General features: G+C 41.6%; 1 protein-coding gene and 1 long non-coding RNA gene across 3 annotated transcripts; one reads left to right on the plus strand and one right to left on the minus strand.

The window, feature by feature from the left end:
* Window positions 1-1,376: 1,376 nt before the first annotated feature.
* On the minus strand, window positions 1,377-12,700 carry LOC110343065. Its single transcript, XR_002385261.2, has 3 exons — window positions 12,147-12,700; window positions 2,252-2,395; window positions 1,377-1,782 (listed from the first exon to the last, which is right to left on the minus strand). It is a non-coding gene; the product is annotated as an uncharacterized LOC110343065 (long non-coding RNA).
* Window positions 11,636-98,657, plus strand: Tet2 (tet methylcytosine dioxygenase 2). Of its 2 annotated transcripts, XM_005081981.4 has the most exons (11): window positions 11,641-11,853; window positions 40,897-41,040; window positions 74,278-77,603; window positions 80,330-80,420; window positions 81,661-81,754; window positions 82,563-82,771; window positions 85,084-85,234; window positions 87,716-87,805; window positions 89,748-89,885; window positions 92,440-92,776; window positions 94,126-98,657. In XM_005081981.4, exons 3-11 carry the CDS (start codon window positions 74,324-74,326, stop codon window positions 95,586-95,588), a joined length of 5,853 nt encoding a protein of 1,950 aa, XP_005082038.1. In that variant the 5' UTR covers window positions 11,641-11,853; window positions 40,897-41,040; window positions 74,278-74,323; the 3' UTR covers window positions 95,589-98,657. The 2 variants fall into 2 exon arrangements, with proteins under 2 accessions (XP_012977377.2, XP_005082038.1); XM_013121923.3 differs by lacking the exons at window positions 89,748-89,885; window positions 92,440-92,776; window positions 94,126-98,657 and having other exon boundaries at window positions 11,636-11,853; window positions 85,084-85,172.
* Window positions 98,658-144,179: the final 45,522 nt, after the last annotated feature.

Here is a 144,179-nt window from a genome sequence, read left to right on the forward strand (position 1 = left end):
TTTACTGGGAAGAGGGGACAAGAGGTATTTTGCTAGAAGCTCCTAGTCACAACCTGGTCAGCAGAACCCCATGGGGGAAGGGTACAACAAAAATACACTATTTGGGCTGGCAGGATGGCTCAGTTGGTTAAGCTCCTGCCAAGCAAGCCTAATTACCTGAGTTGGATCTCCAAAATGAAGAGTGAAAGAACTGACTCCAAAACTTGTCCTCTGTCTTCCACACATGTTGACAATCACATTCACCTGTCTGCATATACATGTTACACACAGACAAGAATCAGAGCAATGGAAGTTTCTAAAATAGGTATGTACTGGTTGGGATGCAGCACTGGCCTAGCATTCGTGAGGTCCCGGTGACATCAGCCCATTGAAACAGCTATCTGCATCAGTTCCTTCCTTACATCTCCCGGCCCAGTCTAAGTCAGACCACCAGCCTGAAGACTTTGGGAGAAGTGAAACTTAGGGAAAGAGAATACTCTCATTATGACTTGTGACATCCTACTTTAACAGATAAATGTGTTTCTTTTCACCTTCTGCAATTTTTCTGTTAGGGGGTCTCTGGTTTGTGATCAGTACTTGGATTTTAATTCATTCTTTGGGCGATATAAGCTGTTATGAAAAAGCAGAACCACAGGCTATCCATCATGGTCAACATAGATGCATGCCTACTTACTTGCTTATAGATCAAAGTGGTTCCTGCAAAATAGTAACAACATTATGATCTAAGTTCTAAAATGAGAGGCCAGGCATGGTGGTGGCACATACCTTTAGTCCTAGGACTTAGGAGGCAGAGGCAGGCAGATATCTGAGTTTGAGGCCAGTCTAGTCTACATAGAGAATCCCAAGCTAGTCAGGGATACATAGAGAAGCCCTGTCTTGCTCTGTAGACCAGGTTAGCCTCAGACTCAAAGAGATTCCCCTGCTTCTGCCTCCTGAGTCCTGATATTAAAGGCATAAACTCCATTGCTTGGAGGTCTTGTCTCAAACAAAACATAACAAAACAAGATACAAAGTGAGTACAACATTCAGCAGAGCGCAGCAGTGCACAGCCTTGGAGGACACTCTGACACCCATGGGCTCTGAGCCAGCAGCTAGTCTGTCTCAGAAGCTTTTCTACACACTTGTCCAGAAAACATGCAAACAGTATAGAAGACAGGAGAAAAACTGTACATCAAATAATGATACCACCCCTTTGGATTTTTATTTCTCCTGCATTCGGAGTATCTGTAGTAAAGGAAATAATTTAACTAAGGAGGACCTAAAATTAGTCTTGTTTAGTCGCTGTTTGGTTTCCCTTTGGAGACTGGGCCTCAAATTCAAAAGCCTCTTACTTCAGCCTCCCAGATTCTGAGACTAGAGAGGGAAGCCATCCCAACTGGTTTTTAAATGCCTTTATTTATTAAGGTTACACAAATGAGCGATACCAGTGGTTTTCAAGTGATTATATGTCTGACTCCTGCAAATCTGTTGAAAGGTCTGGTTACATATGGCAGCCTTCACCCCAGAGCCAACCCATGAGCTTCTCCTCAGGACCTCCAGAACTGGAGTAGTGGAACCCGGTCACACATATTTCTTCCCAAAGCTCCAAAGGTGTTTCTGATTGTTTTTCCAATTGGCGTCATTCTGAGTATGGCATCTCCAAGGACCCAGGCCACGCTTACAAGTTCAGCAGAGGGCGCTCTTTCCACCTTCCAACTTCCTTGCTTGACAGGAATGGCAGGAGCAGAACAAAGGTGCAATTTTGCCTTTTTGGTCATCAGTTTAGCTAATCCTTTTGTGACTCTGACCAAAGCAAAACCCATAAAAGATATTACTTTTTTAAATTAATACTTTTTTTTCATTTCTGTGTGTATACTGTGCAGCAAGGGTCTGTAGATGGATGTGCCTGGGAACTGAACTCTGGTCCTCTAAAATACCAGGAAGCCTCTAAACCCCTGGGCCCCCTCTCTGCCCCACAAAAGGCAATCTAAGTCCCTTCCCACTTAAGCAAGATGATCACCTTCATATCTTCCCAAAGTCCAGCACTCTCAATCTGTGCTCGATGCTCATGAGAAGAGGTGGGAAACCAGACATGATAGCATATGTCAGATACCCTAGCACGCGACAGGCTGAAAGAAGATTACAAGTTCAAGAGCAGCCTGGGTACCTCAGGGAACTCCTATCTAAGACCTCTCTCAATAAAGAAAAACAAAGTGGAAAAAGGACAAGGGGCTAAGAAGAGCAGAAAGCTAGGGAAATGGTCCAGGCTTACACGGCAGAGAAACAGCAGGAAAAGGCTGATGGTTCACATGTCCGCATGGGCTTTCCACCCTGCAAGGTGTTTTCCACTAGGATGAAGATGGACAAAGGCTCTGTGAAGATACTTGAGCAAAAAGCCAAATTTTGCCAAGTAGGACTGCAAAAGAACAAATACATAGAGGAAATAATCAAGAAGATGAAGGAGTAATCTTGCATTCAATATTGCTAATATGAAGGAGGGTAAGATGTAATTCCCTATGACCAATGATATTGAAAACATGTCTTAGATTTTACCAGTGTTTCTAGATATGGTGGTGTATAGCTGTTATCCCAGTATTCAAGACACAGAGGCAGAAGAATAACCACAAATCCACAAAATTAAGACCAATCTGGTCTACATAGTAATTACAAAGTCAATTTGAGCTGCATGGTGGCCCCCTATCTCAAAAGAAAGCAAACCTGGGTGTGATGGCACTTGGGAGGCAGAGGCAGGTAGATCTCTCCGTGAGTTTGAGGCCAGTTTTATCTACAGAGAGAGTTCAAGGACAGCCAGGGTTACATAAGGAAACCCTGTCTCAAAAAAAGAAAGATAGATAGAAGGAAAGAAAGAAAGAAAGAAAGAAAGAAAGAAAGAAAGAAAGAAAGAAAGAAAAAGAAAATAAAAAATGACACATGCCTGTAATCTCAGCACTTGGGTTCAAAACCAGCCAGGGTTACATGAAAATTCCAAATCCATCTGTGTTATATGAAATCATTTTTTTAAGTTCTGAAAATTATGGGAGACTGATACTTTACAATACCTCTGGAGAATTTCTATAATATTTGTCCCAATAATGATTTTAATGGTCTCTCCATAATACCTCTAGTGATATTTTCACAGAATTGGGGTAGGGGAATGGGTCACTGTTGCAGACATAAACCACATCAAACAAGGTCAGGAAAAAAATAAGGACTGGTCACAGTAAGAAGAGAGACTATCTAGGCCCAAGGGTTTTATCATTATAGATAATTTGTATCTCTACGCTAAGGGGCTATGTGCAAATGTTTTATCACTGGTAATATCTTCTAATTAGTGTTCTATCTATGTTGATTTAATAGGTACCTCCTTGTGAAAGGCAGGATAGCAAAGCTACTTCCTGGCAAAAGTGCTGTGCCCTCTGAAGGTTGATTGTCTTTTAAGAATGCAGAAAACCTCTACCATGTTATAGCTCAGACAAATGTTTTCAGCGCTAGGAAATGGCAGGGAAGATTTAATGTTTCTGTGAAATCTCTGTAACTATCTCAAGCTGTAGGGTAGCATAATTCTTGAAGAGCAAAGTCAAGTGTGAAAGAAACAATGTCCTACACTGCAGTCAGGGAGAAAACCAAGAGGGTACCTAGTTTTTGTTGGGGATTGGCACTGTTACCAGGCAGTTCTCTGGTGGAGAGCAGCAGACAGGAAATGGCCTCCCCTCCATGAGTGAGGCTCAGGGATGGGACAACTGACAGACAGCAGATGCTCAGGCCAACCAAGCCAGTTCTTTGACACAGAATAGCATGGCCTGGAGCTTGTTCTATTAGCAGCTTCCCCTTTCCACCAGGAAGCAAGGAGTTAGTGGCATAGTACAAGCATTCTTATTTGTCATTTTAGAGAAACAGCAAAGGATTTGATAACAATCGACCGTTGTTAGAACAGTAAATTATCTTTTAAAAACCAGATTAGCTGAACCTATGGGGGGGGGATCTCAAGAATGCATAGTATGCATAAAAGCTGGCTCTGAATTGCTCCTACAGATGGACCCTAATGCCAGTAAACAAGTGATTATGCACATGAGAGCCTTCTTTTCCCAGAAATAGCTAAGGAAGGAGGCTTTCTTTAAACAACAAACCAAAAACTGAAAAAAAAAAATGCATACCTACAGACTTTCATAGTTTCACTTCATTTTGCTGATGAGATGTCACAGTAGCCACCAGGAATAATATATTTTCTTTTAAATTAACAAATGTCATGGTGGCTAAGGGTGGGTGTGGATACAGAGGAAGAACTTGGCAAGATAATGCTCAGAGCCTCTTGCAAAAGCAACTGCAACCCAAACACACTTCCAGATGGACAAGAACCACCTGCTGTGACAGAGAGGTTTTAAAAGAACCAAGGAGATGGCCTTAAAGTTGTTTTGACCAACTTTAATATAAATAAAGGAACTTACAGACATATTAGATATACACCATACTTTTAATCCCAGCACATTGGAAGATCTCTTTGAGTTTGAGGCCAGCCTGGTCTACATGGTGAGTTCCAGCCCAGCCAAGGTTATATAATGATACCCAGGAGGCAGGGGTGGGAGGCCAGGGGTATTTAAATATTTGTGGGGCTGGAGAGATGGCCAGAAAGTTAAGAATGCTTGCTGTTCCTCTCCTCTTGCAGAGAACCTGAGTTTTTCTCCTAGCTAGCATCCACAGTGACCAGCTCACATCAGCCTTTATGTAACTCCAGTTTCAAGGAATCCAATGCCTCATATGGACTCTGCAGGTACGTGCATGTACTTGGTGAATACAAATACACTCTGACCCACACGCATACATAAAAAGTACATACCGGGGATGGGGGGTGGGCACAGGAGGAGGGGAGGGAAAGGGAGAGGGACCTCGTACTGACTTGTGAAGCAACCTTGTTTCTTATCTAAATTTAAAATGGAAAATAAAAAAAATATTAATATAAAAAAAAAAAAAAAAAAGTACATACCAACATTAGATTTCCCATCCATTATTAAGCATAGAAAGACATATAATTGCCAGGCGTTGGTGGCACGCACCTTTAATCCCAGCACTTAGGAGGCAGAGGCAGGCAGAACTCTGTGAGTTTGAAACCACCCTGATCTACCAAGCGAGTTCCAGGACAGACTCCAAAACAATACAGAGAAACCCTGCCTTGAAAAAAAGAAAAAGAAAGACATATAATTATGTATATATTCCTACAGTTAGTTAACAAACACTCCTGGAAGTAGATGGCTTGCTACTGATAAGAGTAATAAGTACCCACACACATACTTAGAGTTTTAGTTAATCCTTATAATACTACTGAGTTTTATAGTGTTTAAAGGCTGAAAAAAAACCCCAATGCAGACAGCCATGTACCATGTTCAGGTTCATACTATAAAAGACTCAGGATTCAGAGAGACATGTAACATGAAGGGTTCGTACTATCAAAGGTCCAGGATTCAGAGAGTCATGTAACATGCTGGGTTCATACTATAAAAGACTCAGGATTCAGAGAGTCATGTAACATGAAGGGTTCATACTATCAAAGGTCCAGGATTCAGAGAGTCATGTAACATACCTGGGTTCATACTATAAAAGACTCAGGATTCAGAGAGTCATGTAACATACCTGGGTTCATACTATAAAAGACTCAGGATTCAGAGAGTCATGTAACATGCTGGGTTCATACTATAAAAGACTCAGGATTCAGAGAGTCATGTAACATGCTGGGTTCATACTATAAAAGACCCAGGATTCAGAGAGTCATGTAACATGCTGGGTTCATACTATAAAAGGTCCAGGATTCAGAGAGTCATGTAACATGAAGGGTTCATACTATAAAAGACCCAGGATTCAGAGAGTCATGTAACATGAAGGGTTCATACTATAAAAGACCCAGGATTCAGAGAGTCATGTAACATGCTGGGTTCATACTATAAAAGACTCAGGATTCAGAGAGTCATGTAACATGAAGGGTTCATACTATAAAAGACTCAGGATTCAGAGAGTCATGTAACATGAAGGGTTCATACTATCAAAGGTCCAGGATTCAGAGAGTCATGTAACATACCTGGGTTCATACTATAAAAGACTCAGGATTCAGAGAGTCATGTAACATGCTGGGTTCATACTATAAAAGACTCAGGATTCAGAGAGTCATGTAACATGAAGGGTTCATACTATCAAAGGTCCAGGATTCAGAGAGTCATGTAACATACCTGGGTTCATACTATAAAAGACTCAGGATTCAGAGAGTCATGTAACATACCTGGGTTCATACTATAAAAGACTCAGGATTCAGAGAGTCATGTAACATGCTGGGTTCATACTATAAAAGACTCAGGATTCAGAGAGTCATGTAACATGCTGGGTTCATACTATAAAAGACCCAGGATTCAGAGAGTCATGTAACATGCTGGGTTCATACTATAAAAGGTCCAGGATTCAGAGAGTCATGTAACATGAAGGGTTCATACTATAAAAGACCCAGGATTCAGAGAGTCATGTAACATGAAGGGTTCATACTATAAAAGACCCAGGATTCAGAGAGTCATGTAACATGCTGGGTTCATACTATAAAAGACTCAGGATTCAGAGAGTCATGTAACATGAAGGGTTCATACTATAAAAGACTCAGGATTCAGAGAGTCATGTAACATGAAGGGTTCATACTATAAAAGACTCAGGATTCAGAGAGTCATGTAACATGCTGGGTTCATACTATAAAAGACTCAGGATTCAGAGAGTCATGTAACATGAAGGGTTCATACTATAAAAGACTCAGGATTCAGAGAGTCATGTAACATGAAGGGTTCATACTATCAAAGGTCCAGGATTCAGAGAGTCATGTAACATACCTGGGTTCATACTATAAAAGACTCAGGATTCAGAGAGTCATGTAACATGAAGGGTTCATACTATAAAAGACTCAGGATTCAGAGAGTCATGTAACATGAAGGGTTCATACTATAAAAGACTCAGGATTCAGAGAGTCATGTAACATACCTGGGTTCATACTATAAAAGACTCAGGATTCAGAGAGTCATGTAACATGAAGGGTTCATACTATAAAAGACCCAGGATTCAGAGAGTCATGTAACATGAAGGGTTCATACTATCAAAGGTCCAGGATTCAGAGAGTCATGTAACATACCTGGGTTCATACTATAAAAGACTCAGGATTCAGAGAGTCATGTAACATGCTGGGTTCATACTATCAAAGGTCCAGGATTCAGAGAGTCATGTAACATACCTGGGTTCATACTATAAAAGGCCCAGGATTCAGAGAGTCATGTAACATGCTGGGTTCATACTATAAAAGGCCCAGGATTCAGAGAGTCATGTAACATGCTGGGTTCATACTATAAAAGACCCAGGATTCAGAGAGTCATGTAACATGCTGGGGTTCATACTATAAAAGGCCCAGGATTCAGAGAGTCATGTAACATGCTGGGGTTCATACTATAAAAGACCCAGGATTCAGAGAGTCATGTAACATGCTGGGTTCATACTATAAAAGGCCCAGGATTCAGAGAGTCATGTAACATGCTGGGGTCATACTATAAAAGGCCCAGGATTCAGAAAGTCATGTAACATGCTGGGTTCATACTATAAAAGGCCCAGGCAGAATTTCCTCTAGTCTGCTCAGCTCCTAAGCCCACACTTACAGCAACTGTGATATTATGCATTATATAATATATGCCATGGTCAGTACAGAGCTTCATATCCAGATTAAGATGAAAACAAATTACAGGGAATCTTCACTGATAATTGTGAGGATGTCAATGACACACCCTTGAACAGACAGAAAAGACAGAAATTTAACTTCACACAAAAGGCTTAAGGGAAGACAAACAATTTTGCTTGGTGCATATAAAGTCAGGGATCTGATTGTTTCTTTTCTCTCTCTCTTTTCTTCTGTTTACAATTAAGTAATTATTATCGTCACCATTCATAGCTTCCTGCCCTTTAAATCCCAATGTGCTGCTAGTCCTGCTCGGAGTCAGGTTCCTAGTAGGAAATGGAATGGATGACTGTGAAATGGGGTGCTGGGTGGGGGAATGCTACTGGGTCCTTTAAGACTAACTGGAGGCCATCCTCAGCACCAAGGGCTCATGACTGAACTAAGCTGAGGTACAGGAAGAAAGGGCGTGGGAGTCCTGTGTTCTCCACATGCTCTCTCGTAGGTACATGGGTGTGTGCACTCAACACTCAGGCACCCACATACGTTATTTTTAAAACAAGACTTCTTTTTTTTTTTTTTTTTTTTTTTTTTTGGTTTTTGGAGACAGGGTTTCTCTGTGGCTTTGGAGGCTGTCCTGGAACTAGCTCTTGTAGACCAGGCTGGCCTCGAACTCACAGAGATCCGCCTGCCTCTGCCTCCCGAGTGCTGGGATTAAAGGCGTGTGCCACCAATGCCCGGCAAAACAAGACTTCTTGTCTCTGTGTGTGTGCATGCATGTGTGTATCACAGCACAACTGTGGAGGCCATGTGACAATTTAGTTAAGTCAGCTCTTGCCTTCTACATCCATGAGGACTCTGGAGCTAGAATCCAGGTTGTACAACTTGTGTGGCAGACACCGTTACATGATTTCTCACACCTCCTGACCATCATGCAAAAAGCTCTAAGAGAGTCTGGCCTTGAAGATAATCCAAGGCAGAGGTCAGCAGAGGTGAGTCATAGGATCTGCTGCCTCCACTACCTGGGACAGGCTGTGCTCCAAGGGGGATGCTATTCCTTCCTACTCCTGAGGAGGTCTTGAACACACTCTTACTGTCAGTGCATTAGACATTAAATGCTGAATAGCCAGGGCAAGACCCCTGAACCGCTAAGGGAGTTCCAGGTTTCTAACTGCGTGTTTTGTTTTGAGACAAGGTCTCATACATCACAGACTGGTCTAGAATTCTGTTTGCCCATGTGTGTATGACCTTGGACAGATCATCTTTCCATTCCAAGCTCCTGGATGCTGATATCACAGGTGTGTCATCACGCCCAGTCTTGAACTTCGATGTATAGAGAAGGCAGAACATAGGGAAGGCCTGGAGATAACAGCAGGTGTGCCTAGATACTCCTCAGGTTCCAAAGCTGGCTCCCAGGGGCACTGTAGACATCTGCAGAGGCTATTGAGGCTGTCCCTGCCAAACCTTAGATCTGAAAATGACTCCGGTTTGGAGGCAGTCTGAACAGGAATAGCTCAGCTATTTTAGTCCTGGTCACTAGTAGGAAGTTTTGGATTTCCACATTAACTCAACGAACTCTTGGTGATGCCTGGTAAACAAATAAACAAAAAAGGGGGCCAGAGAGATCAGAGAGATGATTAATTGTTTAAGAACACTTGTTTGACAGGGTGGAGGGTGACACACGCTTTTAATCCATCCCAGCACTCAGGAGGCAGAGACAGGCAGATCTCTTGTTAGTTGAGAACAGCCTAGTCTACAGAGTGAATTCCAGGACAGACTCCAAAGCTACAAAGAAACCCTGTCTAGAAAAAGAAACAGAAAGAGAGAGAGAGAGAGAAACACTTGCTCTTGCAGAGGACCTAGGTTCAGTTCCTAGCAACCACATGGCAGCTCACAACCATCTATAACTCCAGTTTCCTAGAATCTGGCCCCTTCTTCTTGATTTCCTGCAGCATCAGGCACATACATGGTACACAGACATACACGCCAACAAAGCACTCATACAAATAAATGAAACTCACTCAGCAAGGTGATCTCTGAACTTGAGACCAGCCTGGTCTACATAGTGAGTTCCAGAATAGTTAGGGCTACACAGAGAAACTGTGTGTGTGTGGGGGGGGGGTGTGGGTGTGGGTGTGGGTGTGGGTGTGTGTGTGTGTTAGCTGGTACATACCTTTAATCCTAGCATTTGGGAAGCAGAGGCAAACTGATCTCTGGGAGTTCTAAGCCAGTATGGTTTACATAGTTCCTAATGAGCCAGGGCTACACAGTGAAACCCAGCCTCATAATATTACTAACAACATTATTATTATTAATTTAGAAATCAGGTGGAGCCCAGCTAAATGTTGATTACTGCCTTGTGAGATCATGCCTTGGTGATTGTTTCTAAAAGAAAGAAACATTGTTTCCTTAGAACTTACTTTAAGCATTCTTCTTGGTAACAATGTGACACACACAGTTCCCGGCTTTGCCTTTGCGGGTGTGTGTACATATACATGGGAACATTTTACAAAGAGGAAGTGTTTCCATTTCATAAAACTAAGAGAAGGTGTCACAGCTCTTTCTGGTTTTTTGAGACAATCTCACTACAAGGCCCAGCTGGGTTCAAACTCCCAGACATCTTACTGCCTCAGACTTCAAGGACTGGGATTACAGGTCCGATCTTTTTCTTTTCAAAATTTATGTTGTGCGTGTGTGAGTTAGTGAGTGAAAGAGAGTTGAGGGTTGTGTATTTATGCCACAGCACATGTGTGTAGGTAGGTCAGAGGATTACTTTTGTGTAATTTCTTTTGCCTTTACACAGGTGGGGGATCCAACTACTGCCCAAAGACTTGCAAGGCCACCGCCTTTAGACCCTGTAGGTAAGTTCCCACTACTCTGCCTTTTTCTTTTGAGTTGACTATGTGCCAAAGCTGACCCAGAACTCCCTGGGTCATTGTACTGGCATCAGCTTTAGAAAAAGTTGTAAGCACAGGTAAGTGCTTTTCTAAAAATCACACACACACACACACACACACACACACACACACACACACACACACACACACACACCCTTTAATGATGCTAAGGTTTTGACCGGGGCTCACCTTCAGAAGTTAATGATTACCAAAAGGGGTATTTAAATATATGCAAAACGACTCAGCAAGGAAAGAGAAAACTGCCCACAGAAATGCTGGTGTTCACAAGCCTTGAACTTCAGGGAAAATGGAGCGCTGCTAATTCGGAATTCAGCTTCCCACAGGCGGTTTCTTCATTACTTAACTGTACGAGTGGAAATTTGTGCAAAATAGAGGAACTTACGGGGGCGACTTTGAACATGAGAAACTGCAGGCTTACTTCTTTCGAGTGACAAGTAGGGGCCCAGAGACACAACTCCCCTTGGCTCGGCAAGACTGGCCCCCTCCACGGCCCACGTGGCCAAAGTAAACAGAAGGTGGGCCTGGGCGGGGAGAACCCCGGTGCCACCGATTTGCAGCCCTGAGGAGTCCTTAAAAGCACAGGCCCCTCAAGGGCTTTCCGGGCACGGTCTTGGAGAAATGGGGAGCGGCTTGGCTCGGCGACTGGGAAGGAAGGGAGGGTGGCAGGGCGTGGGGAAGAGTGGGGAGCGGTCCGGTGCGGCCGGGAGCGGGAGCACGGGGTCAGGGGCCTCCCCGGAGCGCGCGGGAGGGAGCAGAGTTTGCAAGTGCACCCCAGGTCCGCGGGGGGGACACAGGCGCCGAGGGCCCAGGCGCGCGGCGGGCGGACCGGGGGCTGCCGAGAGCCCGGGGCGGAGCGGAAAAGAGGAGGCCCCGAGCCCCCGGGAGGGAGGGAGGGAGGAAGCGAGCGAGCGAGCCAGCGAGCGTCCAGCCCCGGTCCCGCGTCCTCGCGACCGAGCGAGCGAGCGCACAGCCGGGACCCCGCCGCGCCCGCCCCCGCGAACGAGCGAGCGAGCGAGCGAGCGCACAGCCCGCGCCCGCGCCCGCGCCCGCGCCGCTCGCATGCCAGTCACGTCCGCCCCCTCGGCGGCCGCCCGCCCGAGAGCCGGCCCCGGCGAGCCGGGAGAACAGACGTCAAACTGCCTTATGAATATTGATGCGGAGGCGAGGCTGCTTTCGTAGAGGAGCAGAAGGAAGCAAGATGGCTGCCCTGTAGGATTTGTTAGAAAGGAGACCCGGCTGCGACGGCGGCGGACTGCGAGGCTGAGGGACCAGAACCAGGTCAGAGCGCCGCTGCCCGCGCCCGTCTCCCTCTCGCTCTCTCTCCCCCCTCGCTCCTTTCGGCAGCGGAGCTGTCCCTTTCCAAGCCCCCTCGCTCTCTCCCGGCCTTGCGGGGACTGTCATGTCACCCACAAATACCAAGAGGGAAGGGGGAGCCTCACAAATTACTGGAGCTTCTTCAACATGGCTGACAAATAGAGTTTTAATTTAGCAGCCCCCCCTCCGGCAACCTGCACTTCTGGGGTCCCTCCTTCCTGCTGATGAGTGTCCCCCTCCTTCCCCGGAAAACTTACCTTTGTACCTCCCACCAGCCGCTCTCCCGGCCTTTGAGTCTCAGGAAAGTGAGTGTTTTCTTGGGGCTGCCTTTCTCAAAGAGCTCATCTTGGGGGATCACCACTCTCTTCCCTTTGATCCTCCTCCCCCCCTGTCCTCAGTGTAAGTCAACCGAGTCCCTCGTTTATCCTCAGACAACCCGGAAAGAACACCGACCCGGTGTTTTTGACTCTTTTATCTCCAGTAGTATTTGTTTGGGTCCCGCTCTGGGTCTGTGTCTCCGGCTTCCAGCACGTTTGTCCCCCCGTGGACGACTACCCTAGACAAATGTCACAGTGAGTGGGTTCGGGATCCACTACGTGGAGTTTTCTTCTTCTTCTTCTCCTTTTCTTTTTTTCCTCTTGAGTCCGCGCGTTTTGTTAGTGGCGCTGAGTGAGAGAGGAAAGAATAGTTTCTCTGCGCCCCCCAAACAAGACCAGAACCCACTTTTCTCAGGGTTCACCAGCTCTGCGTGGGCTGTCCCCTCCAGTTGAGGAAATGTGTGTTAGAGAATCTGTGCAAATCTGTGTGTTGGCTTTGTGCTGCCCCCGAATCAGCTTCGTTCTGATCCCCGGTAAGTGACAGGCACACACAAAGGCAGGCCGAGGGAGGGGGCGGGAGACGCGTTCCGAGTTGGAGACTGCAAGGTCAGGGGCGCCCAAAGAAATGAAACCCAATCCCCGCAAAGATCTCTTACAGTCCCATCCCAAATTTCCTTAACTCTGGCATTCACTCTTTTTTTTTTTTTTTTTTTTGGTCTTTCACTGCCTCCCCTCCTCATACTCTTCACTCAAATCTTGACTCTCTCCAACAGAACTCCTTGCTTACTGTTAGAAAGCTGATAGGGTTTCTATGGAGAGTTTTCTGCTTATGGCCAAACCAAGTGTGGCCTGGACAGACTCCTGGGAAGGTCGAGTTAAAAAGACGTGTTACATGATGGTGAATGCCTTCATGATAGACTTTTGAGGGCTTTGAGAGATTTTTCTTTCTCCCGATTAATGATTTGGAATAGAAATAGGTTATTATTTGTGTGTGTGTGTGTGTGTGTGTGTGTGTGTGTGTGTTGTTTTGTTTTCCCCAAGTTGTTTGCTTAAAATTTAGGGAAATGTTTTAGTGTTTGCCTACCTGGGCAGCAGAATACATCCGTGGATTTAAAAAAAAAAAGTCAAAAAACTCACAAGTCACACACACTACTTTTGCTCTAATTAAGGATTATAATGACAAAACTTATACTCAGAAATACTCATAAGGATTAGATTGCATGTTAGGGGAAGTTGGGATTCACGGGGAAAATATATTGGTGTGGTTTAAGACTGTGGGCATTGTTGCCTGGCTAATGAAATCATTACATTTGCATTTTAATGGAAAGTTGAAATACTGAAGGCAAGTTAAGTTCTTCTCCATGTTTCTATGAGTGTTTTGTAATGCATCTTGAATTCAGTATACATTACAACATAAATATTAATCTTAAAAAATGTTATTAAGCAGTGCAGTGTTTGTAATGGATTGGGGTTAAACTCAAGATCAGGAGGGGTTGGTTTGATTACAAGGTAGAGGGCAAGGCACATAGCTGCACCACTCAAATCTCCAAACCCGCTCACCCTCAGCAATTCACTTCATAAGTTTTTCTGCTTTGGTTTTCAGAAACATGGCTAAGCTTGTTTTAAGCTTGGGCCTAGGGGCTCATCCACATGACCAGAAGGTAGAAACATTACTCATCACTGAACAGAAACAGTTCATTGGTTCTGATTTGCCCTAAAGTAATATCGAAATCACAGGTTTTTGTTTTTTTTTTTTTTTGTTTTTTGTTTCCCATAAATGCTTACTGCAGGTTAAGAAAACTATGGTCAGTTATGCCAGCAACCCAGAATTTAAAAAGAATAATTTTAGGCCGGACAGTGGGGGTGCTCACCTTTAGTCCCAGCACTCAGAGGCAGAGGCAGGTGATTTCTGTGAGTTTGAGGCTAGCCTGGTCTACAGAGTCAGTTCAGGACTGGCTTGAAAGCTACAAGAGAAAACCTGTCTCAAAAAAAAAAAGTAATTTTATTAGTAGTCTAGAGTGCGGTGACTTCTTTGGGAGCAGGTTTTCAGATCTGTCATCTTTTATGTCCTCAAACTACTCAAGAGTGTTTTCTATTCTAATCAATGAAAGTACTTAAATTGGTGGGTTTTTTTAATGTTATTACAGAGGCCTGCTCTTTCCTGTCTTGAAAATTTAGAATTTTGTTATTTTGTGCATCTTAATTTTATGCTGAAAGCATCTTCTAATTATGATTATTTTAAGGATTTTGGTGGAAATTTGTGTATTATTGAACACTCTAAGTAAAAAAAATAACACTTTTTCATTTCTTAGAGAAATTATTTAAGCAAACATGGGATAAAGATTGTACAACATCCTTTCTTTTACTGTATGTGTGGAAGTACCATCTAGATAATCTGAAAGTTCTTAAGAGCTAGCTGTCTTGTTTGATTTTACTTTAGAAAAAATATTAATAGCAAGATTGGTCATTTCTAAAAAAATGCATTGTTTTGTCTATTTGCATGTTGAACTAATGGAAGATTAACTTGGAATGAGACTTTGCTTTGTTTAAATTCACTTATTTGTCACATATTTTTAAGGCTTCCAGCAGATTTACTGTTGTTTGTGTCTGTCCTGCTAGGAGCCAGGGTGATGGTATGGTTTCATGGGGCAGCATATGGTCCTGTATACTGGCTCACCATCATTTCCAGAGCAAGTGTGCACACCTGCCTTGGGCTTCCTGTGATGACTTCCCCAGTCCTGATTGGCTGTTGTATTTGTGCATCATTTTGGTTTCACTTGTTGAAGCTAGAAATTCCCTGGTAATTGCTCTAAGCTCCACCCAGATCCTGTTGTAAGCCAAGGGCCACAGTTTCCTTGTTTGCTAGCCTCATCTGGAAACCCTTTTATAGGAATCACAGACACATCTGAAAGACAGTCTATTTTCCATCACTACCTAAACACATTAGTCAACTTTTATGAAATAATCATCAAATAAGGTGTCTTAGCAAAATGTTTGAGCTGGGTATGGTGTGTCAAGTCTTTAATCTTAGCAGGCTGAGGCAGGAAGATTGCTAAAAACTTTGAACCAACTTGGGTTCACGATGATATTTGATATGAAATGTCAGCATTTTAGGATATCTGGAATGTTATATTAGATGATGATATTATGCTATAATTGCTTGTTACTTTTCAATTGTTATTTTTAACAATTGTTGCTTTTTGTATATGAGTGTTTATTTGCATGTGTGTGTGCACTGTGTGCAGGCTTGGGGCCTTTGGAGGCCAGAAAAGAGGATATTGAATCCATGGATCTGGGGTTAGCTAGCTGTGAGCTGCCATGTGGGTGCTGTTTGGAACCCAGACCTCTGCTAAGAGCAGTGTTCTTCACTGCTGAGCCATCTCTCCATTCCCACATCTCCCAATCTTATGCAGCTTATTGCTAGAATGGGACAGTGTTGATTCATTGAAATCATACTTCCTGGAGGATTATTCCACCATTGAATAATAATTCCTGGGGGGCAGCAACAGTACCAAAACCAGCAGCAGGAAATGTCTCCTAAGCCAACTTTACAGTTGGAGCCTTAGCTGTGGGAGAGTCCAGTTGCCAAGCAGAGCTGGTGGTTATCCTGGCAACTGTGCTAAAGAACATAACCACAGTGATTTTTGCCAAACACACAGTATTTACATGGGTCTAGTGCTCTGGTTTCTATTACAGTTTACTGCCAAAACTTAGTGAATACTGTGGCATCATTGAATGGGGTTATACAGTGCATCTGTTGGTATATGTAGGGCTCTAGCAGGGGAGGAGTGCAGTCAGAGCGTATGTATGTATCACAATGACCACAAGCAGAAGAAACGGATGCACTTTACAATTGCCCGTTTCCAACAGAATTCCGAATATGGAATGGACAGTGCAGAAGACTCCAGGCTTAAGATAGATATATCATCTTTCTCCATGAAATTGTCCTTGAGTTTCTACTTCCAGTGTAGCAAATTCTCACTTTTGACTTTCCCTATTTGTTATAAATGGTGTTTAAGGTGCCCAACCGGGTGGTGGTGATGCATGCTTTAAGCCCAACACTCAGGAGGCAGAGACAGAAGGATCTCTGTGAGTTCAAGGCCAGTCTGGTCTACATAGCAAGTTCCAGGACAGACTACACAGCTACCAAGAAGCCCTGTCTCAAAAAACAAAACACAACACAACAAAACAAAAGAACACTTTGCTAAATCATGAGGACTGGAGTTTGAATCCTAGCACCTAATTGGGTGACTTACAAATACCTTTAATTACAAATCCAAGGATTCTAACACCCTACTTCAACCTCTGCAGACACCCGAACACACACAAACAAATCTTAGGCAGGACATGGCAGTGTATGCCTTTATTTTGTTTATTTTTATGTGTATTTCTGTTTGTAGTGCACTATCTTCCTGCAGTGCCAGTAGAAGGCCAGGAGAGGGCATCATAAAATCCCTTGAAACTGGAGTTACAGAGGATCCTTAATCCACAAAGGGAACTGATCCCGGTTCTGGAAGAGCAGTCAGTGCTCTTAACTTCTGGGCCATCTCTTCCTCTCTGGTTTGAGACAGGTCTTGCTATGGAGTCCTGGATGGCCTGTGCAACCCCAGGCTGGCCCAGACTTGCTGTAGCCCTCTTGACTCTATCTTCTGATTGCCTTAGCCTGCCTATCTAAGAAACTCAGGGCTTTAAGCTTTCCAAAGATAGTTGTTCAAAACTGATGTGAAATCATATTCTAAATAGTCTCAGAATTAAAATCAGAGATGAATAAACTGGGATGAAGTATTTTGGGGGAATAATTTCGAGCATAAAATAAATTTGTTGTACCAAAAATACTGCAAATGTTTCTTTTAAATTAGATTTCTTTCTGCCTGTTGAAAACTTGCTGATTTCTATATGTTTTCATTCACTAACAGAATCTAGTAAAAACTTTTTTTAACTAGAACATGTGTCTTCTGTACTCAACGCATAGTAGAAAAATAGTGTAAGAGGCCTTGGTGATGGGCATGGTGGTAGGAAGTGATGCTACTTTTCCTTAATGTAATTTCTGCAGGAAATAGTAATGGCTAAAGTCGCCCATCTTCAGCATAGGACTTAGTGGCTTTTAACACATGTATGCTGGAATTAATTTAATCTTAATTGAAACTTCTATTCAAATAGTTGTAGAAGCTATGCAATTATATGAAATAATGTAGACAGAGCCTGTTTACACCATCTGGTCTCCTCTAGTGGTAATATTTTTGGCTCTTGTTTGTGATATAGGTTTGCTTGTTGGGGATTTGTTGTTTTCAAGATAGAGCCATTCTCTGTGCCCCACTCTGGCATCAAACTCACGGCAATCCTCCTGCCTTAGCCTCTGTAGTGCTGTGATTACAAGCATGATCTAGCAATCCAATTCTTTTTTTTTTTTGAGACAGAGTCCTGCTATGTAGTCCAGGATGGTCTAGAACTTTGCTTCCTTCTACTTCAGCCTTCTGTGTGTTTCAATTTCCGATATGTGCTGCAATGAATGTCTGCTTGTCTGCCTGTCATACCTGACTGTCTCCAGGTGGCTGTACTCATTCATCCCTGCATATACTTAGTTCTATGCCATTTTGTCACATAATCTTGAGCCCAAAGAAGTTAGGTACGATGCTCCATTATATGTGTGTTGTACCATTATATTTTAGCAAAATGTATCCAGTTATATAGCCTTTTACAGTTAGTTAAGGAGATGAAACCTAAGAAATGGTTAAAAGACTGTGTGTTAAAATGGGCATCATTGTTTAACCAGACAGATGCTGAAAGTATAGTGAGATCTAGAAATGAGATTTCTAGATTGAATATTTCACTAAAAAATTACTACACATTTTTTGTGTCTTGTCTACCTGTATCTATGTAAACGTTAGAGACCATAGTCAGTTTCTGAAGACTGACTTGTTTTTCAAGACAGGATCTTACCATGTGGACCATGCTGGCCTCAGACTCATAGAGATCCACCTGCCTCTGCCTCTCAAGTGTTGGAATCCAATCAAGGCATTCCCACTGCACCCAGCACCCTGATTTCTCTTAGTACTTTGAGAATCCCTTTGCTAACAGTACATTTTTATAGTCCAGTGGTTGTAATTCTGGGTTATTCACTACTTTTTTTGTTTTTACTTTTTTGAACTTCCATTTTTATGTTTATGAACTTCCAAAAGTTTGTCTTCCATGAAAAGTTGGAATATTTTGATTTGTTGGGTTTTTTTTGTCTTAATTTGTAGCCCAGGTTGACCTAAAACTTGATGTAGCTCAAGATGGCCTTGGCATTCCTCTCTCTTCTTCCCCCTTGAGACAGTGTCTTCTTATGCTAGTTTTGAGATAAAGTATTTCCTGCTTCAGCTCCCCAAGCGCTAGGACATAAGCATGTACCACTACGCCCTATGTGGCCCCCAACTCTTGATCCTCCTGCCCCAGCCTTCTGGCTGTCAGACTGACTACATCTGTTGTTGATTTTTTTTCAAAAGGATACATTTTATGTGTATGAGTGTTTTGCCTGCATGTGTGTCTGAGGACCATGTGTGTCTGATGTCTGTGGAGTGAGCCACCATAGGGAGCTGGGTACTGAACCTCTGTCCTCTACAAGAGGAACAAGTGCGGCTGGAGAGAAGATGGCTTAGCCACTAACGGCTAAGCTCACAACTGAAAATATAAGGGTGGCAAGTGTTCTTAACTGGCGGGCCATTTCTTCAGCCCCGGTTCTTGATAGTTTAAGCACACTTCTACAAATAATCTCTGTGAAAAACAAAACCTATCCAAAGGAAAACACTGTCTCGTTATTTTTGCTGATGGTCTATTCTCTTCAGGGAACACCACCTGTGGCCACGCACAGGTGGAGGCTGCCTATCAATAAGGGATCCCACGCAGTGCATTGGTTCTTGCTCTGTGACCGTCCTGAGGTACCACCATTTGTGTTCTGTGGGTACTCCAGTCATAGTAACTGTCATCGTTGTGGTTTCATGGGCATTGCTAATATGTGCTTTAACAAATAGCCTAATTTCATCACGGAGTATCACACTTCAATGAAAACTACCCACAGAACTGTCCATTGGGTTTTTTTATGTTGGTGTTTTCCCCTGAAATTTTCATTCTGTCTTAAAAAACAAACAAAACAAAACAAAAAACACAGTGGCTTAAATAATGATAATGGAGCCAAGGGATGTGAAATGGTATCTGGGTTTCTCCTCTCTCTTCCCTGTCTGTAATTAGAAGGTCACCCATTAGAACAAGACCTTAATCCTCTAAGGTAGACAGTGATGCCCGGCCACAGCTGTCCCCGGCGCACTGTCCTGCTCCTGCTCATTTGCTCTTCGTCTGTCTGTCCTTTCTGCATGTCCCCTTGTCCCTATGTCCCCACTGTTGCACAAAGTCTCTAACCTGAAGTTTCAGAATCTTCTTGGCTGTAGCATGATCTCAGTTCTTTGTGTGTTTCATGATTTTTTTCATTAAAAGGGTCTCTTTTCACCAACCTGTAATTAGTACAGGATGCTGGCTTTTTGTTTGTTTTATTGCATCCATTAGAACAAGAACCATTTCTGCAAATAAAGTGACTGATCAACTGTCTGGTGCAGGGAGGAGTCTTAAAGTGAATGTTAAGTCACTTACATTCCTATTTTAATATTGATGAAAGGAGAAACACCATAAATAAGTACCTTTCAGATATGAGGCAAGAAGGAATCCCCCGATTTAAAAATGCTTAACACATAGTTTTCTTCTTTTAGTAAAAACTTAGATAGCTGTATCTTAGGATGAAACAACATTTTAAAATTTATACCCCAAATTCTACTTGTCTTTATTCAGATGTCACGTAAATGATTAGTTGTTGTCCTGTGACATTACATTATGTTTAGGTTGGCATTCAAGCAATACTATTTAATTTAGAAATCTCTAATTCTTGGGAAAACACTGGCAGAAAAAAAGCTAACAGACATTTCTGTATATGGCTCCCCTTACCCATCAATGGCTTGGGTTTTATTACTACTGAAAATTGACCATTAGCTTTGAGAAGTAAACTTTCTGTAACTTAAGGTGATCTCTTTCTCCTTTTAAAACATTCTTTTTTTTTTTTCAAGTGAAAAAATTTTAAGCATCAGATTTTTTTCCCAACATACAATTTGGAACAGTTTCTACCAAGTACATGCAAGTGTTGAGATAAAGGATATATCATTTTTCAAATCCAAGATTGGAGAGATGGTCAGTCATTAAAGGATAGGCTCACAAACAAAATTAAAATTTATGATTTATTTTTATCTTATTTTTTAAGTGTTTAGCCTGCATGAATGCATGTGCACCATGTGCAAGCCTGGTGCCAAAAGAGACCAGAAGAGGGTGTCAGATCCCTTAGAACTTGAGTTTCAGATGATTGTGAGGCGACATGTGGGTGCTGGGTTAACCCCCAATCCTCCGGAAGAGCAGCTAGTTCTCTTAACCACTGAGCCATCTCTTCAGCCCCAGCATTTAAACTTACTAAAGGAAAGACTAAAGATAAACTAAATCCTTATTAGAGCGGATTCCTTGTCATCCACACGCATGCTTTTATGACTAAGAAAGGTTTCTGTGTAACTCTTCTTTTACATAGGACCCTGTCACTTGGACACGTGGGCTGGTGCTCAGGCAGCACTATTTACAAACCACTGAGAGGGAGGACACTTTGTGTTCCTGGAGCTAGGGACCCACCACCTTAATGAATAGTCGCAAATGCCCTGTCTGCTTCTCCTCGTCATGACCTCAGGATCAAGGTGTTTCCCTGAGGCCTGCTCAATGTAGAGTCTACTTAACCAAAGCCTGGCCCAGCGTCTGCACAGTGCTAGGTTAACCTTTTTTGCCTCTTGTGGCTTGCAGAGTTGTCATGCTAGGTTTTTTGTTTGTTTCTTTATTTTGGTAGATGATGCCTTGGTTCTGTGCATGAAGTTCAGTCCATTCTTACAAATACCTTTCAAATGACAATCAGCAGTGATAACAAAGGATCTGGGAGGAGCTGAGGGAGGAGAAATCATAATCAGAATATATTGTATGAAAAGAATCTATTTTCAGTTTTAAAAAGGAAAAGAAAAAATCCATTTAACAAAAGGCTTTTCTTCATTCTGAGGTCTTGAGAAGTGAATCCACGATCCAACTCTCCAAAGCAGGAACTACGGCCAGAGAAAGTTGGTACTTCCCACCCCGATACCCGGATCTGAAATCCACCCCTAAGGCTGCCCTGCTCCAGCATCCACCTCACCGTGGGGTTAGCACAACAGGAATAGCACTTCGCTTGGTACTTAGTTCCTCCTTTCCCTAGCTGATTTCTGTGGATCTTCATTTGTTTTATCTGTGAAGAGTCTTGAGTTTAAAAACAAAACCCCAAAACATCATGAGTTTCAATGTCTAATCTTGTGTATGTCTTACTGTGCTCTAGTTGTAAGCAGGCAGTTCTGATAGGTAAGATATGAACAGGTTGTGAGTTGTATTTGTATTGTATCCAGATGTTACATCATCTGAAAGCGGAAGTTGTATTAAACGCTGAGATGCAGCAGGTAATTGAAAATGAGCTGGTTTCAATGGCTGCTTGCTTTCCGAGACCCAGTCTCACTATGTAGCTCAGGCTGTCCTGGAACTCACTATGTGGAACGTATACATGAACGCACACACATACACGCACACCACTAGCAAAGACCTGTAGTGTTAAGAGTGATGCCTGGCTCCAGGCAGGCTCAGGTTATTCTCATTCTGTCCCACGTGGTCAAAAACACATGGATTCAATGTTTGTAGACTGTTTGAGAATTCTGAAGACTAGCATTTAATGATTGGGGTGTGGTTGCATCTCATAAACTATTTAGTCAGCTAGCTCTTGGAATATTGGTACAGAAGGAGAAAGGCTTGCAGCTGCAGTAAACTTGACTGGAAGAGAAATGTGGTAGGTGCTGAGGGAGCCTCGCCCTCTTGTTTATTAGAATATTACTACTACCTGAAAGGAAATAATTTGAATGAAAAATAGAGGTAGCCTTTAACTCTGACAAGGATTTTTGTATGCAATTGCTGGAGGGGAGGTAACCCTAAAGTCAATTAACTCTTTAATACTTAAGCTGACCCACACTCCCACATACATTAATGACGTTAACTGTGATAACAGAGGAAATGCCTTGGAATTAGGGCTGCATTTACCTCATTTCTGCTTGGTTTTTAATATAAGCAGTTCCTAGTGTATGTATAGATGCTTTCCAAAGCTACTGAATGAATTTGTATGGAGAAGCATTGCATATGAGAAAACCCCTTTTTTTAAAAAGATTTTTAAAATAAATTTTATTTAAATTAGAAACCATCTTATTTTGCATATCAATCCCAGTTCCCTCTACTTCCCATCCTCCCATACTCCTCACCGAACCACCCCCCCCCCTGTCCACTCCCCAGAGAGGATGAGGTCTTCGATGAAGTATCATCAAAATCTGTCAAGTCATTTGGGGCAGGGCCTAAGCCCTCCCCTGTGTATCTAGGCTAAGAGAGTATCCCTTCATGGGAAATGGGCTCCTGAAGTCCATTCATGCACTAGGGATACTTCCTGGTTCTACTGCCAGAGGCCCCAAAGACTACCCAGTCCTCCTAGCTGACACCCACGTTCAGGGGACCTGGTTTGGTCCTATGTTGGTTCCCCAGCTGTCAGACTGGGGTCTATGAGTTCACACTTGCTCAGGTCAGCTGTTTCTGTGGGTTTTTCCAGTGTGGTCTTGACCCCTTTGTTGGTCACTCCTCCCTCTCTGCAACTGGATTCCAGGAGTTTGGCTCAGTGTTGAGTTGTGGATCTCTGCTTCTGCATCCATCAGCTACTGGATGAAGGCTCTAGGATGGCATTTAAGATAGTCATCATTTCCATTATAGGGGACGGGCATTTAAGGAAACCTCTCCATTATTGCTTAGGGTCCTAGTTGGGGTCATCCTTTTGGATCTCTGTACAATTCCCTAGTGCCAAATGAGAAAATCCCTTCTTATCTGAAACATTTGTTTGCCTGTTTTTTGTTTTTTTGGTTTTTTTGCTTGTTTGTTTTTTCGAGACAGGGTTTCTCTGTATTGTTTTGGAGGCTGTCCTGGAACTTGCTCTATAGACCAGGCTGGCCTCGAACTCACAGAGATCCAGATGCCTGCCTCTGCCTCCTAAGTGCTGGGATTAAAGGCGTGCGCCACCAACACCCGGCTTTGCCTTTGTTTGCCTGATTAGTTGTAGCTTTTGTTTGAGACAGTGTCTCCTTGTGTAGCCTAGGCTGGCCTGGAGCTTAGGATATAGCTTAGGATGGCCTCAAACATGTGGTAGTTCTCCTGTCTCAACTTCCGTAAAGCTGGCATAACAGGCATGGGCCTCCCTGCCAGGCTAAATCATCTGGTACATTCATGACAGGGGAAAATAAAGTGAGAGATAATTTTGCATGCAGTTTAATAATGAAGTGCTTGTGTGTATTCAACTGGATGCCAGCAAGTGTTGATCACAGAGAAACGCTCAGCCGGGTGAGAGGCAAACATGCAGACACGACAACACTAATAGTTTTCAGTGAATAATAAACACGCTCACAAGTTATGAAAACTCCAAGATTGACTGTAAATTCATTTCTGCTTGTAAAAAATTGTCAAAGATTCTTTTTCTCCTTCCTTTCTTTGCACTTTTAATAATTCTTCTGAACTATAGGTTTAATTCTGTGTGTGTGTGTGTGTGTGTGTGTGTGTGTGTGTGTGTGTGTGTTTGAATTTGTTTCTTGTTGCTGTTGTTGCGACTATTTCATGGGCCGAGGGCTAGCACTCTACCTCTGAGTTCTAATTGTATTTTCAGGGTTTATAGGCAAATGTGTGCGTTAAATGTCTTTCCAGTCACTTATTTGATTACCGCTTGGACTTTAACCACCTTCAACTCGATTTTAAATTATCTATTATATTTGAAAAAAAACCAGTTTTTTTGCATTGTGCATTGTGACGAGACACAGAAGGCTTTAGAGGTGTTAGCTGTTTGCTGCATTGGTATGAGAAAGGAGAAGAGTATAAGGGAAAGCCCGTTTCCTGAAGTTGCATAGGCAGCGATGTTTAATTCTAACACAGGCGGTATTGTATTAACTGTTTTCTATTCTGGTGAATAGGATTCTCTTCAGAGTCCACATGTAAGTTAGATCATGCCATGGGAAACATCTCAAATCTTGGCTTCCCTTGTCACCAGGTATGCGTTTGCCCTCTGCCCTAGCCTCTCTGTACCTGCTTCTCCATCCGCAGGGTGGGACCAGCAAGACCTTCCAATACACTGCTAAGAGGAGCTGATGAGATAACAAATGAAATAGCCCACACTTGATTGCCTTTTATCTGCATCAGGAAGAAAATGACTTTCATTCATCTTTGCTTCTGTGGAGTGGGCAAGAATCCATGCTTTGAACCCGCTTTTAGTTGCTGGACAGCAATTGAGATTCCTAGACTGGGCATCGAGGACTTTCCTGGGATGTTTCCCAATCGTTACTTGGAGGGGTGATTCCTCTATTGCATGAATGGTCCTTGGAGCTGAACTTGACATGATGTTCCTAGGATCCAGCCTGGCAAAGATGGCACAGGGTAGCGGTATAATCTCTGAGGAGATAGAGAACCATTTCCATCCTTGTACTGTTGTAGTCAGACACACCAGCTCCTGTTGCCATCTGTTCACGAGTATCCACTATTATCATGCATGATTTAAAAATTAGTAATATAGGAGTGTATGGGGTGATGGCTCACACATGTATTCCCAGAACTTGGGAGCTGGAAGTCAGGAAGATTTAAAATTCAAAGTCATTTGATGGAGAATTTGAAGGAGAATTTGAGGCCAATTTCTTCCTTCAGGTGCTAGGAATAAAGGTATGCACCACCACACCAAGCATTTGAGTTTGTTAATGTTGTTTTTTGTTATGTAGCCCAGGCTACTCTGAAACTTGCTAGATATTGGAGGGGGACTTGGAACTTCTGATCCTGTTTTCTCAAAGTATAGAAGTATGCTTTTGCAGGGCGGTGGTGGCACATGTCTTTAATTATAGCACTCTGGGAGACAGCGGTAGGAGGATCTTTGTGAACTCAAGGTCAGTCCAGTCTATAGAGTGAGTTCCAGGACAGCCAGAACTGTCTTAAAAAAAAAAAAAGGAAGTCTGATTTTTTTATTCTTCTTCTTTGCCACAGAACATTTAATTTTAAAATGTAACAATGCCTTATTGACCTCCCTGACCCACCCCAGTTTGTAAGATGTAAAACTTAGTATTTCTCATATCCATTTATTTTTTCCTCCTGGCTTCTACCATAAAATTTTTTCTATATTTGTTTATTTAATGTGTGAGGGAAAGTCTGTCACCAGCCCCCAATTTTCTATGGTATTATTCCCTTTAGGTGAATCTATAACTTCCATAAGCAAGTCTTGCTTCAGTTTGATCCTGGAAACACGAAAGAAAAGTGTACATTTATAGCTGGTTTTCATGTGCTTTGACTCTCATTGCTAACTGAAAAAAGTGCATCATCACTCAGTGTCACGGTTATGATGCCTGGAACTCGGCACATGCCGAGGTAAAGGTGCACAGCACGAAGAGCAATGCTCACACAGGTTTGGCTTGCTTCAGGTGTGATGTGTTAGCCATCAATTTAAGTAAATTTTGTTTTCTCAGAGTCCTTAAATTATGCTATGTCTTAGCCTCTTTCGTATTCATTCTCTGGCTTTCCTATTAGCATTCATTTTTTTTTCTTGAACACTCTAATTGCTTCCTTTGCTCTTTTAAAATTAATTGTTTCTAATTATGAGTGTGTGTCTGTATGTGGGTCTATGCATTTGAGTGCTGGCTCCACTGAGGTCTCATCTTCTGTTGTAACCCACTGAGTTTCTGTTCAGTTTTTGTCCTCCTTGGGCTTACTCATGGTTCACTCACTTATATTCTCCTCTTTCTCTCTGTTCTACACCTCTAAGCGTTTTGGGAATTCAGGAGATACTGTGAGTGCTTAACCTGTCAAAAATGCTTCACATTTTCCTGTATGGTTAATGGACAAATATGTTTAAAATCATGTGGAGTAACTAACAATTTTAGTTTTTAGAGACGAGAGTCTTGCTGTGTAGTACAGGCTGCTCTCATTTTCTAGATCCTCCTGCCTCAGACTACCAAGTAGGGAGAACAGATATATATGCTCTACCACACCTGGAAGTTTGGGATCATCTCAACTAAGAACTTAGGAGACACTGGGAAATTACCAACCACTTGGTATTGCTTATGCAATATCTGATGTCAACATTGTAAACATCCAACTGCTTCTTATGAAACTTAACTCTTCTCCAGAATCTCATTATAACATATTTAGGTATAACTTCAAGCATTCTTCTTAACACTGTGATCATGTACAATCTTGTTATCGTTGTTTTTCCAGGCAGGATCTCACTATGGAGTTTATAGAGATTCACCTTCCTCTGCCTCCCCACAAGTGCTGGGATTACCCTGGCTCTGTACAATCTTAAAACATCCTTCATTCAACTCACAAAGACAGCTGACTGGACAAGGGGGAGCTCTTGAACCCCAGACTGATGGCTGAGAGGCCAACAGGGGACTGATCCAGACTCTATGAATGTAGTGCCAGTGAGGAGGCCTCAGAAATCTCTGGGGCCTTGGGTAGTAGACTAGTGTTCACCATGGCATACAAATGAACTTTGGGAGCCCATTCCACATAGAGGGATGCTCTCTCAGCCTGGTCAAATGGGGAATGGCCTAGGTCCTGCCCTGGATGAAATGACAGACTCTGGAGATCCCCCCAAGGGCCTCACCCTCCCTGGGGAATGATATGGGGATTGGGTGGGGGGCTAAAGGGGGCTGGTAGGGACAAGGGAGGAGGGGTGGGAGAGGGAGCTGGGATTGACATGTGAAGCATTCATGTTTCTAATTTAAATAAAAGCATATATTGGGGAGAAAAAACCTTCATTCATTTCAAGGAATTTTTCTCATGTTATCACTTCATTTCTTCACCTATGTTTCTTATCTTTGTGGAATTTCTGCTAGTTGTGCATTAAACCCTCCTGAATTGAATCTCCCTGTTTGTTAAAGTCCTCACATTCACACTTGATTTCATAAGTCTCCATGCAGTAGGTGGAAGTGAGGCTGCGTTAGCAGACAGATAACGGTGCAACACAGTTTCCCAGGCACAGCTGGAGCAAAGGAAACATTTGTATCTAAAGTCCTCTAATGGCAACTGTATTCTTTTAAGATGTTCTTAGAATGTTACAACATTCCAGTTACATTGTGTGCTTAAAATGTCTCTGCAATGGCTTCAAAGTATAAATATGATTTGCAACATCCAACCTAATTGTAAGCAGAGGGGAGGCCAGGTCTCCTGCAAAATGAGTGCTGCCTGTGACCACCAATTGGTTCCTTCCTTCCAGGGGTGTGTCCACTAACCCTGGGGCTAGGAGAGACTGAAGTCTCTGGTATCTCTTGGCCTTTACTCACATGAACAGATATGTAACTCTCAGCTAGCTTGTCCTTGTCATCAGCAATCAGTTATTACTGGGTGTGGTTGTGTACATCTTTAATCCCAGTATTTGGGAGGTAGGTGGACCTCTGAGTTTTAGGCTATTCTGGTCTAGCTACATTGTAAGACCCTGTCTTCAAAATGGGGGGAAAAAAGGCAGTCACGTGGTCTGGAGGCTGTTAAAAGCACTTGCTGCTTTCCCATAGGACCTGGGTTCAGTTCCCAGAACCCATATGGCACATGGAGGCTTACAGCCATCTATAACCTCAGCTCCAGCAGGTCAGATACATTCTTCTGACTTTCGAGGACACTAGGCACACATGTAGTGCAGAGACATAGATGCAGATAAAACTCTCATTGCACATTAAATAAAATAAATCTAAAAAACCCTTTTATTTTGTTTTAGATATTTTCTTCTTATTTATTACTCTTATTTTATCTCATGCGTATGAGTCTTTTCCTGCATGTATATAGGTACAACACATGTGCCTGGTGCTAGCAGTGGCTGGAAGAGGGTATTGGATCTCTTGGGAATGGAGTTACAGACAGTTGTGTAAGCTCAGGATCAACAGCCAGTGCTCTTAATTGCTAAAATGTCACCTGAGGTCCCACAAAATAATGTTTGCTGCTTGTTTTTGAGACAGGTTCTCCCTACATAGCCCTGGCTGTCCTGGAACTCACTAGGTAGACCAAGCTATGCTCAAGCACACAGATATCCACCTGCTTCTGCCTCCCAAGTGGTGAAACTAAAGGTATCCACCATTTTTTGACATCTTTCAAAATACAATTTTTTGCCAAGCGTAGTGGGGGTAAGCATTTAATACCAGTACTACAAAGACAAAGGCAGGCAGATTACTGTGAGTTCCAGGCCTGCCTGATCTATATAGAGAAGTCTAGTTAGTCAGGGCTAGATAGTAAGACACACAGTTTTAGGAGGAAGAGGAGGAGGAAGAGGAGAAAAATAATAAAAAGAGAAGAAGAATTTAAAATAAGTCACAGTTTGACTTTAGATATTCCTATGATTATTTAGTTACAAAATTGGGGAGGGAGTTGGTGTTTTTGTTTTTCTAGTTTTAAAAATGACTAAGCTTTCCTGTCTGCAGTGTGTCATGTATGAAATATAGAAGTCACCACTCCATCCCAATGACAAGTAAAACATTGAATAAGATGAAAACCAACAATTCTTGGTTCTGTCAAGAGGAGGCGATCAGAGGAAACCATAGCCCCAGTGCTCAAGAGATTCAGGAAGATGCAGAGAAGTATAGCTTGTCTGAGCGATCCACAGGAAGAACTCTCTGGAGCTGTTGTCAGAGTGGGAAAACCTGAGTGGTTACTGTTGGAGGCTTAGTGTGGCTAAGGAGTGCAGACTCCCAGATCATCCAGTTACTGTGATATCCTCTTCATGCCCCCTGTGCCACCAGCTCTCCCAGCTGCTTAGAGTGGACAATGTATTCCATCACCACACACTTCCTGGCAAGGGAGGGGAGATTTGCCAGAGAATTTCATTGACTTTCATATTCTGACTTCAGGAAACTATTTAACAATAGTTTCTTTTTAAGGCTAGGCTTCACTACATAGTCTGGGCTGGACTTGAACTCCCAAAGATGCAGCCCTCCCACCCTGCCCAGTGCTGGGATTAAAGGCATCACCACCTCAGCAATTTCTGGAATTTATCAGATTCTAACCTAACCCTAACCTGAAGAAGAGAACTACCTAACTGTAGGACCACTCAAGACATCCAACCTTACCCAGCAGGGCAAATAACTGAACGACACTGGTGATGTTCATAGTGTTAGGAATAATGCACATGGGTTGGGACCACAGGTGGCGGTCCCTGGCCCGCCCAGGGGTGGATGATGGATGGCAGGTGGATGGGGTACTGCGACTTGTAGACATGACTCATACTGGAAGTTTTATTGAGGGGGAGGTAAGAAAATAAGGTAAAGAGATAGAAAGACATAGAAAGGACAGAAGGAAAAGTCCTGCCTGCCCCAAGGGAAACAGCGGGAAAAGAGAGATCAGAAGTGGGTGGAACCTGTCTTTTAAAGGTATATACACCTGCCATGTGCAGGTGGGTGAGAGGCGGGGCCAGGTTTGCCTGGATTAGGACACATAGTGCAAGGTACAGGCCCACGAAAAGACCGACTCGTCATGGGAATGCAGAATGTTGCATTCCTGTTGCAGTATGCTTGCTGTAGAACAGGTCTTTGGTTCTTTCTGAAAATGTGTCTCTCTGTGTGGAACATTATCAAAGTCCTACTGAGGGCAGTTCTTTTTACCAAGAATATTGTGTGCTTATCATTCAACAACAATAAAAAAATTACAGGGCATACCAAAAAAATTGAAAAAAGCAAATATTCAAAACAGAATCAAGTGCAGTGTTGATGTGGGTATTTCAAGATTTTTATCACATTTGTATTCGATTATTGTGTCTGAGTGTGTATACACATGCACTAGAGATGAGATGGCAGCCCATGAGAGCCAGTTCTCTTTCCACGTGAGTCTCGGGGACAAAACTCTGGTGCCGGTTTTAACAGCAAATGCCTTTTACCAGCTGAACCATCTCACTGGCCCCCAGAATGTCTTTTTAATGATGATTAATATGACAGTGGGTAAGTGGGAATGTAGACAGATGGAAGAACACCAGGTGGGTAATGTCAACATTGAGATAGACATTTTCAGAGAGAACCAAATACTTGTCAGATAGCAAGCATCTGCAACAGGAATGATGAAAAATGCCTTCAGTAGGGCAGGAGAGGTGACTCAGAGGTTAAGAACATTGGCAGCTCTTCCAGAGGACCTGAGTTCAATTCCCAGCAATCACATGGTGGCTCACAACCATCTATAATGAGATCTGAGTCCCTCTTCTGGCATGCAAGTAGAATATTGTATATATAATATGTAAATAACTCTTTTAAAAATGCCTTCCATGGACTCATGGGAAGTGGGACATAACTAAAGAAAGAACCTCCAAGCTTGAAGAGATGAGAATAGAAAACTCAAAAGCTAAAACACAAAAAGAAAAGGAGCTGGGAATGAGCTCACACTGTACACTGGAAATCCCAGAGAGAAAAAATGCAGTGATACCTGAGAAGTCTCAAATGAACAACAGATACACAATTATAAGTCCAGGCAGCTCAAGACCATCAAGTAGAGTAACATCCCATCCCTACCCCCACCAGGCACCCATCCCCAACTGTGGCTAAAGTAAGTAACCTAATGGCCTTCTTAATTGACCCATAGCATTACTCACAATGAATAATTAGCACTGATCTTTTCTTTAAAAGAAGGGGTGGAAAGGGTCCTGATAGACTTTTCTTCAGTTGTCTGCTTACGATGCCCATGGTACAAAGGCTACAAAGCAAGCTAATGTGTCTACAAATTACACAGTTAGTATTCAAGAAGAAAATATCCTGTCTGCTTTTTACTTTCCTCACCTCACCTCTTCATCTGAAAGCGAGTTCTCGTAGTAGAAAGTTATCTGATCTGTCGACAGCTGTGGCTCTTAGGTGATTTACGACACCTCTGACCTGCATTCTGTGTGACACATGACTTCATCCATGGCAGGGTGGAGGTGACTGGCGCACCCTGACCTGGCACACACCTAGTGCCTTAAGTAACCTCGCCAACGCTTGTTGGTAGAAGATTGACATCCCCCTGGAAGGCTGTCTGCGGTGAGGCCTGTAGAGCAGGCGTCGTCCCAGTTTACTCTCCCCTATGAATAAGGACACTTTTCTTCCCCTGGCTTACTTATTTTTGTTGTTTTGCTTTGCATCTCTGGCTGTCATTGAACTAGTAAAATCCTCCTGCATCCGATTCTCAAGTGTTGGTGTTAGGCCAGCTCATGCCCAGATTCTCAGCACCATTTTCTAAGATGGTCTCAACACCTGATCTTAGCCAAAGGTCAAGAAGCGACATGAATCTTTAGCCTTTGCTGGCATCCTTGTTATTTGCATTTAGGAGAATCTCTGTGTGTGCCTGTCAGTCTTTATGTGGCTCATAAGTGCTCCATTTTGTCAAAATTAATATTCTTCAAGAGAATTTTCTCCTCCTGAGAATGTCTTGGTGGTTTTCACTTTGCTCTGGGATGAAGTTGGTTGGAAGTGTTGAGCATCCTCTCTTTTTCTGCCCTGCTCCACTCTTCACTGTAGCAGAGTTGTAGATAACAACTCTTATATTGGTTTCTACAACACAGAAGTTACATGACTTGAAGTTTAACACAAGATAACCAATGGCCACACATTCTTTGCCTCTTCAGGTATTGATATCTGTCTTGGAAAATTTAGCAAATGAGATTGATTTTCAACACTTAAAAATGATTATTGGGGAATATGCACATATTATGGCATGTGTATAGAGGTCAGAGGACAGCTCTGAGCAACTTGCTCTTTCCTTCTGTCTTTACATGGGTTCCAGGGATCAAACTCAGAATGTCAGCTTGTACAGTAGGCACTTTGTCTACTGAGCCCCATCATCTTATGTGTCCAAATTTGAGCATTTAAGAAGAATTTCTACATGCTGGAGAGATGGCTCAGTAGTTAAGATCCCATGCTGCTCTTGCAGATGACCTGATTTGATTCCCAGTATCCATATGGTGACTCAAAACCATCTGGAACTCTAGTTTAAGGGGATCTGATACCTTCTTCTGACCTCCACAGGCACCAGGCACACATGTGGAACACATACATACATGTAGGCAAAACACCCATACACATAAAATAAATCAAATTCTTTTTTAAAAAGTTCACAATGCAGTTCTGTGTGGCCATGTCCTATCATCTACATCATGCTCCATTTTTACATTTTTTAAATTTGTTCTGTTGTTTCTTAAATGTGTATAAAAATTAATGTCTTAAGTTGTAATAGTTATACTCCCTTTATATAACACACTAATAGTTACTTTAATTAAAACAGGTCATAAGTTTGTTATATAAGCATTTGAATTTCTCATTCATTTATATGATTATTAAACCATAAGTATAACATGAGCTTAAGTTCTTGACTTTTTTGTTTTATTTTTCTTGTTTTCTGGACAGAGTCTCACTATGTTTCCCAGATTGTCCTCAGATTTGTAATTATGTATTGATATTAGGGGCATGGACCATTATGCCAGGCTGCATTTATACCTATGTATGCTACCTGCCATCTTTACTTAGGAGAAAATACATTAAAATTCACTTAGCTTGACCACAACTTGAAAATTTAGCCTCATGCTTCCATTTTCATTGAAGCTTGATAAATGATCATATGTATAATTTTGAGAGTATCTTTTAAAGTTTTTTATATTTCAATATTTGTTTACTCTTCCAAAGTTTCCTCCTCCTCATCTTGCCCTCTAGCTATCACTAAAGTGAAAAGTGGCATTTCCCCCAGCAAATGTTAGGTTCAAAGAGACTTAACAACAGTCGGTCTCTTTTTATCCCTTATGATCCATGCAAAGAAGCAGAGCCCATGGGCAGCAGGTGCACGAGAGTGGCTGTCCCACTGGTCATTGAAGTGCTTCCAGGGCAACTGGAGGTTCTGCTGCCCCAGCCACTGTGCCTCCCTCCTGCCACTCCGAGCCTCTCCACTGCCCTGCGACTAAAATAACACATGGCTTACAGGTGGGCTGTAGATGGCCACCAGGACCCTCCTCCACCCTTTGACCCATGCCTTGGCATGCTAGATGTTAAATATTTTGTTTATACCACTGGTGTCTGTCAAGAGAGATCGTTTATTTGTTTTAAGTTCATGAGTGCTTTTATCCCTTTCCTTTTTTCTTTTGAGACAAAAATCTTGCCATGTAGCCCACCCATGCTGTCCTAAAAACCCTGACCCTTCAGTGCTTTTTATAAAATCTTGTGTTAGGTGTGGTGGCACACACCTTTAATCCCAGCACTTTGGATACAGACACAGATGGATCTTTGTGAGTCTGAAGTAGCCTGGTGTATATAGTAAGTTCCAGGCCATCCAGGCCTCCATAGTGAGACCCTGTCTAAATAATAATAATGATAGTAATAATAGGAATGTGTTGTGATCAAAATTTTCCTTTGTTTTTTTGTTTGGGAACTATATCATGCTTCGGTGAACGCAAATGTTTACATACACATGCATGCTCAAAGAATAATCTTGAATTCCCACCTTCTGCCTCTACCTCCTAAGTTCTGGGATGACAGGTGTGACCTGCTATTGGCAGGATTGTGATGGAACTATTTTTTTATTTCATCTTAAATGAAATTCCTAATTTGTAAAATGCATAATTTGTTTTAACAACATAGCTCCAGAGTTTTCTTGTTTGATTCAATGTCTTTACAAATCCCTTTCATTTGCTTCTCTTAGAAATGAGGTTAGATGAGATCTACCTGGGTGTGGTGTTACATGGTTGTGATCTGACTGCTAGGGATGGTGAAGGAGGATCGAGAGTTTGAAGCCAGGATGGGCTGCAGTCTTTGAGGACAGCCTGGAATACAGAGTCAGACCCGGTCTTAAAACAAACAAAAAGGAGCTGATAAAAACCTGCTTGCTTAAAATTCAAAATGTTGTTGTTTTTTTTTCTAGACAGGATTTTGTGTTGTTTTGGAGGTTGTCCTGGAACATGCTCTGTAGACCAGCCTGGCCTCGGACTCACAGAGATTTGCCTGCCTCTGCCTCCCAAGTGTAAAATGTTGTTTCTTAAGGTGATACTATTTAACATAGTTTTTTTTAAGATTTTTGTTTTTAATTATGTGTAGCACAGTGGTGTATGGTATGTGAGTACAGGTGCTCAAGGAGCCCAACGGCATTGAATTTGCTAGTGCTGGAGTTAGAGGTGGTTGGGAGCTGCCCAACCTATGTGCTAGAAACTAAAGAAGCATTTTCTGCGAGAGCATCATGTGATCTTAATTGCCAAGCCGCCTCTCCAGCCGTGCAATGCTATTTTAAAGAAAACAGTTACAGATCAAAGGTCAACAGTTTTCCAGTATGGTAGTAGAGGGGGAAATTGCATTTCCTGTACAGTTCTGCATCGCACCAGTCCTTAGCATGGCTGTTGCTTGATGTTGGGGATGCTGCTGCTACTGTAATGGCGTTAAGTCTTCCCTTGCGTGAACATCAGATTCAGTGTCTTCACTCAGAGGCAAGACCATGAGTTATTTATGACACAATTAGTAGTTTAACATTTATCCTTTTCATCTGTCTTTAAGAAATTGGAAGATGGGGTTATTATAAACCTCACGCTTTTGTCAAAATATTGGGAAAGTAAACTATTTTTTAACATCTAGGGTCATGTTAGCGATTCAAATCAGCCTTATAAACCACTTATGGTCTACTTATTGATCCGTAATGTGTAGTCACATTAAGGAATGCTGCAATTCAGTCTGGTTGAATCTTGGTAATAGATTCTTCTCCCAGAATCCACCACAGCACTGTATGATATGAAATTGCCAAATCTAAAGGAATAGACCTTATGCTATGAAATGTTTTGGGTTCTAGTGATGAGCACTGTGATTGTGATCTGTGGCTACACATTTCAGCTTAGGGGATAGTCTTTGTTTTATATATATATATATATATATATATATATATATATATATTGTTTGAGATTAGAGGTCATGACTGACCTAGCTGAGTGTTAGACGCTAGCTGAGTGCTTGCCTAATATGCAAAAAACCAGCCCTGGGTTTGGTCTCTGTGTGCTGCCTAAGATAGGCATGGTGGGAAATACTTGTAATCCCAACACTCAAGAAGTAGGAACAGGAGAATCGGGAGCTTAAGACCAGCCTTAGCTGTGTAGTAAGTTCAATGCCAGCTTGGGAGACATGAAACTCTGTCTCAATAATCATTTTCTTTTAGTGACATGTAATTGGGAATAAGTTGAGATAGTTCTATCAGTATAATGTACCTCATATTCCTATATATTACCTGCTCCTGCTTCGACTTTGAGACATGATCTCATTATATCATTATATAACACTGGATTACTTGTAACTTGCCATGTAGTTCAGTCTGGATTTGAATTCCTGCCTCTGTCTCTTGAGTGCTGGGGTTACAGGTATATACCACCACACCTGGCTGTTTATTTGATACATGTATGTCACACCAGGATCAGACTGGGCAACATTTAAGCCAATGGTTCCCAACTTGTGGGTCACTACCTCTTGGGGGGGTCAAATGACCCTTTCACAGAGGTCCCCTAAGACCTGGAACCACAGATATTTCCATTACAATTCATAACAACAGCAAAATTACAGTTATGAAGCAACAAAGAAAATAATGTTATAGTTGGGACAGCACAGCATGAGGAACTGTATTAAAGGGTCGCAGCACTAGGAAGGTTGAGGACCACTGCTCTAAGCTCATAACGCCTTAGAGCTGGGTTAGAGCAGTGATAACACAATGAAACAGTAGATGGGCATCTTTAGTCCTCCGTTTCCTTAAAAGCTCAGCTGAATATCATCAAGTTATAAAGGGGCAGAGCAAGAATTAGAAAGTGATGGGCTTTCCTATGATAGCCTTCTGGGCCCTCTCTCCATAGCTTGCTTCTGAGGTTAGAGATGTAACCTCAGAACTTTGTTTCCCACCTGGTGGGGTGTGGCATGCGTTTGGGAGGCAGAGGCAGGCGGATCTTTAAGGCCAGTCTGGTCTACAGAGTGAGGACCAGGACAGACCAGGCTATACACAGAGAAACCCTGTCTTGATAGCCCTCCACCCCCTGAAAAAAAAATGCTTCCCAGGAATTATTGTCCGGTATTCAACTGTATCAACACATCTACTGTATTATTAGCTACTTATTGTTGCTGTGATAAAATGCAATGACCAAAAGCAACTTATGGCAGAGTTTATTTGCCTTGTGGTTCCAGGACAGGAGTCCATCGTGGCGGCAGGCATGGTAGGTAGCATGCAGCAGGCATAGTGGCAGGAACTGGGATCCCATAGCTCATTTCCTAACATGCAAGGCCAGAGCAGAGAGTAAACTGCAAATGGCAGAGGCTCTCAAAGCCCGCCCACAGGGACATATTTCCTCCAGCAAGGCTGCACAGACTTAAATGCCTGAACCTAGGGAGGGATTTTCTCATTCAAACAACTACTTCCATGCCTAGAACTCTTTGTACGGAGAAAAAGTAAATGGCAGATAAACCATTAAACCCAATGCAAACTTTGTGTCCTGTTCCTTCTCTTCCCCTTCTCTTTACATGGAATTTCTAAAGAGAACCCTCAAAGTGCCTGGATGTCTGGAATGGGGGGGCTGTTGTAAGAATCTTTATTTCCTATTTTAGCGGAATAAAAGGGTTACAGTTTTAGACACACACTCCATTGGCCCAGACTCCGACCAAAGAGGTCAAGAACTAGCAAGTGTCAGAGTGTGGAAATGTTTATGCTCGGACCCAGAATGCCTTTGTTTTGTTTGGTTGCCTTTTTTGAAATGGGGTCAGCAACATTGGTGCCTCAGCGTCGCCTGGCTTCCTGCTCTGTTATTGCTCATTTTTTTCTATGTGGGTGTCCCATCACAGCATTCTTCTGTTTCCATTGAGCATGTAAATTGACACTTATAATATGCTCTTAGTGTAGAATTTATGTGTCTCATATTCTGCTTGACTCTTAGATAGTCTTGGTGCGGTACAAACACTACAATCAACAGCTTTTAACTGCTGACTAATACTTCAGGTTTGTTTGGGATCTCAGGTCTCCACAGACTTGACTGGGAGCATATTTGTTTTTATTTTGCGGGAGTTGGTCCTGCAATCTCCTGCTGAATTCTTCCTTCAGAGTCACACTCTGTGTAAGTTAGGGGGACCAAGAGCAGAAATACACGGAGGTCGGCTTTAATTTTCTTCTCATGGCTTTTCTTTAAAGCAATTGTTTTCAGCATAATAACTTTTAAAGCATTGATAAGGAAGGAGTCCCTGCTGTCGAGTTGCTGAGATTCTGAAATAGCCCTTTCCTCTGAGAACTGTACAGCTCTCTCTCTCTCTCTCTCTCTCTCTCTCTCTCTCTCTCTCTCTCTCTCTCTCTCTCTCTCTCTCTCTCTGTGTGTGTGTGTGTGTGTGTGTGTGTGTGTGTGTGTGTACACAGGGACAGCCACTCTGTGGACACACCGTGCTGAGGTCAGTAACCTGCTGTGCAGTGCACCCCACACTGACCCCAGTCAGGCCTGGAGGACTGAGGGCACACACAGTGCTTCCACTGGAAGGAAGCACCTATTGCCAGGAGGTCATAAAGAGGGTACTCAGGACACAAACGGGAAAAGAAGAGCTAGACCCAGTATGATAAACATGGAGCATTTGATGACATTTGGTCAACGATAGATCCAACTATTGAAAAAGAATGACTTTTGAGCACTGGATATGTGGCTCATGCCAGGGATCCCAGAACTCAGGAGACTGAGACAGAATGATCAGGGCAAGTCTAGTCTATGTAGTAAATTCCAGGCAAGCCTGGGATATAGAATGAGACAATGCCTTTAAAAAGAAAGAAAGAAAATAAAGAAAGAGAGGGAGGGAGGAAGGAAGGAATTCAAAAGAAAGATCCTATATACAGTATACATAGCTTGTATGTATGTGCAGCTTTGTGTTTTGAGTGGCGGACTTTTGGAGATTTCTTTTTCTTTTGTTAAATAGGAATGCTTTGGGTAGGGACGTGGATTGGTACATGAAATGCTTACTGCACAAGTGTGAGGACTCCAAAATCCACATAAGAGCATGCCTGGAAACTGCCTGGAATCCCAGCATCAGCCACACAGATCCCCAGGACAAGCTGTCCAGTTAGACTAGCTAGAATCGAAGAGCTCCTGGTTCAGTGAGAGACCCTGCCTCACTAAATGGAGAGCAACAGAGGTTGATGCACACACACACACACACACACACACACACACACACACACACATACACACACACACAAATGCATACCTCCCATACATAGAAAAAAAAGAAAGAAGGAAAGGAAATGCACTTCTAGGATTTGAAATAGGGGATCATCGGCGTTTATTAAAACGAGACTCTGAAGCCTGGCGGGTTGAGTACAGGCTCTGGGGCTGCCACCTACAGACAGCAGACACTGTGTTAAACACCAAATGAATCCAGATGCCTTTAGTAGATCATAGCTTTTTTACTTATTTAGTTTTACCTTCTAGGAAATTTATTTTAAAACACTGAATAGCTAATAAGGATAAAATTAGAGTAGATTTCGATTTAAGGGGAAAATATGTCTAGAAACTACATAATTTCAGAAAGATTACACTTTTATATTACAGAGTCTGTATGGTTTCATTGCATTTGTTAGTAGTAGTTTTTGCTAAGAGGTTTTTTGGGGAGTAGGAAACTGGAACCTTATGGCTCTCTTTGACAGTTTGTCTTCTGGACTCCCAGCTAGTCGGACAACTAGATGAGCACACTCATGCCCATCTGAGAGTGGAGGGCTCCACTGTCCTGTGGTGTAGACAAAAGTATTCCATCACAAGAGGCCTACAGAAGAAATCCTGATACTATTTAGTACTGTTTTATTAGTTTACATTTTAAACAGAAAACAGTAAGGCAGAAACCCCTTTGCCTTCCTTCATGTTCTGAAGTGGCTGAACTCAGCTGAAGGGACCTCAAGTATGTGAGTCAGGCAATGGCAAAAACCCCCTTGTAATACAACCAATATTTCTTCAAGGAAAGATGGAGGGAGGATGGAAGTAGAGAGAGGAGGGGAGGAGAGAGAGTTGCTAAATTTCATCTTTATATACTTGAAATTCCTCGATTTCCTCAGGTATATTAAGGTGAAGAATTTGTTTCCTCTCAGTTTTTCTTTCAGGAATGGTGCATTTATCTGGTTGATGTCATCACCGATACACTCAACCCCAAAGTTTGTTCCTGTACCTTCGTCATTCTTTTTTCTCTACGTGTCTAGAATGTCACTGAATTTCATGTTTCTTTACTAACAGCATCTCCCAAAATGGTCATTTCCTCTGCCACTCTCTTTTTCAGACTCAGCCACTTCATGCATAGCTAAAGAACTAAATATCTTTCCTATGGTTATTTATAGCACCCTAATCTCCTACCACTTACCACTCATGAGGATAAATATAAATAAAAGGACATATGACAGACAGTAAGTGTTGGTAACGTTGTAGAAAAGTGGGAACCCCCCAGACATTGCTTTTGAGAACCTAAAAGGTGGCAGCCATGTTTCAAGATAGTTTACTACTTACTGTTTAAACAACAACAACAAAATGATTGACAGTTCATGTTCAAAGCAATGACACTATCCAATGACCCAAGATGTCTTGGAGTTTCTAAGAGTTCAGTGACCTCACTAAAACTCCTGTAACATGACTTCAGTAGCTGGCACTACTCTGGGAACTGTTTTGGTACGTCCCAGGGCCATTTCCTGTGTTCAGGATAACTGTACATTAGGGGTTTGCTAGGGCTCTTAGATTCTGTTTTGAATGTTTTTTCATTCTTCCAGCGCTCCATCAAGATAACCACCCCCATCCCCAGCCGGCCTCATCCAGTCTTGCTCCCCTCTCCCTTACTTTCCACTTTTCTCCCAGTTAGCTCCACTCTACCCTTAGGACATTGTGTTCTATTGCACTTAAGACTCTACTGTATCTTGACTGGTGGATTGGTTATGATTTCAAAGTATTTTTCTTCTCGGGTAATCGTTTTAAAAATGCGTAACAGAGGAAATGAAAGTTCCAGAACATAGAGACTGCCTGTTGTGATGCCTTCCCCTTCCCACAGCACCCAACATGCTTCTTTCACATGGTGTATGCAGAATAAATGCTACGAGCTAAGTTAGTGGTTTATCTCAATAGATGCCAGGGCTTTAACAGATGACCCCCCAATGCTGGCTTCCACAGAATCACCTGGGAACAAAGTTCTTCCATAGTCCAGCAGGCCAGACTTTCGGGGAGAACTCGGCCTTATACTCAGATGCTTTTTTACAGCCCAGGCTGAGGGGCCCTGAGCCTGACAGAGGAAGTAATGTAAGTCAGTGGTTAGGAAACCTGGTTGGCCACTGTAAAGGCTGAGGACCAGAATGCTTGTTTTAGTGCTCTACACAGATGGGGGTCTAGTTGGGATATTTGGTGGTATCACTGCTTTGATGAACATGTTACTCCTATCTAATTTTTTAGTAATCAGCAATGTAATTGAGACAACAGCTCTAGGTAACTGAGACCTTTTAAAAAAGCACATCACGTCTTAGAAATAGGCATAGATTCCCTGATCCTGTTGGCACACTAAGAACAAATGAACTTTGTCTTCTCTAGGCTGGTAATCATTCAGCAGCTTACCGTCCCAAGACTCTCCATGTCCCTTGTTCCTGTTCCGCTGCGGTGCTTGGAAGCAGGAGATGGGCTCCCACATGGTCAACAGGACATGATCCAGGAGGAGCAGTGAGGGACGTGCTGCTGGTAAGGCACGGGGCACAGCGGACGCTTGACTGCCATGTACAAGGCTGTCTGTGGTTACTCTCTCTTCAACTCCAGGTCCCAGTGTGAATTATGACTGATAACTGCACAAGACACAGGGATTAGATGTTAAGAGAAATCTCTAAAGCTGGATGACTTTTATGCCTATCTGAATTTTTCTGGATTGCCGTTATTTTTATAGAATTCTAACCAGATTCTTAATATCTGGGTTTTACTAAAATAGAGAAATAGCCTTCACATGTAACTGAGCGTGGAGAAGTGTGACGTGATTGATTGCCACGGTATTCCTTGCCTCCGCTTGTTACTCACGTGTGGCCACCTTCCTCAGTCTTATGAAGAACAGGTCAGTGCTATTGGCCCTGCTCTGTCATGTGAGCACTGAGCACTGACTGAGAATAAGGTGTGCACAGCAGATCTGAGAGGGTGCTCACACAGCGGCTTTGAAAATACAAAACGTAGGCAGTAGGAGGGGAACCCAAATAATTCCCGTGTCTTTAAAGGTGATCTTAACAACAACTAGCTTGTTTTTAGTACATTGAACTCTTAGCAACTTTTCCAAACTAAGGCTTTGGACCAGGCTTTGTCAACCCCCATGGGAGCCCTTACCCTGTGGGAGGAGTGGATGAGGGGTGGGCTAGAGGGGGGAGTGGAGAGGGGGTGGGAGGGGGAACTGTGGTTGCAATGCAAAATGAAATTTAAAAAAGCCTAAAAAAGAAAAAGAAATTTATTGTATTTATTTACTTAGAAGGAGATATTCCATATCATGAGTGTGTGTGTATGTGTGTGTGAGTGTCTGTGTGTATGTGTGTGTGTCTGGGTGTGTGTGTGTGTGTGTCTGTGTGTCTGTGTGTATGTGTGTGTGTCTGGGTGTGTGTGTGTCTGTGTGTATGTGTGTGTGTCTGGGTGTGTGTGTGAGTGTCTGTGTGTGTATATGTGTAAGTGTCTGTGTGTCTGTGTGTGTATGTGTGTGTGAGTATCTGTGTGTGTGTGTCTGTGTGTGTGTGTCTGTGTGTGTGTGTGTATCTGTGTGTGTCTGTGTGTGTGTCTGGGTGTGTGTGTGAGTGTCTGTGTGTAGAGGTCAGAGGACAGCTTGCTGCAGGTTCTGCAGATGGAACTCAGGTTGTCACCTGATAGTGAACACCCTTACCCATCTTACTAGCCCTAAACTGAGTTTAGTTTTTTGTTTTGTTTTAAAAAAACCTTTTATTGATTTACTGTGTTTGCGTTTTCTCTCCTGTTACCATGTGGGTCCTGGGGATGGAACTCAGGATGTCAGGTTTGCCAACAGCAACACTTAGCCACTGAGCCAGCCATCTCTCTGGCCCCAAAGTAAGGATTCTTTATAAAACCATTGTCATTTATTTATCTGCATGTATAGAAGTAGGGAACAAATGGATTTTCCCCCACGGAAAATGAAACAAGAATGCATTCTGCATATATGCTTGCCTGTGCTAGAGGGCAGCTGAGGTTTTCTGGGTGGGTGTTGTGGGCTGGCCCCGAAGGTCAGATAGCGAAAGGGAAGAGGAGGCAGTTTCCCTCCATAACTCTCACAGGTAGTTCAGCTCCCCTGTGTCTATGCATTCAGCACAGTGAATCCTGCAGGAAGTGGGGGAGCTATAATCTCCCCCCTCATTCCCTGAGCCTGGGGATACAAGCATCCACACTGCCGCTTGATATTTTGGAGATGCTGACCTGATGCCCAGAAGTCCTTGTTAGTGCCCTCAGTTCAACCCTTGTGGCTTCAGAGCCTAGTGCCTCTGCCTCGATTACCTCTTTGCCCTGGGGGTTTCAGGCCATTGAGCGGGGACTCTCAGAATGAAAATTTTCCTCTTGATTCTTAATATTCTTAGACTTCCTCTTTCCCTGCTCATGCTGGAAAATCTTGGGTAATTACGAACAAAGCATTCTCTACTTTTTTCTCCTCACTCTGTGACAGCTCACTTCACCACGTGGGTGCCAACTGTGACCCCTCATTCTGCTCTGCTCCTGTGCCTGAGGAGTGAGAACGAGTCTTTGAAGATGGAGTTTTTCTCTCTCTAGTGAGATCACAGCATTACTCAGACTCTCTTCTTGGGGGTAGGGGGTGGGTGAGGAGGGGAGTGAATGAGTTTGTGGGACTGTGTAAGAGAAATAACTAAACAGGGTTAGAAATGTAAATGGTCACTGAGAAGTGGCTTGCTGAGGGGCTCTTTCCCCAGCCCCCTGACATCTTAGTTCACATTATCAGTTGAGTCAACTCAGCCTAGGACTTAATTTTCAGTGGTTAATAAGCCGAGGGTACATTCAGTTCATTTATTAAGGTGTTTAAGGTCTTCAAGGCTTGCTGTGCTTGGCAGTGAAGAAAGAATCGACAATGGCAACAGGATTGTTTTAAGAGTACTGTCTGTAGGGTCAGGCACAATGTGAGTCCCAGTTTTATACTAGCATATCTTTCCTTGTTATCACTGTTACTGTTGTAACCAATCTTAAAAGTTCCTTCAGCGTTTGTTTATTTCCAGTATTCTTTGACTCTTTGAATGAGTGTTTTGCATGTATGTCTGTACACCACTTGCCTGGGGCCCTAAGAGACCAGAAGAGGTATTGGAGTTACATCTGTGAGCAGACGTGGGTTCTGGGAAATGAACCTAGTCCTCTGGAAGAGCAGTGTGTATGCTTGATTGCAGAGCCATCTCTCCAGCCCCACCCCTCAGCGATTCTTACTATATGCAGTCCTGGGGATAGAACCCAGAGCCTTGATATGCTAGACATGTGTTTTGCTACAAAGCTATATATACAATTACCTCTCCTTAAGCCCTTTAAAATATGAATTTATTGTAAAGTATTTCTTGTATGCCTATCAAATACTAGACACACTTCTAGGCAACAGACAGAAATCTTGTTTTTGGTGCTTAGGAGTCTGAAGGAAACAAACACAAAACGTGATAGATTTAAGAGGGCAGTATGCAGCAGGCATTGGTGGTGCACGCCTTTAATCCCAGCACTCGGGAAGCAGAGGCAGGTGGATCTCTGTGAGCTCAGAAACCAGCCTGGTCTAAGAAGGCAGTGTGCTAAATACCAAGAAGTACTAAGCATAAAATAAAGGACAAAGATGGGTGTGATGTTCTATGCTCGCTTTTTCAGTTTCTTGGGAGGCCCAGGCAAGAGGGACTGGCACTCTTGCAAGACCCTGTATCTTAAACAGACCCACTTATGTATACACAAGAGGAAATGCATGATTAAGAGAGAGTTAATCGAAGACACAGAGAAGTCATGTTGAGAAGATTAGGTAAAGGCATTGAAACAACCCATGTAGTTACATGGAGCAAAACATTCCAAGTAATAGAAAAAAGTCATAAAGAAGAAGAAAATGGTTTTGGAGGAAGCCAAAGATAACTTCAGCACTACATCTGAAGGAAGTTCCATTAGTAAATATTGTCCACATCCTCAGGTAAGTGGGAATGGATGAGGACCTGGGAAAGTCAGAGGGCAGGGTCTGGATCTTGAGAAAACAAGAGTGACATCCTAGTGGAGAAGTGGGGGGCAGAAATTATGATGTAGTATATTGATGATGTGGACTCTGAGGTTGCATGTGGATACCACCCTCTATATGTGAGCTGATGGTGAGAGAACAGGCAGAAACAGAGAAAGGATCAGATCAACCTAAAGACTACTGCACCCTGTCCTGCAAATACTGGGGAGCAAATGCAGGACAGGTTTATCCAGTCTAGCCTCTGTAGCCTATGTTTCACAGGGGACTGAGTTAGGGAACATGGACTCTGTCATAGAATTCAGCTGAGCACTTTGGCAATCCCTAAACTCACAAATGGGCTGGGCACAGTTTTGCATTACTTGGTATCCTCGTGGGATATGTCCTTTGCATTTAGACAAGTAGAGTATCCTAAAATAGAGTGGCCCTGAGAAAGTCATTTTCATCACTCTTGTGTTTCAGTTTCTTCTTCCAGTGAAGTATCAGTTGCTTCTGTTGATCTCATGGGATATTTTAAGCAGAAATGAGAGTCTTGGTGAAAACACTTTGTATTCTAAAAGAAAATCACAGTGCCAATGAAGGTTCTAGAAATGTTTACTCACTCCGGGTGTTAACTTACCAGATTGTTTCTCAAAATATGGAGATGTTGGGTGTTATCTTAGTTTTTTAATGTTAAGATCAGGCCAATAATAGTCTTCTTGTAGAATTTCTGATCCTGTAGTGAATGTGTGTGTGTGTGTGTGTGTGTGTGTTTAAGACTTTTGTAACTTTTGACCAAAGAATACACTGTCCTTAAATCTTGGTGAGGGTTTAGACTTAAATACAATAATAGTAACAACAAGAACTTGGTGTTTATCTTGAATATTTACTCAGGTGAATTTTTGTATCCACTTAAAAACCTGCACACATGTTTATAGCAGCTTCTTACGTGTGACTGTTTGGCCCAAATGTACATATGCGCACCATAAGCATGCCCGATCCCCCTAAGGCAATGAGAGCAGCGGGTCCCCGAGAACTAGAGTTACAGACTACTGTGAGCTGCCAGGTGGGTGCTGGGAACTGGACCAGGTCGTCTGCAAGAGCAGCAAGTGCTCTTCCATGGTTAGCCCTCTCTTTGGCCTCAGTTTATAGCAGCTGTATCTACATTAGTTAGGTGATGGTGTGAGTCCTTAAGACTTGAAGACAGCCTTTCTGTTATTCTACCTTTCCCTCTCCTTCTCTGTCCTCCACCATCAGAGGCCCCCTTCTCATTTCCCTCAGTAGGTCACATGTATCCTGCTATTGCTCCCCTGTCCCAGCAATGGGCCATTTCTGGTTTCTGCAGTTGCTCCAGGATGTGTACTCAACTCTGGAGATTTGGAGCTAAGAGGGAGAACATGTGACAGTTGTCTTTCTGCTTTCTGGGTCTGGGTTACCTCACTCAATATGATCATGTTTGTTTGCTTGTTTTGTTTGTTTGTTTGAGATAGCATCTCATGCTGTCCAGGCTGGAACACTATATCTGAAGATAATCTCAACTCCTGATTCCCTGGCCTGCACCTCCCAAGTGATAAGATTACTGGGGGGGTCTCTCTCTCTCTCTCTCTCTCTCTCTCTCTCTCTCTGTCTGTCTGTCTGTGTGTCTGTGTGTGTGTGTGTGTGTGTGTGTGTGTGTGTGTGTGTGTGGCCACACCTAGTTCTCTCTTAAGCTATTGAATCAGAATACCAACGTTTTGTTTCTGTTCCTGGTAACAAAAGGATTTTAAGACAAGTTGTAATTTACTGCAGTCCGTGCACTTGGTGCATTTTGAGATGTGCTGTGCTCATTACCATTTTCAGACACTTACTTCAAAGTCTTACTTTCTTCTTTGACTAAAGAGTTGCTCAGGAAAGGAAACAAATTTCTTTAGCTTTACTGACCTAGAATAAAGTCAATTTAGTAACAAACCAAGATTAAAGTTGTGTGAGACTAAACAGGATTATAATCTGGGAAAACAGATTCAAGCCTTTGAGAATGTGTCCAGGTTCTAGACAATGCCAACCTTGGAAAATGTGTCCAGGTCTAGAAAATGCTAGCCTTGGAAAATGTTTCTATGTTCTACAGAATGCCAGCCTTGGAAAATGTGTCCAGGTCTAGAAAATGCCAGCCTTGGAAAACGTGTCCATGTTCTACAGAATGCCACCCTTGGAAAATGTGTCCAGGCTCTAGACAATGCCAGCCATGACTGTAGCTCTGAATTTCATGTAGGGACAGGAGTGTAGTTATGCCAATTGGTTAATCAGGAATTATTAGTGCTGATGTACATTAAGCTAGCTTACTTATTCTCTCTCTCTCTCTCTCTCTCTCTCTCTCTCTCACACACACACACACACACACACACAGGGTCTTACTATGTAACACTGGCTGGCCTCAAACTCACAGCAATCAGCCTTCCATATTAAATTCATGTACTGCCATGTCCACCTGGCACATTAATTGTTCTTTTAAAAAGAGTTTAGGTAGCTGACTGTGTGGTGGCACATACCTATAATCCCAGCACAGGGGAGAATCATTTATTCATTCATTCACTCATTCATTCATTCATGTTCCTCTGCCTCTTTCTGTCTGACTGTTGTCATTGCCACCCCTCTCTGCTTTTGAGCCCAAGTCTCAAAATCAAAACCCTCTTTCTTCATCCTGCTGAGTGCTAGGATTGTAGATGTGGGTCACAACCATTAGGTTAAGGCAGGCCTGGGGGACTGAATAGTGAGGACCTTGTTACAGAACAAAATTTTCTGCTTCTAGAATAATTCGTTAAATTATGTACTTAACGTGATTTTTCTTCCTAATTTCAGTTTTCAAATTTGACATTCATTTCTTTCAAACTGTATATGAAAGTTTTTTCTCGTGTGCCCATGCAGGTATGTGTGTCTGTGTGTGAAAGTTCATGTGTGTGTCTATGGGCGTGTACTTGAACTTGTATGCTTACACTCTACCAGACACCTTGTTGTACCCTCATACATGAAGTCTAATCTTGATTTGTAGAATGCCAAGCAAATTACTTTAAAACATGTTATTCTATGCTGAGTAATACATTTGCTTTCTTATTTTGGTTGAAATTTCATTTTCCCTTGCATTCTGTGATATTAGGAGACATGTGAATGTCAGTTTTAATTGATTTCTGGCTTGTAACTCCCAATTCTAAAGCAGGCCTTAGGAAGTTGAGTTTATTCTCCCCCGGTGGGTCATAGAAATTGTACTTTCTTGAGGGATGTGGTGACTACCACCCATGCCCTAGGGAGGTGGGAGAGGCCCAGGATGTGGAAGATGGAACTCCCTGGGTTTCCCTACCCAGTCCACTAGCACTGGATGTATTGGAACTCTTAGCCACAGCAGTGTCCTCTAGCTGCCACAGCTGGGGGTCAAGTCCCTGGAGTGTGTGGTGTCCTGAGGAAGGTAGGGAAGCTCCAAGCCCCTTCTCTTCTTCCAGTCTGCACATCTCCTCTTCCATGTCCTCCTGAAAGCTCCTTCATGGAAAGTGGACACAGTGCCCTGAGCTTTGGGGGTTGCTCCTGCAAATGAATGTCCAAGGGAAAGGTTGCGGATGCTTTGATTGTAGCCCATTGGCACAGTTAAAATGCCCAAGGCTTTCCACTAGCATTTACCAGGGGACTTGATGGAGGGGACTGTCTCAGGCCTGAGCTCATACCCTGAGTCCTGATGGTCTGTCAAGACATAGAAGTTATGGGAATTAAACAAAGGCTGGCATGGTGCTGTATTCCTGTAATCATGGCACTTGGAAGGCTAAAAGAGGTTAGTTTTGACCACAGAAAATTCTAGGCCAGTCAGGTGTACACAAAGCAAGTCTCTCTCAAAAGAAAATGAAATGGCATGATACACCCCTACCAGTCTGCATCTGGGTTGCTTGTTAATGGGGGGGTGCTCATGCATCATGTGGGTCACCTGAGTATTCTGTGTTGGTTGTGGTTTGAGAGAAGGGAGAGATAGGCAATTGGATTTTGTTTTTGCAGCACTGGTAATTTGAATTTTTTTTCTCCCCTGTTCACGATTTCTGAGGGAAGGATTCATCTATCCTGTGTGTAGTAGAATCTAGGTAGTTGAGAAACTCACTGAAGGGGGGTGTTTAGAAATTGTCACCAAAAAGCTTTTGAAGTTGTTTCCTGCCTCTCCACTCTTTGCTTTGTCGTCTTCATTCTTCCAGGTTTCTAGTCCAAGTCTGTCATTTGGTTATCCATGATGTTCTCTTGGCCCTTCAGCCCACCGAGCTGAGGAAGACCTGTCACACCAGATCTCCCTTTGCTGCCTTTGGCTGCTTGGAGCTTGAAGTCATTGGTTTCTCCAGCTTGTCCCATTCCTAACCTCATAGCTAGCTGTACAGTGAGAGCCTCTGGTCGGGAAGACAGCTTCCCTCTGCCTGGGTTAGCATTTCACATGTGACGGTGACTCAGGGCCAGCACATGGCATCTGCATGTTCTCAGATGCTGCGCAGTGACTGCTGTCTTTGAATGCACAATCTGCTATGGGTTTGTTGTTGTTGTTTTACTCCAACTGAAAAGTCTTTCAGAGAAGGGTGATAGACAGCAGGGCTTTGTTTACTGTAGCAGTCCCTATTTGCTTTAGAAGAGAGTTCATGGTTGGACTCAGCAGTGTGGACTCATCTGCAGTTTTCTAAAAACTCTCAAAACCTTCAACCTGAGCTTGTTCTGCCACCTAGCATTGACTCTATTAACCCTAATATGTTTATGAACTTTTATTTTTCTTCCATCATTTTGAAGTGTCTGCTTACAGTATGTCTACTCCACTATGCTTTAATTTTATCCAAGGGTGTAAGGGAATGAGCATGTGAAAGGGCTCTGTTGTTGGATGCTGCTTCCGTAGAAACTTAAAATAGAAGGCACGCCTTCAAGGTGAAGGGATGGGGATGAGAGGGGAGTGGGGATGCACACCTTTAATCTCAGCTGCTCCAGTGGAAGACAGACAAGGCAGTTCCTTCTCCCTCCCATCCTCCCTAATTTTTTACATTTCAAGTTGCTGGGATTAAAGGTACACAACCATTCCTGCCTCATTTTTCTTCTTTTGTTTTTGTTTTTGCCCAGCAGGGTTTCCTGCACTTTGTATACCAGGCTGACCTTAAACTCGCAGAGATTCATCTGCCTCTGCCTCCCAAATGCTGGGATTAAAGGCATGTACCACCACACCTGACTTCAATTTGAATTCTTAAGGTAGAGCTGCAGAGTTAAAAACTGAACTATAAGGGGTTTAGACATTAATATGCTGGTTCTTAACCTGTGGTTCTCGACTCCTTTGTGGAGGGGGTAATCAAATGACCCTTTCACAGTGGTCACATATCATATTTTTGCTTATGCCTACTAGATATTAAAACAATGTCATGGATGGGATTCACCAAAACATGAGGGACTGTATTACTAAAGGGTCTCATTCTTAGGAAGGTTGAGGACCTCTGCATTAATACATAGTAACTTATAAGTAATCTGGAAATTATACAGAAACCTTTCTAGGAGGGATGAATAGTTGCTTTCTAAGATCCCAGATCTCAAAAAGCTTAGGAACTGATGCTGTAGCATGTGTGGAAATTAAGACAAGGACTGACTTTGAGTTTCTTTACATAGGCTAATCTACAGCAAGTTGCTTCGTCATAAATATGAAAGCGTTTTAGTATGGAAGAATGAAGAATTAGTGGTGCAGATCACCACAGGTGCCATGCTATCAAGAGCACCATGAGCATTGTTTGGGCCACTGCTTCCATGCCCATGCCCGCATTAAGAAAATAAAGAGGAACTGAAATGATTGTCCACGGTGACAGACTTGTCCCTCAGCTCCTGTGTGCCTCCCCAAATGGAAGAGCCCAGCAGAGTCTAGCTGTTTTCTCTCTTCTGGGGACCTCACTATGTATATCTTGACTTTGCAGTATTCTTTTTTTTGTTTGTTTGTTTTTTTGGTTTTTTTTCAAGACAAGGTTTCTCTGTATTGTTTTGGAGCCTGTCCTGGAACTCACTCAGTAGCACAGTAAACCAGGCTGGTCTTGAACTCACAGAGATTTGCCTGCCTCTGCTTCCCGAGTGCTGGGATTAAAGGTATGTGCCCGTGTGCCTCCAACGCCCAGCAACTTTGCAGTATTCTTAAACGCATTATTATTACTGTGATAGGAATGGTAGGAAATATGGTAAAATGATAGGAAATGCTCTTAGCAAACATTCAAATGGACAGTATTAATTAGGTCTCCTCAAAACCCAAAACAACTCATTGGGAGTCTCTGGGATTTCCCTCACATTTATTTTTAATTTTTTAGTGTCTTTTTTGGTTTTGGTTTTGCCTTTAGGTATAAAGGGTGCAAAGACTAGATTGATTTTTACCATGAAATATATTTTAAGAACTAAAAACTAAGTAGGGTGTCTTTATTTGGCCACTTAGTTGTATGAATCTTGTAGTCTTAGTGGCTGAGCCTACCCAATCTCTTCCTGGCAGAGATCAACAGTCAAGTGACAGTGGGTGAAACCCAGGGCCCAAGGAAGCAGGTAGGGTCGCCAATAAAATGGGTGGGGGGGGTAATACAGCATGAGTTTTCTTCCTTAGTGTCTACCTGAACTTTTGACATGGTCATTTGCCATAGCAAAAGACAGCAGGATACTTGATACCAATTAAAACAAAAGCTACTGAAAGCTCAATGCAGAGATGTGCCTGCCTTTGCCTCCCAAATGCTAGGATTAAAGATGTATGCCATCATGCCCAGTTTTTAATAGTGTTATCTGTTTTCTTGATATCTAGTTTTTTTTTTTAGTTCTTTATATATTTGGATATTAGCCTCCTGAGATATGGAGTTGTTAAAAATCTTTTCCCATTCTTTGGTTTTGCCTTTATAAATTGTATGTTTCTGGCTTCTTTATCAACTCAGGTGTCCATAGGAGTATGGATTTATATCTGGGTCTTCAATTCAATTCCATTGATACACATGTCTGTTTTGTGTCAATATGTCAATGTAGTTCCGTAATACAACTTGATATCTGTGATGGTAATATTTCCATCAGTTCTTTTTTATTATCCAGGATGCTTTAGTCTATCCTGGTTTTGTGTGTGTGTGTTCCCATACAGAACTTATTTGTCTTTTCAATAACTGTGAAGAATTGTTTTGTAGTTTTGATGGAGATTGCATTGAATCTGTAGATTGTTTTGGTAGGATGGCCATTTTTATTGTATTCTACTGATTCATGAGCATGGGAGATATTTCCATCTTCTATCTTCTTAATTTCTTCAAAGACTTAAAAGTGTCTTATCATACAAATCTTTCAGTTGCTTAGTTAGAATTATCCCAAGATAATTACTTGAGTCTCTTGTGAAAGGTATTGTTTCCCTCATTTCTTTCTTGGTCCATTTATCAATTGTAATAGGAGCTCCCTGGGTGAAAATCTTACTGTTTATGTATACTATCATCATCTGCAAATAGAGATACATTGACTTCTTCCTTTCCATATTACATCCCCTTGATCTTCTTCAGTTGTCTTACTGCTCTAGATAAACTTCCAGCACTATATTGAATAGGTATGAAAAGAGTGGACTACCTTGTCCTTGATTTTTAGAATTGCTTTGAGTTTTTCTCTATTAAGTTGTTGGCTATGGGATTTCTATGAACTGACTTTCTAATAATGAGGTATGCCCTTTGTATTCCTAATCTCCCCAGGACTACTTCTTTCTTTCCTCCTCCTCCTCCTCCTCCTCCTCCTCCTCCTCCTCCTCCTCTTCCTCCTCCTCTTCCTCCTCCTCCCTTGGTTTATCGAGACAGGGTTTCTCTGTGTAGCCTTGGCCATCCTGGAACTCACTCTGTAGACCAGGCTGGCCTTGAACTCACAGAGATCCACCTGCCTCTGCCTCTTGAGTGCTGGAATCAAAGGTGTGCACCACCATAGTCCAGCTTTCTCCCCACGACTTCTATCATGAAGCAGTATTGAATTTTCGTCAAAGGTTTCTTCTGCATCTAGTAAGGCTTATTTATACAATGGATTCTATTTATCACCTTACATACTTTGGATCACCTACTTGATTATAATAGATGATCTTTTTGTATTCTTAGAGTTCTCTCTCTGTGTGTGTGTGTGTGTGTGTGTGTGTGTGTGTGTGTGTGTGTGTGTGTTTTGTTGTTGTTGAGCCCTGACTGTCCTGGAACTCAATCTGTTGATCATACTGGCCTTGAAATCACAGATCTGCCTGCCTCTGCTTCCCAAGTGTTGGGATTAAAAGGATGCCCATCACCACTAGGCCCAGTCTGTAAATATTTTATTAAGAATATTTGCATCCATGTTCATAGAGGAAAAGTGTCTGTAACTCTTTCTTGGGCTTTATGTGGTTTGGGTATCAAGGTAACACATGACTTCATTAAAACAAACTGGGCAATGTTCCTTTTCTATTTTGTGGAATAATTTTGATGGTCTGAGACAGACCCCCAAGGCTTCTAGCAAGGAAGGCTCCTCTCAACACTGAATACAATCAGTAATAGAGGAAACCTTAGAGCAGTGATTCTCATCCTGTGGGTCATGACCCCTGGGGTCAAATATCCTGTCCCAGGGATCACATGAGATAATCTGAATATCAGATACATATGATTCATTATAATAGCAAAATCAAGGCAGCAATGTAATTTTCTGGTTCCGTTCACTGCAACATGAGGGACTGTATTAAAGGGTCTCAGCATTAGGAAGGTTGAGAACCACTGAGCTAGACAGATGCTTGGAGCGGAATTCACCCTTAAGCATAAGGAGAATTATCTTCTCATCTTGGTTTGCTTTGAACTCTTTGTGCCTCCGAAATATGATAGACTAGTGCAATTACATTTATGTATTAAAATACAACTGTTAAAACAATAGTTTTTGCTGGTTGCATATGTTGAAGTGATTTCCTTGTCTATTCAATAACACTTGCCAATAAACTTGACAGCCACTGTGAATCTTCATGGTTTCATTTTTATTTGGCCTGATGGCAATACCTGTGATCAATACCTTTACTTCTAATTAGGAGAAAAGCCCGGAAAGTGCTGACCAGCAGTCCACACTGGTGTTGTTTGTTTTTGTTTTTTAGTTTAGATTTTTGCTTGTTTTTTTTTTTGTTAGTTTGTTTTTTATTTTTTGAGGCAGGCTTTTTTCCTGTGTAGCACTGGCTGTCCTGGAATGAACTCAAGAGACTTTTCTGCCTTTGCCTACCAAATGGTGGGATTAAAGGCATGCATCACTACCACCCAGCTAAAAACTGTTTTTCACATTACTTAGCAGTTGAACCAGTGTGGATATGCATCAAGGATACCATACGTCTGCCTTGTATAATGATGCATGAAATATGATGCTTGCTGTTTCTGAAGCATTCCATGAGACCTTATGATGTCTAATTTTCCTCCAGTGGGTACCATTATGACTACTTGCCAGCCCATATTAGAAACTAATGAAAGAGTTTTTTAAATGTTGACTCTTGACCTATGTTTATTACTGAAAAGATCAAGTTCTTAATTCAATGCATTGAAATTTCTATTACTTAAAATTTAAATTAGCAGGGTTGTACTTTTAAATATTTATAAGATTGGTAGTTATGTGGCAGTCATCTGATTTGCATTTCCCTGATGGCTGAGGATGTTAAGCACTTTCTTACATGTCTTTCAGCCATTTTAGATTCCTTTATTGAGAATTCTCTATTTAGTCCCACCTTTTAATTGGGTTATTTGGTGTTTTGGTGACTAGCTTCTTAAGTTTTTTGTATATTTTTGAAATCAGCCCTCTTTCAAATGTGGGGTTGGTGAATATCTTTTCCCATTCTGTGGGCTGCCTTTTTGTCTTGTTGACTGTATCGTTTGCCTTACAGAAGCTTCTTGTTTCAGGAGGTCTCATTTTTTAATTGTTGATCTCCGTGTCTGTGCTACTGGTTTTATATTCAGGAAGCGGTCTCCTGTACTAATTTGTTCTAAGAGATTCAGTGTGTAGCCAGTATTCTTAACCACTGAGCCATTGCTCCACTGTTCCAGGCCCTAAATTGCTAACTATAGCCTGTTGTAACTCCACATGTAGAGCCGGCGGAGTTTCTTACTCTACTAGCCATTCCTGTGCATGTGTTATCTTCACATAAGTAAATACCCTTAAGGGGAGACCTTTGAATTACACTGGGATGCCACAGGTTTATCAGAAGTTTTGCGGTTATGTGCCTGAGTATTTGTATACACATAATGAGCATGAAGGAGACCTTGGAGGGCAGGGAAAAGGCACTAGACTCCAGGAACTGGAATTATAGGTGGAGGGAAGCTGTCTGATATGGGTGCTGGGAACCTAACGTGGGTGCTGGAGGAGCAGCAAATGCTATTAACCACTGAGCCATCTCTGGCCTCTAGAACAAAGTTTTATTAGTAAAAAGGTATCACTCTGTGTGTGTGCGTTTCATTTTTGAGACAAGGTTCTTTTTGTGTAGTCCTGGCTGTCCTGGAACTAGCTCTATATAGCCCAGGCTGGCCTCAGATCCACCCACTTCTGCGTCTACTTTTTTTTTTCCATTTGTATTTTGATACCGTCTAAAAGGTATCACATAGCTAGGTAATCTTAAAATGTTTATCAGACATTTCAAGTTAAAGAGAGGTCTTTAAGTGTGTAGAGTACCTGTTTCTGGATATGTAGTAACCCAAGATCTTTATGCTCCTTAGAGAATATCTTTCACCTAATTCTCGGAATAGACTAGCATGAACACAGTCTCAACTAGTCTAGTCTGACGTTGAACTCCTCATCCTTCTGCCTCTGCCACAGTGGAATGTTAGGGTTTTAGGCAGGCACCATGCCTGGCCTGATTTGCCTGGATTCCTTAGGACTGGCACATAGTGAAGATTCTTAAACTGATAGCTCATGATGGGCAATGAATTTATTGACATCTCTTACTGATCCTTAAGAATGTCCCTCTTATTCTCAAGAGTCACTCTGTAGCCCTTAGACATGTAATCCTTAATGATGCAGGCAATTGTTTCTAAGATAGGAAGGAGAAAATGACTAGGTTGTCACTGTCAGCAGTCAACTGAGGTGAAGTCAGTATGAGGATGGAACTGTTCAAGTCTGGACAAAACTTCTGAGAGACAAATGGCATGCCTTTTGAGGCAGTATAGCGGGCAGAACATCTGTCTTTGAGAAAGGAGACTTCATGAGTAGATGACTTACATGCTAGTGTAATTCCCCAAATGCCTAGGATACAGCTATTTACTATAAAGTTTTTCAGTAAGAGGCATTGCATTCTATTTCACATTTGAAGTGAAGCTCATTTTGGACATGATAATTCAGTTAACTCAAACACTTTCTACATTTTGTTTTGTTGGTTATTTTGGTTTTTGTTTTTTAGTCTTCTTGTTTTTGAAGTACACTTTCAGGTAGCCTGTTCATCTCAAATTTGCTATGTAGAGAACCACCGGAGACCTGACAACTGTGCACAGGGGAATCCGAATCCCACACCGACGGGATTCAGGCCGCCCAGAGACTGACAGCTTCCAAGTCCCAGTCTCCACCCATGGGACAGGGGAGGTGATGCAAGTGTAACTTCCAGTGGCTTGAACAGAAACACTGAGGACTCCACACAGCAAAGCCAGATCCCAGCCTGATGGGATTCAGCCTGCCCAGAGACTCCAGCTTCCAAGTCCCAGTCTCCACCCACGGGACAGACGAGGTGAGGGTCCAGCTTACCCAGAGTTTGCTAAGGTCCCAATACTAGGACGGCCTCCATTCACACAAGAGGAAATCCACCAGGGTATTGGACCTGCTCCCACTACTGGAAAAGGGTCACATACCCACCAGGGGAGGAAGAGACTCCTTCTGAGCCCACAGGAAGAAATGATGGGAAGGAGACAATACAAAAACACACCCACCAACAGAAAAACCAATATGATACCACCAGAAACTAGAGAATCTACACCCACAAGAACTGAACAGTCCATTGTGGAAGACACAGATGAGAAAGACCTTAAAAGCAACTTCATGAAAATGATAGAAGCCTTCAAAAAAGATATGAGAAAATCCCTTAAAGGCATGGAAGAAAAAACAAACCAAAGCATACAAGAATTGCAAGAAATGGAGGAAAAAACAATTAAAAAATGCAGAAAATGCAAGAAATGAAAGAAAAGACAAACCAAAAACTTCAACAAATGCAAGAAAGAGAGGAAAAGACAAACCAAAAATTACAAGAACAATTCAAAAAGTACAAGGGTTGAAAGCTGAAATAAAGACAATAAAAAAAAAAACAGTCTGAAGGAATGCTGGAAATAGAAAAGCTGGGCAAACGGTCAGGTACTACAGATACAAGAGATGGAAGACAGAACTTCAGGTGTTAAAGATACACTAGTGGAAATAGATTCATTGACCAAAGAAAATCTTAATTCCAACAAATCCCTAATATCCAGGAAATATGGAATACCATGAAAAGACCAAGCCTAAGAATAATAGGTATAGAAGAAGGTGACGAAATCCACCTCAAAGGGGGCAGAAAACATATTAAACAAAATCATAGAAGAAAACTTTCCCAACCTAAAGAAACACATGCCAATGAAAGTAAAAGAAGCTTAAAGGAAACCAAATAGAGTGGACCACAAAAGGAAATCCCCTCACCACATAATAGTAAAAACCCCGAACATACAGAATATAGAAAGAATATTAAGAGCAGCAAAGGAAAAAGGCCAAGTAACATGAAAAGGCAAACCTATCAGAATCACACCTGACTTCTCCATGGAAACTCTGAAAGCCAGAAGGTCCTGGATAGACATTCTACCAACACTAACAGACCATGGATGCCAGCCCCGACTGCTATACCCAGCAAAGCTTTCAATCACTATAGATGGAGAAAACAAGATATTCCATGAAAAAACCAGATTTAAACAATATGTTTCTACTAACCAGCCCTACAGAAAGTTCTGGAAGGAAAATCCCAACCCAAGGGAGTTAACTACAACCAGAAAAACATAGGCAATAGATAATCCCACTTTACCAATAGCCAACATATGATTCCACCACCATCAACTACTCCAAAACAAAGAAGAATGAGCAATCAATGGTCATTAATATCCCTCAATAATAATGGTCTTACCTCGCCTATAAAGAGTCACTAGCTAACAGAATGGATTCGAAGGCAGAATCCATCCTTCTGCTGCATACAAGAAACACACCTTAGCCTCAAAGACAGACATTACCTCAGAGTTAAGTGTTGGGAAAAGATTTTCCAATCAATGGACCCAAGAAACAAGCGGGGGTAGCAATCCTAATATCTAACAAATTAGATTTCAAAATAAAATCAATCAAAAGAGATGAAGCAGGGACTTCATACTCATCACAGGAGAGAGCCACCAAGATGAAGTTTCAATTTTGAACACCTATGCCCCAAATACAAAGGCACCCACATTCATAAAAGAAACATTACTAAAACTCAAATCACATATAAAGCCCCACACATTTATAGTGGGAGACTTCAACATCCCACTTTCACCTCTAGACAGGACTACCAGACAGAAGCAAAGCAGCTAATAGAAGTTATGACCCAATTTGGATTAACAGACATCTCGAGAACATTCCATCCACATGGAACCTTCTCAAAAATCAACCACATACTTGTCAACATATCAAATTTCAACAGGTACAAAAAAATTGGAATAACTCCATGCATTTTATCAGACCACCATGCTTTAAAATTAGAATTCAACAACAACACAAATTGCAGAAACCCTACAAAATCATGGAAGTTGAATACTGCACAATTGCACCATTCCTGGGTCAATGAAGAAATAAAAAAAGAAATTAAAGACTTCCTAGAATTCAATGAGAATGACGACACAACATACCCAAACTTATGGGACATTTTGAATGCAGTGCTACGGAGTAAGTTCATAGCACTAAGTGCCCACATGAAGAAACTGGAGGATAGTTACACTAGAGAATTAACAGCACAACTGAAAGCTCTAGAACACAAAGAAGCAAATTCACCCAGGATGAGTAGACACCAGGAAATAATCAAATTGAGGGCTGAAATCAATAAAGCAGAGACTAGGAAAACAATACAGAAAAATCAATGTAACAAAGAGTTGGTTCTTTTTGAAAATCAACAAGATAGACAAACCTTTATCCAAACTTACCAAACGATAGAGTGTGAACATGCAAATTAACAAAATTAGAAACAAAAAGGGGGACATAACAATGGACACTGAGGAAATCCAAAGAATCATCAGGTCATACTTTGAAAACCTATACTCCACACAATTTGAAAATCTAAAGGAAATGGAATATTTTCTGGATAGATATCACTTGCCAAAATTAAATCAAGAACAGATAAGCAATTTAAATAGACCTATAACCTCTAAGAAAATAGAATCAGTCATCAAAAGTCTCCCAACCAAAAAAAAGCCCAGGGCCAAATGACTTCAGTGCAGAATTCTACCAGAAATTCAAAGAACAATTTATACCAATTCTTCTCAAAGTATTCCACACAATAGAAGCAAAAGAGTCTTTGCCAAACTCTTTCTATGAGGCTTCAATAACCTTGATACCCAGTCCACACAAAGACACAACTAAGAAAGAGAACTTCAGAACAATATCCCTCATGAACATTGATGCAAAAATACTCAATAAAATGCTGGAAAATCGGTTCCAAGGACACATCAGAAAACTTATCCACCAAAGTCTAGTAGGCTTCATCCCAGGCATGCAGGGTTGGTTCAACATATGAAAATCCATCAATGTAATCCACCATATTAACATGCTGAGAAACAAAAATCACATGATCATCTCACTGGATGCTGAAAAAGCCTTTGACAAAATCCAACATCCCTTCATGATAAAGGTCTTAAAGAGATCTGGGATAACAGGAACTTACCTCAACATAATAACAGCTATATACAGCAAACCAACAGCCAACGTCAAACTAAATGAACAGAAACTCAACACAATTCTTCTAAAAACAGGAACAAGACAAGGTTGTTCACTCTGTCTATACCTCTTCAATATTGTACTTGAAGTTCTAGCTAGAGCAATACTACAACAAAAGGAGATCAAGGGGATACAAATTGGAAAGGAAGAGGTAAAACATTCACTATTTGCAGATGATATGATAGTTCATATAAGTGACCCAAAAAACTCCACCAGGGAACTCCTGCCACTGATAAATATTTTCAGCAAAGTGGCAGGATACAAGATCAACTCAAGAAAATCAGTAGCCTTACTATATACAGATAATAAAAGGACTGAGAAAGAAGTCAGAGAAACATCACCCTTTACAATTGCCACAAACAATATAAAATACCTTGGGGTAATGCTAACCAAACAAGTGAAAGACCTGTATAGCAAGAACTTTGAGTCTTTAAAGAAAGAAATTAAAAAAGCCCTCTGAAAATGGAAAGATCTCCCATGCTCTTGAATAGGTAGGATCAACATAGTAAAAATGGCAATCTTACCGAAAGCAATATATAGATTTAACGCAATCCCCATTAAAATCCCAGCACAATTCTTCACAGACCTTGAAAGAACAATAATCAATTTTGTATGGAAAAACAAGACACCCAGGATAACCAAAACAAACTTATTCAACAAAGAAACATCTGGAGGCATCGCCATCCCTGATATCAAGCTCTATTATAGAACTATAGTCCTGAAAACAGCTTGGTATTGGCACAAAAATGGACAGGTAGTCCAATGGAATCAAATTGAACACCCCAATATTAACCCTTACATATATGAATATCTGATTTTCGACAAAGAAGCTAAAAATATACAATGGAAAAAAGAAAGCATCTTCAACAAACGGTGCTGGCATAACTGGATGCTGACATGTAGAAGAACACAGATAGATCTATGTCTATCGCCATGCACAAAACTCAAGTACAAATGGATCAAAGACCTCAACATAAATCCAGCCACACTGAACCTGTTAGAAGAGAAAGTGGGAGGTACCCTTGAACGAATTGGTACAGGAGACTGCTTCCTGAACATAACACCAGTAGTACAGACAGTGAAATCAACAATTAATAAATAGAACCTCCTGAAACTGAGAAGCTTCTGTAAAGCAAAGGACACAGTCAGCAAGACAAAAAGGCAGCCTACAGAATGGGAAAAAATATTCACTAACCCCACATCTGACAGAGGGCTCATCTCTAAAATTTACAAAGAACTCAAGAAGCAAGTCTCCAAAACACCAAAGGATCCAATCAAAAAATGGGGCACAGAACTAAATAGAGAATTCTCAATAGAAGAGTCTAAAATGGCTGAGAAACACTTGAGAAAGTGCTCAGCATCCCTATCCATCCAGGAAATACAAATCAAAACAACTCTGAGATACCATCTCACTCCTGTCAGAATGGCTCAAGTCAAAAACACCAAGGACAGTTCATGCTGGAGAGGATGTGGAGAAAGGGGAACACTCCTACACTGCTGGTGGGAGTGCTGACTTGAACAACTACTTTGGAAATCAGTATAGAGATTCCTCAGGAAAATGGGAATCAGTCTACCACAAGACCCAGCAATTCCAATCTTAGGCATATACCCAAAAGATGCACATTCATACAACAAGGATGTCGGTTCCTCTACATTCATAGCAGCATTATTTGTAATAACCAGAACCTGGAAGCAACCTAGAAGTCCCTCAACTAAAGAGTGGATAGAGAAAATGTGGTACATTTACACAATGGAGTACTATTCAGCGGAAAAAAAAAAACAATGGAATCTTGAAATTTGCAGGCAAATGAAGGCAGTAGAAGAAACCATACTGAGTGAGGTAACCCAGTCATAAAAAGAGAAACATGGTATGTACGCACTCATTTATGGATTTTTAGACATGAATCAGGGGAGTGCCAGCATACAATCCCACTGCCAGAGAGTCTAGGAAACAGAACCTTCATCCAGCGACTGATGAAAGCAAGGCAGATATCCACAGACAAACACTGAACTGAACTCCTGGAATCCAGTGTCAGAAAGAGAGAACTGATGGGCAAAGGGTCTAAGAGTGGGCTTTTTAACCCACAGAAACAGCTTACCTGAACCAGGGGGAGCTCTTGGACTCCAGATTGATGGCTGTATGAAAAGCATGGGACTGATCTAGACCCCCTGAATGTGGGTGTCAGTGAGGAGGCCTAGGCAATCTATGGGGCATTGGGTAGGCTCTCTCAGCCGAGACTCTTTGGGGGAGGGCCTAGGCCCTGCCTTGGATGAAATGACAGTTAATGGAGACCCACCATGCCTCACCCTCCTTGGTGATCCGACTGGAGATTGGGTGGGGGCCTTGGGGACCTGGTGGGGACAAGGTGAAGGAGAAGGAGCTGGGATTGACATGTGAAACAAGATTGTTTCTAACCTAAATAAAAAAAATTTAGATAAAAAAAATGTGCTATGTAACACAGGCTTGAGCTCCATCATCCTGCTGTCATTGCGAGTTCCAGGCTACCAGACAGGCTCTCCTTTCCTTCCTTCCTTGTTTTATTCCTTCCTTGACTTAGGGAGAAGGTTAGAGATGGTACCTGTTATTAAAATTATCAACACATTGATTTAACATCCCATTAATTAAATTTCACTATCATTTGCCTCTAAGACATTTTCAAATTTCATTATATCAATGATACTTAATATTAAGTATATAGTATTTAATAATGCTACCTGAACCATCCCGTGATATGCCTAAATCTGCACAAAATCCCTCCCTCAAAGGACTCTCTCAACACTGAGTTCATTATTTCTCTCATCTGAATATCAGATTAACAAGGCAAGGGTATTTGTCTCTTTGTTTCAGTGGTGTATTGGTGCCTGATAAAGGGGTCTATTCAATAAATATTTGCCATTGAGAAAAGAATGCCTGCCATGATAGGTTGTTTACCTGTGATAATTCCGTCATTGCTTTAAAACACCAAATGATTATAAAATGAAATGCTAGAAATTATCTATTGATTTCTAATAATGTATTACAAGGAACCATTGCATTGGGTTTACCTGAGCTTATTATCAACTAGTTCCCGTGAATATATTACAGTGGTCTTCCTCTGTTCTTGTCTTCCTCTGAATTCTTGACATTTCATGTTTTAAACTCCCTTTCCAGGTTGTGCCGCAGGCCCCAATATCTGCAGATTTTAACTCCAGCACTTAAAAATCAGTCTCGCTTTTACTGTGTCCTCTCCCTTCCCTTTGAGCATCATCTCCCGAGACAGGGCAGGCCTAAGGGAGAATTGAAAGGCACTTGTAGTTCCTTGTGTAAACCAGGAGGCAAGACTCTGGGGGCTACTGCATTTCTGACTGACCTTGTTAGCTATTGGATGTCCTCTGGGAGATAGGTATCCAAATCCAGTCCCTGTCTCACACACAGATTCTTCAGATAGGATGTCCCTGGTATCTGTTTATCTGTTTATCACCATGTCAGTATCCATTTCAGCTTTGCCCGCAAAGTCTACTCCTTTGCCTCTTTCTGCTCTGGGGAGTCTCCTTGTCCTTTGGAAAGATTCTAGATAAACTATCAGCATAATTGCTTATAGTACTTTCATTTTCTTAAGTTGAAAATTCCAAGCATTGCATGAAGAATACCACTAGATAGTGTCTCACAAAGATAACCTGCTTATGGTTAGATTCTGGCTAGGAGTGGAGTGAAAATAAAAAATTTGACTCTAAGTTTATAGATTATAAATATGCTTGTGACAATTCCAACTAAATTTCATTTCCTCCCAGCTTTTAACAATTTGAGAGCTCTAAAAAGGCCAGACAAAACAGAACAATTCCAGGATTAACTGGTGTATGGATAATTGAGAATTGACAAGATCATGCTCATTTTTCCGCTTGAACCTGGTTAGTTTTTACAAACTGCAAACACATTTACTTTTTTTTCCATTTTAAAAAAATTTTTAATTTCATTTTACATTCCAACCCCAGTTCTCCCTCCCCCTCACCTCTTCCCACCATCCCTCACCTGCCCCCTTGCCCACCCCCAGCCCATTCCTCTTCACCGGTAAGGGCTCCCATGAGGAGTCAACATAGTCTGGTACACTAGATTGGGGCAGGGCCTGGTCCCTCTCCCATGCATTAAGACTGAGCATGGCATCACACCATGGGGAATAGGCTCCAACAAGCTAGCTCATGTACCAGGTTTGTATCTTGGTCCTACTGACATCCACATATGGAGGGCCTAGTTCAGTCCCCTGGAGTCTCTACGGTTGGGGAGGTGCACATTTACTTCTTAACTGCCAGGTGACAATCTGAAGGGAAGAGATCGCTTGCTTCACTATTAGTGACATCCCACTCCCTGCATTTGCCTCTTAAATAATCCCAATGCTATTAAAATGTGTCATCTATACTGTGAAGTTTCAAACGTAGGCATTAAGTAGTCCCAATGAGGATTTCTAAAAATCCTGACAGAGCGTTTCCTCCAAACATGTAGGATCCCAGGAAGGATGGATGCAAGTGGGGGGTACGTGCGTGCGTGCGTGCGTGCGTGCGTGCGTGCGTGCGTGCGTGCGTGTGTGTGTGTGTGTGTGTGTGTGTGTGTGTGTTCTTTGGAAAGGCTAGAACCTTCTCTGAAGATGTTGACATACAGATTTTTGTTTGTTTCTTTTGTTTCATCTGCACTTATATCTGCACCACTTGTGTGCCTGGTGTCTGCAATGGGCAGAAGAGGGCATCAGATCCTCTGGAACTGGAGTTGCAGAAACTTGTTAGCCATGTGGGTGCTAGGATGAACTTGTGTCCTGGTAGAGATGCCTTGCTCTTAACTGCTGAGCCATCTCCACAGCTCCACATGTCCTTTTTCAAGAGATGAATTACATTCCAATTTCTCCAAGTATTAATTAATTTACAAGAAGAGTGATATTAAAGTCAGCTTCTCCTCATGTTCTCCTTACCCATCAATACATCAAACTACAATCTCAGCTACTTGGGTGAAGCAGCGGATATAAAGTTAAAAGGCTATCTAGGCTGCTGAGCAAGTTCCAAGCATGCCTTGAAAAGTTAGCAAGAACTTATTTTGAAATATAAAATGGGGATGCGAGATGTACTTAGCTACCCAACAATGCATAGAATGGCTGTGATGGTGCACACCTGTAATCTTAGAGGGGAAGGCAAGAGGTTACCTACCCTCTACTATACAAAGTTCAAGGCCAGCATGGGAATAAAATAGAGGTAGCTATTGATTTCAAATATGTCCCATAAATTTTTCTTAGAAAAAAAGTAGTAACTATACTGACATATCAACTAAAAAAATTAAACTAGGGCTGGTGAGATGGCTCAGATGTTAGGTGTGCTTACCATGCTGCCAATCTAGTAGATTATAACTCTGATATTTTTCTACTGGCCTCACCACACACACACACACACACACACGCACGCACGCACGCACGCACACCACTCCACACTTAATAAGTAAATAAATAGAGATACAAATAAATAAAATCTTTGTAAAAAGTCAAGCAAGAAGATTAAATAGGGATTTACATTTAGAAGATGGGACTCCAAAGCAGCATTTGGGTTTCAGGAGCTTTGTCCTCAAGGACATCCCATAAACCTGAATAATGATGTCCACTGTCCTGTACACTTTGAGATGGGCTTGCTAAATGATTCAGGTTGTCCTTGAGCTTTGGAGCCCTCAGTCTTAAGTTCTGGGATGATGGGCGGGCATCTACTACCACAATGGCTCACTGGACATATCTTGAAATTAGTGTGTGGTTGACCTAAAAATTGTGTTCTACTCTGGTAATAAAAATAATAATTATGGCTATGTATGTAGGAAATGTAATCAGATGTACCACTTTCTGTTTTGTTTTTCCATGCCAAGAAGCCATTCCTAACAATGGGTTTACTAGAAGGTATAGAACTTGTCACTACAAGTGACAAGGTGACAAGCAGTGATCCCCCTAAGGCTGATCCTGGAACATGGAACGTGCATCCCCTGCCCATAACCAGCCATTAAGTATTTACCTCCACTAATCTGAATAGATTCACACACAAACATGATTTAGCAGCTGACGGCATTTTGTGTGTGTGTGTGTGTGTGTGTGCGCGCACGCGCAATATTAGGACAAAGAGTGAAAGGAGCATTTATAGGAAAAAATATTGCCTTGTTGTATAAATGTATTTTTGCTTTTAGAGCTGGAAAATACATATTGCCTACAAAACCAGTAAGCCAAAAAGAAAACAAAAAACCCTCCAAATTTTGAGCATCATCTACAGTTTTCTATGGTGTGAGATGGCTACCGTCTGAGTGATTCAGAAAGAGTCAAATGGTGCCCAGCCACATTACAGCGCTAAATGCACATTGGTGAAATGAGATGCTGATCCATTTGCACACTAATGTGCTATTTTTAAGTCATGCATCACAGTGTCTTGAAAGAGGACTGTCATAATTATGATGGATTAGACTGCAGAGTCAGCCCTCCGTGCAGCAATTGTTTCACAGATGCTGTCGATGTGACTTGAATTTATAATTAATTATTGTCACAGGCAGGAGAAAGCACAGAATTGAACTCAGAAAAACCTGCCTTGTCTTAAGGAAACTGCATTGCTAGCTACCCGCTCAAAAGAGCAGTATTTTAAATGGAGATACCTTTTTTGTTTTAGTTGTTAATATTTGTTTGTTTGTAGACAGGGTCTCTCTGCATATCTCTGGCTATTCTAGAATGCACTATATAGACAAGTGACAGTATTAAAGGTGTGCCACCATGCCCAGCATAAACATGCTTTGAAAACTTGTGCCTCTGACACTGTCAGCAATGTTCATTTGGTCTATGCCATTAGCTAATACCATGGAATGGGAATGGCCATAAAAAGATTGCACATTCCTATTTATGTTAAATTACTCTATTATAATTTTACCCTTAAACTTTCAGTAACAAAAAGGGATGCATTTATATAGTTGATATAACTACTACTTTTGGTTCCTCAGACAGCCAGGCATTGTGAGGAATATTAGACTACTCAAAAGGGTAAACATTAAAAAATGGTTGGTGGAATCTAAATTATGGAGTCCTCTGTGTGTGTGTGTGTGTGTGTGTGTGTGTGTGTGTGTGTGTGTGTGTGTGTGTGTGTGTGTGTGTTGTATTTGGCCTGTATGTATGTCTGTGTGAGGGAGTCAGACCTACTGGAACTTGAGTTATAGACAGTTGTGAGGTGTGTTGTGAGAGTGCTGGGAATTGAACCCAGGTCCTCGGAAGAGCAGCCGGTGCTCTGAGCCATCATATTTTAGGGAATCCACAGCCACTACAATGGTGCACACCTGTAATCCTAGCACTTAATGACATAGGGGGATCAACAGAATATCAGAATAACTCTACAGGATCTTCCCATCACACATTTAAGTGTTTGCATTTTATTTATTTCAAGCCACATAAGGAAGCGTGGCCCTGGTTAAAGAGAATGCCCGTAACTCTGTCCTAACTGCAGGTCTATGGACATGTAGCAAACTGTCTTTTAGAGTGCTAATACTAAGCATGAAAATGGACTCAATAAGTGCAAAATAGTCATTTAAGGTCAAAATAAAGTCTCCCTAAGTCATGTATTTGTGTTATGTGATGGGAAGCGCTTCAGAGAGCTGTCTCCCAACAGGAGCCACAATTTTCATGCATAAATTCAGGCGGTTTCTCAATGTTCACATCTGTAAAGTGGGAAAACAATGAAGTCCTTTCTGATGCTCTGCAATGCTTCACACATCATTTGGACTATTAAAATCACGTGCCTTCTCTCATGTCTGAATATCATTTAAGACAGTCTTTAAAAGGTGAAATACAATTCTGTGATTCTGAACTCTTTGCTAACATATTGTGAGAGCCAGAATGGCTACCTGAGTATATGCTGGGCTCAGGGAACTTACATTTATCTGCTTTCCAAATAATATAATAGTTGATAATTTTTCAGTAGCCTAAGGTATTAATTCCTAACTCAGATTGATGATGGATTTCAATAGCTTGCAACTATCCATTACCTTTAAATGCAACTCTTAGAGTGTGTTTAAAATTGGGTTGTTTGTACCCTTAAATGAAACTCTTAAAGTGTGTTTAAAATTGGGTTGTTTGTTTTTATTGTTGTTGTTATTGTTTTTTTCTTTTTTCTAAGTGTAGATGTTACTGTGAGTTGCCCTGCAAAGCATCCCTGGGAAGCTTAGCCAGTCAGGCTTGCAGGTGTCCTGAAGGACATTTGGCCTATGCTCTTATATAAACTTCATAATGGCTTTTAAAATATAGGGCCCCAATTTTAATTGGCCTTTGTCCTCATGAGCGAGTTTGGCTAATCCTTCTTACACAATTGCTGCTCAAGCTGGATGTGATTACCAGCTCAGGCTTCAGAGACAGACCTGGCTCAAAATACTAAGGATGATGATGATGATGATGACGACGACGATGATGATGATGGCGGCAATGACATTCTCAGTCTGAATGAAAAATTTCTTCATGCAGCAAACAATTATAATATAAATGTATGATTACCATCTATAAATCTCCACTAATTACATTACTTTCGAAGTGTCTAATCTCATAAGTTAAAAAATATTTCTATTTCTGGTCATTCACTTATAAGAGCTGATAAGAAAAGTCTGTTTCAACCGAGAAAGGAAATGCCTACGATTTTTTTCCTGTAAAATGTGTTTGGAACTGAGTGCTCACTGGGTAACTGAGGGGGCAAAGCTTGACATTCAGAGGTGATTAAAATTGGGATCATGGGGTGGGTTTCCCATGATGGGAGTCCAATGATGTGAGTCCCTTGTCATCAACCTGTGATGACAACTTGCAGAGGTTTGTTTTATCTCCTTCTACTATGGGAGTTTTAGGGTCCAGCCCAGGTCTTTTAGAATAGGGGCTTTATAATGAAGAGGGAGAGACCAGCTCACACACAGTTCTGACTCTTTGCCATGCTACCCTGCACTGCCTTCAAGCAAGAAGAGCAGGAAGGCTGTTCCACGTGAGAACGAAGAGCCAAAATAAGCCTCTAACCTGCCCAACCCCATGCTACTAGCAATGGAAGTGGACTGAGGAAAATCATGCAAAAATAACTCCAGCAAAAGTTTATAGTTTTTCGAAAATGGGTCCTTGTTTTGCAGTCATTTAAATTTGAAAACAATAACCTTATATCTTAACTGATTATTAGGTAAGTATCTCAAATACAACCCAAAGATTCTTTCTGTCTCAATCAGGACTTTGTCAGCTTTAAAAAACAAAAAGAAAAACCCTCCCTGAGCCTGACATTACAGCAGGGAAACATCTTTATTCTCTCTAATACAAATAATGCCAGAGAGTACATAATTTGAAAGTACCATACAAAAGGGACCAGGGCTCTATATTATTCTGAGGATTCATACAACAAGCGTGCTTTCCTTTTTTTTTTTTTTTTAACTTTCTGACATGGGAGTTTGTTTCTAGGAGAGACAGTGTTTAAATTCCCTTAACTATTAGCTTTCCACGAATTTACCCAGGACATGAATTCTTGCCATAGAATATTTTTTGTTTAAATTGGTATATAAAATTGCTACTGTGTTTAAACCTCCATATTAATATAAGTTTCATTTTGCTATCTCATTTCTTAGGAGCTACTATTATGTTTAAAAGTATGTTTGAGCTTCATCCATTATAATTTTTACCTTGACACTTTCAAGATTGTCCAAAAATGATGTGGAGTGGATCATAATGCATTACATGGTTAAAGTAATTAATTATTCATAGCTATAAAATTAGGTAGGACAACACTGTACACAGAGCCTGCAAAAATTTTTAACATCAGAAATGCACATATGTGTGTAGCTGTAAATAACATTTGACTGCTGTATGTGTGGATTGGTTATAAAGTTCTCAACAGTGCTTTTCCTTCCCCGTCTCTCCCCTTTCCCTCTCTCCCTCCCTCCCAGTTTCTTTATTAATAAAACCAAGAACAACCCAAAAGAAATGATACATGATATGCAATTTTAAATTTCCCCCAAAGTGAAAATTAAATGTTTTTGATTACTGTCTTCCAACATAGTTTACTATTTTAATTTTTTGAGACATTTTGGTTTAAATTCACTGAGTACCTGAAGACAACCTTGACCTCGATTATTCTGTTTCCATCTTCCTTTGGAGTATTAGTATGGTGTGCCATCTTCCTGGGTGAATGTGGTGCTGGGGACTGAGGCCAGCCAGGACTTTATACATGCCAGACACCACTCTACCAGATAAACTACATCCTTAGCCCATAATGGATATTTATTTATATATTTTATTTTTTATTTTTAAATTTAAATTAGAAACAAGGTTGCTTCACATGTCAATTCCAGGTCCGTCTCCCTTTCCCTCCCCTCCTCCCATGCCCTCCCCCCCAACCCCTCCCAATATCACCTCATTTCCCCAGGGAGGGTGAGGCCCTCCATGGGGGTGTCCATAGTCTGTCATTTCATCCAGGGCATGGCCTAGACTCTCCCCCCAAGAGTCCAGGATGAGAGTGCATCTCACATTGTGGGATGGGAATCCAAAATCCATGTGTATACCCGGGATAAATACTGATCTACTACCCAAGGCTCAATAGACTACCTAGGCCTCCTCACTGACGCCCACATTGAGGGGGTCTTGATGAGTCCCATGCTGGATTCCCAGGCATTAGTCTGGGATTCAACAGCTAATCCTTGTCAGGTCAGCTGTTTCTGGGGGTTAAACCAGCCCAGTCTTAATGCCTTTGCTCATCAGTCCTCCCTCTCTGTCACTGGATTTCTTGAGTTCAGCTCAGTGTTTAGCTGTGGGAGTCTGCCTCTGCTTCCATCAGCCATTGAATGAATGTTTTGTTTCCCAGACTCTCTGGCCATGGGATTGTAGGCTGGCACTCCCCAGGTCAATATCTAAAATCCATATATGAGAGAGTACATGCCATGTTTCCCTTTTTGTGACTGGGTTACCTCACTCAGGATGGTTTCTTCTAGTGCCTTCCATTTGCCTGCAAATTTCAGGATTCCATTGTTTTTTCTGCTGAATAGTACTCTATTGTGCAAATGTACCTCATTTTCTCTATCCACTCTTCAGTTGAGGGGCATCTAGGTTACTTCCAAGTTCTGGCTATTACAAATAATGCTGCTATGAACATAGTGGAACAGACATCCTTGTTGTATGAATGGGCATCTTTTGGATATATGCCTAAGAGTGGAGTTGCTGGGTCTTGTGGTGGTTTATTCCCATTTTTCTGAGGAATCTCCATACTGATCTCCAAAGTGGCTGAACAAGTTGGCACTCCCACCAGCAGTGGAGGAGTGTCCCCCTTTCTCCACATCCTCTCCAGCATGAACTGTCCTTGGAGTTTTTGACTTGAGCCATTCTGACAGGAGTGAGATGGTATCTCAGAGTTGTTTTGATTTGCATTTCCCAGATGGCTAAGGATGTTGAGCACTTTCTCAAGTGCCTCTCAGCCATTTTAGACTCCTTTATTGAGAATTCTCTATTTAGTTCTGTAGCCCACTTTTTAATTGGATCCTTTGGTGTTTTGGAGACTTGCTTCTTGAGTTCTTCGTAAATGTTGGAGATCAGACCTCTGTCAGATGTAGGGTTAGTGAATATTTTTTCCCATTCTGTGGGCTGCCTTTTTGTCTTGTTGACTGTGTCCTTTGCTTTACAGAAGCTTCTCAGTTTCCGGAAGCAATTTACATTATTTTCTCAGATATACCTGAAATCCAGTGGTTCTTTTCTTGTGGCACATTTTAACTTAAAGTAGCCATATTGCAAGGCTGCAGTAGTTGAATGTGACCATGTATTCATGTCTGTGTTGGCGATGTCAGTCTCGCCTGTCATTTGAAATGTAGAAAAAGACATCACAAGGAGGAGATCTTGGACCCCAGACTGATGGCTGGGACTGATCCAGAATCCCTGAATGTGGGTGTCATTGAGGAGACCTAGGTAATCTATGGGGCTTTGAGTAGTAGATCAGTATTTATCCCTGGCACACAAATGAACTTTGGATGCCCATCCCACAATGAGGGATGCTCTCTCAATCTGGACACTTGGGGGAGGGCCTGTGCTATCCCTGGAATGAAATGACAGACTCTAGAGATCCCCCATGGAGCGCCTTATACTCCCTGGGGAATGGAGTGGGGATTGGGTAGGGGGCTGGGGGGGTGTGGGGGGAGCGGGCATGGAGGGGAGGGAGAGGTAGCTGGGACTGACATGGGAAGCAGGCTTGTTTTTAATTTAAATATATAATAAAAAAGTGTTTTAAAAAAGTATCTTTTCAGCCGGACGTTGGTGGCACACGCCTTTAATCCCAGCACTCGGGAGGCAGAGGCAGGTGGATCTCTGTGAGTTCAAGGCCAGCCTGGTCTACAAAGCAAGTTCCAGGACAGCTTCCAAGATAATACAGAGAAACCCTGTCTCGAAAACCAAAAAATAAAAAAATAAAATAAAATAAAAAAGTATCTTTTCTATTTAAATTTTATTAGGTAATGCACATTTAAAAGTGTGGAAAACCATTTAAAGCAATCCCATTCCCATTGATATTCTTCAACTGTTTTTCTGTCAGTTTGTGTATTCTGCAGCAAAAGGTTGGAAACCATATAAGGTTCATCAATAGAAGATATGTAAAGTGTTAGAATAACCACACAGAGTTCTACCATGTAGCTGTTGAAATGAGTAAGGCATCTTTTTATGTTTGCAGACAGCGGTCCCAGGAAAACACTAGAGAGAAACGTGGGACAAACTATAATGAAACTGGCACCCACCAAGCAGGCTGTCATCCCTTTTCCGCCCACCAAGCGGGCTGTCATCCCTTTTCAGAGCATCTAGCTATGTGTTGATTTTTCTCACCTGTCTTCCATTCCTCAGCTCTTCCCTGTAGCAATCTTGTTACATAGACATAGGGCTTTTCTGTTTACTTCTACTGTTACAACTGCAATGTTTTATTGCCATAAAATGTGTGATTACTTTTATATTTTGAGGCTATAATTGCATTGCATGAACTACTTTACTAAATCTTTAGAAATGACAGTGTTCTACTGGTCTTCATTGATCAGTGTACAGTATTACTATCTTCTTGAGACAAGGTCTCACTATCTAGCCCTGGCTGTTCTGGAACTCCTGTAGACTCATCCCATACCCATGGGGCATTAAAGGTGTAATCAACTGTGCCCAGCTAAATTTAATAACTATCTCGCTTCTCCCTCTGTTCCATTTGTCTTGTCTAAAAAGTAATAATGTAATGTAGCACTGTATACATCCAGACAGAAAATAGTGCCCACCTCCACTATTAGCCTTAACATAAACAACAAAGAAGCAGATGAATGCAGAGGTATTTACATTTTCTAAAAAGATTTATTTTTATTGTGTATGTGTGTACATGTTTTGCAGGTATCTGAGTTCAGAGGAGAGAACCAGATTAGCTACAACATTGGTGTTCAGAACCAAACACAGGCCTTAACTACTGAGCCATTTCTTCCACTCCTTAGGATGGGTTTTTAAATGCCCACCCTGCCTCCTTAGCCATTTCACTTCCTTGGACTTTGAAAAACAATTTTTTTTACAAATCTGAAAAATGTTTGAATCAATGATAGTGGTAATAAGTTAGAATTTGAATTGTCCTAGTGAAATTCACTGGATGAGGATACAAATGAATTAGATTATGTACAAAAATGAATTAGATCTATGTTTAAGCAGTACACAACATAGGCAGAGACAGTAGGCTGCCTACAGTGGAAGTCATGAGTTCAAGGTACAGAAGAAACTGAATTGGAAGAAGGTGATGCTGACGTAGATAAAGAGGGCTCCTTCCCACCAACAAAAGCATTTTGAGCTGAAAGTGCTTACTTCTGTTAGTTTTTGTAGGTTGTCACTGCTAGACCATAAACCATGAGGAGCAGGAAGGATAGATATTTGCGTATGAAACCAATTATTAGGCTTTACAGCTTTTTAAAGTTGTATTTATTTATGTGTGACTGTGTATATACATTATATGTGGATGGGTGTGCCGTGACAGGTGACAATTTGTAGGACCTCAGTCTTCTCACTTGGGTGCTGGGAATTAAACTACAATCATCAGTTTGGTGACAAGTGCTCATAACCTGCTGAGTCATCTGCCCTAGACAGGAAATCTTTATGAAAGTAGACGTCTATTTCTTGTTGGAAACTCATCTAGAAGAGGCATGCTTGGAAGTGGTGTGTGTTCGGAAGTGGTTGTGTGTGTCTGTGTGTGTGTTTATGTCTGCGTGTTTCAAACTGATTATTGAACCTGGGCAAGCTGCACGCATAGCCTCATACTGACTAAGTCTCTAGCCAAATGGGTATTTTAGAGCCACACCTTTTACCATATCACCACACAGGATATTGACAACACTGAAATGAAATATGATGTCCCTGTTACACGAAAACACTTGAAAAGCACTGATACAGACCAGGCAGAACTAATCAGATATGATAAGGATGAAAGGTACCAGAATTAGATTTTATTAGATCCTTACAATGTTCTTTTTGATCTCATGATAACACATGGGAAGCAGCCTTGAAGAACTTAAGGGAGGATTCAGTTTCAAGGAGCTGCTACAGGGATTATGAGGCGAAGTAGAACTGAGAGAATTTTAATGCAGGAGACCCAAGGAACACATGAGAAGCAGAAATGACGGTAAGAGCTGGGGCGAGTGTGACTTTTCTCTGATACTACTTACTGGTGAAGTATGAACTTCTCAAAGTAGCTGGGATTCCATTGTTCCTTTTGCCCATGTTAGGAAGACAAGAGGAGCTGTTGGCTAGAAGATGAAACTGAGTATCTAATTGTTGCACCTAGGTGCTGGTGGTGTTATAATACCTTTCAATATTTGTGTCCCTATTCTTTAGGATTCATTCAAAGGGCAGCCTTGTGGATGGCCCCGAAGCAAGCCTGATGGAACAGGACAGAACCACCCATCCTGAGGGCAACAGTCTGAGTCCATTCCTGATACCATCACCTTCTCCCATCCGCCAGACAGAACCTCAACTCCAGAATGGAAGCCCGTTAGCAGAGAAACTTCATCCAGAAGTAGTAAATGGAGGCAGCAAGTGGCAGTCTTTCGAATGCTATTATGGAATACCCCGCGTGAAAGGCAGCCAGAGTAATCGCGAGAGTCCAGACTTCATACATGAAGGCAGAGGGTATTCTAGGTGCTTGCAAAATGGAGGGATAAAACGCACTGCCAGCGAACCATCTCTCTCTGGGCTCCATCTGAACAAGAAATTGAAACTAGACCAAAAAGCTAAGGGAGAAGGTAGTAACTTCGGGGAAAGTCAAGAAAGAAACCCAGGTGAAAGCAGCCGTCAGCCAAATATCTCCAGTGTGAGAGAGAACAGAGAAGCTGTGCCCTCTGCAGCCCAAGAAAGTGCAGGGACAGCCATCAATGATTTCCCAACTCGTAACTGCAATGGAGTTGAAAACACAGAGTTTCGGGTTCTCACGGAGCAGGAAGGGGAAAATGGCAGGAACATTTTATTACTTAAAAACAAGGCTGTGCTAATGCCTAATGGTGCTACAGTTTCTGCCCCTTCTGTGGAAAACACACATGGTGAAGTCCTGGAAAGAACACCTTCTCAGTGTTGTTCAGATCATGTTTCCATTGCAGTGCAGAATACCACGTCTCATGTGAAAGCCCTCAACAATCGGGCTACTAATGAGTTGTCTTGTGAGATCACTCAACCATCGCATACCTCAGAGCAGATCAATTCCCCACAGACCTCAGGCTCCCAGCTGCCTCCGGAGCCAGCTGCCATGGCGACTGAGGCCTGTGATGCTGATAATGCCAGCACAGCAGCTGGAGTGCTAGGTACCTGTCCCTTCCCAAAACCAGAACACCAACAAAAACCAGCTTTGGAGACATGCCCATCTCCTGCAGAAAACAGAAACATCCAAGGAAACATGAAGCTATTTGCTGAAGAGTTGGGTTCCAGTTCCAACAGTGATTTGCAAGCTTCTCGTGGCAGCTCTGAACAGTATTTAAAGCAAAAGGAAATCAATGGTGCTTACTTCAGGCAAAGCTCAGTGTTCACTAAAGATTCCATTTCTGCCACTACCATGACTCCACCATCACAACTGCTTCTTTCTCCCCGTCCCGTTCTTCAGCTTCCTTCGGAAGCAAAAGGTTCCCTGGATGATGGGGCTTTGGAAGGACACCATCACTTAAGCAACACAACTCTCTTAAGGGAAGGGAAAACGGAACAGCAACCAAAGGTGGCATCGTCTTGCCAGAGTTCAAATCCATCTATTCATACAGCCATCGCCCCGTCGATGCTTCCAGAAGGGCATCAGAGTAATTGTGTCACAGTGTGCTCTGAACAAAGAAGAACAATGTCAGAATATCTCAAGTATTACCCCTCGAATCATGGCCGCAGTGGAGACTTGCAAGAGCATAGCCTGCATCTGATGGGACACAGGGAACAAGAGACTCTGAAGGATGACAACGGGGAACCGACACAAGATCCGCTGCTGGCGGCCCAGCACTACCTGAAACCAGGATGGATTGAACTGAAGACCTCTGGTTTCCGTGAAGCACACCATCAGCCACAGGGTAAGGATACAATGTTTCACTCAGTCCTTCGCTATGGGGCCAGCCCTTCCAGTCAGATGCCCTCCAAATGGTGCACTGGAAATGTAAACATGCCAGGAGGATTCCCAAGGCTACCCTACATCCAGAAAACACTTCCACCTGAGCAGAAGTCACAATCGTACCAAATGGAGATGAACCAAGGACACTCTCCAGGTATGGGGGACCAACATCTACAGTTCCAGCAAACTTCATACCAGGGGTGCATCTCCAAGGCAGACCCCTCTCCTGTCGCTCACAGGCAAGCGCCAAGTGCTCCTCTGTTTCATTTCCGGCAAAGAGTGGATCCCTCCACTAATAAGCACTTGAATCAACAGGCCTCAGAGACTGAACCATTTTCAACCTTTTTACAGCATAAGCCTGCTAAGCAGGCAGCCCAAACACAAGCATCCCAGAGCTCAAATTTCCCTCCAAACTGCCAGCAGCAGCAATTACAGAGAAAGGATAAAGAACAAATGCCCCAGACCTTTTCTCATCTCCAAGGTAGCAATGAGAAGCAACGAGAAGTACCATGCTCTGGCAGGATTAAAGTGGAAGAATGCTATACTGGGGAAAACCAGTATTCAAAATCAAGTAATTTCCAGACTCACAATAGCCAAGGGCCGCTAGAGCAAACACCGAATGTGAGTAGTAAGAATTACCCTTATGTGAATATCTTCAAATCAAATCCCAGCAAACCACAGATTCCCTGTTCAAATGACACACACCCGGTTCCTGAGACTCGAGAACAAACTTTATATCCTGAACTCTTTGCGGGAAATAGGACCCCAAGCCTGCAGAACATGCAATATTTCCCAAATGATGTGAGCCCAAATCAGGACATTCATCATCACAGGTGCTTTCCAGTCCAAGAACAGAAGCCTCAACAAGCCCCGGCTCTGCAGGGATTTAAAGGCAGGAGCCAGGATGCATCGTCTGGGCAGCAGGCAGCAAAACCAGCTGAAGTAGCTCAGCAGAGGTACTTGGTGCCTAATCAGGCAAAGGCACTCCCTGTGCCCAAGCCAGGAGGAAATCAGACACAGACCCCTCCTCAGAGGGACACTCAGAAGCATGCCGCCCTAAGGTGGCTCCTCTTACAGAAGCAAGAGCAGCAGCAAACACAGCAGTCCCAAGCTGACTCTTGTCATAATCAGATGCCCAGGCCAATCAAGACTGAGCCTGGGTCCAAACCCTCTTCCTGTAAACGCCCCATGTCGGCGCCCCAAGAAAAGCTGTCCAAAAGGATAAAGCAAGAGGTTTCCACGCCAAGCTGTGATGATGGGCAGCCGAAGAGCATCATCGAGACCTTGGAGCAGCATCTGAAGCAGTTTCAGCTCAACTCATTCTTCAACCATAAGTCCCTGACTCTCTCACAGGATCCAATGAGAGTGGAGACTTCGGGGGCCATCACAGTTTTATCTACAAACGTTCACGCTGCAGATCCTGAGAGCCACACCCCAGCTGCAGAAAAGACGCCAACCAAAAGGACAGCAGCCTCTGCTCTCAACAATTTTTTAGACTCACCTTCCAAACTCCTAAAACTTCCTATAAGAAATTTACTGGATACTCCTGTCAAGACTCAGTTTGATATCGCATCATGCAGATGTGTAGGTAAGTGCAGGTAACACACTGAAGCATATGGCGTTTTCCATAATGAGCTAATTATCTTCATACTTGAGAGTTTCTTCCTTTTTAAAACTTGTTTATTAAATCTTTGGGGGTTTCACATCGCATACCTCAATTCTGTTCACCTCCCGGTCCCCCCATATTTCCCCTCACCCCTGTTGTAACGCCCTCATGAAAGAAAACAAAACAAGTAAGCAGGAAAGCAAGCAGAGCAAGAACAAAGAAAAAAAAAAGAAACAGAAAAAAAAATCCATTAAACCAACACATAACAAAAACCACACCCAAAACAGCAAAATCTCTGCTGTTCCTCCTCTCCTGTCTCTTCATCCATCCTGATGGCATTGGAGGCTTAGGTGTGTCATATAGCATGCCCCTTTGTCCCATCAGCTTGACTGGCAAGTGTCCATTGCAATGACACTGGTCTGGTTTAAAGCCTCTGGTCATTGGTATACTATCCTCTCTGGATCTTCACTGGAACTCTTCTGGGGTGTCCTGTGACTTGGAGGTCTTGTGGGTATCGATCCATAACTCCAGTCCCTTCAGGAGCTCCAGCAGGACCTGGTTGAGGTAGATGCCACGGTGGGTCAACCCAATGCCCAGTTGTGAGCCTGGGTCAGATCAAACCACTGGGGCCACCTGCCTCAGGTGTGGTGGTGGAGTCACCTACATGCATGCCCTCAGGTAGGTTCAACCTCACCTGTGGTGAAGATGGAGGCCCTCTCTCCAGAGTGCAGGGGCCTGCTCTCTTGCTATAGTGGGCAGTAGCTTTCTCAGGGCGGTAAAGGACAGGACAGACTCAGTATAGCCCTCTGATTTCATCTCAAACGATTTCTAAGACCTCCTGAGTGCCACTGACCACAGACATCAACACAGACCTCAGCTGTGGCTGGACCATGGACCCATACATGGCCCTTGGTGGTAGCATAGTCCCAGATGACATCCTGGCTCTGGGTGTAGGGAATGGCCACTCAGGTGGGAATGGTTCCGGTAGTTGTGTGATCACCAGAGATGGCTCAGCCCTTAAAGGCTGTGCTCACAACCAAAACTATTAAATTTCTTCCTTCTTAAAGCTAGAGTCTGGGAGCCAATTGTAAAGGCTCATAAAAAACATGTTTTTGTCTTTAAATTACAGATGTCTGTGCCATACAAAATGAAAACTTCACTTGCATCTGCTCCCCACAAAACCAACTGGATATATTCATTTTCTCCCTCTAATAAGAAAGATCTTGATGTATAAATGTATTTTATATCATTTCAGTGACTTGTTTGTATTTATTGAAATTTTGTCTGTATGTCTGCACACCAGAAGAAGGAATAGGATCCCATAAGACTACTACTGGGAGTTCTAACTGCTTAATCCATCTCTCCAGCCCTAGATCTTTGGTTTGGTTTGGTTTTTATGATGGGGTCTCCCAGCCCTGTCCATCTTATTATAACTCACTCTGTAGATCAGGCTGGCCTGCCTCTGGCTCCCAAGTGCTGGGACTTTAGGCGAGCATCACCATGCCCAACCTGAATCTATTTATTTTATAACTCATTTCTTAGAGGAGGCATACAGACAGAAAAATTGGCTAACATGAAAAAATAACTACTTCCTCCAACTCATGTAGCTTTTTAAACAAAACAGTGCCATAAACCCATGTTCGTGATTAAAGATTAGTAGATTTCTGGGAATTGAGGGAGTTACTATCTTTAATCTTGAGTTGGAAAATTGCAGTACCTGAGTTGTGAGTACTTAACTTAGTTACAAGGCTCTGAATACTTAGTAAGTTAACCCTTAGCACTAAAGTGCTGAGAACTTGCAGGAGCTCCCTTAGGAGCACTTAGAGTCTATACTTTCCCACTTAACAACTCTTTGTGTTGCTTTGTGTTCCTTTTTGTTTGTTTTAAATTTTTATAAAAATGGTATTTTTTAATAAGTGCTATTTGTTAAGTTTGTGTTATGTAACAGATGCGCAGCTGGAAGACCAATGATGTCTGCCCTTACAGGTGTATAGGAAGACATTAGATGAACAGGGTACATTACTGTGTAGTGTCCACCTATTCCATGTGGTACTCACTGTACCGCAACATCCACTCGGTAGGCTGGTGGGGGAAGATCCTTCTGCCCTGTGTGGCTAATACGGGTGCCTCATAGAGCTAATGTGTAGCAAATGTCATAGATAGCACCAAGTTCTCACCTTCTCTCCTACAGCTGGCCCTTTTACTGGTCTCTAGGATTCTCTCCCAAGTGAGCTCTAAAGGGCCGTGAAAATAGCTCTTGGGAAATGTTGAAGGAAAACAGGGGCAGAATAAATGGATTTCACCTGTTGAATAACCCGGAATGGAATAGATAAGATTCATCATTAAACTTTGTAATTTTCAAATGACAAGCATGATTCTTGCTGGATGTTTTTTTCTAATTAGAAAACTGCGTTGTAGTTTATTATGTATGCTTTAATTCCTTTATTTCTATTTGGTTCCAAATACTTGACATAAAATAATTTCTTATGCTATATCTGAAATGTAGTGATAATTTGTCAGTGGCCATTGTGTATATATTACTTGGCACATTTTTCTAAAGGATCAAGCCACCGTTGTACTCTAAAGGAAAAAAAAAAGTGCAAGTTACTTAGGGCCATTAATGTGCAGCTGGGGGATAATCTTTGGATGTAGCCTTAATACTTAGTATAATTGAGGTCTAAAATAATAATCTTCTATTATCTCAACAGAACAAGTTAATGAAAAAGATGAAGGTCCTTTTTATACCCATCTAGGAGCTGGTCCTAATGTGGCAGCTATTAGAACAATCATGGAAGAAAGGTAATTAACTCAAAGGCACAGGGCAGATTAACATTTATCCTTTGTATACAGCCGTTTTTCCAGTTCCCCCACACAGAGCAGTAAACAATTGTAAAATCAAGTAATTACCAGTAGGCTTAGCTATTCCAGGGTTGCCAACCCAACCCACTGCTATTCACTACAGAGTCACAATATTTGACAGGACAAATAGTTGCTTAGCTGGCATAGGCTGCCCGCTTGAAAATGGATGCTAGAAAACCCGGGCACAAACAAAAATCATCCAGCCAACCTGCTAGGCACGAGAGTGCTGGCACAGGCTGCAAAGGGGCCTCACTCTGGCTTTCGCCTAGCTGGTGATGTGTCAGGGGGGAAGCAGTAGGAGTAAGGATCATTGATTTAAATTCTTAGCTTTGCAAATGAATTCTTTCTCTTACAGAAGAAAGCAAGTATGAAAGGTTAACTAAGAGACTCCATTTACTTTCCAAAAGTGTCAGTCCAAGGTATCTACACTTAACTCCCTTATGTGGAAGACTCAGAAGGCTTTTTCTATAACTAAAGCGCTGAGTTATTGTCTGTCTTGCTCTTAAGCAGTACCCATGTTATAAAAATATATTTGCATATAAATGTATGGGCAGCACATACAATATCATTCTTGCTTTATTTGTGGATTATGTACTTCCAGTTTATTATGTAGAAATTCACCTTGTAGCCCCCCACCCTTGCAGAGGTAGTGAATTTCTCTTAAGTACTTTCTTTTGTTAACATTGCACAGCATTTGGCGTACAGAGAATAAGTTATTTTTAGAGTTCTGACTTTTTCAAAATAGCTGGATACTAACTTATTGCCAGATTTCTTTGGAAACACAAGATTTATAAAAACTTATAATTCTCCAAGCTGTAAGATAAATTTAGTAAAGGATGATAACCAATAGTATATGGTTTCAAAAATTCAATTTAGCAAACTTATTTTGTACCTTGTATATAAAAATAGCTTTTCCAGTATTTTCTCACTCACATGTAATTACAGAATAATTCATCATAACTTTTAGTATATTTGGATGCTGAAGGAAAGACTTAAGACTTACCATTGTACTTGGCTTACACCAATTTTTAAAGAATAAATTAAACCCTTAATTTCTTAGAATATGGTTGTAGAACAAAACTACACTTACATGCCCAAATATTTTGATTGCCTTTTGAAGTAGCCTACTAATTGTGTGTGTGTGTGTGTGTGTGTATGTGTATGTGTGTGTTTCTTTAAGGTTTGGACAGAAGGGTAAAGCTCTTAGGATTGAAAGAGTCATCTATACTGGTAAAGAAGGCAAAAGTTCTCAGGGATGTCCTATTGCCAAATGGGTAAGTGTGACTTGTCAGTGCTCTTGCTCTTCATTCTTGCTCATTTTGGCTCATAATCTCAAGAATTAGCTTGCTCAAGCCAAAGAGTATTGCCAGTTGGGATGAACATATTATATGTGTCATCTTGTATTCTTAAGGTTGAGTAGTTCTAAAATCATGATCAAAATATTAAATTGAAATAACTTAGTAGTAGAGGTCTGGAGGAGTGGTTCTTAACCTGTAGGTCAAGAGCCCTGGTTGGGGCAGGGTGGTCAAACAACTTTCACAGGGGTCACCTAAGACCATCGGAAAACACAGATATTTACGTGATGATTCATAACAGTAGCAAAATGTCAGTTATGAAGTAGCAACGGAAAATAATGTTATGATTGGGTGGGTGTCATCACAACAGGAGGAGTTGCATTAAAGGGCCAGGGCCTTAGGAAGATGGAGAAGCACCGATCTAAAACATAGTCCTTAGGTCGTGAAGAAACAGTACTTAACCTATTAAGCACCATGTTAGTATCTACAATGCCACTTAATGGAAACCTCAACTAAGACCTTGCTTGTCTTTTCTGCAGTTCTTGCTATAGTAGGGCATTTAACTGCCCACTGTACTAGGCATGGTCTGCTAGCCATTGAGGAATAGTTTTGTGCCATGTCTTCTTGTGATAGTTGGGTAGGTTCTTACTGTACACCTGGGCGGGGGCAGGGGGTTGATCCAGACATGGAAAAGTGTGCATATGCAAGTGGACCTGATTGACCCAATTGACCTTTGATCTGTCTGGGGTGGGGCCGGGCTGTTTGGGTGGACTGTTGATTCACACAGGTGATTCGAAGAGAGAACCTTGAAGAGAAGCTCCTGTGTCTGGTCCGAGAGCGAGCTGGCCACAGCTGTGATGTTGCTGTGATTGTGATTCTCATCATGATATGGGAAGGAATCCCACGACCTCTGGCTGACCAGCTCTACTCAGATCTTAAAGAGACCTTGAGTAAATATGGTGCCCCCACTATTCGTCGATGTGCCCTGAATGAAGAGTAAGTGAGGCTAAGGCCCTTTCTACTTCCAGGGTATACAGGATTTGAATTCGTCTGTAGATACAGTGGGGGTCACTTGCTTTATGTCATAGTTCTACAGTGTACGCTTTGCTAGAATTTTCAGGAATATTCTGTCCACCTAGACTGCAAGTCATTGCTCAGCAGCAGTTTCTGGTAATACCTAGGTGTCTGCACCCACATGGCTTCAGTTTTACCATAATTTTTATTTTAGTTCTCCTGCCATAATTTGACACTCCTTATCAATGTGGCTACCATTTTAGTAGGCAAAAATAGGCTTTTAAGATAAATAAAATCATTTTAAGACTTGTAAAAGTTCTATAGAAATTGAAGTCATTTTTCTAGTTTCTGAAGTTCTTTAAATATCCTACATTTGATGCCTGTAAATTTATTTAGTAAACATCACACACACACACACACACACACACACACACACACACACACACACACACACACAAAAGCTTTCTTGAGCCACATAATCTCACTGTCATTAAGATTACCTCAGGTGGTGGCTTATTGATTGTCATCTTGACAGGATCTAGAATCACCTTGGAGACATTTCTGGGCATGATTCTGAGGGATTTTCTACAGATAGGGTTAGGTGGGGTATGTAGAACCACTCTAATTGGGTAACACCTTTTCTGGCTGGGGTCCAAGACCGAAGAAAATGAGAAAGCTATCTACAAATGCATTTGTCCTTCTCCACTGCCTTACATTGATCCGCATTGAAGAGAATTTTGTTCTACAGCATGAGTACTCATTTCCCAGCACCACTTTTTCAGGTGGTATTTCTCAAATTTTAACTTTGATGCATTTATTAAAACATCAGATGGCTGTAGCTCTATTTTGGGGTCCTCTATTCTTATTTCATTGGTCTAACTGTCTGTTTTTGTATGAGTACCATGCTGGTTTGTTCCTATGGCTCTGTAGTACAGTCTGAGATCTGGTATTATGATACCTACAGCATTGCTTTTTTCTGTTTAGGATTATTTTATCTATTTGGGACCTTTTGCTTCCCTGTGGATTTGGGAATAAGTTTTCTTGAGGGTGTGAAGAATGTAATTGGAAGTTTGTTGACTGCTTTGACTCTAGGTCGTTTTCATTAATATAGCCATTCTACAATATTGATTATGCCAGTGTATGAGTATATCTCCAATTTCTTGATTGTCTTGAGCTTTTCAATATAGAGATCTTTCACCTCTTTGGTTAATTTTATTAATTTTTATTTTACTTTATTTGAACTTGTGGATAGGAGTTTTTTCCGTTCTTCTTGTCAAGTTCATTACTGCTATATAGAAAAGTTGAGGCAATTTCTTTGTGATCATTTTTTTTTTTTGTGGTCCTAGTACTGCCAGAGGTGTTGAATACCCCTGGAAGCTAAAGTTATAGGCATTGTGAGCTACCCAATGTGGGTACTAGGAACTAAACTTGGTGTACTATTTGCAAAATCCACTGATTTTTTTCATGTTTTTCTTGAATTCTGTGCTTTCCTGAAAAGACTGAGCACTGAATTAAAAAAATAACAGTGATATATAGGATCTTGCCTCATTTCTGGTTTGAGAAGAAATGGTCCCTGTATAGTATATGTTGACTCTGGCTTTACTGTGTACCCTTTATTGTGTTTGACATAGGTCCCTTCTAGCCCTAGTTTCTTTAACACTTCTTATTCAGGAATGTTGAACTTTGTCAAAGGCTTTTGTATGTCGGTTGAAAAGATCTCGTGATGTCTGTACTTATTTGTATGTTGAGCCAATGCATTGTTGGGATGAAACCAACTCTGCCAGGCTGTATGATCTTAATGTGTTGTTAAATATGATTTGCAAAACTTTGCCCATCTGTGTTCATGAACTAGGTCAATAGTTGTGTTGTATCTTTATTGACTTTAGGTGTCAGAGTAAATTGTAGAATGAGTTTTGCAATGTTCCTTCCCCTTCCTTATCAAAATGTGTGTATATAACTATACATTTATAAGTAATATATCAAGTGCATTTTAATTGAGCATGACAAGTAATAATAATAATGAAACAAGTTTAGAACACTAAAAATAAAGGAAAAAGCTGAAACAGCCAAAGTTGTAACAAACAATACATGGAAACAATTATCTTTGACACCCATTACACAACTAAAAGTTAAAAAGTTTGAAGTAGCCCTTATCTCTTTTAAGACATGAGACTAGCTTAGTATCACAGAAGATAAGATGGAGTTTATAAGAGACTAAGGTGCTAGGAGATGGATGCTCTTACTGAGAAGACGATGTAATACCTATAATCTTGCATTTTGTCCTTTGATCTCAGGAGAACCTGTGCTTGTCAGGGCTTGGATCCAGAAACCTGTGGTGCCTCCTTTTCTTTTGGTTGTTCTTGGAGCATGTACTATAATGGATGTAAGTATGCCAGAAGCAAGATCCCAAGGAAATTTAAGCTACTTGGAGATGATCCAAAAGAGGTTGGTTTGTTTCCTAATATATAACCTAGTTTTCATATAGAATTAATGAGCATGGATGACCTGTCATTAACAGAAGGAATCTCATCTCAAATGAACCTACAAATTCTGGCTAAACCATAAGCACAAAATATTTTATAAGTCTAACATGGCTGTGTATAGCACCATAAATCATTCCTTCCTGTGTGCCATCTTAGAGTTTTCTACTGCTGGATTAAAAATACTGTAACTAACATGACCTTGGGGAGGAAAGATGGACTTCACCTTAAAACTTGTAGCAATACTTCGGGAGATCAGGCAGGAATCTAGAGGCACGGAACTATTGCAGAGGTCATGAATGAGGGCTGTTTGCTTGCTCCCTATGGCTTCATTGGGTCACTTTCTTATAGTACCCTGGACCACCAGCCAAACTGGCCACTGCCCACATTGAGCTGGGCCTATCAATCAAGAATATGCACTACTGGTCTGCCCACAGAGGGACATTTTCTTAATTGAAGTTGCCTCTTCCATAATGATTCTAGGTTGTGTCAACTTGACAAAAACTAGCCAACACACGGGACTTTACAGAATGTCTATGTGAAAACTAAATTACATTAGGCTAGCCTGGACTAAAGCGTTGACTCTGTAAAGAAAAGACTGTCATACAGGCAAAAAGTTTTTCTGTGTAACTCTGGCTGTCCTGGACCTCACTCTGTATACCAGGTTGGCCTAGAACTCAGAGATTTGCCTGCCTCTGTCTCTGCCTCCCGAGTGCTGGGATTAAAGGCATGCGCCACCACCACCCAGGAGACAATAGACTCTTGATGTTTATGACATTCTGATTTCTCAATGTAAATTTACACTGCTGATATGTATAATGATGAGGTTTCACTTAATATCACTATTTTTCATTGCTCAAAACATGTTCATGATATATTAGACCAGATAAGAATTATTTGTATACTAAACTTGTCCTGCTTGGAGATCTGTGGTATTAGGAATTACTGTGACATTGTGAATCATGTTGGTGACCAAGGACAAAAATATTGTGAATTTATAGATAATATGTAAATACTATTTTTATAGCAAGGAAGACTTATGCTTTAAAGGAAACTAAATTAGGATTGTGATGTAATTCTCTTCAAGTCTGAATTATGGAAGTCATGCTTATACTATTTCTAGTCAGTCACAATATTTAAGTTACTGTAGTAGATGTATTTGAGCAACTAAAACAGGTCAATTTTAATATACATGTTCTGTTCAAATAAAATGAGCGCTGATTTCTCATTGAAGCCATCAAACTTTTTATCTCTTAAAACACAGATTCTTTGAAAAACATAATTTGTAATGTGTAGGATGTAAGAACACTTGAATCTACATGTGAGTTTGCCAAATGATCAAAAACCTCAATGTATTTGACCCATGTGTATTATTCCACTCTATATATTGTAACTGTTGAATCTTAGGTGTAGTTAAAATACATGCATGCTTATTAAATTCAATATATTCCTCTAAAAAGAAAATGTTATCTGAGGCCATAATATTAGATAAAGATAAATGAGTCACGTATTCTCAAAGGATATTTTCTCGGGCAAGAGTGTGGTAGAGTCATATTTACCTACATTCACAGGAGATGTCTGCATCTCCGGATGTGTGTGTCATGCATTTGTGTGTGCACTCACACGTGCATGTGGTGGGCAGCATAATTATCATACGTGTGTGTTCCTGAGTGTATGCACATGCGCCACTCACAGGTGCTGCTGGAGGCTGTAAGGAGGCCTGTGGTCAACTGGCACTGAGCTACAGGGGGGTGAGCTGTCCTGATGTAGGTGAAGGGGGCCAAACTTGGGTCCTAGAGGACCAGCATGTGTCTGAACTGCTGAGCCGTCTCTCCAGCTTCCCAAATTGTGTTCAACAGTAATAATTTTAAAAAGAGAGAGTGTCTGTCAGGAGTGGTGGCACATGCCTTTAACCCCAGCACCCCGGAGGCAGGCTCATCTCTGTGAGTTTGGCCAGCTTGATTACAGAGTAAGTGCCAGGACAGCCAGGGCTACACAGAGAAACCCTGTCTCCTGATTGTGTCAGTGGGAATTTACCCCACTTCAGAAGCCTATCTGAAAACCTTTTCTCTGTGAGTATGGGGTATTAAGAACATAAGCAAGTTTTGCTTTCAAGTAAACGGTTCAGTCTTTAGACAAATTTAGGTGTTCATCATCTTTAAAGAACAATTGAATATTGAAGAGAAATGTGTTCCTGTGAACTGTCTGGCTTACCACCACACCACAAGCATAGGGCAGAGATTCAGTCCATCTTACTGAAGATCAAGTAACTAGCTACCTGATAGCCCCACATTTATATTAGTAATCACATTTTAGGATATGTATGTATGCAAGTATAAAACACTATACACTTGTGAATAATACAACTGACTGCCTTGTGTCAAAACACAAACGCAGGTTTATATATTCATGTCTAATTTAAAATTTGTTGAATCATTTTATACAGGAAGAGAAACTAGAATCTCATTTGCAAAACTTGTCTACTTTGATGGCTCCAATATACAAGAAATTTGCACCTGATGCATACAATAATCAGGTAAAATTATTTGTGATTCAAACTATTTGTTCATTGTTTGTTACCTACTGAGTCCAGAAGTATTTTTGAAGGAGTGATTTCTTTTTAGCCTTCCTTTTTAAGTTTCATTTTTCCTTTTCTTCATGTATACAAGTGCTACCCTATATATACACATGTGTGCGTGCGTGTGTGGGGGGGGTGTGCGTGTGCGTGTGGGGGGGGTGTGTGTGCACATTGCATCCACTGGAACTGGAGTTACAGACAGACAGTTGTAACCTCTGTGTGGGGGCAGGGCGGGGATAAGGAAGTTTAGGACAGGTGGAGATAAAAAGAAGTGAAAGAGAAAGGAATCTCTCTTCTCCCCTTCTCCACTCTTCCCCTGGAAGCCTGCCATGCTTCTGACTCCCTAGCCTTTTGTGTGTAAGTTCTTATTCTGGTAAATAAATATATTTTATTCCCTATTGCATTGACCTTCCACATCACTAATTTATCTTCACGTGAAGGTTTTGTTGAATGTATTTAAATCATGTGACCCTGACTCTGAAGTCTGCTTTCACAGGGTTGTCTATATATCTACAACCTGTGTCTTATACTTACTATATATGAGTCCAGATGTCAGATTTTTGTTAGACTTTGTCTCCATGAAGAAAGCCAAATACACCCAGGTAGTAACATTACATGTCTTTAATCCCAGCACTCTGGAGGCAGAAGCAGATAGATCTCTTTGAGTTCGAGGCCAGACTGGTCTATAGAGCAAGTTCTAGAACAGACTCCAAAGCTACACAGAAACTCTGTCTCCAAGGGGAAAAAAAGCCAAATGCAAAAACTTTGTGTATCTGTTTATTACATAGTACTAGGCTCCCTAGTTGACCAGGTGATCAGTTCAGAAATTGCCCCAGGTTAATTCCCACAAGAAAATCATCCAATGAACTCAAACGAAGACCTGTTTATAATCACACAGAGGCATCAAGAGATCAGTGTTTTTTTTTGTTTTTGTTTTTTTTTTGGTATTTACGAGACGGGGTTTCTCTGTATTGTTTTGGAGGCTGTCAGTCCAGCCTGGCCTCGAACTCACAGAGATCCGCCTGCCTCTGCCTCCCGAGTGCTGGGATTAAAGGCGTGCGCCACCACCGCCTGGTGATCAGTGTGACTTCTATGAGTTTAGAAATAAAGCACATAATAAATACTAGGAAGAGATGTGCACAGAGGAAAAGCTGTTCCTGACATCAGCCTGTAGGGACCATTCGTGTACAGAGTCTGTGCGGGAGGTGAGGAAGGGTGCAGTGATTGGATTGTTATTTAAAAAAAAACTTAGATATTTTGGGTAGTATCTGTAATTAGAAATATCATCTACACAGATTTTCTTCCATCTCATACATTTTCTTTTTAGATGGGTTGTTTCCGTGTCTATGTAGAAAACTTTAAATGCAATATAATCCTCATTTGTCTGAATGGTAGACCTAACCAAAGCAGGAGGGAAATCCCCAGACACTGGCAGAAACTTCAGAGAATGCAGAATATGGGCCTGACTTTGTTTATAGCAGTTGTTACGTCGGTATACATAGATCAATAGTTAGACTACCTTCCATAATGCACTTCGCATATGCTCACGGGCAGGTTATATGTAGATATTTCTCTAAGAAATAGTGGGAAAGAAGCCATGGATTTCAAAGAGCAGGGAGGGTTTGTGGGGAAGGAAAGGGAGGGGAGAAATCTGGGCCCAGACAGGGTAAGTCCATGCTAGAGTCCTTACTTCAACATGTGAAGCCTTGAGTTTGATCCCTGGCATCACACATGCACATGGATTTTTCCTCAGTAATACTGTCAAATGAATGTTTGAGTATGTGCTCTATTTTTTGTCATTCCATTATTTTCTAGATTCTTTAACATCTAGATATTACTTTCTAGTGCAAAATAGTGTCAAACTGTTCTGAAGTACCTCCCCCTCACATATTTTTCTCAGATTGAATATGAACACAGAGCTCCAGAGTGCCGTTTGGGTCTGAAGGAAGGCCGGCCATTCTCAGGGGTCACTGCATGTATGGACTTCTGTGCTCACGCCCACAGAGACCTGCACAACATGCCAAATGGCAGCACATTGGTAAGTGGCACCCATGAACCAGCAGCACCTGCAGGTGAAAGGCACGGGCTGTGTGGCGCCGGTTCAGCACGGATGTGAAGTGTGTTCCAAAGTAACACTCCTGGTCACTACAGCATGCTCATAATGGAGTGGCACGTTTTAGACGTGTTGGCCAACCACAGGAGTGTTTGGACATCCTAATCTAAATCAGGGCTGCACATTGTTATTTCCAGTGACTTATCAAGAAAACCGAAGTTGGTGGTTTAAAGTGTTTGCTGGTCTTGTGGGAAACCTGAGTTCCATTCCCAGCACCCATGGCTCAGAACCACCTGTAATTCCAGGGCTAGGGGATTTGGTACATTTTTCTGGTTTTTGCAGTCATGCTAGCTCATATACACATAAACAGAACATACATACATACAGTTGGAGATCTTTTTTAAAAAATCAAATTTCAACTTTAGGTATGTAGTGAATTATAACCAAACAACTGGGAAGAAAAAACACAGGCACATGTACACTACCATTCACAAGACAAGGTATTGATATTCCTTGCAGAGAAATAAAAATGAAAAGCATGTTACCACTGCCACAGTTTGTAATGACCAAATTCAGTCATTCAGCAACCCAGGAAGTGGTTCAGCCAGGAAAGTACCTGCTCTGAAGCCTGAAGAACTGAGTTGGATCCCCTGTACCTATGTAAGATAGTGCTATAGCAGCATCTTTAATCCCGGCAGAGGGACGCAGAGACAGCAGGATCTCTAAGGCTTGCTATCCAGCCATCCAGGCAAGTCAGTGTACTTAGAGGCTCAGTGAGACACTCTGTCCCCCAAATAAGGTGGCAAGGAATCGACACCCAGTGTCATGCTCATGACATGTGCATGAGGAGTCTAAAGGAGCTCACTATGCCTACATATTACAGTGGACACAGTGGATTAACACATCCTTGGTCATAAACACAGTTAGATGCAGGAGAACAAGCTGCTCATCACTCTGCTCCGCGGCAGCCATTGGTGGCTGCGCTATATTCCGGAAAGCGGAAGAAACACAGTAGCTCAGCCGCGTAGCCAGTTCTTAATTCTAGCGAGGTGAGTGGAGTGGGAACTGAGAGAGCCTGCCTTTGAACAGGGCAAGGTGGAAAGGCACCATAGATGAGAACGGAGCAGTGCTAAATATGCAAGAGAAATGTATGTGGAGACATGAGTGTGGGAAACATTCTTCCCAAGTCTTCAGTCATTTAGAAAGATCACATTCCTCTTAGGGGGTATCTATCCCTCATTTTTATGTCTACTTGTCCTTTAGGTCTTATTTTCTTAATTTATCAAGGAAATATTACAGTCTTTTATCAAATGAAGGTGATTATAGTTAGCAAAGAAAATTATATTTAAACTATTAAAACAAAACAAAAGAGGATGTACGAAGCTATGCATGAGTTAAATCTCTGACCAGATCATTTTTATTTCAATTAGCATCTTGTAATTTTTTTTTTTGGCGTGGGAGGTATAGTTCAAGATAGGGTTTCTCTGTGTAGATTTGTCACACAGAACTTGCTCTATAGATTATAGATTAGGCTGGCCTCAAACTCACAGAGATCACTTGCCTCCTTTATTCTGGAATTAAAGTCATGTGCCATCACTGCCTGTAGCACAATAATAAAAACCCAAAGACAGATATTGGGGTTCAAGATGAAGATCAGACAAGCAAAGCAGCCAGCCACTAGAGAGTTCTTGCCTCATCCCTCCTTATATTCCTCGCTAGTGCTGGGATTAAAGGCATGCGCCACCAACACCCAGCCTCTATAGCTAACTAATGTGGCTGCTGGGATTAAAGGCATGTGTCACCACTGCCTGGCCTGTATGGCTGACTAGTGTAGCTACCTTTGCACACCAAACTTGAGGCAAGCTTTATCTGTTAGATCATAAAGAAAATATCACCACAACTGCCCAGCTGTAAAGTTCCTTGAACACAGCGAACTTTTTAAACATGGAGAGGTAAGTGTCAGGTCTAAGGGAAGTCCACCTGTGTCGTCACCCTTCCCACCCCATTGCATGTGGCAGCCGCATGGTTAGAAGCAGGCTGTAGCTTCTTGACAGAAGTGATCAGTCATGTGTGTGTAATGTGTGGAAAGCAAGAGATTGCATCATTTCATCTGAGTTCTAGCTAAAAGTACATGACAGTCACGTCACAGCAATTGCTGACAGACTTGGAAAGGTCTAAAGGGGAGCTTGTCTTTTTTCTCCATCCTCCATTTATTTGTATGTTATCTTCATTAATAACAGGCAGATCAGGGTGGTTGTTTTGGTTTGGTTTTGGTTTTGGATTTTCGAGACAGGGTTTCTCTGTATTATTTTGGAGGCTGTTTTGGAACTCACTCTGTAGACCAGGCCTTGAACTCAGAGATCCACCTGCCTCTGCCTCCCAAGTGCTGGGATTAAAGGCGTGCACCACCAACGCCCGGCAGATCTGGTTTTGATTGTATGCATGATTCTGATCCAGCACCCTGGCAGGGAGAAACCCTAGCGTGTCCACACTTCCTTCTGAGCCGCACATGAGCCTGGAGCCTTTCCTGTCCCCTCAGGTGTGCACCCTCACCAGAGAAGACAATCGAGAAATTGGAGGGGAACCTAAGGATGAGCAGCTGCACGTCTTACCAATGTACAAAATCTCTCCTGTGGATGAGTTTGGAAGTACCGAAGGTCAGGAGGAGAAGATACGGAAGGGGTCCATTCAGGTCCTGAGCTCTTTTCGGAGGAAAGTGAGGATGTTAGCAGAGCCGGTCAAGAGCTGTCGACAGAGAAAACTGGAGGCCAAGAGAGCTGCAGCTGAAAAGCTTTCTTCCCTGGAGAATGATAAGGAGAAGTCTTCCTCGCGCACAAAGCAGATGGACACTGCAAGTCAAATGAAACAGCTGCCAGGTAATCTCCATGTGACACTTGTGACCTTATGTACTGGGGGGTGTTAACAATCATGGGTTGAGTCTGTACCACAGTCTTCCCCCAGGTGGCCTGGTGCAGGCTGTACTGGAGTTGGTATACCATCGGTCTCAGCAGACTAGAGACATTGGGGTTGTTCTGTATGTAACAAATAACAAAACCTCTAAACTGGTCATTTGTATGTCGAAAGTTGTGTAAATCATGCAATGACAGGTCACCAAGTTTAAGAGGGAGCATTTGAACACGATACAGTGGAACAAGAGGGGAATCACAAGACCTTGAGTTAAATTACGTGGGAAACTATGCAAGTAAAGCTTCTCAGAGTGCAAAACAGTAGAAGGAAAGACAGAAAACATTAAGCTTAGATAATTAAATAGTGCTACATTGGCATTAGTTTGAAAATGCAATTTACAGGACAGAGGGTGAGCTGAGTATATTTTTTTTCATAGACAGTTTGATCTGGTTAGGTAAGAAGAGCTTCTGTCTATGGTAGTAGTAATAGAGAATGGGCCCAGAGCCCTCTGCCTTATGTCTACAATTAGAGCTACTAAAAAGGAATCCAGTTTTTAGGAAGTATATTGGCTTGATCCCCAATGTCAAGAATGTTCTTTAAATTTAGCTTACCACCGATTTGCTTATAACCAGTCCTCTTTGCCTGGAGAGATAGAAATTCCCTTCTTACTAGTTTCTGTGATAGAAAGCTGTTTTTGTCTCAGAATCACCACTGCAGGTCCATTTAACAATTTTAAGCTTACAAGTCAAATCTTTCTACAAGGTACTCTCTACATCCGTGTAAACTTCCTTCCTAGGAAATGTTCTCATGAAGTAGAACTGACCAATCATATAAGATCCTTTTTAGGTATAGATAAATGCCATCCTTCTTGTCATTTTAATTATATAATAAGTCCTGTCATGTGCCAGACAATTGAGAAATGAAACAAAACACATTCTCTCTCCTCTAGGAACCGTAGAGGTAAGGGGAGGCACTATTACAGGACAGTCACTGCTTTATCAGACTCTGTTTGCATCCAAGATGAGGACATGGGCTAAGTTGAGGAAGGGTATGGAGATAGGTAGAGCAGGCAGAGGCCTTTTGAATGACTCTGGTAGATTCACATTTTCCTTACTTACAAAATGTAGCTTTAAAAGTTCAGCATATTTATCCTAATACTTCAGACACAAAAGATTATGCTTGCCTATGTTTCAAGTCCTGGCTTCCCCTCATCCTTGCTGGGGAGTGGGGGATTGACTATGCATTTGTGTATACTTAAGTATGCCCATTAGAGTTCTTAAAATAACAATCAATGTATTTGTCCCTGCTCTCTCCTTAGAACAATTGCGGCCTTCAGGATCTGTCATACAGCAGCCCCAACCACTCCAGAGGCACCTTCAGCAAGTGCAGCGGCCACACCAGCCACAGGCACAGCCACCTCAGCCACAGACACAGCACATCTTGCCCAGCAACTCTCAGTCTGAGTCCATTGGCTCTTACTCCACCGACCCATACGTGAGACGACCCAATCCACGTAATCCTTACCCAAGTTCTGCGCACACTTCAGACATGTATGCAGATCCCAACCATGCAAGCCTTTATCCCACCTCATCTCAAGCTGCAGGTTCATATGGGAGCTCTTCTGACCCCGTGACCCACTACCCCGGGTTTTTCAACCAGAATAACCAATACGCAGCATACCAGTGCAATGGGAATGTGTCAGTGGACAACTGCTCTCCTTTCCTAAGTTCTTACTCCCCCCAGTCTCAGCCCAGGGATCTGTATAGATATCCAAGCCAGAACCATCTCCCCAAGCTGAACCTACCACCCATCCACACACTTTACCAACAGAGGTTTGGAGACAGTCCCTCTAAGTACTTAAGTTATGGAAGCCAAAACATGCAGCGAGATGCCTTCAGTGACTGTACCATAAAACCAAATGTGCACCACCTGGCAACGTTCCCTCCTTATCCCACCCCCCGGATGGATGGCCACGTCATGGGAGCTGTCCCCAGATTCCCATACAGCATGAGCAATCCAAACACAGACTACAGGAACAGGGAGCGTCATCCGCCGTGTCACACTGCCCACAGCTACCCCCATGCAGCTTCGGGTGTGACGACCAACTCCAGTCACACCTTCCACAACAAAGAGAACGACATGCTCTCCCACACAGCTAACGGGCTATCGAGGGTGCTTCCAGGGCTTAATCATGATAGGACTGCTCCTGCCCAAGGTCTGTTACACAGTCTGACTGAGAGCAGTCAGGAGAAGCAGTCTGGGGCAGCAGGCCAGGGTGCAGCTTCTTCTGTGGAGGACAATGAGGAGGTTTGGTCAGACAGTGAGCAGAGCTTTCTGGATCCTAATATTGGAGGGGTGGCTGTGGCTCCAGCTCACGGATCCATTCTCATTGAGTGTGCAAAGCGAGAGCTCCATGCCACAACCCGGATAAATAATCCCGACCGGGCTAATCCCACCAGGATCTCACTTGTATTTTACCAGCATAAGAACTTGAATGAGCCGAAGCATGGCTTGGCTCTCTGGGAAGCCAAAATGGCTGAAAAGGCCCGAGAAAAAGAGGAAGAGTGTGAAAAGTATGGACCAGACCACGTGTCTCAGAAAAGCCATGGCAAAAGGGTAAAGCGTGAGCCCACAGAGCTGCAGGCGCTTTCTGAGCCCAGTTACCTGCGCTTCATCCAGTCTCTTGCTGAGAACACAGGGTCCGTGACCACAGACTCCACGGTGACTACATCTCCATATGCCTTCACTCAGGTCACGGGGCCTTACAACAGATATGTGTGACTCTGTCCTTTATGCCAGGCCACCAAGAACAACCTGGCGGTAGTGTAGTTCTCATGGCATGAGCAGTTGGGACAGGTCACACATTCATGACAAGTGCTGTGTGGGTGTGTGTGTGTGTGTGTGTGTGTGTGTGTGTGTGTGTGTGTGTATGTGTGGTGGGGGGTGTCAGTTCACCAGCAAAATAGGGATTAATTTTACCATTGCACTTAATCTCTGCTGACTTCCCAAGTGGTCACTGGTGGCATTCAGGAAAAAGACCAAAGCATCCTATGCAAAGGGAAGGTGGAAAGAAAGTGCTCCCCGGTTTCTATTTTCAAAACCACTGGTTCTCTTATTGGCTGAGGTCATGTGTGTGTGAGGTGCTCCCGCCACCCCACACATGCGACCACTTCTAACACCAAGTGTGCAGTCATGGGACACAGTACTGTAGTCGTGCAGTTGCAGGAATCATCTGGTGCTGATCTCTGATGTACTGAATACTGGAATTATGGCTTTCTAACATGCAGTTTTTACTGTAATCTTAATATTAACTTATTTATCAAAGTAGTTACAGGAAGCTTAAGTGAATAATGGCAAAACACTGAATTTGTTTGGGTGTGACATGAAATGGTGCTACAAAAATGGTGTCTTTAATAGCTGAAAAGTCAATGCCTTTTTATCATGCGACCAGTGCAGTGAGTGCCCTTTACATTTCTGTCTTAATTACTTACCTTATACAGCCTAGTTTTTACAGCGTGGACATCTTAAAGGCCTCTGGACTGTGCTCATCCAGTGATGTCCTTGTAGGACTATAAACATAATGTGTACATATACACACTTTTATATGTGCAAATACATGTATATTGAAATATTTTAAGAGGTGTTTTAGAAGCACTTTGCCTACCTAAGCTTTGGCAACTTGAACAATGCTAAGGTACTGAGATGTTTTAAAAAAAAGTTTACTTTCACTTAGGATTAAAAGTTTATTTTTTTTAAAAGGAAAGCTTTTAAAACATTTGCTTTTAGCCATGTATCTGCTGATGAGCAGTATTCGTTGTTGACACGGCCTGTGAAATCTAAACCGAAGCTGAATGGATGTGTTAGTCCACAAAACACATGCTTCCTGGTGCTCATTTTACATGTTGTCCTATAAACAACAGTATGACAAGTTCATTTGCTTCTGTGGGTGCAGCTGAGGATTCTCTGTTAGCTGTAGGCAATAACTAGTGGCATGCCACAGACCCAGCAAAGCTTGTCCTCTTAAGCCCACACACTGTCTCGTGTATCTGTATGTTCAGGACAGCAGGCTGCCTTTGGATTACTCATTCATTGCAATGCCATTGCTTTGCTTAAGTCCCCTCCTAACCGGGAAGCTGGAGTGGACCGACGCCCGCATAAGATGAGCAGACACGGTTAAGCAATCCGTCAGTTACAAAACAATACAAGAAAAAAAAACCCTAAACAAAATAGGCAGCTGGTTTGCTGTGGTGATTTTAAATCATAAATTTGTATAAAAAGATGAAAGAGTTGTATAGTAAATTAAATTGTAAAACAAAACTTTTTTAATGCAATGCTTTAGTATTTTAGTACTGTAAAAATATATACATATGTGTATATATATATTATATATATATGATATTGAAGCAAAATTCACATCACGATGGTGCTACTCAGACTGCTACAAGTAGATGCTAATGTGAGCTAAGAATTGATTAAAAGTTTGAGTGATGTTCCTACTTGTCATATACCTCAACACTAGTTTGGCAATGGGATATTGAACTAAGTGAAAGCTTATAGCATTGTATACCACCATTTTTTAAAGTCTTTTTTTATTATTAAAGCATACCATTTTCAATACTTGATTTCTTAGCAAGTATAACTTGAATTTCAAACTTTTTGTTCTAAAAATTCAGGGATATTCAGCTCGTTCTCCTTATGCCAACATGTCATCTGTGTTTCTGTAAAGTTGTCAGTTAATATATTCTTTTTTCAGGGGTCTAAGTCTTTTATCTTGGATCCCTCCCATTTCGCTTGTACATGTACTGATAACTGAAACTAATTTTGTAAACCTGTCGACTTTTAATTATAAAGAAAAGCATTTTTAAAGTTTGGAAAGTTTTGGATGATTTTTTTAACAAAGTAAAGAGTTTAAAATAGAGTGCACTGGCCTGATAAAGGGAAACTTGTGAGGTAATAGGTCGCCGCGGGGCTGTTGGCCAAATCCACAAAGGGTTTTGATCTAGGATTGATTGCAGGTTCATATCCATGAGTGTCTCCAAACAGTCCTGGAATCTGGTGGTGTGCTGTGCAATAGGACTCTATGTTACATTGTGGCCTAAATACAGTGTTGCTTACTAGCTTTTCAAATAAATAGCTTTGTGATGAGTGGAGACCTTTGTAATTTATTGGTCACATTTTGTCATTCGAACTTTCAGAACGTCTGCTTTGCACGCAAAACCACGAGTTTAATGGTTTCCATACCGTGATGTTGAATCTATGACATCAGGTTCCTGCAGGTGCGTTTGGCAATTTTGAGCCGGCCATCCATAAGGAATGTTTGCTTTACATGTCACCCACTGTCATTTGTCAAACTGCTGGCCAACAGGAGCAGGAAGTGTGGTTTTGAGAGGATGGGTCATGTAGAAGAGAGGTAATTAAATGACACCCAACCTCTCTCTGATCAAATGGAAAGCAGATCAGCGATTTGCTTCTATAGGAATAGGTTGACTACAGAGCCATACTTGAAAGTGCTTCTGAATGGTGTCAACATTACTTGAATGAATTTTTCATCTTGATTGACGCACAGTGATGTATAGTTCACTTTACAAGGTAGTGCTTAACTTGTTAGGAAAATCTTTTGCAGTTTGACACTAAGATAATGAACTTCGGTGCGCATTTTTCTATGATTTATTTTTTTAACTTAGTTTCATTCATGAGATGTTGGGTTTGTTTATAAAACCTAAGGATGGTTATAAATACTGTAAGTATTGTAATGTTGTTATACAGGCTATTTGAAAGCTGTTTATTATTATATCATTCCTGATAATGCTATGTGAGTGTTTTTAATAAAATTTATATTTATTTAATGCACTCCAAGTATACCGCTGCAGAAGTTTCTGTTCCACAAATGAGGCAAAATGGGACGAAGCAGGTTTTGTCGTCTTACAGATACTTTCCACACAGTTCTCCCCCATGTAAAACTACATCAGAAAGAATGCCCCGAAGCTGTTTCCCTAGTCGGGATGTGTACTCATCACCCCTTTCTCTGCTCACTTTCAGCCCGTTTCCTCTGTACATATAGATGGGTAATTAAGAATGGAGTGACCACGGCAGCTGCTCCTAGGTTGTCATTTTAGCGCAGCACCAGCTGGTCCATATTCGCTGGCGTATGCCCAGTCTGTAATCTCAGCCTGTCCAGGGTCACTCTGAAATGTCCACTTCCTGCCTATCAAAGGCCTCCAAGGGTCCGCTACAGGAAAGGTTGCCTGAGCAGTACCAGACGCACCTGCTCCATGTGGCTTTGGGAGGCTTGAAGCAACACTGCTCTCAGACCCATCTAGTCTCTGCATGTGAAGCAGATTGCAACACTGCTACACTCTGGCTGCAACGCTTCCCAGATCCCGGGACATGGTTAATAACGAGGATAGTCTTGCAGCCTACCTTGTCCCAAATTAGAGACCACTCATTTCCTTCATGCCTTTAATAAAGGAATTCTCTCTTCCATATTTGTTTCTGTTGGTCTAGAGACAAATAGGACTCAAGTGGTACAAGCTAAGGCCCCTAGTAACTTTCAGCTCACTAACAGATGCCTCTCCAGGACTGCTCCAAGCCAGCAGGCCGTGAAGAGCAACCCATCACTGTTTGAAAGTTGAATCCCCTGGGCACACTCTGTCTTAAATCTTTTCATGATACATCGTCTACCTGAACCTCTACAAATCCCCACTGCCTACCTTTGCAAGGTCAGGGAACAGTGAGACACTACAAATCTCAAAGCTTTTCCTGTTAGCTCCTTCCGGCATCCTGATCCCATCAGCCTGCAGAAGGTGGGGGTGTTATCAGTGCACAGCAGAAGGACCTGGAGGCAGGCCTGCAGCTGAGCCTGCAGGGGACTTGAATGGACGGACAGCAGGAAATGACAAGAACAAACTTGTGCAAAGCTGCCCTTAGGAGTATAACCTGTGCCTCCCTGAGCCTTGAGCCGCTTTAAGATACATCTGCTCCCATAATTCTGCATTAGCTTTGGCTCCTGCCTAATCTGCTGCAGGAGAACCAAGATGCATGAGAAATGACTTGATTCAACAAGATGTATGCCCCTCGTGTCCCAAGAGCTCTAAATTGGTGCTGTTGGTTTAAAAAGTCTTCTGGAGGTGAGTGTTCTGTCAGAAAAGGAAGGTGGGGGAGAATTTCTTTCCAGAAATAAGATGAGGGCTGACCCTCATCCCCCCCCCATTTAATTCTTGACTTCTGCACTCATCTGGCCAGGGGGCCATGTACTTTCTGCTTACATCCCTCCCTCCCTCCAGGAGAAAATGAATACAAAGAATACCTAGAAAGGAATTAACTGCAATTTACATTATTCTGGTTTTAGCAGTGCGCTTCAGAACAAAGACTCTTGTGCTCAGATACATTTAAGACCACCTGTCTAAATACCCTCCTTACCATGTAATTTCTCACAGATTTCTCTGGCTGTCTGTACCAGGCTTTCCTTTCAAGGGGCCGCTCTTCCTAACATGCACGTGTGATGAAAATGCTCTTGGCAACTTCTCTTTCTGCAACTTCAATGATGCTTAATCTACTCAATTTGACACTTCCCTCTCTAATCAATTCTTAATTCAACCTGAAATGAGAGTTCTACTTAGGTACTGGGTGAAATACTAATTAAAGAAAAGCATTTCGCTGCCTCTCCCCTCTCTGGATGAATCCAGATGGGCTGAATTCCTAGGATTGAAGACTCACAGGCAAAGAAAAAAACAAACAAACCTTGCTTATAACCCTTGAATAGCAAAAATGTGTGTTAATATAATGCTCTAAGCCAGAGATCCTCAACCTGTGGGTTGCAACCCTGCTGGCAAACCTCTGTCTCCAAAAAAATACTTACATTGCAATTCATAACAGCAAAATTACAGTTATGAAGTAGCAACAAAAACAATTTTATGGATGGGGGTCACAACAACATGAGGAACTTATTAAAAGGTCAAAGCATTAGGAAGGTTGAGAACCACTGCCCTAACCTGTCTTATGGTGACCATTTCTTATTGTTCAAGGCAGAATCTCTCTATGCAGTCCTGGATGTCTTGGAGCTCACTATGTAGGCCAGGTTAGCCTCAAACTCAGAGATCTCCTGCCTCTGCCTTCCAGGTGCTGGGATTAAAGGTGTGTGACACCATGCCCAACCACAGTGGCCTTTAAAAAGAGATTTTATGTGTATAAATGTTTTGCCTCCAAGGACAGCCAAGGCTACACAGAAGAATTCTGTCTCAAAAAACCTAAAGAGGAGAAGAGGAGGAGGAGGTAGAGGAGGACAAAGAAGAAAGAATGTAACTGTCTAGCAATAGATTGTAGACAGAACCGTTTAGTCCCAAATAAACACACAGAGGCTTATGTCAAATATAAACTGTTTGGCCGATGACTCAGATTTCTTATTAGCTAGCTCTCTCTTAATTAGTAACCAATTTCTGTTAATCTATTAATCTGTATATCTCCACATGGTCTTGTCTTACCAGTGAAGACCAAATCTCTTGCTTTCTTGGCAGCTGCATGGTGTCTCTTTGACTCTGCCTACTACCTTTCTTTATTCCTGTTTGGATTTTCTGCCTGTCTAAATCCTACTTGTCCATTGGCCAAAGAAATTTATTCATCAACCAATAAGAGAAACATATATTCACAGCATACAGAAGGACATTGCCCCAAAACTGATGACAAAAGACAAAGGGAAAAAATATCTAATAAAGAATTTTAGAAAGAGCTTGCAAGTAGAAATTCTTGCCACACAACCTGAATTTAATCTCTGGAACCTGTGGTGGAAGGAAAAAAACTGGCCTTTAAATGCAAGCCATGATAGCTGTGTGTACATGAGCACATACACTCACCAACAATAACATTTTAAAAGGAACTGTTAAAAAATATTTCAATGAGATCTAACAGAAAATAGATAAATACTTGCATAAATTAGGAAGACAAAGGAAGATATGAATGTGAAATTCATCATTGAAATGGACATTTTGAAAAAGAACAATTAACAGACACCTTGGAAATAAAGAGCTTAATAAGTCAAATAATACATTTGAAGACTAAGGATGTGGTTAACTTGTGGGTAATAGCACTTGCCATGCAAATCTAGTAACCTGAGTTCAGATCCCAAAGCCCAGGCAGATATTCCAAATACTGCAAGCATTTGGAACCCTAGTGCCCATTGTGGGACATGGGAAGCAGAGAATCTAGAGGGCCAGTTAGTCAGAATTTCATAGCAATGACCAAGAAAGACCCTGTATCAAAAACAGGTGGAAGGTAAGGACTCTGACCTGAGGTTGTCCCCTGACCTCTACATGGGCAGTTGGGCATGCATGGACCTTCCTCCTGATAAACACACACAAGGGGGGAGGGAACAAACAAATAAACAAGTCACCATAGCAGACTAGATCAAGCAATCAGAATTTGAAGACAGACCATATGAAATACGCCAACCAGGCACACATGAAAAACAGGAAAAGAAGAGGAAAGAAGATTTAATTCAAGATATTTGTGGAACCATAAATGAAAAATCAATCTGCAATTTTTAATACCTAAAGACAAGGAATATTAAAGAGCATGTAAAACCCATTCAATAAAATACCAGGAATTTCCTAAACTTGGGAAAGCTACATACATAAGTGCTTGAGAGACTTAGAACCCTCCAAACTGAAAAAAGCAGAAAAGATGCTTAGCAAGTGTATTATATCCAAACTACTAAAGCACATGCCACGGAAAGGAAATGAAAATATACAAGGGAAAAACACTATCACATTTAATTATCTCTTAGATTAGATTAAATACAGATTTACCCAGGAAGTCCTGCAATCTAGGGCAGAAAGATATGATACATTCCACATCCTGAAAGGAAATTACCTACAACCATGATTACTATAACAAGGTAAATCTTGAGAAATAAGAAAGAAACAATGACCGTACAACATGAGACAAAATGAAGTAATTCACCAAGCAGCCTCAAAAAGATGCTGAGATAGCGCTCCATCCAGAAAGACAATTATTTTGAATGCATGAGAAGGTGTAGATTCAAGAACAGACAACTGTTGAGACCACAAAACAAGTCTTAAACTCAAATAGAGGTGAATTTGGGGCCAAGTAAAATGGCATACTGAAAGCTACTACATGGTCCAAGTGACCATGTGAAGGAAAATAGGAACATGAGAGACTCCATTCCAAATGAGGGGAAAAAGAGTTTCTAAAGCTGATGAAGACTCAAAGCAACAAAGACCATGCAGCTAGAACTACAGAGGAAAAAGCAACAGACACAGCTCCTGTCACATGGCTTTCCAGCAGGGGACAGGAAAGTGAAACAGGTTGAAAGCCAGATACCCCTGGTGAAAAGAGATAGTCATTTCTAGCTTAAGAACAAAGCTACCACACTTCCTGTACTCACATCCAATTGTGAATATTTGTGCGACACTGACTCCTTGAGTGATAGAACCAATCACACCACAAGGACACATGCTCAATTATGTTCATAGCAGATTTATTTGTGATAGACAGAACCTGGAAACAACCTAGATGCCCCTCAACCAAAGAATGGATAATGAAAATATGGTACATTTACAAAATGAAGTATTACTCAGCTATTAAAAACAATGACATCATAAAATCTAAAGGCAAATGGATGGAACCAGAAAAAATCCTGATCTGTTTTTTAAAAAATTCTTTTTCAGAATTATTTGGTTATGTGTGTGTTTCTTTTTTAAAAAATTAATTTTCAGAATTATTTGGTGTGTGTGCGTGTTTTTTTTTTAAAATTCTTTTTCAGAATTACTTGGTTGTGTGTGTGTGTGTTTCTTTTTTAAAAAATTCTTTTTCAGAATTATTTGGTGTGTGTATGTTTCTTTTTTAAAAAATTCTTTTTCAGAATTACTTGTGTGTGTGTGTGTGTGTGTGTGTGTGTGTGTTGTGTGAGTATTTGTATGTGAGCCATGTGCATTCATTATGCCTGTGGAAGGTAGAAGAGGATGATGGCTCTTGAACTGGAGCGTTTTTTTCCTTTCACTTTGTTTATAGGGAGGATTACATTGACAGATACCTCATATATTAAAGCATCCCTGCATGAGATGAAGCCTACTTGATCATGGTGGATGATGTTTTTGATGTGTTCTTGGATTCAGTTTGCCAGTATTTTATTGAGTATTTTTGCATCCATGTTTATAAGGGAAATTAGTCTGTAGTTCTCTTTCTTTGCTGAGTCTTTGTGTGGCTTGGGTATCAGGGTAACTGTGACCTCATGAAAAGAATTTTCCAATGTTCCTTCTGTTTCTATTTTGTGGAATAAGTTGATGAATATGGTATTTGCTCTTCTTTGAAGTCTACAATCCACAGACACAGAGTGGCTAGGTAACAAGGAGGGCTAAAGGAGGGACGTTCCGATCTCCCTGGGAAGTGGGACAGTGGGTGAGTAGGGAGAGGAAAATGAAGGATTGGGTTGGGGAGTGGATGGAGGGGGAGACTACAGAAAGAGATGACTGGAAATGGGGTACATTTCACGGGCTCAAATGGCCATCTCCTGTGACCAGGAAAGACTTCCACTGGAGGACTCGGGATATCAACCCAGCCACATAATCTTCAACCTACAATCTGCCCTGCCTATTTGATGTGCTGGGGCAAGGGTGGCACAGAAATTATAGGAGTGGCCAGCCAATGCCTGGCCCAATCAGAGACACATGCCACGAGAATGAGCCCACCCCTGACACTGCCTGGAGTGCCATGATCCAGAGCCTAGATGGCTCAGAGACCTAGGATAGAGCCAAACATGATTGGAACAATACACACACACACACACACACAAACACACACACACACATACACATATCTTAACATAATGATACCTAATGATACCTTGTAATACTCTCTGGTGCCTACCCCAATTATCATCAGAGAGGCTTCATCCAGTAACTTGTGGAAACAGATGCAGAGACACACAGTCAGACATCTCTCAGAATCCTGCTGGAGAGAGAGAGAGAGAGAGAAACGATTGTACAAGCCAGAAGGGCCAAGGACATAACAAGAAAACCTACAGAATCAACTAACTTGGGCTCATAGGAGCTCACAGAGACTGAACCAATAACCAGGGAGCATGCATGGGACTAATCTAGACACTCTGCAAACACGTGACGATTGTGTAGCCGAGTCTACTTGTGGTACTCCTAACAGTGGAAGCAGAGGCAGGCTTTTGGCAACATATTCTTCATACGAGGTCCTTGTCCAGTCTTAACACAGAGGAGGTGCTTAATTCTACCATAACTTGATATGCCATGCTCTGTTGATATCCATGGGAGTTCTGTCCCTCTCTGAACAAAAAGGAGGAGTGGATTGGGGTAGTAGGCAGTAGGGTGATTGGGAGGAAGGAAGGAGAAACTGTCATTGGGGTGTAAAATAAATAAATAAATTAAATTAATTAATTAAAAAACCTCAGCTCTCAAACCAGTAGTAAAATGTACCTGAAGATCTTAGAAAAACCAATGAGCCAACCAAAGAGAGCACTACCTAGGAGGAAGAAATAATAAAGTTGGGGTAGGACTATATATATATATATGTTTCTTTGGTTTTTCAAGACAGGGTCTCTGTGTAGCTTTGGAGGATGTCCTGGAACTAGCTCTTATAGTCCAGGCTGGTCTCAAACTCAGAAATCCTCCTGTCTTTGCCTCCCGAGTCCTGGAATTAAAGGTGTGCTCCACCAGCGCCCAACAATTGGGGCAGAAATTAACAGAAAAGAAACTAAAAAGAAAGAATCACAAACTCGGTCAGAGTTGGTTGTTAGTTCTTTTTTTTTTGAGATTATAATATAATATAATTACAACTTGTTCCCCTTCCCTTTACTCCCTCTAAACCTTCCCATATACTCCTCCCCATGGTTATTGGCTCTTTGAAAAGGGAGGGAGGATGACAAATGTTTGGTCAAGGTAGCCAAAAGCAAGAGATAACAAAAACAGTAATAAAATCGGGGGTTAAAAGGCTGAAATTGCAATGGATATAAATGAAATTCAGAGCATTGGAAGTATTTTGAAAATGTATATTCCAACAGACTGGAAAAGAGGAGAATGGACAAATTTCTACACATAGATGATGTAACCAAAATTCAACAAAGGGAATAAAGAACAGAATCAGACAGGTAACAAGCAAGAACGCTGAAGGAGCAATGAAGAGTTCCCCACAAAGCAAAAAACCCAGATCTGGACAGACTCACTGTGGAGTTCTACAGACCTTCAAAGAAAGGCTAACACCAATGTTCCTCAAACTACTGGACAAAATCAAAAGGGAAGGAATACTACCAAAGTCATTCTTGGAAGTCAATATCATTCTGACAACAAAACCATGTAGGAGAACAACAAAATAAACTTCAGATCAATACCTTGACCAGTAGCATCCTTACAACCTAAAGAAAAAGACACATTTGAAAGATAGTAAAACATGACCAAGCTGGTTTCATTCCAGGGATGGAGGATGGTGGAATACCAGCAAACCACCATGTGTAACAGAGCACAAAAGCAGACTCGAGGGGAGAAATCACACCATCATCCCAATAAACGTAGAAAGGGCCTTTCCCAAAGCTTATCTCCTCCTCATGATTAAAAGCTAAAGAAATGAAGAAACCAGGAACAGAACAAACACACATAAACAAAGGAAGGTTGTATTATATTACACTAGACAATGAAAACCTAAAAGCATTAACTTTAGAATCAGGAAGATGGTAAGGGTGAACCTCCTCCCCATTCTTAGTTTACATCTCAAAGACTTAAAGCAATGAGGCAAGGGAAAACCCATAAGAGAGAGAATAGAAAGAAGAAAATGACCCTGTTTACGAGGGCTAGGGTCCTATATTTAAATGACCCTATACTCTGCATTGGAAAGCATTTTCTGCAAAGTAACAGGGTACAAAACCAACCTACAAAAATAAATAATTTCTCTGTATATTAATACGAACAGACTAAACGCCAAATCAAGAGAACACTGCCATTTACAATAGTCCCTAATAAGTGTGTGGCAGGGGGACAACGAGAAATAAACTTAACCAAGGAAGTGAAAGGTTGCTTAAATAGAAGCTTCACAATACTGAAGATAGTAGAATGTGGAAACTTTTCCATACTCATGGGGGGGACAGAAATCATATTATGAAAATTGTTGTCTCCATCTTCAACACAGCCCTCATCAAAATCCCAAAGGTATTCTTCAGAGATATAAAAAACTTTTCTTCCTTCCTTTTTTTTCCTTCTCTTTTTTCTTTCTTTTTCTCTTTCTTCCTTTCCCAGGACAGAGCTTCTCTGTCTAGTCCTGGCTGTCCTGTAACTTGCTTTGTAGGCCAGGTTGGCCTGGAACTCACAGAGATCAGCCTGCCTCTGCCTCCCAAATTCTGGGATTAAAGGCATGCACCATCACTGCTGGTTAGAAAAACCAAGCATAAAAAAGCCTAAGTAGTCAATATTATTCTCAGGAAATTCAGTGGTTCTGGTTGTTTATGTGTTTATACTAGTTTTATTTTCCTTTTTTATTTAAAGAAAAAGAGACATGCGGATCAATGGAATAGAACAGAAGACCCAGATATTAGAAAGATACCCACACACCTTCAAGCCATCTTGGAGTCAACAATACTGCCAAAAAAATAAGTTAGAGAAGATGGACCAAAGATCTTGCTATAAAAATGTAAAACTGGGGGCTGAAGAGATGGCTCAGTGGTTAAGAACACTGGCTGCTCTTCCAAAGGACTGTGGTTCGATTCCCAGCAGCCACATGGTGGCTCATCGTAACTCTGGTCCCAGTGGATCTGATTCACCTTGTGGCCTCTGAACCGCTATATGCACATCGTGTATAGACATATATGAAGGCAAAACACCCATACATATAAAATGAATGAATAAATTGATAATTCCTTACTGGAGGAGGGCAGACAAACTCTTCACAGATATATCTAGAGATAGAGGCATAGGAGAGGACCACATAGCTAAAGAAGTAAGGACAAAAGTGCCAGTGAGATGACTCAGCCAGTACCTGCCACCAATCCTAACAGCCTAAGTCCAATGTCCCTGTCTTCTCTGTCTCTCTCTGTCTCTTTGTCTCTGTGTCTCTCTCTCTATCTCTCTCTCTCACACACAGATGAGTATGACTTGGTCACAAAATAAAAATTATAGTATTTGTAGGAAAAGGGATAGAATCAGACATCAATTAAGTAGAATAAACCACCAAGAAGGCAGGAAGGGCTTATTGTGTAGTGGTTAGAAGAAGAGCTCAGCCCTTCCAGGCCACAAACTCCAGCGACCCCAGTCAGGTGAGCTTGGGTTTCACGGGGACACTCGCCATCCTCTGCCTGACACCCATCCCCTTGATCTTCTGGGCCGCTCCTGGCATCCAGAAGACCCGCCTACACAGGAAAGACATCAGCACTTCCACGCCCCAAACTCCAGCGATCCCAGCTTCAGCCCTTCCAGGCCTCAACCTCCTGCGACAGCAGCTTCATCTTCAGCTGAAGGAAATATGGGACACCGTGAAGAAGACAAACCTGAGAATAATAGGTATAGAAGAAGGCGAAGAAATACAGCTCAAAGGTACAGAAAACATATTCAAAAAAATCATAGAAGAAAACTTCCCTAACCTAAAGAAGGATATGCCTATGAAAATACAAGAATCTTACAGAACACCAAATAGGCTGGACCAGAAAAAGAAGTCACCTCGCCATATAATCAAAACATCAAACCTACAGAATAAAGAGAAAATGTTAAGAGCAGCTAAAGAAAAAGGCCAAGTAATATATAAAGGCAGACCTATCTGAATTACACCCGACTTCTCAATGGAAAAGATGAAAGCCAGAAGATCCTGGACAGATGTCCTACAAATGCTAAGGGAACAAGGAAGCCAGCCCAGACTACTATATTCAGCAAAGCTTTCAATTACCATAGATGGAGAAAACAAAATATTCTGTGACAAAGCCAGATTTAAACAATACGTGTCCATGAATCCAGCTCTACAGAAAGTGCTAGAAGGAAAACCTAGATCCAAGAAAGATAACTACACTCACAAAGACACAGGCAATAGATAATCACACTTTAACTAACACCAAAAGAAAAAGGGAGGAGAAACTCCACAAAATAACTTCACTACCAATAAATCAAGCACAAACAAGAAGCATCAATCAATGGTCATTGATATCCCTCAATGTCAACGGACTCAACTTGCCTATAAAAAGACACAGACTAGCAGAATGGATACGAAGACAGAACCCATCCTTCTGCTGCGTACAAGAAACACATCTCAACATCAAAGACAGAGGGTGTCTCAGAGTAAAGGGTTAGGAAAAGATTTTCCAATCAAACAGACCCAAGAAACAAGCCGGTGTAGCAATCCTAATATCTAACAAACTAGACTTCAAATTAAAATCAAAAGAGATGAAGAAGGACATTTCATATTCAAAGGAAACGTCCATCAAGATGAAGTCTCAATTTTAAACATCTATGCCCCAAATACAAAGGCACCTACATTTGTGAAAGAAACATTACTAAAGCTCAAATTGCACATTAAATCTCACACACTAATAGTAGGAGACTTCAACACTCCGCTCTCACCGCTAGACAGGACCTCCAGACAGAAACTTAACAAAGAAACAAAAGAACTAATAGAAGTTATGACCCAACTGGGATTAACAGATATCTATAGAACATTCCACCCAAACACAAAAGGATATACCTTCTTCTTGGCGCCACATGGAACCTTCTCTAAAATTGACCACATAATAGGAAACACAGCAAATCTCCACAGACACAAAAAAATTAGAATAACCCCCTGTATCTTATCAGACCACCATGCATAAAAATTAGAATTCAACAATAACACAAATCGCAGAAACCCCACAAACTCATGGAGATTGAACAATGCACAATTGCACCATCCCTGGGTAAAGGAAGAAATACAAAAAAATTTAAGACTTCCTGGAATTCAATGAGAATGAAGACACAACATACACAAATGTGTGGGACACTTTGAAAGCAGTGCTGAGAGGAAAGTTCATAGCACTAAGTGCCCACATGAAGAAACTGGAGAACAGTCATACTAGAGAATTAATAGCACAGCTGAATGTTCTAGAACAAAAAGAAGCAAACTCCCCCAGGAGGAGCAGACGCCAGGAAATAATCAAATTGAGGGCTGAAATCAATCAAGTAGAAACAGGAAAACATTGAGAAGAATCAATGAGACAAAGAGGTGGTTCTTTGAGAAAAATCAACAAAATAGACAAACCTCTGTCGAAACTAACCAAAAGACAGAGAGAAAGCATGCTAATTAACGAAATCAAAAATGAAAAAGGGGACATAACAACGGACTCTGAGGAAATCCAGAGAATCATCAAGGCATACTATGAAAATCTGTACTCCACAAAATTTGAAAATTTAAAGGAAATGGACAATTTCCTGGATAAATATCACTTGCCAAAACTAAATCAAGAGCAGATAAACAATCTAAACAGACCTACAATCCTTAATGAAATAGAAGCAGTCATCAAAAGTCTCCCAAACAAAAAAAGCACAGGCCCAGATGGCTTCAGTACAGAATACTACCAGAAATTCAAAGAAGAGCTAATTCCAATACTCCTCAAAGTATTCCACACAATAGAAGCAGGAGGCTCACTGCCAAACTCTTTTTACGAGGCTACAATTACCTTGATACCCAAGCCACACAAAGACACAACTAAGAAAGAGAACTATAGACCAATTTCCCTCATGAACATCGATGCAAAAATACTCAATAAAACACTAGCAAATCAGATTCAAGAACACATCAGAAAAATCATCCACCATGATCAAGTAGGCTTCATCCCAGGAAGGAAGGGATGGCTCAACATTAGAAAATCTATCAATGTAATCCACCATATAAACAAACTACGAAAAAAAAAACCACATGATCATCTTACTAGATGCTGAAAAGCCTTTGACAAAATCCAGCACCCCTTCATGATAAAGGTCCTAGAGAGATCAGGAATAACAGGAACATACCTGAATATAATAAAAGCAATATACATTAAACCAACAGCTAACATCAAACTAAATGGAGAGAAACTCAACACAATTCCTCTAAAATCAGGAACAAGACAAGGCTGTCCACTCTCTCCATATTTCTTCAATATTGTCTTATTGCTGTAGCTCGAACTTCAAGTACAACAAAAGGAGATCAAGGGCATACAAATAGGAAAAGAAAAAGTCAAGCTTTCACTATCTGCAGATGATATGATAGTTTATATAAGTGACCCAAAAAACTCCGCAAGGGAACTCCTAGAGCTGATAAACACCTTCAGCAAAGTGGCAGGATACAAGGTAAGCTAAAAAAAAAAAAATCAGTGGCCCTATTATATACAGACGATGAAGTGATTAAGAAAGAAATCAGAGAAACCTCACCCTTTACAATAGCCATAAACAGCATCAAATATCTGGGGATAATGTTAACCAAGGAAATGAAAGACCTGTATATCAAGAACTTTGAGTCTTTAAAGAAAGAAATCAAAGAGGATACCAGAAAATGGAAAGATCTCCCATGCTCTTGGATTGGTAGGATCAACATAATAAAAACATCAATCTTGCCAAAAGCAGTCTACAGATTCAATGCAATCCCTATCAAAATTCCGGCACAATTCTTCACACACCTGGAAAGAACATTAATCAACTTTATATGGAAAAACAAAAGGCCCAAGATAGACAAAACAACCCTATACAATAAAGGAACTTCCGGAGGCATCACCATCCCTGACATCAAGCTCTATTATAGAGCTATAGTCCTGAAAACAGCTTGGCATTGGCACAAAAATTGGCAGGTAGACCAATGGAACCAAATTGAAAACCTTGATTTTAACCCACACCCCTATGCACACTTGATTTTTGACAAAGAAGCTAAAACTATACAATGGAAAAAAGAAAGCATCTTCAACAAAGGTGCTGGCATAACTGGGTACTGGTATGCAGAAGACTGCAGATAGATCCATGTTTATTGCCTTGTACAAAACTTAAGTCCAAATGGATCAAAGATCTCAACATAAATCCAGCCATACTGAAACTTTTAGAAGAGAAAGTAGGAGATACTCTTCAACGGATTGGTACAGGAGACCACTTCCTGAACGTAACACCAGTGGCACAGGCACTGAGATCGACAATTAACGAATGGGACCTCCTGAAACTAAAAAGCTTCTGTAAGGCAAAGGACACAGTCAACAAGACAAAAAGGCAGTCCACAGAATGGGAAAAGATATTCACTAACCCCACATCTGACAGAGGGTTGATCTCCAAAATTTACAATGAACTCAAGAAGCAAGTCTCCAAAACACCAAAGGATCCAATTAAAAGGTGGGGTACAGAACTAAACAGAGACTTCTCAATAGAGGAGGCTAAAATGGGGAAGATGCACTTAAGAAAGTGCTCAACATCCTTAGCCATCAGGGAAATGCAAATGAAAACAACTTTGAGATACCATCTTACTCCTGTCAGAATGGCTAAAATCAAAAACACCGAAGACAATTTATGCTGGAGAGGATGTGGAGAGAGGGGAACACTCCTCCACTGCTGGTGGGAGTGCCAACTCGTACAGCCACTTTGGAAAGCAGTATGGAGATTCCTCAGGAAAATGGGAATCAATCTATCACAAGACCCAGCAATTCCACTCTTAGGCATATATCCAAATGAGGCAGGTTCATACAACAAGGGCTATGTTCATAGCAGCATTATTTGTAATAGCCAGAACCTGGAAGCAACCTAGATGCCCCTCAACTGAAGAGTAGATAAAGAAAATGTGGTACATTTACACAATGGAGTATTACTCAGCAGAAAAAAACAATGGAATCTTGAAGTTCGCAGGTAAATGGATAGCACTGGAAGAAACCATCCTGAGTGAGGTAACTCAGTCACAAAAAGACAAGCATGATATGTACTCACTCATATATGGATTTTAGGCATGGATCAGGATAGTGCCAGTCTGCACTTCCACTGACAGAGTCTGGGAAACAGGAAAGAACCTAAAAGATATGCATATATGCATAGTACCCAAGAGAAGAGGATTGAGACAAGATCCTCTGAACAGATGAGGAACACGGCGAGGGGTGGGGGGGGAGTGGGAGCTGGGAAATAGAGAGGGGGGAGAAGAGGAAGAGAGAGTAGGTCATGGGGGAACAGGAAAGTTCAGTGGGAGGGTAGGATAGGGGGAAGAGGGAATCATAGGTTAGAATACAGATCAGGCACCATTGTGACCTCTAGTGATCTAAAGAGATGACACCAATTGGCAAGCTAAGCAATAGTGGAGAGACCACCTCGAATGCCCATTCCTGATAATGAACCTGATGTCTATAACCATCCTGGAGCCTTCATCCAGTGACTGATGGAAGCAGAGGCAAACACCCAGTTAAACACTGAACTGAACCCAAGGAACCCAGCGACAGCGAGAGAGGAGTGATGAGCAAATTGGCAAAGAATGGGCTGGCAAAACCAGCAGAGACAGCTGATCTGAACAGGGGAGAGCTCTTGGACCCCAGACCGTCAGCGGGGAGGCCAGCATGGGACTGATCCAGACCCCCTGAATGTGAGTGTCAGTGAGGAGGCCTGGGCAACCTATGGGGTCCTGAGCAGTGGATCAGTGTTTATCCCTCGAATACTAACAGACATCATGTGTCCATAACACAAAGAGGGTTGCTCTCTCAGCCTGGACTCTTAGGGGAGTGCCTGGACCCTACCCTGAGTGAAATGACAGACTCTAGATATCCCCTATGAGGAAGGAATTGGCAATAGGGTGGGAGGATGGGGGGGGATGGTGGGGAGGAGGGGAGAGAGAGGGAACTGGGATTGACATGTAAAACAAGCTATTTAAAATTAAAATAATAATAAAAAAGAAGAAGAGCTCAAAGGTAAGTCCTTGGACTACAGGGGGGGTGGTGTAAACACAGAACAGCCAGAGACCACAAGACCACCCAGAGACAGGTTTTCCTTGGTTCCTTAAAGTATAACTTCTCATGGAGTCTATGATCCAGGGCAGTAGAAACTAAAGCCACCTGAGGACACTGCTTCCTTAAGAGGCTAAGATGGGAGGGAGGAGGGCATATACCACTTACAGCATGAAGAAGATCCCGCGATTGGATGGCAAATGGGTGGCCAAACAGGCCTCCAGGTTACTTAATGGAACATAGGGCAATAAAGAGCAACTCTCGGCAAAGTCTTGAGTAGGTGACATCTGAGCCGGACTGGGAGGGACGGGGGTACACAGTAGGTCTGACAGACAGAAACATACCCAGGGATCCCCTCCTTTTAGGGGAATCCACCCCCCCCCCCAGCAGACTAGGAGATGGGATTCCCTCCTCTTGGGACAGGATTCTTTTATGAATACCAAGTGTCTAAAAGACCTTGGATAGTACATGGAGTACTATTCAGCGGAAAAAATAATGGAATCTTGAAATTTGCAGGCAAATGGAAGGCACTAGAAGAAACCATCCTGAGTGAGGTAACCCAGTCACAAAAAGAGAAACATGGTATGTACGCACGCATATATGGATTTTGGACATGGATCCGGGAGTGCCAGCATACAATCCCACTGCCAGAGAGTCTAGGAAACAGAACTTTCATCCAGCGACTGATGAAAGCATTGGCAGATATCCACAGACAAACACTGAACTGAACTCCTGGAACCCAGCATCAGAAAGAAAGAACTGATGGGCAAAGGAGTTAAGAGTGGGCTGGTTTAACCCACAGAAACAGTCGACCTGAACAAGGGGGAGTTCTTAAACTCCAGATTCATGGCTGTGTGGAAAGCATGGGACTGACCCAGGCCCCCCGAATGTGGGTGTCAGTAAGGAGGCCTAGGTAATTTATGGGGCCTTGGGTAGTATTTATCCCTGGCGTACAAATAGACTTTGCCACAAAATGGGAGGCTCTCTCTGCTGTGACTTTTGGGGGTAGGGCCTAGGCCCTGCCCTGGATGAAATGACAGTTACTGGAGATCCACCGTGGAGTGCCTCACCCTCCTTGGGGATAGGACTGGAGATTGGGTGGGGACAGGGGGACCTGGTTGGGAGGGATTGGGAGGAGGGAAAGGAGAGGGAGCTAGGATTGATATGTGAAACAAGATAGTTTCTAACCTAAATAAAAAAATAAAAGGCCTTGGAAGGTAGAACAGAACAGAGTTTGGTTCCAGGTTACAAGAATTACCAGCTCTGTCCTTGGATAAGCCACCCAGGGCCAGGGAAGCTCTCCACCACTGAGCCACAGGCCTAGCTCTGAGTCTTCTGTGTTTCTATTTGGAGTCGGGTTCTTGCTAAGTTAGGCTAGCCCTGAGCTCACTCTGTAGCCCAAATTAAACTCACAACCCTTCTGACTCCGCCTCCTGAACTGTTGGAATTTCAGGCTTGTGATACCACACCTGACTCCATGCACTTGGTGACAAAACTCCTTCATCTCCTGCCAGCAGCGGTGTCCCCCTGGCCATGAGGATCATGCCAGCTAGATGTACAAACGGGCCCAGCAAGAAGCCCAGGGCAAAGGGTGCTTGACTCTTCCAGACAGCCAGAGGCAGAACTTGTACAAAAAACACGCCAAAATGATTCTCAGGTAAACAGCAGCAGATGAGAAAACAGAGAGACCTGAGGGGAAGAGAGAATGACAGAGGACGGTGGGACAGTGGCGGAACAGCGCTTCCTGGTGCGAAGCCTCTGCCTCCATCCTTACTCATGCAACTCCTGTGGAAACCGGAGGGCAAAAGAAATTCAGCGCGAGCTTGGAAGACACAAGGCCCACAAAAGAGAAGGCGCCCGAAAGCTGATCCAAGAAAGCTGCATAAATAAAAGGGCCTCTTCTCTCTAAACGGTGTGTGAAGAACAGCCAGGAACAGTAAATCCCAGGCTGGGAGTTTCTCCTGTGGAGAAGAGTTCCCCAGACAGAATCCACCGGCTGCCAGAGGAGTCCATTCTCAACTGTGGATGACTCAAAGCAAGGTCGCCACCTCCAGTGAAGAAATCCAGAACAGCTGCTGTGAAGCTGACCCTGAGCGGGACCTGAGCCACAAGGGGGGAAAACAACAACAACAAAACAAAACCAGAACATGGCTGGAGCCTGTCCTTCCTAAATGTTCCCTGAGACCCACATCTGTCCAGCAGAGGCCAGGTCAAGTCCTCTCCTGCTGGGCTTGGAAGCCCTGAATCAGCCTCGAGCAACGGGTCTAGAGATGTCTTCATGCACACAGTTGAGACAGCAGAGAGGCCCTGGGAACCTTCCTCGCCGTGCAGTACAGATGGTCACAGGGCGGCAGCTCTAAACCGGTCCTTCCTTTTCTCTACAGCTCCCATAGGCACCGCCACTCAGAACAGTTTAAAGGAGTCCTGCAGGGACCGGCAGGTTAGAGCGGTGGTTAGAGGGATCCAGTGAGCTTCGTATTCATTCAAACTTGTTATTCATTAGCAAGGTGCTCCTCTTTGTTTAGAAATGAAACGGAAACAATGACATCGACCCCTCAAGAAACTGGTGAGAGGATGAAGTAACTAACACCTTCTGTGTTCTCAGGGTCATGGCTGTCACTGTGCACTGAAGAAATGGTGTGCATCCGAGGATGCATTTCTAAAATGTGGGGTTTGACCTCGCATTGATTAATGTCAGGAAAATTCTTTTTTTACCTTTAAAACTTCACTTGTGAATGTTTCTCACGAAATACTGAGCAGGAAAGACAAGAGTAAAAATTGTGTTGTCTAACTTGGGGAATTTGAAATAGACAAGGCCAGACAGACTTGGGAAGTTGTGGCAGGTTTGGGAATTAGTAGTGACCCAGAAAGAGCACAACATGGGGAGCATTCTGCTTCCACAGCTCTGAAAATCTTGCATCTTCCTGTGGAAGCTGGTTACAAAGGTAGATTGACTTGATCAAAACCCACAGACCTGTAACTATGACTGGCTTCCTTTACTCGTGCATATTGTGTTTCATTATAAAATTTCCTGATGAGTCTTAAAAAGGTGAAGTCCTCACTTTCCACATCATGTTGCAGGCAGCAACCTCCTCCTTTCCCTTCATTCATTCTGCAGTCATTTACTGAACACCCACCACGTTCTAGGAAGTGTTGTAGCAGCACAGGCAGGGAAGGTAATAAAAGAGAGGCTGTGTTTTAAGTTACAAAAGCACCCTCCCTTTCCGTTGAGGACAGAAGCTGTGCTATGGCATGGTCTAGTGGCAGAATAGTGCTGGCTCAACTTTTGTCTGTTAAGATTTATTTTCTTAAGAAACAAATGGACTTGATTCAGGTCCTGACTGCTTTTCAGAGTGTATTTATGGATTATCAACTCTGTGGAGAAGAGAGGAAAAAACTCCTCTGGGATCTCACAGACCACACATTGATCCACTGAGTCATGTCTTTGTAGGAGACAGAAGAAAGTTTTTTTCCCCCTGATTGCAAATATAAGTCTCCAAAGTCCTCTTTGCTTTCTAGGGAGAGTTCCTGTTGTTTTCAGAGTTTCAAACCTCAGAAATACCAAAATGAATCATTTTTAAAAAGTTAATAGAGAGAGCATTAAAAAAAATCAGTTTCTATTAAGACCCCGGACTACTCCCCTGAAACCTCAACTGATGAGTGACATCAGCAAATGGGAGATTAAACAGCTTCAAGCCCTCGCTTCCCCATGGAAACATAAAATCATAGCAACAACAAACTGCCAAAAATAACTTTATGCATGTTCTAGAAAACCAGTCAAGGGACAACAGTAACTGATCAAATGAACCGTCAAGAAAAATCCACATCCAAAATGGTAGTTAAGTTCAATGTTTGATTCCTGTTCCACCTGCTCACAGAGCAGACCTTACTGCCTGCAACACTCTAGAGGATGAGGAGGAACCCTGAAGGTCTGTTCTTAGTTCTTTCTAACTCAGACCTTAGAGTGAGCAGCAGTGTCCTGCTCAGGAAAGTTAAGAGAAAAAAAAGACCAGCAGTTACTTGGAGTGAGAAATGATGGCAAGAATGCACACTGGCATGTTGAGGCTCTGGGAAGCTTAGATTCTTTGAAGCCACTAGAACGTTTAAGAAACTCTATGTGTATATGCATGCATGTCTAAGTGTGATCTTCAATGGGATAACTAAGCAAAGATGTTGGAAAAAGCTACATGGACACCTGTATCACAAGTTACCAGTAGATATGAATGTGTGTTCATATTCATATGAAAGAGTTTAACTGGGGTTATCCTACATAGAAGATTATGCTTCCCCCAGAAACCTAGGCTGCTAAATAAAAAAAGCTAAATAATGAGTGAGCTATACTTCTCCCACAAGTTGTTAGTTGGGAGTGTCCCCAAATCCTCCCAAAATGCAAACTATTGTTGCTGTCTGTTGCCCAGCAGAACTCAATGGTAAGACTCTATTGCTGAAGACAGTGCTTTCATACAGAAAGAAGTCAACCTGGTAAAAATGGGAAAGCATCTTCCTTGTTGGCTGGGTTTTGTATTATAGGAAGGTGCTACGTCAGCTTCTGCGAGAGAAAAGTCATCAACACAGCTGTGACCCCTTTGGACTATAAGATCGACTGGCTTGGTAAGATTTGCCCATGACATACACATCATGCACAGACACACATGCAGGCAACATACCCACAGACATAAATTAAATTAAAAGAAAGCAAAACCAGAAATCACGGGATGGAAAAATGGTATTTAGTGAAAAATAATATTGGAGTAGTTAAGAGTGCTTGCTGCTCACACCGAGAACCCAGGTTCAGTTCCTAGCACCCATATGGCAGCTTCCAATTGTAACATCAAATTCAGGGACATCTAGCTCCCCTTTCCAGCCTCTGCTGGAACCAGGTACACAATCAGTGTACTTCCATACATACAGGCAAAATATCCATACACATAGAAAATCTTTTAAAAATTTTGCCCATGAGTATATGAATAGCATGAAGGATACACGGGTAAACAGCTGCATTCTTACTACTCTACAGGAACACAAATGTCTGATACTGTAAATCTGGCCAAGAACCAATGGGTATGGAGTTCATAGGCCCCAGGGGTGACTGACTATATTATATCAAACTGTTTCCTCAGTTCATATCTCCATAACCTGATCTATGACCTCATCAGAAAAGTTGATTTCACTAGTGAAGAGTGGTTAAAGCAGAAACTGATTTTTATTTTTGTTTTTAAATTTAAATTAGAAACAAGATTGCCTACACAAGACTTGCAATAGAGCAAGCCAGTCAACATTCTAGCTTGGGAGGAGAGGGAATCAAAAGCCCCTACCCACAGCTTATGAGCTATTGACAGGAATGGCTGCTCAGGCAGAGAGAGTCAATTTTCTTTAAGGGTGAGGTCCCTGGTAGGTTGGCCATGACCCAAGGGACAGCCTTATACTCAATAGATATATGGGAAGTGCAAATTAGATTCAGACAAGAATGGAATGAAATTAGGAAGGGTGGACACTGTGTATCTGAGAAAAGCTGGAAAAGGCATTGGTGAATATAATGAAAAGTGCTTTGTACACATGAATGAAATTCTCTAATAATCGATAAAATTATCATATTTTTAAAAGTCACACACAGGCCCAGAAAAGACCTAAAAACTTCTGACCCAAAACTAGTCAGTCAGACCTGAGAGAAGTGATTATTTCATACAGCAAATTTCAACAGAAATTCATAAGTCATACAAATGAACAAGACAGCATGGATATATCCTTCAAAAAAGAAAACTAATTGTCAGCAGCAATCCCACACACACACACACACACAGAACAGGTATCAGCCTTATGAGCCAGAGTTTAAAATAATTCTCTTGTTCAACAATCAGTCCAATTAAAAATGAACAGAGAATTTCAAGGAAATATACTAATATGTCTGATAAGAATGTGAGTAGATGGTTAAAGTCATCAGGGGAAATGCAAAACCACAATTAGATGTGGTTTTCTATCCATTAGGATGGAATAAGCAAACCACAAACAAAATCCAGAATATGGTGTACTGCTGAGGATACGGAGGAGTCGGAATCTTTTGTACACTCACTGTGGAAGAAATGCAAATTGCATAGCTATTGCAGTAAGCAGCAGAGCAGCTCCCCAAACAAAGCAACAGAACAGAATTACCATGTGATCTACTTTGGGGCATATACCCCAAGACAGTATTTTTCTAAAGACTCAAAAGAAAGTGCACAAGCATACATAAAAACATGTATACAGATTTATGCACAATAGGTGGACATAATCCAAATATGTATGAATAAATCAACCATTCTGTATGCATATAATAAATATCATCCATTTTCCAAAGGAGGGAATTACTGACTACAACATGGATGAACCTTGATTATATTATCCTAAGTGAATTAAGACAAACACTGGGGATACGGCTCAGTGGTGGAGTGCTTGTCTCTCATGTACTAGGCTTTAGCTTCAATCTGCAGCACAGACAGAGAGGGAGAGGGAAAGAAAGAGAACTCGCCAAACTAGAAGTGTGTGTATCTGTTCAAACCCACTTGTACAAGGTAACAAGGATAGATTGTGGAGGCTTTAATGAGTTTATCATATCCCCATAGGTTCATGTGTTTGGACACTTGGTTCTCAGTTGGTGGCATGGCTTGGGCAGGTTTTGGAGGTGTGGCCTTATTGGAGGAAGTGTGTCACTTGCTGGTGGGTTTTGGGTGTTTAAAGACTTCTGCCATTCCCAGTTATTCTTTCTGCTTTGTGCTTGCCATGGAAAATATGAGCTTTCACTTACCGCTCCAGCCACTATGCCTACCTACTCTCATGCCTCTCAGTCATGATGGTCCCCTATCTCTCTGGAACCATAGATGCATTGGTGAGTGTTGTATGTGATGCACATTTTACCACAATAAACACAAATGTTTTAAGTTTTTTCAAAGAGGAAACAAAAGATGAAAAAAGAAATAAAATTAGAAAAATGATATATTAACAAAATAAGAAAATTATGTTACAAAAAAGAAACACCAGATGGACATTCTAGAGTAAAAAAGTTGACAATTGAATTAAATTTACTATGCAAGTTCACTAGTAGATTTACATAATCACAGAAAGGAATCCATAAATTTGATGAGATAAATCTTATCTAGAGCAAAAAGACAACTGAAGGAGATCAAGGGGATACAAATTGGAAAGGAAGAAGTCAAAGTATCTTTATTTGTAGACTATAGATAGTAAACATAAGTGACTCAAAAAATTCTACTTGGAAACTCTAACAGCAGACAAACACTTTCAGTAAAGAAGCAGGGTATAAAATTAATTCACAAAAATAAGGATCTCTCCTATATACAAATGACAGACTAAAAATGGAATCAGGGAAACAGTACCTTTCACAATAGCATCAAATAATGTAAAATATTTTGAGGTAACCTTAATCAGGCCAATGAACGATTTGTATAATAAAAACTTCAAGAAACTGAAGATGATATTAGAAGATGGAAAGTTCTCCCATGCTTATGGATTAATAGGGTTAATATAGTAAAAATAGCCATACTAAAAGCCATTCCTTTATTCTGAAGGAACAATTTTGAGATTCATTAAAAAAACAGGATAGCTAAAACAATCCTGAAAAATAAAATAACTGCAGGCGCTATCAAGTTGTTCTATAGAAACATAGTAATAAAAACAGTGTGATATTGTCACAAAACAGATTCATAAATCAATGGAATCAAACTGAAGATCCAGACATAAATCCAAACACATAAGGACACCTAATGTTTTTATATAGAAGCCAGAAATACACACTTTAAAAAAGACAGCATCTTCAACAAATGGTGTAGATCAGACTAGATGACTACATGTAGAAGAATCCAAATAGATCCATACTTATCACCCTCCACAAACTGAACTCCAAATGGATCAGACATCAACACAATATCAGATAGATGCACTGACCCTGATAGAAGAGAAAGTAGGGAATAACTTTGAACTCATTGTCATAGGAAAAGACTTTTGAACAGAACACCATTAGCACTGTCACTAAAAACAATACATCTGATCTAATGAAATTGAAAAACTTCTGTAAGGCAAACGACACCATCATTCAGGCAAACCAGCAGCCTACAGAATGGGAAAAGATTTTTATCAACTACATATCCAATAGAAGGCTAATATCCAAAATATATAAAGAATTAGATTTCAAGAAAACAAATTACCCAATTATAAAAGGCAGTACAGCTCTAAACAGAGAATTCTCAATAAAGGAATCTCAATGCCTGAGAAACATTTAAAGAAATGTTCAACATCCTTAGCTATCAGGGAAATGAAAATCAAAACTACTTCGAGATTTCATCTTAACACCTGCCAGAATAGCTAAGATCAATAAAACAAATGACAGCTCACACTGGTGAGAATGTGGAATAAGGAGTACACTCATCCATTGCCAAGGAGACTGAAAACTTGTACAATCACTATGGAAATCAGTATGGTGATTCCTCATGAAGATACCACTCTTGTGCACATAACTAAAGGATGCTTAATCCTACTGCAGTGACACTTGCTCAATCATGTTCATTGCTGCTCTATTCATAATTGGCTGAAATTAGAAACAACCTAGACATCCTTCAACAGATGGATGGGTAAAAAGAATGTGGTACCTTTTCACAATAGAGTACCCGTTCAAAAAGGCAAAATTTTCAGAAAACCAGATGGAACTAGACAAAAAATTATCCAGTGTAAAATAACCTAGACTGAGAAATAAAAATATGGTTTGGTTTTTGCTTATATGTAGATACTAGCTGCTAAGGCAATGATAACCAAACTACAATCTGTAGAACCACAGAGTTTAGGTAAAGAGTAAGGGACTGGGGTGGGGCAGATAAATCTTCCTATGAAGGGAAATAGAATACACAGTTATGAAATTATGAATGGTTGGGGGCTGGAATCAAGCAGGGACAGGGAGGAAAGAGTAGGATGAAGGAGAGAACACTGGGAGAGACAGCTAAAATTTAGGGCCATTTGAGGGGTGGTATGGAAACACAATACTGTAAATGCTTCCTAAAATTAAAATACAAACATATATAAAAGCAATCTAAATGAAATCACCAAATAATAGAGAAGACACAGTTCCAACTGGTTATTTCTTATCACCAAATGAAGCTTCCAGTACTGGTAATAGGTTATATCTAATTGAATTGTTGACCAAAGAGGTCCCATGGGAATCCCCAAACAATCCAGGCTGTTGCCAAGAATATAGGTTGCTCTCCAACAGCTGCCAGCAATGTCCTATGGCTGAAGACAACACCTACACAGCTCATTGAGCATGGAGAAGTCAAGCTGATGCTTCCATAGAGCCTTCATTCCTACATGCTAGGGTTTTTTGATACAGGAAGGTACCCTGCACACTACTAAACCATAAACACCAGCCCAGTCTCAAACCTTTCTATCTACAATAGTCTCGTGCCTGCAAGATAGTTCAATGGTGGTACAAAATTGTAGAAGTAACTAACAGTACCCGATTTGACTGAAGGCTGACTCCATGAGATGAAACTCATAACAGACAACTTGATCATGCTCATATGAACTCAGAGATACTGCAACAGCACACAAAGGGTCTGCATGGAATTCTAGAGCTAAAAAAAATAGACACAAGCTCCTATCCCAAATCCAGAAGCAATCTCCAATTGATAACCATTTGCAAATGAATATTTAGTTTCGACCACTAGGGAAATATTCTCACTAGGGAAATAACTTACTTTTAAGGGAATCCCATACGAATAGTCAAAAGAAAACAAGCTTCCCTCCCCCTCCTCTTCCTCCTAACTCCTTCTTCCCTCCCTCCATGCTCCCAATTAGCTCAGGAGATCTTGTCCCTTTCCCCTTCTCCAGGGAACCATGTATGTCTATCTTAGGGTCCTCCTTGCTTCCTAACTTCTGATGGTGTGGATTGTGGGCTGGTAATCCTTTGCTCTATGTGTAATATCCATATATGAGCGAGTACATACCATGTTTGTCTTTTTGTAACTGGGTTATCTCACTCAGGATGGTTTCATCCAATTCCATCCATTTGCCTGCAAGTTTCAAGATTCCATTGTTTTATTTTTTCAGCTACGTAGTACTCCATTCTGTAAATATACCACATTTTCTCCATCCATTCTTCAGTTGAGGAGCATCTAGGTTGCTTCCGGGTTATGGCTATTACAATAATGCTGCTATGAACATAATTGAACAGATGTCCTTGTTGTATGAATGCATATCTTTTGGGTATAAGCCTAAGAGTGGAATGGCTGAATCTTGAGGTAGACTGATTCCCATTTTCTTGAGGAACCACCATATTGATTTCCAAAGTGACTGTATGAATTTGCACTCCCACCAGCAGTGTTCCCTTTCTCCACATCCTCTCCAGCTGATGGAAGCAGAAGCAGACACCCACAGCTAAACACTGAGCTGAACTCCTGGAATCCAGTTGCAGAGAAGGAGGAGTGATGAACAAAGGCATCAAGACCAGGCTGGAGAAGCCCACAGAAACAGTTGACCTAAACAAGTGGGAGCTCATGAATCCCAGGCTAATTGCTAGGAAACCAGCATAGGACTGTCTCAGACACCCTGAATGTAGACGTCAGTTTGAAGGTCTGGTTAATCTATGGGGCCTCCAGTAGTGGATCATTATTTATCCCCAGTATGCAAATGGACTGTGGCTGGACTCTGGTAGCCCAATTCACATAGAGGGATACTTGCTCAGCCTAGACACAGGGGAGAGTCTAGGCCCTGCTACAAATGATATGACAGACTTTGAAGATCCCCCATGGAAGGCCTCACTCTCCCTGGGGAGCAGAAAGGGATGGTATAAGGTGCCAGTGGGAGGCAGGGGAGGAGGGGAAGGAGAGGGAACTGGGATTAACATGCAAAACAAGCTTGTTCCTAATTTAAATAAAAAAAGAAAACAAGTTCATCCACCTTCAGGGCTCCTTTCTCATAGTGTCATGTTAGGGGTTTTTCTTTTTATTTCTTTAATTTTTTTTTATTTTTTACTTTATTACGTGTTTATTTTTTTCACTCTCTTTACCCTACAGTTTCTTTGAATATATATTATGGCTTCCAGTTTGGTGTTTTTATGGGATTCCTGAGTGTGCAAACAAGTGGGTCTTTTCATGCAAAAGAAAATGATCAAAGTTGAAGTGACTTCCCAATACAATCATGATGATCTATTTTGGAAACATTACAAGAGGGAGGAATATGAGGCATACAAGTTACTTAAAGAAATAAGGATCCTCCCCAATTATCTAAATTTGGTGAAATGCGTAAATTCAGAAACCAAAGAAGCTCATAAATTTACTTACAGTCATCTCAACTATTCATTTTAGCCATATAAAAACATGTTGTAACCAGTCAAGAGACAAAGTCATCATTGAAAACAGAAGGAGTGTGAGCAGTGCACCGTGGACAAAAGAAGTCACAGTGACAGAAACCTTTCAGCCAGGAGGTCCTGGGATAGTAAAATGGTGCATGATGAAGAGAACCACCTGAACCAAAGGTTCTGTCCCAGGCAAAGTCATGCTTTAAAAACAAAGGAGGAAAGGCCATGCCTCTGCTTGGTAGAGATCAGAAACAAACAAACAAACGTGAGAACAAGTAAGATATTCACAGATTGAAAACCGTGCAAATTCATGGCCAATGAACCTACCTCAAGTGAAACCATAAAGGGAAATATTTACAGTAAGGTGATTGATAATAACTGAAGCCATATGAATATAGAAATTGATCAGTAAAGATAAAAAGATAAGCAAAAAAGGAAACTAGTATTTTTATCATTATTAATGAATTAATTTAAAGCCTTCTCTCCCTCCTCTCCTCCCATTCCCTCTGCCTACTGCCTCCTGCCTCTCCCAATCCATCCTGCTCCATATTTGCTCAGAAAGGGACAGGCCCTGTGGGCATCAGCAAAGCATGGCATATCAAGTGTGTCATAAGACTAAGCACCTCTCCCTGTATTCAGGGTATGTAAGGCAATCCAGCATGAGGAATGGGTTTCCAAGAGCCAATGAAAGAAGCAGGGACAGCCCCTGCTCTCATTGCCAGGAGTTCCACAAATAGACCAAGCTTCACAACTGTCTCATGTATACAGAGGTCAGTTCCATACAGGCTCCCTGGTTGTTGGTTCAGACTCTGAGTTCCCATGAGCCAGACTAGCTGTTTCTGCAGGCTTTCCTCCAATATCTCCGAACCTCTGGCTCCTACAATCCCTCCTCCTTGTCCTCAGCTAGGCCCAATGTCTGGCCATGGGTCTTTGAATCTCCCTCCACCAGTCACTGAATGAAGGCTCTACACTGGTTACCAGGATAGTCACCAATATGATCACAGGGGATGGCCATTTTCAGGCTGCGCATCCACTGCTGCCAGGAATCTTAGCTGGGGCCATCCTATAGACTCATAGACATTTCTCTTGCATCAGGCTTCTACTCAACTCCATAAAGTCCACCTTTCTGGTCATCTTTCTCAACATTCTCCCCCTCTACCTACCCTTCAACCTGATCACTCAAGTTGCCATGCCCATCTGCCCCCAGTCCAATCAGGAGATCTCCTCTATTTCTCCTTCACTGCGACATCCATATGTTTGCCCTTTGGCCTCTCTTTGTTACCTATCCTCTCTGGTTCTGTGGATTATAGCATTGTTATCTTACTCTACAGTTAATATCCACCTGTGAGTGAGTACATACTATGTCTTTCTGGGTCATCTCACTCAGGATGATTTTTTTTCTAGTTCCATCCATTTGCCTTCAAATTTCCATTGATGTCATTATTTTTAACAACTGAGTGATACTCCATTGTATAAATGTAACATATTTTCTTTATCCATTTTTCAGTTGAGGGACATCTAGGTTGTTTCCAGTTCTGGTTATTACAAATAAAGCTGCTACAAACATAATTGAGCAAGTGTCCTTGGGGTATTTGCAAATCTGAGTTTGCGCATTTTACTTTGAATTTGTACGTGAGTTTAAATGCATAAAATAATTATGAATTCATGATGATAGGCATACAATATATAAGAAGATAATTTATGATAGTAATATAGTGTGGGGAAGCAGAACAATATAGAGTGGAGTGGTGATCGAAATAGAGCTGGTATCACCTCAAAATGGATTGTTGTAATTGTGAGATGTTTTGGTGGCTTAAATAAGAATGATGTGAACAGGTTCATATATTTGAATAGCATTACTTGAGAGGGATTAAGAGTGTGGCTTTATTGGAGGAAGTATGTCACTGGGGGTGAGCTTTGAGGTTTCCAAAGTCCAAGCCAGATCCAATGCCTTTGGACCTGGATATAGAATGTCCACTACTTCTCCAGCACTATGTCTGTTTTCATGCTGCCCTGCTCACCATCATTATCATAATAATGGGCAAAGCCATTGAAACTATAAGCCAGCACCAATTAAGTGCTTTCTTTTATTTATCCTTTTTATTTTTAAATTTAAATTAGAAACAAGGTTGTTTCACATGTCAATCCCAGCTCCCTCTCCCTCTCCCTTTCCCCCCCTCTAGATGTTGAAAAAGTCTTTGACAAAATCCAACATCCCTTCATGATAAAGGTCTTGGAGAGATCAGGGATAACAGGAACATACCTAACCATAATAAAAGCTGTATAGAGTAAACCAACAGCCAGCATCAAACTAAATGGACAGAAACTTAATGTGATTCCTCTAAAATCAAGAACAAGACAAGGATGTCCACTCTTTCCATACCTCTTCAATATTGTACTTGAAGTTCTAGCTAGAGCAATAAGACAACAAAAGGAGATCAAGGGGATACAAATTCAAAAGGAAGAAGTCAAACTTGCACTATTTACAGATATTATAGTTTACATAAGTGACACAAAAAACTCTACCAGGAAACACTTACAGCTGATGAACACTTTCAGCAAAATGGCCAGATACAAGATCAACTCAAGAAAATCAGTAGCCCTACTATATACAGGTGATAAAAGGGCTGAGAAAGAAATCAGAGAAATATCACCCTTTACAATTTATACAAATAACATAAAATACCTTGGGGAAATGCTAACCAAACAAGTGAAAGACTTGTATAGCAAGAACTTTGAGTCTTTAAGGAAAGAAATTAAAGAAAATGGAAAGATCTCCCATGCTCTTGGATAGGTAGGATCAATGTAAAAGTGACAATCTTGCCAAAGGCACTCTACATATTCAATTCCCATTAAAATCCCAGCACAATTCTTCACAGACCTTGAAAGAACAATAATCAACTTTAGATGGAAAAACAAACGACCCAGGATAGCCAAGACAACCCTATTCAACAAAGCAATGTCTGGAGGCATCTCCATCCCTGATTTCAAGCTCTACCATAGAGCCACAGTCCTGAAAAAAGCTTGGTATTGACACAAAAATAGACAGGTAGCCCAATGGAATCGAATTGAACATCCCAATGTTAACCCATACACGTATAAACATCTGATCTTCAACAAAGAAGCTAAAAGTATACAATGGAAAAAGAAAGCATCTTCAACAAATGGTGCTGGCATAACTGGATGCTGATGTGTAGAAGAATGCGGATAGATCCATGTCTATCGCCATTCACAAAACTTAAGTTCAAATGGATCAAAGACCTTAACATAAATCCAGCCACACTGAATCTCTTAGAAGAGAAAGTGGGAGGTACCCTTGAATGAATTGGTACAGGAGACCACTTCCTGAACATAACGCCATTAGCACAGACACTGAGGTCAACAATTAATACATGGGACCTCCTGAAACTGAGAAGCTTCTGTAAGGCAAAGGACACAGTCAACAAGATAAAAAGGAAGTCCACAGAGTGCTTTCTTTTTATGAACTGTCATGGTCATGGTGTCTCTTCATAGCAATGTAAAAGTAACTAAGACAGATACTATTTATAATATCCATACTAATCACAAAGAAACTCTAAAGCAGTAACAAAAGAAGTGGTAAGATGGTCAGAGGGTAAAGGTACTTGTCACCAAACCTGATAAACTGGGTTTGAGCCTGGGAATCCACATGGTATAGGAGAGAACTTGCTTCTACAAGTATGCTATAGGGTACACACCCACACACATAAACACAGAGATAAAGAAATAATGTAAAAAATTAAACTAAATAAATACACACACAAGTAAATAAGAGATTCAAAACTCATAATGACAAAAAAGTGTACTGAACACAAAGGAAGGCATTGATTATGGGAAAAGGGGATGAAATATCTTAAGACAATAGTGATAAAAAACCCAAAGGCAAAAGTCCTCCCCAATGAGAGGTCACATCCACTTCTGGTGCACAACTAAAGGCTGTAAACCTGCACTAATAGTATGGGTGTGTTCTCCTAATGAGTGGACACAACAGCAGAGGGCTATTAGTAATAGGGAAATCTGTGTTTGTATGGCTGAGGGCAGCCAACACATAAGAAATCCCAGTCTCACTGAAATTTTCTATAAACTAAGTCTTCTCCAAAGAGTCTATTTAAAAAATAAGGAAGTATTATTAAATAAATGTATGTCAATAAATTTGAATAAATTCATAAACATCCAGACACAGGTAACCTACCTATATTGAGTCAGGGAGAGTTAAGTGCCAATTTTCCACCAGGGAAAAACATCTTTGATCAGATAGCTTAGTAGAAGTCTACAAAACAATTCTGTGTCCAACATTGCTCTCATCCAAAGCAGACATTACATAGTTGTAAAACTCCTCAGTAAGGGTCTAGCAAACCAAATCCACATCATTTAGGCAGTGATGTACCTCCACTAAGTGTGATGTAATTGTGGAATGTAAGGATAGTTCAACCTTTAAAAATTCAGCCAAGGTAGTACATATTACTAACAGACTAATGGCTAAAAGCCATTGGACTTTCCAGGTGTGGCAGTGCATGCCTTCATCCAAGCATAGGAGAGGCAGAGGCTGGCAGGTCCCTGGCATGGACCAATTATTGCTTTAGTCTGCCATTGGTGCCCTGTCTTGAGTGAGTACATGTTTATCTGTATCTCTTAAGGAATAATCACACACCACCAATAAATAGAATTAGTTTGAACAAGAAAATCCTCATGCATACTAGGACACTTTGATCATGGTAAGCACTTTGATACCAGAACTATTGATGTCTTAAATCACTTTCCTCCATGATACAAAGAAACCAGCTCTGCATGGCCAAGCAAAATCAGCATTTTCAGAATCAGATCTGCTGGCAGAAAGACCATACATTTGAAGTTACCCCAGGATAGAAAGAAAAACCCACTAAAAAAATGATGTGGCATTTTCTTGGATGATTCAACAGGGTGACCTCCAATGTCAACGAGTACAAATAGGCCTGGAAAGAAGGATGACAGGGTCCCAGCCCTACAAATTTTCTTTCAGGAGCAACCACAACTACAGAGCATTATAGTAGAGCAGAATTCATGGTTCAAGATGGTTATTTTCATGATGGCCAGTGCTGATCTGTTCAAGGCATGGGGCTTTACGAAGGCTGTGCTTTCATCTCCCAGGTAGGCTGTGATAGTTCTTGTTGACCTGCATTTCAGCAATGTCTCAGCCTAGAGGCTTAGTCAAGACATTTCTAAACACTATAATTTATAGAGATTTTACTGTGGACCAAACACTGATCAAAGTGTGTGTGTGTGTGTGTGTTAACCTTCTCAATTTTCCCTAACTGCCAGTAAGAACTACTACTATTATTATCTCCAATTTATAGTTGAGACAACTAGGGTAGGGTATGGAATTTAAATAATGTTCTGAAGATCAAAGCCCTAATAATCAGTGACTTCAAAGCCTTGCAGAAATTAAGGGAACTGGGAGTTCCTTTTCCTTTCTTTTTAGAGAGAGAAGTCTCTGGCTGCCCCCCCCTCCAGAGCCCCGAAGGTGAGTTTCTATTCAGCTAGTTTTTGTTTCCTTCTCCGTCTAGGGATTGAACCCAGCATTTGTCGCACACTAAGCCCAAGCTCTACCCCTGAGCTGCAGCCCAGCCATCAGCTGTCCAATTCTTACAATGATCTAGGGTGGCCATATGCGTGTTCATCTCATCTAAGCCCCATCATCATGCCCTGTGTGTCACACCCACGCCACACACAAGACCCGGCTAACATTTGCCACCTACTATTTCTCTGTCTCCTGGCAAAAGGTTTCGGGTTAGTGACAAAACTTTAGCAAGAAGGAAGGCCCAAAACAGAAATCCTGAGGGGGTGGCCTTCGCTAGTGGCCTTGTTTACTAAATAACCCGCCACCTGTGCTCAGGAAAGTGACTCTTATTAAACTCAGGATACCACAGACAAAAGGAAGATGTGCAGAGTAGGAGGGAGTCTTTGTAGAAGGGTGTCATGGGGGAGGGCGATGAGAGAGAGGACTATCACTTATAAATAAGTAATATAAACTGTCAGCAACAAACCTGGTTTTTAAATAAACTCAGCTCCAGTGACTCTGTTTAGATGTGTCACATGCATTTGAGTATGTGTCACACACATCTACGAGGTCTTAAATGTGATTCTCTCACTCTGAAAAGTATCAATGGAAACCCTGTACCATGATGCTACGGATGACAGAAGCAAAAGTGTGGAGGAGGAGGAGGTGTGTGTGTGTGTGTGTGTGTGTGTGTGTGTGTGTGTTTGGTTCCATGCACGGAGCAGCATCTGATGTCTCTGGAACTTCTCACCCATGGCTCGATACATGAGTGTTGAGTCACTTGCTTTCACGGCAACTATTCATAGCCAGAATTCAAGAAAAGGGGAAAAACCCAGGGCTAGCCAGAATGACTCTCCAACGAAAGGACAGGAAGAAGCCACTCATACAATCAGCTTGAGATCATTCAGAGAAAAGAGAGCTACTCAGCTTTTCTGAGTCAGTAAGTTAGCCACATGGAACAGAAAAAATGACTCAAGAGAGCACGGTTGATCCTGGAAATGGGTTCATTGCTAGGAGGGTGAGGGGAGGGCCCTGGGCAAGGAAGAAAACAGTGGAAGCGCCTCTTGTCTAAGATGATCTTCTTAGATGCAGTTACCCAGTGATGCCACCAGCATCCTCAGAGGGCTGGAGACAGAAGGGCAGCATTCCTCCTGCCTTTGAGTTTCAAGAGATTCAATCTAGAATTAAGGGACCAATCTTCCTAATCCATACCTACTCTTGGAAAGCCAGGTAGAGCAAATCCAAGTGGGCCAGTGCTGTCTTTCTCCTTTTCTTTCTCACACAGATAGGTTCAGGGTACCAATTAAGGTGCCAAGATGAGGAACAGTTAGCTTCCTGGCTGCCCCACAGGAAAGGCAGCCAATTCTAGTCCCCTTCCTCCTCCGTTCTCTTTCATACTTGCTTCACTGTTAGAAGATGTTTCTAATCTGGTGCGACCCACTTGTTGGGTAAATCATCTATCTAGGTCAGTGGTTCTCAACTTGTGGGTCACATATCAGATATCCTGCACTTCAGATATTTACACTATGATTCATAACAGTAGCAAAATTGCAGTTATGAAGTAGCAAGGAAAATAGCATTATGGTTGGGGGTCACCACAACACGAGGAACTATATTAAGGGGTAGCTGCATTGGCAAGGTTGAGAACCACTGCTTTGGGTGTTTAGTGGAGAAGACTAGAGCCTGCTACAGGAAACAAGAGTATTTCCCCCAAGGATACCAGCAGCCTGCCAGACAGGCAGACCTGATTCACATTGGCTCTGTCAGAACATAACTTGCACAAACCTTCTTAGCCCTAATGTTCTGCCTTATAGAAAAAACAGCAATAAAGACATGCTCACAGATTAATTAGCAAGATTGAGTGACACGACAAACTAGAATGAAGTTCTAATATTTCTTTTCCAATGACAAGTTAAACCTCCTATGCCTTCCTGTTGTATATCCTCCCCCACCAAAGAGTAACTAAAACCAAACTAAAGCTTTAGTCTAGACAAGAGCAACTCACAGTTCGAAGTTTTTGAGTTCTCTTTTATGACTTTCCATAGAAGGAAAATAATTTTATGATGAGGGAAAGAGGAAGAGGTGGGTGAAAACACACATTGATTTGAATACCTTATAACAAGACCCCAGTCTCCCGGAACTTTTTAGTTTTGTTAGGTGGAGACTGTTGTATAGTGCAAGACAGCCTAGAATTCACTGTGTAGCAATGAACCAAGCTGACCTTGAACCATGGGAGAGCCTCCTTCCTTGGTCTCTAATAACATGAACCATCATGTCCAATTTCCTGTCATTTTCAGCAGGTGGTCTCAGAGTCACCAAGCTCTCTCCTCTTGGCACGTCAAGGAGACAAGCCCAATAGAGAAAGCACAGACATTTTCAATTCATTTGTGTGGGGACATTTGTACTCACCTTCAGGGAGGGGATGCTATTTCTGATCCAGGGGCCAATTCTACTTATAAGGTAGAGGCTTAGAGATCCCTGGAGTCCTCCTGTTTATTGAGCTGGGGCATGGGCCCATGGGAATGGGACCTGCCTGGTTTGATTTCCTAGATTGGGCTTCCAGCATAGGCACAATTCAGTATCTTGGCTACTGATGCAAAGTGAAACCTTCCCTGCGTGGCAGGCAGGTCACAGCCTGTGAAGGTCTATATCTGTCCTCCAAACACTCTCAGGACTAGCACCTGGAGATTGCACCTGTCTCCCCGAGGCCAATGTCATGAGGCCCAGATGCTCAGAGAGGTGGGATCTGTCTAGTCTAGCCATCTTATGACATTTCAGGTCAGGGTGAGGCAGTTGCGGAAGGGGATGGGCCACAACTTTCAAATGGAGTAAGTTGACTGCTATTGCCTATGAGTCAGAGCACAGTACTAATGTGAATGGCTACGTTCATGATAATATTTTAAAATAACATGAAATACCAACTAGAAAAGATATTGTCAAGGAGCATATTTTATTTTATGTTCTTGTTTGAATGCCTTCTCTGTTTAAGATATATGCATGGAATCAAATTCCTCCAATATCCTTTGGCTGGAAGGTCAGTTGTAATAAATCTAGGAAGAATTGATGATTTTGTATCTCTCTCTTTTTTTTTTTTTGATTTTTCGAGACAGGGTTTCTCTGTATTGTTTTGGAGGCTGTCCTGGAACTCACTCTGTAGACCAGGCTGGCCTCAAACTCACAGAGATCCGCCTGCCTCTGCCTCCCAAGTGCTGGGGTTAAAGGCGTGCACCACCAATGCCCGGCTGATTTTTGTAACTTCTAAGACAGAAGTTCTCTTTCTGTTTGGATTGGCCTTCATTCCATGGCAGTAACCGCTCCATTATAATCTATCCAGATTTCTTCTCTAATCCCCAACAGAGCTACAATGTCCAAAGAGATGCTTTTGGGGGGAACCATTACATCATATAGAGGGTACATTTATATAAGATACATAATACACGGTATATAAAATATTAAGTGTGTGGATGATAAGAGACAGTATATGATCAGTGCTGAGTCAGGACTAAAGAGAAACCGAAGAGAAAAAGGTAGTAATAGTGTTCTCTATGTTACAGTTCAGGTTAAATTTTTCCTACAGATTATAAGGGCTCAGAGCAAAAATGAGAAGACTGTTAGGGCTCCATTTCCAGAAGTTCTTGGGTCTCAACCTAGGTCTGTCTCTGTAGCCCTGGCTGTCCTGAAACTCACTCTACAGGTGAGGCTTGCCTTAAACTCAGAAATTTGCCAGTCTTTGCCTCCCGACTGCTGGGATTAAAGGCATATACCACCACTACCCAGGTCTTATTTGCTGGTTTTGCAGATCTCAGGAAGCTATCAAAACACAGTGAGCCAATGTTTCCCAGTACAGAGACTCCCCTAATGCGTCATGGTTTGACTTACAAGTCTTGACCAATTCACAGCGGTGCCAAGTGATATGCATTCAAAAACAAAAACAAAAGACTTAGAACTTTCAACTTTCCCAGGCTTGTAATATGTGACACAATAGTCTCTCATGGTGTTAGGCAGTTCAGCCCACTTGATTATAAGAAAATAACTGACATTCTGAAGTACAGTACATTGCTAAAATAGACAGGGTAGGTGTATTAAATGCATTTTCTTACAATATCTACAATCCATAATGAGTTTATCAGAGCAAAACCCCAGACACTAGCTGGATTAGTTTTGCCAAAGAACAAAGAGAGAACCCTGAAGCTATGTATTTGCAGCAAATATTTCCTTAATTGAGGCTCACTGTTGCTTCTGCCTTCCAAACTCACAATCACAAACCCAAAGGATCCAAGTCTAAGAGGCAATTAATTTCCACAGATGCCCCAGAGATTTCCAAGGAATTTGAAGTGTAACATCTTGATCTCAAGGAAAAAAATTGCATATGGTGTTAACATCTCAATAATTGGGAAGGGATTTAGGTGCTTTCAGTAATGACATCTGACGTGCCTCACGGTGGCAGTGCTATTCTCAAATATGGATCCAAAGACTCTCATTAAATAGGTGAACACAGGTGTTTTTACCTATTTCCCTCTTTGCCCTTGGGGGCTAATTCCACCAGGATTGTACTGCCAGTTGAATTGGAGACATCATAGACACGTCTACACATGTGCGCGCGCACACACACACACACACACACACACACACACACACACACAGATACGTACACACAGACACACACATATTTACACACAGACACACACATTTACACACAGACACACACATTTACACACAGACACACACATTTACACACAGACACACACATTTACACACAGACACACACATTTACACACAGACACACACATTTACACACAGATACACACAGACATACACATACACACACACACAGACATACACAGACACACATACACACACAGAGCATCTAACAACATTCATGACTTCAGGGTGAATTATGGACCTAGTGCAAACCTGTCACCAGTCATGCTATTAAACATGGCGCTCTAGCCATGCCTGCCTTGCTTCTTGCCCTCTGTCTTGCCTCCCACTGACCTGGCTGCCTCTCATTTTGAGCTGAAGCCCTCATTAAGGGAAGCTAAGAGGGTTCTTTCTCCATTGAAAAAGAAAAATTTTACTCGGTGTTCTCTAGCTGGTTGCCACCATTCATCTTGTCTCTCCAGCCATCACACACAATCACGTGTGGCACATGTGTCCACGCTAAATTGTGGGCGGAGTGCTCCTCGTCAGTTCAAAAGGTAATGGAGACAAACAGAGGCAATTCTACAGCTCAGCAGAAAAATAATAGCTCGTGGTTCTTTGCCTGTTATGGCTAGCAGTTCAGTCTTGAAAATATGCATCTGAAATGGGCTCTTACTCACAAACACTTTCACCTCCCAGAAACACAGCTGATAACCTGGCTCATTGAGTGACGTAGTCAACAATTTTATCCTCCTCCATGTTCTGGATTGACAATATGTTCTCAGAGAAACAAAGCCAGAAGTGTAGGAGGAAGTCTGATGCCGCCATTAAACATGTGACTTACTAGAGGCGCATACAGATGAGGTAATAAAAGGGCGGTTTACCACACCGCTAACCACACCCACTTTAGGCAGGACTAAAGACATATACGGCTGGACGTAAAGACGTATACGTACGTAGGCGGAACCATGTCACTAGCCATGCCCACTTAGGGGGCGTTACGGGGGAAGGCATAAAAGACAGCACACAGGAAGTCTCGCTCTCTTTTCCTGGAGTTCGGCTTCCGGTTCAGCAGCTGAAAACAACTTGGCTACAGGGTTTGGTATCTTGTGAGTAATTCCTACAATAAATACTTAGCTTTACTTTCAGTAATTGTGTGTCACGTATCGTTACAGCGTCCATTGAAGCCTATACAGAAGTACTGGAAACAGGCATCTCTAAAACTTGTCACAGTTACTACAGTTCAAAGTTTTCCCACTTTCAAGATAACTAGCTTTTGGCAGGGCGGTAGTGATGCACACCCTTAATCCCAGCACTCAGGAGGTAGAGGCAGGGAAACTGAGTTTAGGGCCAGCCTGGTCTACAGAGCGAGTTTCAACATTTTGAAACCTGTGCCATTATACTTTGTCCTGACTTCTCCCTCACTGCTACCACCCATCTCCATGCCCCCTCTGGCTGGTGTCCTTTTTCTTCTAGGTAGTACGTAGCTCCTCTACTTTCATGTCACATGATTACTTTAACTTTATTGTCTTTGATCCTCCCTTATGATCCTGCTTTCATGGCCTCATAGTCCCATTTCTATTTTCATGATCTACATGCACACACATAGATTCTACATATGAGAGGAAATATTCAATATTTGCCTCAGTTTGTCTTATTTCTCCTGATAATGATCCCAGTTCCATCTATTTTCCTGAAAATCTCATGGTTTCATTTTTCTTTATGATTGAAGAAAATATCTTTGTGCATGTATGCTGCATTTTATTTACCCAATCATCTTTTTATGGGCATGAGGCTGGTTCCATTTCTTAGTTGTCATGAATAATGCCTCAAATATGGATGTGCAGGTATCCACCTCTGTGTTTAGTCAGAATCCTTTTGTTGTATACCCAGGAGTAATATAGCTGGATCACATGGCAGTTCTATTTTTAGTTTCTGAAGGAAAATTGAGAGGTTCTACACAGAAGATCAAGTCACATACAAAGGCAGGCATATCAGAAATAACACCTGACCTTTGATGAAAATTTTGGAAGCTGGAAAAGCCTTGGCTGATGTTTTACAAGTTCTGAAAGTCCATAAATGCCAGCTCAAACAATATAGCCAATAAAAGTATGTAGTAATCAAAGGAGGAAGAGAAACTATTCACAGCCAAAACAGACTTAAGAAATTTATGTCTAAAAAATAATCCAGCTCCATAGAGGATATTAGGAGGAAAGCTTAACAAAGAAGACCCAAGAATATATAATTCCAGAATGGTTTTGTTTAAAAGAAGTCTAAAAAAACCCACCAGTACCACAAAATAGCAGGAATAAATAGTACTCAATAATAACGCTCAATATCAATATTAATGGTCTCAATTCCCCCAATAAAAAGACACAGACTAAGAGACCGGCCAAGAAAACAGGATTCATCTTCTTGCTGCTTCCAAAAAACACACCTCACCATAAATAATAGACATTACCTTAGAGTAAGAGGGTGGGGAAAGGTATCCAAGGCTTGGTGGTTTGGATGAAAATGACCCCCTAGGCTCATATATTTGCATGCTTTCTCTTTAGTGGATGAATTCTTTGGAAAGGACTAGCAGGTATAGCCTTGTTGGAGGAGGTACCTTTTTTTAAATTTAGAAACAATCTTATTTTATATATCAATCGCCCCATCCCTCTCCCTCCAATCCTCCCATACCTCCCCCAACCTACTCCCACCCACTCCCCAAGGATAGTGAGGCCTTCCATGGGGATCATCAAAGTCTGTCACATTTGGTGAAGGGTCTAGGCCTTCCTCCATGTACCTGGGCTGCAACAGCATCTCTCCATAGGGAATGGACTCCCATAATCCATTTGTGCACTAGGGATAAATACTGGTTCCATTGTTAGAGGTCCCATAGACTGCTGGCACCCGCATTCAGAGAGCTTGGTTTGGTCCAACACTGGTTCCCCAGTTTTACTACTAGGGTCCATGTACTCTCACTAGGTCAGGACAGCTGTTTCTGTAGGTTTCTCCAGCAAGGTCTTGACTCCTTTGCTCATCCCCCCTCCCTCTCTAGAACTTGATTACAGGAATTTGTCTCAGTGCTTAGCTGTGTGTATCTGCTGCTTCTTCCATCAGCTACTGGATGAAGGCTCTAGGATGGCAATTAAGGTAGTCATCAATCTCATTATAGAGGAAGGGAATCAAAGGCAGCCTTTCCACTACTGCCTAGATTCTTAGGTGAGGTTATCTTTGTAGATCTCTGGACATTTCCCTAGTGCCAGATTTCTCTGATGGTTAAGGATGTTGGGCCCTTTCTTAAATGTCTTTCAGCCATTTTAGATTCCACTATTGAGAATTCTCTATTTACTTCTGTATGCCACTTTTAAATTGGATTGTTTGGTGTTTTGGTGACTAGCTTCTTGAATTCATTGTATATTTTGGAAATCAGTGTCTGTGCTACTGGTGTTATGTTCCGAAGTGGTCTCCTGTACCAGTTCATTCAAAGATACTTCCCACTTTGTCTTCTAAGAGGTTTGGTGTGGCTGGGTTTATGTTGAGGTCTTTGATGCATTTGGACTTAAGTTTTGTGCATGGCGATAGATATGGGTCTATCTGCAATCTTCTACACATCAGCATCCAGTTATGCCAGCACCATTTGTTAAAGATGCTTTATTTTTTCCATTGTATAATTTTGACTTGTTTGTCAAAAATCAGGTGTTTGTAGGTTTGTGCGTTGATATTAGGGTTTTCAACTCGATTCCATTGGTCTATCTGTCTATTTTTGTGCCAATACCAAGCTGTTTTCAAGACTTAGCTCTATAATAGAGCCTGATGTCAGGGATAGTGATGCCTCCAGAAGTCTCTTTATTGTACAGGGTTATTTTGGCTATTCTGGGTCTTTGTTTTTCCAAGTTGAGTATTGTTCTTTCAAGGTCTGTGAAGAATTGTGCTGAGATTTTGATGAGGATTGCATTGAATCTGTAGATTGCTTTTGGCAAGATTGTCATTTTTACTATGCTGATCCTACCTATCCAAGAGCATGGGAGAACTTTCCATTTTCTGGTATCTTCTTTAATTTCTTTCTTTAAAGACCCAAATTTCTGGTTTTACAGGTCTTTTGCTTGTTTGGTTAGCATTACCCCCAAGGTATTTTATGTTGTTTGTGGCTATTGTAAAGAGTGATGTTTCTCTGATTTCTTTCTCATCCCATTTATCTTCTGTATATACTAGGGCTACTGATATTTTAAGTTTATCTTGTATCCTGCCACTTTATTGACCAGAACTTTGGGTCAAGGTTTGTCTATCCTGTTGATTTTCTCAAAGAACCAACTCTTTGTTTCATTGATTCTTTGTATTTTTTCTGTTTCTACTTTATTGATCTCAGTCCTCAATTTGATTATTTCCTGGTGCCTACTTGGAGGAGATATGTTAATGAGAGTGTACTTTGAGATTTTAAAAGCTCATACCAAGCCCAGTGTCACTGTCTCTTCCTGCTGCCTGTGGATCAGAATTCGAAGCTCTCAGCTCCTTCGCCAGTATCATTGCCAGCTTGCATGCTACCATGCTTGCTGCCCTGGTGATAGTGGACTAACCTTCTAAAACTGTAAGTCCCCTTTCAAATGCTTTCCTTATAAGAGTTGCCTTGGTCATGGTGCTTGATCACAGCAATAGTAATCCTAGGACACAATGAAATGAGCAAATAAGCATGTGTAGCTATTCTAATATCTGACACAATAGACCAAACTGAGACGAGAAAGGGAAGGACATTCCATATTCACTAAAAGGAAAATTCAAGGAGTGGATATTATACTAACATTTAAACACCAACACAAGGCACACCCATTTTCATAAACCAAACATTATTGGATCTCAAGTCATATGTTGAGTGGGATAGGTTTAATCCCAGCAGTTGAGAGGCCGAAGCAGGTGTGAGTTTAAAGTCAGCCTGGTCTACACAGTGAGTTCCAGGACAGCCAGGGATACATAGTGTGACTCTGTCTCAAAATAAGTAAATATGGAATCATAGATTCACCCCAATACAAGTGAGAGTGTGTAACTTCAATACTCTACTCTCACCAATAGGCAGGTCATCCAGACAAAAACTAAACAGAGAAACTAGAACTAAATGACATTATAAATCAAATGGATCTAACAGATACCTAAAAGGAACTCGTGCCATTCCTGTGTAACAGAGTGTTTGAAGTCTTATCTAAAGCAATAAGATAAGGAAATAGAGGATATAAAGGAAATACAAATAGGAAAAGAAGTCAAATTACCTTTATTTATAGACATATGATCCTATATATAAAAGATCCTAAAGATACTACCAGAAAATCCCTACACTTACTATATTCAGCAAATTAATACAAAAAAATCAGTAGCCTTCCTATATATAAATGATGAGCATGTTGAAAAAAATTACAAAAACAATCACATTCAGAATAGACTATAAAATAAATAAATAGGACTTATATACAAAAATGCTAAGATATTAATGGGAAAGAATGAAGAAAATACCAGGAGATGGAAAAGACCTTTCATGTTCATGAATCAAAGGATTAATATTGCGAAATAGCCATCTAACCAAAATCAGCTGCAGATTTAACATAATTCTCATCAAAATTGCAATTCTTCACAGCAATTTAAAAAATTGATGGGCTGGAAAGATGGCTCAAATGGTTAAGAGCACTCATTGTCCTTTCAGAGGCTCTGGGCTCAATTTCCAGAATCCACACAGAAGATCACAACTATCTGTAACTTCAGTTCCTGGGGACCTGATGTTTTCTGACTTCTGTGGACACCAGGAACAGGATGGATAGATATAAAATACTCATACACATAAAGTAAATAAATCTTTAAAAAAGAAAAAAAATGATTTCATTTGGAAACACAAACTACCCAAGATAGTCAAAACAATCTTAAACAATAAAAGAACTGCTAGAGATATCACCATACCTGATTTTAAGTAAAACTATAGAGCTATAGGAATAAAGTCATCATAGGTTTGGCATACAAATAGATATGTTGATCAATGGAATAGAATAAATATAAAGCCACACACCTACAGGCACTTGAATTTTTTTCAAGGACGCCAAACATACAACCAGAGAAAAGACAACACCCTCATCAAATGGTATGACAAACTGAACTGGGTGTATGCAGAAGAATGAGTATCACACTGCTGAAAGTCTGCTCCAAATGGATCAAGGACCTCAAGCAAAGGCCAGATACCTTCAATCTGGCTGAAGATAAAGTAAGGAATAGACTTAAACCCATTGTCATAGAAAGGTACTTTCTGAACAGGACACTGATAACACAGACACTAAGACCAACAATTAATAAATGGGACCTCATGAAGATGCAAAGCTTCTGTCTGGCAAAGCATGCCATCATTTGGGTAAAAAGGCTGACCAAAGAATGGGGGAAGTCTTCACCAGCTATACATCTAGCTGAGGGCTAGTATCTAAACTAAAAAAAATACTAAAAAAAAATGGGGCTAACCGCAGATTTCTCAAAAAGATGAAATACAAATAACCAAGAAACACTTCTCAAAATGCTTAACATCTTTAGTCATAAGAGAAATTGAAACTACTTTGAGACTTCATCTTACTCCAGTCAGAATGGTCAAGATTAAAAAAAAAAAACCAGAAGATGCTCCTGAGGTTGCAAAAAAGGGATTGCTTAACTTATTCACCACTGGTAAGAGTGCAAATTGCAACAACCACTAGGGAAATCTTCATGGAGATTCCTCAAAAAGATGGAAATATAGATCTAGCACATGGTCCAGCTATACTACTCTTGGGCATACATCCAAAGGACTCTACCTTTTACCATAGAGATACTGCTCATCCATGTTCATTGCTGCTCTATTCGCAACAGCCAGGAAATGGAAACATCCTAGATTTTCATCAATTAGTGAATGCATAATAAGACATAAGTTTACACAATGGAACATTACCCAGCTGGTTAGAAAAAGGAAATTACAAAAATTTGCAGGTAAATGGATGAAGCTTTAAAAAACCATCTAGAAACATAAGGACAAACTGCATGTTTTCTCTCATTTCTTGAAGTTAGCTTTGACTCTTCAGATATGTGTATTTCATTTGAAATGCTCGTGAAAATGGAAGTTTTGTTTGGGGTTAAAGGAAACGGGCTTTCAGGGGGGAGAAAATTGAACACGGTTACTTTAAAGGTTAGAGAGGAATAATAGGACAGGAAGAGTTAAGTGGGGTGGAGGATGGCAGAGCAAAGTAAAGGAGAAACAGCAGGGAGGGATATCACTAAAAGCTTTTTGACAAAGCCAAAGGGAAATCTACTGCAATAGAAGCTCCCTGAAGTATATGCATATACATAGTTTAAAGAGTTTGATGGAGTTTAGTCATACTGCAGCGTGACAACACACCACTGGGCGACTCATGCTAGCAAATAAAACCTCAGTACCAAGAATGGATGACCTTTTATTGAGTTGTTGGCCAATTAGTTCCCATAGATTATCCAAGCATTATACGTTATTATCAACACTCTTGGGTACTATCCAGAATTTGACATACGGTTATTGGTGCACATAACGCATATTTGTTTCACAGAACATGAGGAAGTTTCATCCTACTATTGGCTAGCTCTTATAGTACTGAAAAGTGTTATGAATCTGACTGGAGAAGAAAAGTAATCATCAATTTCGATCAGTTGTGAACCCTAAAAATGTAAGAATGACTAGCCTGAAAAGATACACCCACTGGGACATCAGTGGCTCAAATGTTGTAGGAATAACCAATCACTTCTTGATTAAATCCAAGGCCCACTCCATGAAATGGAACCCCTACTTGGCACTCTTTTTTTCATATAAATTTTATTTAAATTAGAAACAATCTTATTTTACATATGAATCCAGTTCCCTCTCCCTCCCTTTTTTCCATGCCCCCCCCTGCCTACACCCCTATTCCATTCCCCATCCACTCCCCAGGGAGGGTGATCATCATTCATGAGGGATCATCAAAATCTGACAAGTCATTTGGGGCAGGGCCTAGGCCCTCCCTTGTGTATCTAGGCTAAAAGAGTATCCCTCCATGGGAAATGAGCCCCCGAAGTCTGTTCGTGCACTAGGGATACATCCTGCATGGAGAGATGGCTCAGTCGTTAAAGGCTAGGCTCACAACCAAAAGCATACACTCTTAATGGAGCCAAGAACATGTGACTAAATAACCTTAGGAGAGAACCCAATATTATTCTTCTGACAAAATGTATATATGGTTGAGCTAACACTAATGGGATTTCCAGACATCTACAAGGATGACACCAACTGGCAAACTAAGTAATAATGGAGAGATTACCTTAATTTCCCCTTCCTGATAATGAGATTGACAACTATCTTATATGCCATCCTAGAACCTTCATCCAGTAACTGATGGAAGCAGAGGCAGACACCTACAGCTAAACACCGAACTGAACTCCTGGAACCCAGTGATATAGAGGGAGGATTGATGAGCCAAAGGGTCAAGCTGGTACTGGTGAAACCCACAGAGACAGTGGACCTAACAAGGGGGAGCTCTTGGACCCAAGACTGATGGCTGAGAGGCCAGCATGGAACTGATCCAGACCCTCTGAATGTGGTGTCAGTGAGGAAGCCTTGGCAATCTCTGGGACCTTGGCATACGAATGAACTTTGGGAGCCCATCCATATAGAGGGAACTCAGTCTGTAGACTAGGTTAACGAATACCTGCTGTACACATGTATCAGTGTATCTCCCAACCCTCATTAGAATAACTTCTCCCTGAAGGCGATGACAACCTAAAGGCCCTCAACTAGGTCAATGCACAACTATAAGAGATAGGAGAATGCTCAATTCTAAATAGGACTTGGGGATCTTCTCAAAAGAGGAGGAAGAAAGACTGTGAGAACCAGGGGTGATGAAAGATAGCAAGGAAATATTTTTCCAGATATGACAGGGCATTTAC

Source organism: Mesocricetus auratus, unplaced genomic scaffold, assembly GCF_017639785.1.
Source record: "Mesocricetus auratus isolate SY011 unplaced genomic scaffold, BCM_Maur_2.0 Super-Scaffold_100009, whole genome shotgun sequence".
Classification (NCBI taxonomy): Eukaryota; Metazoa; Chordata; class Mammalia; order Rodentia; family Cricetidae; genus Mesocricetus; species Mesocricetus auratus.

Bases quoted from the DNA above. Each gene is read 5' to 3' on its own strand.
- Tet2 (XM_005081981.4), top strand. From the start codon at position 74,324: ATGGAACAGGACAGAACCACCCATCCTGAGGGCAACAGTCTGAGTCCA. The intron at 82,772-85,083 runs GTAAGTGAGGCT...CTTTGATCTCAG, and splicing joins CGATGTGCCCTGAATGAAGA to GAGAACCTGTGCTTGTCAGG. The intron at 85,235-87,715 runs GTTGGTTTGTTT...CATTTTATACAG, and splicing joins TTGGAGATGATCCAAAAGAG to GAAGAGAAACTAGAATCTCA.